Source organism: Sciurus vulgaris (genome assembly GCF_902686455.1).
Source record: "Sciurus vulgaris genome assembly, chromosome: 8".
Taxonomy (NCBI): Eukaryota; Metazoa; Chordata; class Mammalia; order Rodentia; family Sciuridae; genus Sciurus; species Sciurus vulgaris.
Window position 1 is genome coordinate 47,999,126 of NC_136468.1, and position 117,416 is coordinate 48,116,541.

General features: G+C 37.6%; 3 protein-coding genes and 1 long non-coding RNA gene across 7 annotated transcripts; 2 read left to right on the plus strand and 2 right to left on the minus strand.

The window, feature by feature from the left end:
* Nucleotides 1-42,999: 42,999 nt before the first annotated feature.
* LOC306668667 (serum paraoxonase/arylesterase 2) lies at nucleotides 43,000-77,897 on the plus strand. Its single transcript, XM_079152262.1, has 9 exons — nucleotides 43,000-43,160; nucleotides 52,803-52,873; nucleotides 64,166-64,221; nucleotides 68,835-69,000; nucleotides 69,527-69,653; nucleotides 71,613-71,813; nucleotides 74,443-74,524; nucleotides 75,216-75,344; nucleotides 75,959-77,897. The coding sequence occupies exons 1-9, from the start codon at nucleotides 43,087-43,089 to the stop codon at nucleotides 76,115-76,117; spliced, it is 1,065 nt and encodes a 354-aa protein (XP_079008388.1). The 5' UTR covers nucleotides 43,000-43,086; the 3' UTR covers nucleotides 76,118-77,897.
* LOC306668670 (signal transducer CD24-like) lies at nucleotides 58,837-79,456 on the minus strand. Of its 3 annotated transcripts, none has more exons than XM_079152265.1 (2): nucleotides 76,880-77,010; nucleotides 58,837-60,462 (listed from the first exon to the last, which is right to left on the minus strand). In XM_079152265.1, the coding sequence occupies exon 2, from the start codon at nucleotides 59,407-59,409 to the stop codon at nucleotides 59,173-59,175; it is 237 nt and encodes a 78-aa protein (XP_079008391.1). In that variant the 5' UTR covers nucleotides 59,410-60,462; nucleotides 76,880-77,010; the 3' UTR covers nucleotides 58,837-59,172. The 3 variants fall into 3 exon arrangements, 1 of the variants encoding a protein (XP_079008391.1); XR_013765932.1 differs by lacking the exon at nucleotides 58,837-60,462 and adding an exon at nucleotides 64,228-64,365 and having other exon boundaries at nucleotides 76,880-77,011; XR_013765933.1 differs by lacking the exon at nucleotides 58,837-60,462 and adding an exon at nucleotides 76,319-76,713 and having other exon boundaries at nucleotides 76,880-79,456.
* Nucleotides 79,457-82,174: 2,718 nt separating this feature from the next.
* LOC306668674 lies at nucleotides 82,175-84,793 on the minus strand. Its single transcript, XR_013765937.1, has 2 exons — nucleotides 83,934-84,793; nucleotides 82,175-83,112 (listed from the first exon to the last, which is right to left on the minus strand). It is a non-coding gene; the product is annotated as an uncharacterized lncRNA (long non-coding RNA).
* Nucleotides 84,794-84,937: 144 nt separating this feature from the next.
* Nucleotides 84,938-110,959, plus strand: PON3 (paraoxonase 3). Of its 2 annotated transcripts, none has more exons than XM_079152263.1 (9): nucleotides 84,938-85,086; nucleotides 86,797-86,867; nucleotides 92,778-92,833; nucleotides 98,362-98,527; nucleotides 103,670-103,796; nucleotides 105,563-105,763; nucleotides 106,913-106,994; nucleotides 107,238-107,366; nucleotides 110,061-110,959. In XM_079152263.1, exons 1-9 carry the CDS (start codon nucleotides 85,013-85,015, stop codon nucleotides 110,217-110,219), a joined length of 1,065 nt encoding a protein of 354 aa, XP_079008389.1. In that variant the 5' UTR covers nucleotides 84,938-85,012; the 3' UTR covers nucleotides 110,220-110,959. The 2 variants fall into 2 exon arrangements, with proteins under 2 accessions (XP_079008389.1, XP_079008390.1); XM_079152264.1 differs by lacking the exon at nucleotides 84,938-85,086 and adding an exon at nucleotides 85,387-85,522.
* Nucleotides 110,960-117,416: the final 6,457 nt, after the last annotated feature.

The window sequence follows — 117,416 nt, forward strand, 5'->3', positions numbered from 1 at the left end:
CACTTCCAGGCAGGTCCTGGGAAGGCATCGGGGCCTGGAAAGCATCGCAATTTCAAACAAGTGGTCATAGAAGTCCTCAATTCCCTTGAGCACAAACACACAGGCAGTGTGAGAATGAGCCATGCTCGGACATGGGCTGTAGGATATCTCAGACAAGAGCCGCAGCAGATTCTAAGGCCCTAAGATTAGGAAAAAGAGAGAACGCCAGGAAGCCATCTTCATTCAGGGACCAACACCTCTTTTCAGGTATTTTGAAGTTCAAAAGTATTTAGGAGTGGAACTGATGGATATCCATTGATTTCATTTTTTCCATATATTGAACCCATGTCCAACTCTCTCAACCAAAATTTAAGTCTGGAACAGCATCCTCAAAACAACACGTGACAGCTACCACACAGTAGTTTCTCCAAAACGGTAACTGACAATGATTTTGCTTTTTCTATAGATAAGCAGTAAAGTAAATATATGATTTGTGGACATTCATATTAAAGTGAAACAAAAAAAAATTTCAAAACACCCTTGAATTTGAAGCATGACAACAAAATTCTACAAGATCTAGCAAACTAATACAATTAGAACTATACTTTAGTAACAATACAGACCAATTCTGCATACTAAACATCCATTTCATAAGAACAATTCCCAGGGTTGGAACAATCGAAAGAAACAGTATATATAAGAAACAGTATATATAAATGTGCTTTGTACATTGTTAAGCATTGCAAAAGAGTTACAGGTTCTTAGTATTTCATATTGAGTGGGCTGACAAATATCACAACTCTCCTGAGAACAACTGGGTAGATCAGTCTGGGAGTCCTGGATTAAGTTCCAGGCTCTAGTGATATTCAGTTGTGTGTATATAATTTAAAATACTTCTTGGTTAATTTAAGTTCCTCTAAATTAAAAAAAAAAAAAAAAAAAAAAAAAAAAAAAAAAAAACCTACTGAACTTATGGCTCAGTCATTAGAGGTTTTTAAACCTTATTGAATACAGTTTTCTGGACATTGGCAAAGCTTGACACTATTTTACAAAGGCAGACGACCTCACCATGATTTTCTAGAAGACTTGCCTCAGAAAGCCGCTTCATGCACCGCACTTGTCCACGAACTCATTCAGGTTCTGTTTTCAACCAGTTGGGGGCGCTGGAAGAACTCGTAAGACGTTTCCAGCTCTGAGTTCTGTGCATCTCTGCTCTTGCTAGTAATTACAAGCTGGAAGCATGTGTGTTTCACATAAAAATTTGTTAAACAGTTCCCACAAATGGCTGAAATGGTTGCTTTGTCAACGGCAGGGTCCAAAGTCCTATGCGAGCACATCTTCTCTCAGAACTCTATTTGTGGGTTGGCATCCCTCCCTTTGGAATGCTGAAGTGATTATTTCATCAGTACTTCCCTTTGGAACCCATATCGGGGAACAAACCAGCTGCTTTTCAAATGAGAGTATTTAAATTGAATTTGTAGCTAACTTCCCTGCGTGTTTACTTAGAATCTTGATCCTTGGCACAATGCTAACTTGTTCCCTTTTGGAAAGTCCCTTTGTGGGTGGTGAATGTCAGAAGGCTGGATTGACACAAGCAATAACCAAGCACTGGTCCACCTGAATTTTGACAGACTATACATTGAATGTCATCTTTGACTGTGAAAGACCAGGTTTCTTGAGACAAAACATTCCCTCGCACACAAGGGGGGCATTAGCTCTGTGCCAGGTCTCCTAGCAACTGACCTGCATTTACATGCCCTTCCAGTGCAGTTTAAACATCAACACCAGCTTGTATTTCCATCCCTCACCCTGTTACACACTTCGCAAAATCAACTCAAGGGAATAATTTACCATAATTTTGTCTCATCAGAACATTAACCTCACAATTGTACTCCACACAGCATCTACATTCCCTTTTTACTTCTGACAAATTTATGAAGCAGAAGGTGTAGTTAGGGAAGAAAATTGCCCTTCCCTTTCAGGAGGCAAAGAAATCAGACTGTCCTCTGAATTGTCTTTTCTAACATCCGGGAATATCCTTTAAGACCCGTAGTCCTCAGAAGCCAATAAGCTGTTTACCAGTTGCAAAGTTACATCAACTTTATTTTGTATTTGTGAAGATGCCTAATGCATGAAAGCTATTTGAGCTGGAGCAGTCTTGAACTCAACACATAATCTCTGGCTTTTGCAGAGGAAATTTTGCATGATGAGTCATGCGGACAAAGCTGTAGTTGGGGTTGGGGAAGGGAGTGGAGGGGCTTGCATATTTTCAGGAACCCTAGAGGTAAGCAATCTATTTAGAGAGAGAAAAAAAATTCTTGCTTTTTAAACAACTTGCTTACCTGTCAAGTAGAATCAGAATTACAGATGAAAAACAATTTCTAGTTAATCAAACCTTCTCATTTGAGAAAGAAATCACAGAAACCAGATCGCTTGTGTGTTTGCTCAAAATCATATACTTAATTACTGGTAAAGCAGAGACTCTGACTTAGTGTCAAGTTTCATCCCTTAGTTTTTGAACTACATAATGCTGCCTCTTAGAATTCTTGTTTTGAGTCTCTCTCCCTGAACCAACTTATAAGAGTAAAGAAAAACATAAGCAGCTGCATTCGTGTACATGAGAAATGTATTTCACTCACTTAAAGTGGATAAATCTATGAAAAATTATAAGTTCATACAATGACCAGTGATCAGTTGTTATTTTCTGATGTCATTTTTGAGATGCTAACCATACTTGAGGAATCCGAATGCCTATGCAGAGATATTTCTTTGGCAAATATTTTAAGGATGCTGTTTTAGAAAGGAATTCACAGGAACACATTTCAACAACAAAATACATCGTAAGGTCTCAGACATTATTCTGGAGAGAATCAAAATTAAATCCACACTAGTGGTTGTCTTTAATGAGCTGTTTTCAACCCATCAGGCCACATGATGGCAGTGTTCCTTGAAAAATAAACCTGGATAAACAGCTGCAGTATCTCTCAGAAAGAAAAAAAAAAAAAATCGAGCCAATGCAGATAAAACATGATCTAGATTAAACCACATACGTGGATTAAAAAAAAAAAAAAAAAAAAAAAACAGTTTTAATCTATAGGAACCATATCTTTTCTGATCATATTTTTCTATAGTGAATTTTTCTGTTGACAATTCACCCTGGGTTTATGATTTTATAGAATAAATTTCAAGATGTGAGTGTCTGACAAATATATAAAAGCAAATTAAACATTGTTAGGAGGAGGGTATCCATTTATTATTTGTTTTGCTATGTAGGTATTAAGAAGAGCATTGAAAATAATAAATATGTTTTGAAATATGTTTTGTACTGTGAGTCTTCAGTCTTTCCTGACTGTATTGTCTTAGGAGTCTCTGTCTTTGGCTGTGGGAAAGAAAGACAAGCTTGCTTCTCATGCTCACAATTTTCCTCTTAAGCTGGAAATATTCCCTATAAGACCAGAGTGAGATTTCCTGAGTCCCTTCTAAAAAGGCGTGAAGCCACAGATGGAGGTTAAGGCAGCAGCTACTGTCAGTCAAGGCCCCAGGCAAGACTGTGAAATCAAAGATTTGTTCTTGTTTCCCAGCCCCAATCCTTTCTAGTGTCTATAGCTGCCCTTGATAGCTCCAGGGGGTAAAAGAGCCAGGCTTGTCTTCTAGATCTTCCTTCTACTTCTCCAGTCCTCCGTGATGGATTTCATATTTTAAACATGGGTTGTGGGCTTTCTACGAATCTTAAAAGAATGAGTGTCAGTCACCTACAAGGGAGTATTTTCAGACAAATGTGCAACACCTAGCTCATACAGTGAACAGCCTTGGCTGAAAGCTATCCAATGACTCTGGACTTGGCTGGAAGCCCTGCCTCTGCATACCACAATTCAACCACAATTGACTGACTTATGATGTGCCTGACACTGTGATAGGCGTGGAAGGGGCTGAAAGATGAGTGAGACACAGTCCTGATCTGAAGAACATACCAGCGAATCAAATAAATTACACAATATGGACTCTATAAGGTGGAATAGGATATACTGGGAGAAATCCAAAACACAGGGGGCGAGGGGCTGGAGCATTGCAGAGGGGAGAGATCACACTATGTGGCTTGAAAAATTGAAAAAGATTTCACAGAGGAAATGGTGTTTGAGGTAGGATTTTGACAGAGACCAAGAGTCTCTGGTGACTTAGCGTCTTTTTATGCAGTGACTCTGTGGAGGAATGTGCACCCGTAAGCTTTCAGTTATTCCAGATTCTTCCCAGACTTAACACCTGACACAATAGTCCCTTTAGCCAGGAGGGGAGCCAGGAGGCAAAGCATAGTAATCCAATGTCACTATTAAAAAAAAAAAAAAAAAAAAAAAAAAAAGCATATCAATAGAAGTGGAAGATAACATTGGAGATATGTTGCATTTATTAATACAGACAGCTTTGAATGCAACTAGAGCAGTCTGTGCCAAATTCAGCCTAAAATGGGGAATCATTGAACACCGACTGTCCTTTGTGGTGTAATTTTACTTCTAAGTTCTGTATCCAGCTGGGCAAGGGCAGAGAATATATAAGGATTGAAAGTCATTGATAATTTATGATTCTTTTCTGTTCCACTGACAGCCTGGATTATGTCATTGGTTCCCAAACCTTAAGGTACTTCGGAACCATCTGGAAGGCTTGTTACAATACAGCCTGCTGGGCCATATCTGATGAAGTCTGATACCTGAGAACTACTTAAATGCCAATGTTGATGGTCTGGGACCATACTTAAAGAAAAAAAATGGTCTGCAGGTTCTATAGGTTACTTGCCAGGTTACAGAAACCCAACTGATTCTAAGAATCATTCTGCAAAATTACCCTCTGAATCCTGCCTTCTTATTGTTTCTGTATTTCAATGATTAAGATAATTTTTTATCTTAACAGTGTGCATAACGATATATAAACTAATTATTAAAATTTATTTAATCTACATCAATCACAGACTTCATTGAGTTTAAACTATAGATTCAGCAATCATAACCAGATGTTGGGGGCTAGAATAACTTAAAAGGCTAAAAGAAAAGAAATGAGAACAAAGAAACAAGAAAAAAATTTAATAGCAAGCAAGATGACTTATCCCACTTGGTAAATTTTCTTTCTTTGAAAAATATGAACATATAAGTTATTAAGTGCTACAGTCTATGTATATCCTCTATTTTTATTTGACCAAATGAAGGAAAATAGAAATAGCTAAGAAAAATAAATAAATGCATAATATTGCTAGGGCCATCATTAAATTGAATTGCCCAGAAAACTGGAGACTAAAGTTCAGCATACATACACTTGGGAGCCTACTGTGAGGTAAAGAAACTGTAAAAATCTGACCATGTGATCTGAAGTTCAGGGCATATCAGCTATGGGTGGGCCCCAGCTTTTAACAAATACCACGCATAAAAATGGAGTTTACAGAAAAGGTCAAGATTCATTGAATGCTAAAGCTGGAAAGAGTTTTAGAGATAATTTATGGCTTTATTTTCAGTGAAGAAAGGTGAAGTCTGAAGATTTAGAAAAGTGCCCAAAGTCATCCAGTTTCTTCTTCCCATCCCCTTTCTGACCTAGCTTGGTAACCAGTAAGCAAATACCCTTCCCTCTCTCTCACTTCCCACACCATTCACAGGCACAGCGTTTGCCTGCACCAGGCCTGAGTCCCTCCCCATTGTTCCCCATCTGTTGGTTCTGTCTCTCCAACAATGATTGCAAATGCCTCAAAAACAGGAGCCGCTTCTTCATCCCTCTCCTGAATTCCCTATGGATACATTAAGAGGCTGATTATTCCATTTATTAAAAAAAAAAAAAAGGAATCTCCAAATTACAAAAGCATTCACAATAGGATCTGTATTCTATAGGCTCTTTCAGGTTGCAAGAGCAAGGGAGACAAATCGTGCTTCCCTCATTAATGGAGGTTTATTGTGTGGACAAACAGGACACAGGCCCGGCAGCTGCACCCCCAGTTAGGCCCCACCGGGAACTCGTCACTGCCCTTTATTGTCCTTCTGGATAAACCTGTAGCTCCCGCAGCCAGGCAGCTGCTCTCCTGACTTCACTACTTACCCTCTCTGCGCCTCTGGCCCTTTACCTTTAAAATGGAGATCATAATAATACGTACCTCATTGAGTTGCCGTGAGGATTAGCTAAGTTGACATGCATAAAACCTTTACAAGGGCGTCTGGGGCATAGTAAATGCTAGAAGATGTTAGCCATCATTATTAATTCAGTGTATCTGACAGATCTCCTTCAATGTGAAGTTTCTGACTCCTCTGACTGACAGAGGTGTGTAATTCCCTTTTGTCTTCTTTGGGAAGTTGACTTTTTTTCCCTCTCAGAGTTTCTGCTCACTGGTATCATTACTGCACTGGTGGAGAAAATCAGCTCACTACTCTTCGCTTCAGAAAAGGCCTCAGGAGCAACTGACTCCATGGAAACTCACCACTGGTGAGCAATCGCTTATTCTGATGCCAAACTGCTTAAGCATTGAGAGCAGAAGTAGAGGGCTTATCAGATTGGCTTCCTCAGACTGAGGAAGCTTAGTTCTCTCTAAAAGTTTTGTCAAATCTTAACTTAGCTATAGCATGCCTGAATGATGCAAACACAGTGTGATGGAGAGTCCTTTCTTCCAGGAGGACTAGGGTTGAAATTTTACACACTGACCTGTATTGTTCCCCAAAGCACTCCTTGGGGCCAGTTGCAAATCCCACTGAGGTTAACCATGTTTTATCATTATGCAAAGAGGATCCCTCACGGTTAACCCTGCTGTTGAATTCAGAGCCTGTCCTGAGCCTTTTCGCTTGAGGCTATGCACGTGGACCTTAGCAGAGCATCATTAAAACCCCTATTAGTGAGAGCTGACTGCTTTCCCTGTGAGGAAAAGTATTACATTTCGGCAAAATGCAAATCCACTAACAGGCAACTGCAGATTTATAGCACTGCAGTTCCAGAGGAACCACAGGGAAATGGAAGCTCATTCCCTCTGGGAGACTGGAGCTACTAGCATCTGCAGATTGCCTAGGATCCTACACAGGACTGCCTATATCATTTGTGGGACTCAGTGCAAAATGAAAACTCAGGGTCCCGTGTTCAAAAATTATTGACTTTCAAGACAGTGACAACAGATCATTAATCTAAGTGTTGGGTCATCCTGAGCACCAGACCCTGTGTGACTGCTGGATTCTAAGTGTCACTGAAAAGTGACACTTTCCATTTAGATTTGGACACATCATATGGCCTATGGGGAGAAAATATGAGTGAGGATGGAAACCTTGTTTACCCAGGACTTTCATCCCTGGGGAAAACCACAGCTTGAGGAAGAATCAAAACTGCATGAGTTCCTGAGCACCACCTAGTTTATTTTCAACATTGCAATACCATCCAAGCATCATCCTCTTGGCCCCCCACCAACTCCCTTTGCCAAGAGCCTGAGGACCCTCACGCCTCTCCTCCAGTCTTTATGTGTTCTGCTGAGTATCATGTGATAGACAGAATGGCATAGTACTCAAAAGTACAGACTCAATACTACTGTTAGTTGTGCAACCATGGGCAAATTATTTAGCCTTTCTGTGACTCATTTTCTCATCTGTAAAACTGTGGATAATAATAGTGCCTGCCTAAAAATGCAGACTGTTGGCATACTTAAAATACTTAGCATTGTACTTAACACACAGAAAATGCTCCAGAGGTATTAGTTGTCACTAGCCTGACATCTTTGACTCCATTGTAGTCACTCCACTGTTGACACTACTGCTGTCCCCTGAACCCTTAATATTGGAGTTGGGGCATTCTCTATTGAGACAAGAGGACATTGAACCAGAACCTCAAACTCATGAAGAGCCAAACATTTGGACATTTGTTTTATTTCCAAATGAATTTTAGATGTGTACAGTCAGAGCACACTGACCGTGTCGGAAGAGCCCCTGTTCCTCCGACAAATAGAATTGCTCTGTGGAAACATTTTAAGTGCAGTACAACCCTGTTTTCAGCATTTCTTCATTATTAAATACAGAACAAGCATGGAATCTACATTGTTTTGTGAATGAGAGGGTTTGCATGAAAAAGATGGGGCAATAACTTTGGCCCTGGAAATCTGGGGATTCAATTTTCTATATATCATCAGTTGAATGGATTACGTGCCTTTTTTCTTTCTTTCTTTCTTTCTTTCTTTTTTTTTTTTTTTTTTTTTTTTTTTTTTTTTTTTTTTTGATAGAACAGGGTTAATATTGCAGATCCTCCCTAAGTCATGGGGCTGCTGGAGATGGAGATGGTGCAGGATGGGTACATAGAAAACACACTAAGAAATGAACCAAAGAGGAAAGGAAAAAGTGAAGTATTTCAAAGACGTCATCAAGACCTAAATCCATATAGCATCAAGGATAGATGAAAAGGGAATTACAGAATAAAATTGGAGTTGAATTTAGGGTTCTGAAAGAAAACAACCCTAAATTTGAGCTTATTTTGGAAACAGGGAACCACACTGAATCAGGTGAATTTCTTCCTCTTATTTGGTGATGGATTAAAAATGAATTTTAAAAAGACATGTAAATATCTTTCCCAATGAGGAAAAAAGAAATCCCTACCTTTAGTTGCAAGTGAGTTCATGGATGGGGCAAGAGACCTTGAGAAGTCCTACTGGCCTGGAGAGTTAATGAGTGTCATTAGCCCTTCTTGAATTTGGGCACACAGCTTTAAGACCTGTCCAAATAGCAAACAGGAGAGCAGAAAGGAGCTTTCACAGCTGCTCAGCCAGTTGTACCTGCCTCCTGGAGGGGTGGGTGACCAGGGAACCTTGAGCCAATCTGTGTACTCTCTGCTTTGATTGAAAAGATTTTATTACACAATGTTTATAAATGCGGTCCTTTCAACGAGTGTTTGTTCATTCTTTAAAAAAAATTCTTAATGGAAGAATTGCATTTTATTTGCTTATATCTATGGATTTTAAGAGTCTCTTAAAAGTAAACATAAAAGTTCTTATAGCAACATAAAGATCAAAGAGAGCTGATTTTCTCCAATAGCTAGCTATCCCTTCAGGTGTTTTTTATTCAGAAAGTTCATTCTTTTCTTTTCAAAATGGTGCCCAGAATGAAAAAGCAATCTGTATTTAAACTTTGTATTACATTTCCTTTGTTATTGAAGAAATTGTGTGTGCCCAGACTTTTAGTGGTTATATTACAGTTCTAAGAAAAGGAGAACAAATACTCAGATATTGTATGTCTGTAATTTGGGGGGGACTGTGTTTAAATTTTTTTTTTTTTTAAATAAAACTTTTTCCAAGAAGAGTGCTATGCAGAGTATTAGGATAGGGCTACTCCATTCAGAATCTGTTGCCATGGTGACCGACCTGGGAGATTCGCAGGCTCTGTACAGGAGGCCTGTGTGGTAATTATATAAGCTGAAGTGCTGTTGAATAACCCCAGGAAGGCAGGACTACCACAGTGCAATTTCTCAGAAACCACTATTTTAAAATTCATACATCATAATGCCTCTTCTTTTATATGGAAATTCACCATTTAGGTAGTTTTCACATATAAATAAGACTAATATAATGAAAAATAAAACAACTAAATTTCAAGTATCAGAAGTATGCTAAATGCATCAGAAGTATGCTAAACGAATCACATTATGTACCTGATGAACTTTACAATAATTCTATTTTTTTTATGAATGGGCAATGAACCAGCCATGTGTGACTTAGTCTTTCTCTTTAATGTATAATATATAGTAATTACAAAAGTAGAAGTAGGTAATTGGTTGGAACAATAAATCAATGTCATTTTTAACTAAATAAACAAGTTAAATTGTTTGAGTGTGAAGTGAATTCAATACATATTTTCCAACAAAAATATAATTGAAACAAGGAATTCATATAAGTTTTCCCATTCCTTTTCACTTTTTTTTTTTTTTTTTTTTTTTTTCCTTGTAGTACCAGGTATTGAACCCAGGGCCTCACACATGCAAGGCAAACACTCCACCACTGAGCTACACCCCCAAATCTTCTTGTTTTCCTTTGAGACAGGGTCTGGCTAAGTTACCCAGGCTGACCTTGAACTTGAAACCCTCCCACCTTAACCTCCCAAGCAGCCAGGATCACAGGCATATGCCACCATGTCTAATTTCTTTTTCCCATTTAACATTTCACATGGTCACATGTAGGTCATAGGCCACACTTGTAAGAGACACATTAATACTCCATACGTAGGAAATTGGTTTCTGGTGATTTTGTAATGTTATTCCTTGGTTCAACAAATAATACCGATTAAGGAAACTAGATACCTGAACTTGAAAAGCTTTTATTCCCCTTCAGGCCTTCAGTTTCCTCATCTGAGAATCTCTCTGGCTCCAAAGCATGGATCATTCCAGAACTCACGAGATAAAATGGTCATCCATCATTTTTCACTTTTACCTTGAAGCAAGAAAACACTATTTAGTGAGGACCACATCCTAATACCTATGCTGGACACTTGACTCATTACTCGTAGCATCAGGCGGTAGGCACTACTTTCCCATTTAACAAGTGAGAAAATGGTCTAGATGATTTAAAGCTGTCCATTGCACGTCACGGGTTTCGTATTACCCTGTCCTCCCTCCCACACTCTGGTGAAGAGCCTTCAGCTATCTTACAGATGAATTATTTTCTATGATGATAAATGGAAAGTATGATTGTATGACATGTTGAAAACTCTCAGAGTACTGATTTTTTTTTAATTATTAAAGAACTCTGGAATCAAAATGACAAAAGACTAAATTGAACTGTCACGCGACAGGGATTTCCAGATTCATCCGAAGGCGATAGGATGCAGAGAGTGGACGCTGCTTATTGTAAGAACAATGCTAAAAATGGGTCTTGGACATCCGCTTACTGCTCATTAGTACCCACTTATGTCTAGTCTTCCTCAAGTGATTAATCATGGCTCTAGGTCTGATCAATTGAATTTTGTACAAAATTAAATGTCAGTTAAAAATAATCATTGTAATGAGCACTTAAAATGACAGATATGACTTAGTGCAGGCTTTCTTCATTAACCTGAGTGTTTTTCCTACGACTCTTCTGAAAGCGCCTTCTCTGTCTGTATTTGAAGATGAGGCTGATAATGATGTTCCCATTCAGGTGTCCACATTTATTTGTGAAACCATTGTGTACTCCACAAGCTCCCTCCATTACATGCATGGTCTTCTGTTTAGGAGTTTGATACACTTTTTACTGCAACAGTACTGGCTCTTTCCTGTTCTGTCCATAGAAGAGCCCCCCCCCAAACTCAATGAATGCAATTCTGTCTCTTTATCTTGGAGTTTCTTTTGCCTGCAGTCCTAATGTTATACCCCATCGCAGTTTTTATTGTGTGAAAGAGTGGTCTGATGACAGATTTCATTTCCCAGAATTTATTACCTATTGTGTATATTGCAGTTCATTCACAACGACCCCATCTGCATTTAGGTTGAATGGGGGGCCCCACCCTGACCCAATTTAATAAAAAAATAATGAGACCACTCAAAGCTCATAGATGTGTCAGCACTATGAAAAGGGTCTATAATCAATGCAAATGTGATGTTTTCCTGCTTTGTGGAGCACAGAGGTTTGACACCCATCTCTTTCGCTGGATCAAATCAGCCTCCCTCTTTGCTTTGAGAATCTAATGAAAGGTATGGACACTCTTCCCTCAAAAAAAAAAAAAAGACAAGCATGTGACCTGATAATTTATTGAAATGTTAATTGGTGGGTTGTTTCATGCTCTGTTTCTCTCTCCTTCCTCTTCCAAGAATGTGGTCAAGCCTCTTGAGATGTGAATGGTGCCCCTGAGGTTGTGTGGAGCACAACCTGACAATCCACTGATAGAAGTACCCCACCCGCCCCAAAGTCCAAGCCCAAAAACCTTTGCATTGCCCAAGGGAGGGACTGGGAAAGCATCAGAAATGACTGAGCTTGGATTTTCTGCCATGCAATACAGAATAGAGGCAAGAGGTCAAATTTAGCTTGACTTAAAGTTTATTAAATAATGTTTGTACAAACTTGTATGTAAGTTTAAATTCACATCCTCTCTGTAGTCCTATAAACACTCACACACACACACTTACTGTGTTTCTGAAGCTTTGGGATCCATTTTCCCTAACCTGCCCTCCCTAACTCCCTGATGTCAAGGGACTTCAATGCTTATTAAGTACCTTCTATTGAGTTTTAGCAAAAAATAATTCATACATTTTTCATGAAGAAAAGTAAGAGTTGAGTGATGAACTGATTTTCTGAAAGTCACACAAGCTGTGATGGTAGAGTTGAGATAACAGTAGGTTATCCTGCTGCCCCAGGATATCCCTGCTTGGGATGCTATCTGCAGAACTAAAACTTTTTTTTTTTTTTTTTTTTTTCACCTACTGAGTTTCCTAAAAACAGCTTTCAGTAATTCACAAATGTAAACCTAATAGCAATGTATCCTATCCTTAGAGTCATTCGGAGTCTATACTTTGCCATGTCAAAGGGTCCCGCTACACACCATTACCTGTAATATCCATCTCCCCAAACATACTTTCCCCACCTCTTAGAAGAACCACATGACCTTGACTGGTTTTCACTCTGCAAACTTTAAATACTGTAATGGGCATAAAAATACCTATGCCATGAACCTTCTTGTATGAATTACTTAAAAAGCAGGGCACATTAAATAAATAGCATACAGGCATGGTGGTGCAGGTCTGTAATCCCAGACACTCAGGAGGCTGGGGCAGGAGGATCACAAGTTCCAGGCCATCCTTGGAAACTTAGTGAGACCCTGGTTTATTTGGGATTTTTGTTTGTTTGTTTTGTTTTGTTTTGTTTTACCATGTATTGAAACCAGGGGTGCTTAACTACTGAGCCACATTCCCAGCTCATTTTATTTTTATTTTGAGGCAAGTTCTCACCAAGTTGTTCAGGGTCCCACTAGATTGCTAAAGGTGGCTTTGAACTTGAATCCTCCTGCCTCAGCCTCCTGAGCCACTGGGATTATAGGCGTGTGTCACCATACCCAGCAAGACCCCGTTTTAAAATTTTAAAGTTTAGAAAGGCCCAGGGGTATAGCTCAGTAGCAGAACATCCCTAGGTTCAATTCTCAGTACCACCAAAAGAAAAAAGAAAAAAGAAAAAAAAAGGCATAGGACCTGGTACACAGCAAGAATTCAATAAATGTCACCTTATTATAATGATAATAATTATAATATTTATAATTTAATAACTTATAATAAGTATACTATATAATATATAATATAATTATATAACATGTAATATAATTATATAATTTATAATTCTATAATATAATTATAATTTAACTGCACTATTTTATTTTGTGAAGACTTGCCTTCAGTTGATAATTCCTTAAAAGTGAATGAAGCTCCCCACATGCTGGTAGACACCTGTAATCCCATCTACTTGGGAGGCTGAGACGGGAGGATCTCAAGTTCAGCCAGCCTCAGCAACCAACTTTGCCAGGCCCCGACTAATAAAAAATAAAATGGGTTGGAGATGTAGTTCAGTGATAGAGCCCTTGCCTAACATTCATGAGGCTGTGGGTTCCATGCCCAGTACCATAAATAAATAAACAAATAAGCAACAAATGAAGCCGTAGGTGGTCTGGGAAGACTTCTTAAAATGTGAATTCTTCCTTTGCATTACCATAGTATTTTGAGCATATTTCATTTTTGTTTTTTTATGCTTCATAAAAATCACTTTTTCATATACCTGCTTTTCCTAATTAAGCTGCGAGCAACTCAGTATCTGTCACGGGAACAAACACGTGAGCCAGGGACTCCAGGGGCACTATTCACATTGTATTCCTTATAGATGGCTTCCCTGCCACCTTTCGTTGTACCTTGTTGTGTCACGGGTATGCCCGAATTTTTATGACTGTAATAAATGTGATTCTGTAAGTTGCAAAACTAGGTATAAGGTCATATTTGAAAAGGAACTTTAAAGAGTCCAGTGCTGCACTTTCAATTATTTTTCACCTAGTATTAATCTTTTTTAATTTTTCTAAGATATCACTTAATTTTCTGCTGTAACAGAAAATGTGGAATGTAGCAGAATCCCTAAAGGTAACACACATTCGGTTGTAAAGTGGACTACAGATTTTCTTAGATGTTCTTTACAGAATTTAATTTAGAATTTAATATTGAGAAAAATAGCATCACTGACAATAAACATAAAATTTCTTATCTTTTCCTAGTTTGTATAAATTGAGACCATTATAAGCCAAGATTGGTAGTATAAAATACTGTCAGAGCTGGGCAGAGAAGTCCTGTACCAATCATTTAAATTACTTCCCCCCCAAATAGAAAGGAATCCTGATTTCGTTCAATTTACTATTGATGTGCCTCAAGAGGAAGAAAGGTTAACTGTCAACAAAATAGAATCAAGGGACGTTTTCAGGAGACAAAAAGTAAAAGTGTTACAATCTTAAAAGGTAAATCAAACTTTTAGTTTTAGTACAAAATACAATTCATTCCAGACTAATTTCAAATTTATGGTAATTTCATTAACTGCACTGAAGCTGTCTCTATCCAATCTGGGAAAACGTAGTTTACTAATTATTAATTATAAGATGTGGGAGATGTTTAAGGCATTGTTTTCAAGCACTATTTGCATTAGTTATTTTCAAGCATCATTTGCTTACAAGCTACTGTCATCTTAATTTATTTATTAATCTAAGTCTCACAGAATTTCTAGCAATGTTTTATTAGTCATTATTAATGTTATTATAATTATTTAAAAATCACATAAATGTATTTATGTTCAAGTAATCTAATTCAGAATTTTTTTAAAGCAATTAAATTAAATTAAGCAATTAAATTAACTTTCAATTAACTCAATCTCTAAATTCATACTCTCAACTATATGATCAAGGATCGAACTGCTATGAAGAAAGTAAATAAATTGAATATTCTCACAGATTGAAAATTTGTAGGAATAGTGTTTTTTTTTAAGTTACAAAATTTTTGTCCATCTTAAAATCATACCCATGTGATAAACTAATTTTTATATGCATCTAATACAATAGGACATCTTTTTCCACTTTAATTAAATTCCTTACATCTCTAGAGTTGCCATAATTTATTTTTCTTTCTTAAACTGTCCATGTCAATTTCAATGGTAAAATGATAAGTTATAGTAACTATTATAATGAGTGATTAGGTTGAAGACAACTTATATCAACCCACAGTTGCTTTTCAAAATGATTCTATTTCATTCTAATAGTTACATAGAGCTCACTAATTTCCCAGTCTTCTTCTTAAACTTCCAACAAATCTGTTTTAGAAATTCCCAAGACCTCCTTTCTCTTTTCTCTGGGTTTCCCTTGGGGTTCTCACCCAACTTCTCTTCCCTCCCCCTTCTCATTTGTCTTTTTTATAATCTTAACTGTTGCCATGGAGTCAACCATAGCAACGATTCCCAAATCAATAGCTGTCTGATTTCTCACAAGCTACTCAATCCAATAGCTCAATTTGTGTCTGTGGTGTGTCTTTATATATGCAGAGCTAGAATAATCCTAGTTTAATTATTCAAATGCAATATTAATTGATGTACATATTTTGCTGAAATGGGTATTTCTTGGCATATAATTTTCTTTTTCTCAATAAGCATGGTTTTTAATTGAGTTTCAGATTATTTAATTTTTATGTTTTGTAATACTTTTACATATAAATAAGTTCACAGTAGAGAACATTCTTTTATATTCTCATTCTAGATGACAAACTGAGCCCATGTGGAAGCCTGTCTTTTCAACACTAAATTACTAGAAATAACAGAAAATATGTGTGACTTAAAAGTCTATTGTCACAGAGGAAAACATAAATGGATTCCTTTGAAAGAATCCTACTAAGACAAAAAAGATGTATATGGAATTAAATATGAGGGGGAAAACACCTGCTAAAATATAAAGAGGAACACACAGTACAAAGACTGCTGCTCTTGAGACTTCTGTTTCTGGATGAAATGGAGTAATCAGACTCTATTCTTTTCCTCTACACACACACACACACACACACACACACACACATGCACGCACATGCATGCACACAAGTCCCGGACAAAAATATGGCAATTGTAGAGGACTTTGAATGGAGGGGAAATGAAGGTAGAAAGGTGAGGGACCTCACTGCCTGAGAACAACCTGACTGTGAGTTCCCAGAGTTTCTTGTTGCCTCATAAATATCTTGGTCTTGATGCTAAAAGCCACAACCTAGCAATAACAATAGTCATAGACAAAAAATAGCCTCAATAAAAGTCTGCCTTCCCTAGCCAGAAAATGAAGGAAAGGTTGGTCAGAAACCTGCTTGCTTTTGGGGTGAACTCTAGAAAAAGATCACCCCCCTCTCTCACCACAGTGGCACCACAGTGGCAGAACTAGAAACAGAGTCCTATCTTCTACCCTGTCTCTGTAACAAGGAGGCAGACCTTCTTCAGACCCTGTGAGCAGAAAATTTTGATTTCTACAAGTGGCTTACAGCAACAGGGAGCACTTCTTCCTGCAGAATCTTTAGGCAAAACTTTGACTTTGACCCTTTCCCTGCATCAACTGGAAGATGCCCCTGCCCACTAAGCCTAAGCATAGAATTTCAACTTATAACCCCCCTTTTGTAATAGAAAAGAGACTTTCCATTTGAGTCAGAGGGTGAAACCTTGTCTTCCAAAGTCTACCATGCAGTAAAAAGTGGCACCACACTAAATATCTCAGTCAGCACTAAAAGACTGTGGGACACAGTGTTGTAATCTGGGTAACACAGAACTGGAACACATTGGAATGGCATGGTAGAGGCTTCGTAAAACAAACTGGTATTTGAACAACACCCAATAAGTCTTAGGATATGCACACAGAATCTCAACAGTTTGCTAAAGTAGATGATTTGATAGAAACTAGAATCTTAGAGTAATACTCAAAATGTCCAAGATTCAGTGCAAAACTGTTCATCATACTAAGAGCTAGGAAAATCTCAAATCAAATGTGAAAAGACTATTAATACAATTGTTGGAGCATGATTTTCAAGCAGCTGTCCCAAAATGCCCTAATAAGAAATTGAGAATACTTTGAAACAAAGAAAAATCAGGAAATATCAACAAAGAAATAGAAGACATAGAGAACAACTTGGAAATTCAGGAACTGAAAAATACTATGACTTAAATTAAAAAAAAAAAAAAGAAAGAAAGAAAAACCTACTGGATGGGCTTAATAACAGAATGAGATGAACAGGAAAGAATCAGTGAACTTTAAGATACATTGATAAAAATAATTCAATCCCCAAACCAGAAAGTTGGGTTTTGTTTTGTTTTTGGTGGTACTGGGGATTGAACCCACAGGTGCTTGACCTTGAGCTACATGCCCCGCCCCCCCATTCTTTTTATTTGTATTTTGACATAGGATCTTGCTGAGTTCCCCAGGCTGGCCTTGAACTTGAGACCCTCTTGCCTCAGCCTCCAGAGTAGCTGGAATTATAGGTATGTGCCACTGCATCAGCAAAAGAAAAAATTTTTCAGAACAAATCGAGCCTGAAGGGGAAAAAAATGGGATAATAAAAGATATAATATATGTGCTTCAAAGTTCCAGAAGAATTGAAAAAAAGAATTCAGGATTGAAATACATTTGAAGAAATAATGGCTAAAATTTTCTCAAATTTGATGAAAGACATAAACCTACAGATTCAAGAGGCAGAGAAACCACCCCCCCTACCCACTTAACATCTAAGTCAGAGTGAAAATGCTGGAAATTTAAGGCAAAAAGAAAAAAAAAATCTTGAAAGCAATTAGAAAAAAGTTATAAAACCTAGAGGTCCATAAAGATTCAAACAATAGTAGATTACTCATCAAGAATGGAGGTCAGAGGAAGTGGTATATTTTTCAAGTGAAGAAAGAAAGAAAATTGTTAACACAGAATTCAACATCCAGTGAAAATATTATTCAGGAACAAAAATAATATATTTTGAGACTAAAAAACTAAGAGAATTCGTCACTAGGAGAATAAAATAATCACTGAAGGAAATCAATCATACAGCAAGAACATAACATAAGAACTTCAGAAATGAAGGAACAACTTAGGAGTAAATATGTAAGTGTAGACTTTTTCCTGTGATTTTTAAAAATTATATTTAACTGTTTAAAGTAAAACATAACAATGTCTGATGTGCCTCTCAATGTATGTAGAAGTATTTTAAAGACAACTATGTCATAGAGAGGAGACTAACATGACCTACATGGTGGTGAAGTATACACACTTCACTTGAAGTTGTAAAATTTTGATAATAATAGACCACAATATGCTGAGTATTCTTATTATAACTCACAGAACCAGCTTTTTTTTTTTTTTAAACTGCATGAAGAGATACACTCAAGAGGTGTATTGTGGATAAATAGAAATGGAACATAAGGCGACAGGAAAGGGAAAACAGAGGAATAAAAAACAAGTAATAAAATGTTAGGCATAAGTTCTGAAATATCAATAATTACCTTTTATCTAGATGGTCCATACACACCAATTAAGAGAGAGATTGGCAGAAAGGATGTTTTAAAACATAACCAATTCTATGCTGTTTACCAAACTCTCTTCAAATACAATGATAGAGACAGGTTAACCGTGAATGAATAGAAAAAAGATATCATGGGATTGGGGTTGTGGCTCAGTGGTAGAGTACTTTCCTAGCATGTGTGAGGCACTGGGTTCAATTCTCAGCACCGCATGTAAATAAATGAAAAAATAAATAAATAAATAAATAAATAAAGGTCCATCAACAACCAAAAAAAGAAAAAAAGGTATCATGTAAACACTTATTGAAAGAAAGTGGAGAAGCTATGTTAATATTAGAGGAAATAGAATGCAGAAAAAAAATTATCGGAAAAAAAGAAGACATTACATCAAGATAAAGGGGTCAATGCACCAAGAAGCCCTAATAGCCTTAAATGCATGTGCACGGGACAACAGAGCTGTTAAAAATATGAAGCAAAAAATGGCAGAAATAAAAGGAAAAATAGACCAATCCACAATTACATTTGAGGATTTCAATGCTCCTTTGCTAGAAATATGGTAGAAACACTAATCAAAATATCTGCAACAATTTAAAAGACTTGAACAATAACATTGATCAATGAAATCTAATTGATATTTTTGAGAACACTTCAATCTGCAATGGCAAACTGCTTATCCTTTTTAAGAATGCATAGGAGATTCAGAAGAGCTTTTACCCTAGGTTATAAAACAAACTTTAACATTTAAAATAATTGATATCACTAAAAGTATGTTCTCCTGTAATCATGGAATCAAAACAGAATTCAACAACAGAAAGATATCATAAAATCTTCAAACACTTGGAAAGCAAACAACCTAATTCTTTAATTCGTGTGTTAAAAAGGAAGTCTCTAGGGAAATTTTTTAAAAATTAAACTGAATGAAAATGAAAATAATGTATAAGCCTCTGGAAAGACACAATGGGATATCACTACATATTGATAAGAAAGGTTAAATAAAATAATAATAATGACAACACCAAATGTCGACAAGGCTGTGGAGAAACACTTCATTTCTTACATTTCTGGTGGGAATGCAAAACAGTAGAGCTACTCTAGAAGACAGTTTTGCAGATTTCCGCCCCAGTACTAGGGATCAAACTTCCAGTCTGACAAGCTAGGCAAGCACTCTACTACTGATCTACAATCGTATTCCTTTTTCATTTTTGAGACAGGGTCTTGCTAAATTTGCCCAGGTTACTCTAGAACTTGGGATCCTCCTTTCTCAGCCTCCCAAGTAGCTGGGATTACAGGTGTGTACCACCACACCTGGTTCAAAGTTTCTTTAAAAAATCAGTTTGAAACTATCATATGATTCAGCCATTGCAATACTAGGTATTTACTATAGAGAAATAAAAACTTATGTTCACATGGAAACCCACAGGTAAATGTTCACATAAGTTTTGTTTGTTACAGCCCCACACTAATGTGTCTAGATGTCCTTCAACAGGTGAGTGGTTAAGCAAACTGGGAGGCATACTATTCCATGAAAAATTATTGAGCAATTAGGAGGAGGAGGTGGAGAAGAGGAGAGGGAAGAGAATGAAGGGGAGGGGGAGGAGGAGGAAGAACCACCACTACTACTATTGCTACTCTGGTATAAGCAACAAGTAGGACGAATCCTTAAGGGAATATACTGGGGGAAAAAGTCTCCCAAAATTCCATACAGTATGATTCTACTTGTATAATACTTTTGAAATAATATAATCTAAGGAAAAGAAGACAGATCTCTTTCTGCCTGGGGTTAGGAAAATGGAGGATGAGAGAAAGATAGCTATGGTTTTAGAAGGGCAACTTGAAGGATCTTTGTGATGTCAGAACCATTCAGTATCTTGACTGTGGTAGTGGATACATGAACCTATGAAAGTGATGGTATTATTTATTTCTTGCACACATACACACACACATAAGGACACATAAATGAGTAGAAGTAAAACTGGGGAAATATGAACAGAATCCACAGATTTTGTCAAAGTCAATCTTATTGTGACAGTGTACTATAAATTTGCCAAATATTATCAAATTGTGGTCAACCAGGTGAAGTGTAGAAGGATTTCTCTGTATTACTTCCTACCACTGCAGGTAAATCTGGGTAGTGGAGCTAAAGCCATGGAGAGAGAAAATTTATTGTAGTAAAATTATACTTTAGCCCAGATTTCTCTGTATGACTTCCTACTTTAGCCCATATCACCAGTAACTTTTGCTCAGAAAGCCTTGATGTTGCCCAAGTGTGCAAATATTAGTAGTATTCTGGATAAATATATGATAGATTTAAACGCAAAACTATAAAACTTTTAGACAAAAACATACCAGAAAATCTGTGATTAGAGATGAAGAGTTCTTAGACATGACATCAAAGGAATAAACCATATAAGAAATAATGAGTTGCAGTTCATCAAAATTTAAGGTTTTTTTTTACTCTGTAAAATACCCCATTATGAAGAAAATACTTTTAAGTTATGTATTCAATAAAACACTTATATCCACAATATGTAAAAAAATATTCTTTGTATGTGGGTGGGTGGTGCTACTAGGGATTTAACCCAGGGGCACTTCACCCCTGAGCTACATCCCCAGACCTTTTTCCTATTTATTTTGAAACAGGGTCTCGCTAAGCTGCTGAGGGTCTCACTATATTACTGAAGTTGGCCTTGAATTTGTGAACCTCTTGCCTCAGCCTCCCCAGTTGTGTCCAGCAAAAAAATAAAAAATAAAAATAAATTAAAAAATAAATAAATTTTTAAAATCCCTAAACTCAATAGTGAACCAAATAAGACGATTAATGGGTAAAATATTTGAAAAGGTACCACTTCACAAAAGAACATATATGGAGGGATGGCAAAAGTACATGAAAAGATATTCCACATTTAAGCCCTAGTACCAGAAATAAATAAATAAAAGATATTCCACCACATTTGTGTGGCAGACAGAATAATGGCCTCCTTCATTGATCACCTACTAATGTACAGAACCGGTGCATATGTTGTCTTCCTTGGCAAAAGGGACTTTGCAGAGGTGATGAAACTTGACATAGATTATCTCAGATGATCTAGGTGGGCCCAGTCTAATCAAATGAGTTCTTAAAAGGTGATTTCTGGCTGCAGCCAGAGATACGTGACAATAGAAGAATATGAGAGACGCAATGTAACCTGCTTAGAAGATGGAAGGAGAGGGTCCATGAGGCAGGGAACATTGGTGACCTCTAGAAGCTGGAGGAGGCAAGGAAACACATTCTCCCCTTGGCCCTCCAGAAGGGAACACAGCCTTGCCCACAGCATGATTTTTGCCCAGTGAGACCTGTGTTGGACTTCCATCCTACAGAACTACATGACAATAAATTTGTGCTGTTTTAAAATGATAAATTTGTGGTAATTTGTTGGGACAGCAATAGAAAATGAATATAGTTAGTCATTAGAAAAATATAAATAAAACCATGAGATATACCACTGCACTCCCATTAGAATAGTTTAAAGATTATAGACAGTATCAAGCACTGGAGAAGATTTGGAGAAACTGGATTTTTATAAATTGCTGGTGAGAAAGTAAAATGGTAGAGTTATGGGAGAAGTTTTGTTGCTTCTTAAAGAACTAAACAAGTAACAAACAATGACCTCCAATTGCACCCCTGGGTGCAATTTGTCTTACAGAAATGAAAATGCATGTTTACACAAAACTCATGAAGGAATATTCACTGCAGCTTTCCTTGTAACAGTGCCAAACTAAAAACTATCCTCATGTCCTTCAATGGGTGAATAAATAAACAAACTGTGAATACACACATATTATGGAAAATTTCTCAGCAATAAATAGAAACAAAACACAAATCATGTGACGTCTTAGATGGGTCTTGAAACCACTAGACTAAATGGGGGTGGGAATGGCAATCTTGAGGGGTTTAAAAATTATTTGATTCCATTGTGTCACATTCCCAAGTGACAAACTGTAAAGATGGAGAACAGATCTGGACTGAAACTAGGGGCAAGTGTGTGACCATTAAGGGGTAACATGGAGGACTGTATTTGTGGTGACAAAATATCTCCGTATCCTTCTTGGGATCATAGTTATCTGAATCTAAGTGATAAAATTGTATAGAACTGCCTCTCCATTAGAGTTTATCCAACATCATTCATTAACAGACCAAAAGTGGGGACAACCCAAATGTCCATCAGTTAATGAATGGATACACAAAGTATGGCATACCAATACAACAAAATGGTATTTGGCAATAAAAGGAATGAAGTACTGATATGCACTACACACTGGATAAAAACATTTGGAAAATCTATAAAGACAGAAAGTAAATTGTAACTGCATAGAACTGGACAGAGCAGAATTAAGAGTAATTGCTGATGAGAACCTGTCTTTGGGGAGATGATGAAAATGATCTAAAATTATATTGTGTCGATGGTTGTATAACTCTGTGAACATGCTAAAAATTTAATTGTAAGCTTTTAATGGGAGAATTTTGTAACATATGAATTGCATCTCAATAAAGCAGCTTGAAAAACAAACAAACAAAAGAGAGCATATAAAAACTGGAAGAACGTGAATAAGGTCCAGACCTGAGTTAATAGTACTGTACCAAGATGAGTCTCCTGGAGAGAACATGGGAATTCCCTGAAGGACTATTTTGGAACTTCTTGTGAATCTTATACTACTTCTAAAAAAAAGTTATTTTGAAGAAATAGGTTCTATTCTATGCTCTGGGTGAAAGATATTTTTGACATAGGATGGAATCCTAGTGCAATGAGGAGAAAGATAACGTGATTCCTACAGTCAGAGTAGACAAGTAGATCAACCACTCCATTCTTGCCTCTGCTTGAAGCAAGTGGTGCCCATCTCCAGGCATCAGTAACAAACACACGTAGTGATCTTGATTTAAAAGGACTAGGGTCTTCAAATCATGGTTGCAACAGAACAAATGAGGAGTGTCCAGCCCAGAGACTAGCCACAGGCACCCCAACCAGCAGCTTATTCTACTACTCCTAAAAGTGACTGGGTAGAGCCAGCCCAGCATCACTATAAGCATGGTTCCACCTGCAGACTGGAGTAAATAGATGGAGTTTCACAGAGTAACCTTACAGGGCACTGCAAATACAAAACACACACATGCAACCAGTCACCACTGAAAAGAGCCAGCATCATAAGAGAGAGCACTAAGTGTGGAAGAACACACACCCAACCAAAGAAGCGGTTAATAGAATAGGTACGACAGGGCATAGAGAAACGCCAGCAGCACCTCATTTAACACCTATTTTTCAAGTCTCTCTTACACGAACCAGAAATTCTTTAACTTCTGCATGCAAGTACATTAAACAAAAATAGGCAAAGTTTCTACCATCACGGACATTGCAATTTACTGATGGAGACAGACAATGAAATACGAAGCAAAATATCACAGAATCAAAGATGTTAGGAACAAAAATGAAGCTGAGAAAGAAAGAGATGGGGAAGAAATAGAATGAGTGTGAGAATATTAGGTATGCTTTGGACAGAGAGGGAGTCTTTCTGATGAGGAGGTGACCTTTGAATAAGGATCTGAATGATGTGCAGGAGCAATGAGTCTGTTTAGGGGGTTTGAAATGTTGACAACAGCTAGGTAACTAAAACATCTGGAGAAGAATGGGCAGTGGAGAACCCACAGGAGGCTGGGTCATTCAGACATTCTAGAACAATATGAGAACTTCTGATTTTATTCTAAGTCTCATTAATACACTATGTTCCAAGAGATACAAGAGAATATTTTGACCAACAATTCTTTTAAAATAATCAACCAGCAATCACATGAACCAAAGACTTTATCTTTGAAATGAATCATTCAACAGAGGAGTAGAGGAGCAGAGGGAACACAGAAAAAGAGCAAATTAGCCAGAGAGAAAAAACAAACTTCTTTCCCTCCAGAATGTAGGATATAATATAGGATATATATGTCTTTAAAAGACATAAAGTATGAAAAGGAAGAAGACTTAAGCAATCCATCCAGAAGAGCCAAATCTTATTTAACAACAAGTATTAAAAGAGAACATTAGAGGACTGGGGTTGTGGCTCAGTGGTAGAGCACTTGCCTGGTACGTGTGAGGCACTGGGTTTGATTCTCAGCACCACATAGAAAAAAATGGATAAAATAAAGGTCTATCAACATCTAAAAAGAAATTTTTAAAAGAGACTATTAGGAAATTCATTTTAAGAAAAATTAAGATGAGGCAACAAAATTCCAAACATGAATGTAAATATACACTGGAATCATTCTATTAAAATCTTCAACTTCTAAGAAACAGAAGACTTGGCACCTCATAAAATATAATTATCAAATAACCATGGATCATTATAAAAATTGATCATATACTACACTGCAAAAAAAAGATACAAATTTCCAGAGAAAAGGTATGGCTGGGGACGTAGCTCAATGATAAAGCATGTGCTTGGCATGTGCAAGGCCCTGGGTTGGATTTCCAGTACCACAAAATAAAAAAAAAAAAAAAATCAGTGAACAGCTGTGATATTGATCATGTTCTCTGATCATATTTCAATAGAATTTAAAGCAAGTAATTCATACTTTTTTAAATCCCATGAATTCATAAGCTGAAATATACTCTAGTTTGTGACTAATCAGTTGCCCTGTCACACCTATCAGACTACAAGAGAAAAAGAAAACATGATACTACCTATGAGCGGGTGTGGAGTGCCACGGGAGTGTGCAGGGGCTAACGGAGTAGAAGTAGGCACAGCAATTCTGGAGAACAGCTTAATATTAACCAACAGAACTGGCGATAACTATTCCTGAGGACCTACTCTTAAGCATACATGTTAGAAACTTTTGGCGAAGAAGCAAAAGCATCCTTGAATTAAAAACTTCATCAAGTCAGATGTGGTGGTGAAAGCCTGTAATCAAAGCCAGGTTGAGGTGGGAGGATCTCAAGTTCAAAGTCAGTCTCAGCAACTTAGCGGGGCCCTAAGCAACTTAATAAAATCCTGTCTCTAAATTTAAAAAATAAAATAAAAAAGGACTGGGGATGTTGTTCTGTGGTTAAGTACCCCGGGTTCAATCCCTGGCACCAAAAGTAAAAGAAAATTAAAGAAAAAAAGAGAATTCATCAAGGTATTGTTTTTAATAGCAAAAGTATAGAATCTGCTTTAAGTCAATAGCTAAGGTGATCAATACATGTAGTAACTTTATAGACAGAAATACCATATGATCTACATATATCAACTGAATAATACAGAATCAGTCTCATGAAAGTAGACTCAATATAATAACATTTAAATTGTAAAAATAAAAAGCAATTTATATTGTTTATAAATACATTCATAGAAAGATACATAAAAATTCTGGAGAGTGGTTGGCTTAGGAAGAAGGGAAAAATGGAATTGAAATGGTTTATAAGACAATTTAATTGTATCTATCATATCTAATTTGTTTAAGCACAGGGCTAGGAATGTAAGTACCTTGCAAGGCCATTAACGGAGCAACTAAGTTCCCCTTTACAAAGACTTCAGTGTCTTATCTGAGTAACTAGCACCATTACCAAGTTGCTCATCTCCCTCTGCCCCAGACATAGAAAATAAATAAATAAATAAATATCTTGAAGAACACTTAATCCATTTCATATGGTTTAAATTTTTCATAGGTAGGGCAAGGTTCTGGGTTCAATCCTCAATACCAAATAAATCATTTTTATAGATTAACATGGGAATCAAAAGCATGATAAAAATGTTCAAAATTATAAGGCATCTTTTATCAAAATTTAGGGAATGCAGCTAAACCATGTTAATACAATTCAGAATTTATAAACTTGTGAAATTTAGAACACAAGGAACTGAAAATTATGAAAACTAATGAACCAAGGGTTCTGCTAAAAGAAAAGTGGAAAGAAGAGTAGGATAAACCTGAAGAAATGGAAAGAAATCTTGAATCTAAGAGGAAAATATTATGCCCTATAATAAGAGATTATTAACAGGCAAAACTTGATTATTCAAAAAAAATCTTTCAAAGTACATAAACCTTTGATCAGACTGGCAAAGGAAAGAAAGAGAGATGGCAAAAATAAATAGTATCAGGTTTTGAAAATGGAATAAAACTACAGACACAGTAGGTAGTCTTAAAAATTAGAAGATAATGTCAGCAATTTCAAGCCAATAAACTTGAAAAGCTAGAGCTAGATAAAATGAGCAATTTTTTTTAAAAAAATGGATAATTGTTATTTGCAGAAAAAGAAATAAAAGCCAGAATAGATACATGGCCATTAAAGAAAATGAAGCCACCATCAAATCCTCATCCAACACAGGTTAGCAGGTTCAGACCTACAAAGAACGTAACATACAAATTCTCTCACAAAATTAGAAAAAAGGAAGGAGACATAGTTATCTTATAAGGCTGATTGTTAATCAAAAACAAGGCAAAAACTACCCCCAAAATAAAATTGAATTTAATCTCACATAAGAACATAAAGGTAGATTCTTAACTAAATATTTACAAATCAATCCTAGCAGTTATATTAAAACAAATGATCTAATTGAGTTTGTGCCTGTATATTGATTGTTCACTATTTTTTAAAAAATGTAATTCATTATAACAGGTTAAATATGAAGCAATACAATTATGCAAAATTACATAAGTAAAACTTAGGGTAGAATTTCCATTCATTAATTTTTTTTTCACATAAAATAAGATTCATTAAGGAAAAGCTCCCAGATAACAAGGAGAGGGAAGTTGAGTTAAGGTCTGATTTCATGTGAAGTCCCAGTTTCAGCCTAACCCTCAGAAAAATCTGCAGGATAAAATTTTCTGCAGAGTACTCCTTCCTTGCAGTGAAGAGGCTGAACTTTTGGACTCCCAAACCAGTCAGTCACTGACTTCAGCCCAAGAGGTGTGGTAGGGTGGTTTAGAAGGTTGAGTAGCCATGAGGGTCATAAAACCCCAAGACACTGCTGGCTCTCTATAAGAGCAGAGTTGGCTCCAAAACCAGGTCAGATGCCATCTTATACCTGCAAAAGTGCTTAGCTGAGGGTTGGGCACACGAAGTCCACAAGAGACCAAAGGGCATCTCAGGGGCTTGCTAACAATTTTGACTCTCACCACCAGGCACTGGCTATGGGTCTCCCATCGTGTTTTGTTGCTAGAATGTCTACTATCTTTTAAAGTTCTGCAATTGGCTTTTCATGATCCAGAAAAAGATTCTTCTCCCAGTGGGTAGAAGTGGGTGTCCCTGGAGAGCCTCTGTAAGATTGAGAAACCATTACAGTTGAAAGTGAACAGACCATTTGAAAACTGCACAGAGCATGCTTTTTATTTTCCTGGACTTTTAGTTCAGTGATTTTTCTGAGGAAGGCGCTGGCAGACAGATGCAGAGACTACATTTCCAGAGCTGGTTGTGAATAGTCAAACAGTTCATAGCATCTATCTAATAATTTTTTTTGAACTGGGGATGGAACCCAGGGCTACTTAACCACTGAGCCACATCCCCAGGTCTATATATATATATATATATATATATTTTTTTTTTTTTTTAATAAACAGGGTCTCACTGAATTGCTTAGGGTCTCATTAAGTTGCTGAGGTTAGCGTTGAACTTGCAATCCTCTTGCCTCAGTCTCCTGAGGTGCTGGGATTATAGGTGTATGTCACTGCACCAGGCTAAGAATTTCTGAAGTCCATCATCCTCTTCTTGGTCTCTGGCTGATTTCTCACAGAAGGACAAATTTAGAAGTTCTCAGAGTTGCAGGATCATTTTGTTCAGTGTTTGTTTTGCTGGTATCTTCATATATTCGTTCTACAATATTTTTCTTTATGTAGATTTGAGTTTCTGACCTATATTATTTGCCTTCTCTCTGAGAACTTTTAATATTTCTTGCAAGGCACAGCTACTACCAACAAATTCCCTCATTTTTGTTTGAGAAGGTCTGTTTCTATACTCTTGAAGGATAATTTCACAAGGTTCAGAACTCTAGGTTGGTGGAATCTTTCTCAACTCTTTAGATATTTCACTCTACTCTCAATTTGCTTGCAATAGTTTCTGAGAAAAAGTTAAACATAATTCTTATCTTTACTTATCTATAAATAAGGTGTTATTTTCTTCTGTCAGTCATATTTTCATCACTATGACAAAATACCTGAGTAAAACTACCTAAAGGAGGAAAGACCATGTTTGTTCATGTCTCAGTGGTTTCAATCCATGGTTGCCTGGCTCCATGTTTCTGGGCCTGTGGTGAAAGCAAAAGATCATCATGGCAGAGAGGGCCTGGTGGAACAGAGCTGCTCACCTAATGGTAGTTGGGAAGTGGTGGGCAAAGAGAGGGCAACAAAATAAATCCTTCAAGGACAACTCCTTGTGACCCACCTCCTCTAACCAGGACCTACCTTCCACTATCTCTAAATAGAGCAGAAGGTTAGCAACTAAGCCTTTCGCATAGAGCCTTTAGGGAAATGTTTTAGCTCCAAACCACAACACTTGACTTCTTTTGAGATATTTTCCTTATCTTTGATATTTTGAAGTTTGAAGAATCTTATATGCCAAGATGTATGTTTTATTTATTCATTTGTTTTCTGAATTTATCCTGCTTCTTGTTCCCCGAGATTCCCAAATCTATAGTTTAGTATCTGACATTAATTTGGGAAAATGCTCAGTCATCATTGCTTCAAATAATTGCTCTGTTTCTCTTTTCTATAATTCCTATTACATATCAGTTACATTTTTTGTTATCCTACAGTTCTTAAATATTCTATCCTTTTTTGTTTTTGTTTTTGTCTTTTTTCTCTTTTTCAGTTTTGGTAGTTTCTATTGTTATACCATTAGATTTAGAATTCTTTCCTCAGCCATGTCTAGTTTACTAACGAATCAATCAAAGACATTCTTCATTTCTGATAGTGTTTTTATTTCTAGCATTTCTTTTTTTTGATTATTAGAATTTCTCTGCTTATATTATCCATCTGTTCTAGAATTTGTCAGAATTTTTCCTGGTGAAGCCTTAAACATATTAATTGGGGTCTTAAAAAAATTATTGGTCTGGTGATTCCAACGTCCCTACCATGTCTGACTGTGGTTCTAATGCTTGTTCCGTCTCTTCAAATTATTTGTATATGTGTGTAATTTTTCATTTATTGGTTGGTTGGTTGGTTTTGGTTTTGGTTTTTGGTGTTTTGTTTTTATCTGTTAGGGCTTCTTGTAATCTTTTGTTGAAAGGTGGATCCGAGGTTACCAGGAAAAAAAAAAAAACCAAAAACTTGTGGTAAAAGCCCATTAGTAGTACAGTGGTAAGATACTGGGGCAGGGGAAAAGTTCCATAGTCTCATGAGTAAGTCTCAGTCTTCTGGCGAGCCTGTATCCTGGGCTGTGGACTTTATCAATGCTTCTCAGGATGTTTCCTCAATGAGATGAATTGGGATGGCTAAGTGGGCTGGAGTTGGGTATTTCTTTTTCTTCTCCAGGGTCAGTTAGGTGCTATAGAAACCCCAGCAGGTTGGGCTCTGGTTAAATAGTTTCTCTTGAGGGTGGGCCTTGTTAGGAATAAAATGTGTCCTAATGGTTCATTTCCCTTCCCTCTGCTAGAAGCATGAGGGAATTTTTCTCTGATGTTCACCAACAGGACCAGTTAGAGCTTCTGAAGGTAAAATGTATTCAAGTGTGGGGTCCCCCTGTGACTGGATCCTCCTGAAAGATTTTAACTCTCAGGCTTGTACTAGAGTTCAGGTTTTCCTATCCTGGCACTGGCTCCCATGGAGATTTACACTCAAGGGTTTTTATTCTAGTAAGTTGTGATTCTCTGTTTCTCTCTCTCTCTAGTTGGGGGTGGGGAAGTGGGGTGGGGGACAGATAGTCCTATGAGTTCACCTCTCTGATGGATCTAATAAGAGTTATTGATTTGTTCAGATTTTTGCTTGTTATCAGGATGGAGTAGTAACTTCTAAGTTTATGTCCCCTATACTTTATTTAAATGGTCTTAGTATATTAGGTACATAAGTGAACTGCTTTTGTGAAAAGATGCCTATTAAAATCCTAAACCACATTTAGTGAGAGAACCTGAAAAACATTTCCATTAAAACCATTTCTTCTCTTTTAACTAATATTTGATATACCTTGGAGAACTTGTATGATACTTTCAAAAGGGGGGATATGTATTAAAAATAGAAAAAGAGAGATAAAACTATTTAAAGAAATATTGCTTTCTACCCTAAGTCCAAAACGATACATTAATAAACTCTTAGAAATACAAAGAGTTCAGCAAGGCTGAAAGTAAAAATCAAATTCTAAAATATTATTTATATATGTTAGCAAAAAAAAGTAGAAAATGTTTTTTATGAAGGCTGTCAATAACACATTATATACATGTGTTGAAATGTCACATGGTACTCCATAAACATGTATAATTTTTAGTAAAATTTTAAAATGTATTAAAAGGTCTATTTCATATGGGCAACAAAATTATAAGATATTTACAAATAAAATATGTCTCAGACCTTTGTGGAGAAACTATGAAATTTTACAAAAAGACATCAGAGAAGATTTAAATAAATGAAGAATAATTAAGCATTTTATTACAAGTTCTAACTAATAAAAAGAGCTAGAGAAAGTGAAGTATAAATGATGGAAAAATTTAAGCAAGCCCAAAATTATAAAGCAAAATAACCATCTCATTTGAGATGGCATAATTTTTCTGGTAAGCATGTTTAAACCCCAAGAAAATGTGAAATTAGGAGTGTAATTTCAAGATAAACTAAGCTATATCATCAATATTTTAGTGTTAAGAATTTTGTATGTATGCATATTTAGAATTTTATCCAGCAAGCCAGTCTTAATGGCACATGCCGATGTAAATTCCAGTTATTCAGGAGGCTGAGGCAGGAGGATTGCAGGTTTGAGGACAGACTAGGCATCTTTGAGAGACCCTGTCTTGAAACAAAAAGTAAAAAGGGCTGGAAATGTAGCTCCATGCTAGTGGGCCACTGGGTTCAATTCCCAGCACAAGTAACTAACTAACTAATTTGGTCTATTAGACTACACACACTTGAGTAATAGTTTTGTGATTCCAACTTTAAATGTATTATTTAATTATTTTATTGAGGTTAGTGATTTTGATCTAATATGTTGCTTTGTGTCCATTAATGAACATTTTTAAAACTTAAGAATCATGCTTATTAATGTAATTTATTTGATACATGACTTATTTAAGAACTCAGGAAAATTTTGTTTGTTAAACCAAATGGTGTAGAACTTAAAAAGGAAATGTAGCAGTTTCATGAATACAGTTTGACATAAAGAAGTCTAGATAACTGTGTTTATAAATTGGGCTTAACGTTAATCAAAGACCTTTTACAAGTGGATTGTTAAAAATTTTGCTAGTCCTATGAATAGAATTACAAATTTTTAAGTTCTACCTTAAATATAAGAAATAACTTTCATAGCCTGTAACTTTAATAAGCTAAAAATCTTTTAAACCAAAATTAACTCCCTCAGAGAATTTTCTGTGGGGGAAAAAAAAATGTCATCTACAAGGTGCCAAAAAATTTTAGCTGGCAATATTGCTTAGTAAACATGCACGCAGAATAATACCATGTGTTTCTACACATACATACACACACACTACACATGTGTGTAGTGTTTGTCGTGTGTGTATATATATATTTTATATGTATATATATATATATAAGAAAATGGTAAATATGACAGTGAGATAAGAAAATGATAATAAGTAAAAAAAATAAAATGAAAGATAAGAAAACATGAAACTGTAATAGTGTTTCCCTGGAAAAGTCAGGTAGACTTTAATTCTATCAGTAACCTTTGACTATTTTGCAATGCGAAAGCATTCATGTATTACTTGTGTAAGTAAAAATAAAGAAAGTTCTTTGTCAAGTCATGTGTACCCATTTCAGGTTCAATAATCGGGGTCAACGTACTTCCGACTCTATTTCATCTCAAAACAGTTCCGTGTCAGACACAGTTAACCTTGGTCCTTTTGTCAACAGAAAGCCTTTCATTTCTAGGATTACCATTTCCGACCACCTTTCTGCTTGAGAGCTTTATATAATGTGTAAAACTAAAAGTTGCAAACAAGACTCAGAATGTGATTTTGGCACTCATGTAGAGAGTTCAGTTATTCTTGACATAGTACCATGGCATGGGATAAAACATCTTACAGTGGTTTGGGGAATATTAATGAGAAAATTAAGAAAGCAGGCTTGAAAAGGGGCACTGGCATGGGGAGTTGTCACATAAGACCTCATTTTCCAAATATAGCCAAGAGAAAACACTTGTTATTTTCAAAGAACTAAGGGTAGAATTCCTATTGAGCTAAGATTCTTATTTGTTTGCTGGCAAAATCAGCCAGCTTAGGCATGAAAGGATAGACTTCTGGGCAAGGTCCTTAAAAGAAGGCGGAAAGGAAAGAGGGGTGATCCAGGGCACTAAGATTTTATCCAAGGACAAAACCAGGAGGGTCCTCATATTGAATCAGAGTTATTAGAACAAGTTCTTTTAAAATGATAATCTTTGATCCTCTTTTGAAGAACAAATTGACAAAATAAAGTAGCATAACTGGAGCTTGACCCCAGACGTGGATAAATGGGTGGTTCCACATGCCTCCCGCCCCGTCTGCAATGAGTCATACTTCCATGTAAAAGCCATTACGCTTTTAAGTTTTGAAGTATTAAGTCAACATCACTGAGAAGGACTATTTGTGTTTGAATAAGAGGCCTACCCTGATTTGTATGCCAAAACTGAGCTCACCTTAAATTCGAGTTCCTCAGCTTCTGTGAAATATAAAATAAGGAGAAAAAATGTAGAGGCTTAAAAAGAAATAATAACAACAAGATACTACTTGCCAGAAAACTTAATGAAAAGAAGAAATGGAATAGGTCTCCAAGAGTAATTCCTTAAAAACCCTCATTTCTATTCTCCTAAAAGAATACAAATAAATTAACATTTAGATTCCTCCTGCTTTGTCTGTGCTGTATACACATAGTTCATTAGCAAAGATGGGTTCCTGGAAATGGAAGTATTCACAGAATGAGCAATTTTCTGGTTTTTCTAATATTTTCCCTCTAGAGATAGTACCTAGCAGCACCCACTGGCCCACACTGCCCACTCTCACCCCAGATTACATTCATTAAAATGCTGGCCTGTCTTGCCAGCCTGCTGTCAGGTTCAGACAATCCCTGACAATATCGAGGGCTCTTCCGAGTCTCTGCTAATCTGCTGATCTTTACCTCTGCTTCTCCGATGTCTCCTTGAATGGGCTTTGACTCTCCTTCTAAACTTGATAGCCACTGTGTTGCTCTTCCTTTGTTTCCTGTGGCAGGTCCAGGTCTATCACTTGTACTCCTTTTGTCAGGCCCTTAGGAGTCAAAGCTGTTTATCAGAACAAAGAATAAATGGCAGGAAATGGTACCCAAAAGAGGAATTAATGCAGTGTTCAGAGCATTCACCTATTTAAACAAAATATCAGAGTAGTTTTTCACCAATTACTAGGTAAGAACATATGGTAGACCTCAGGATTTAGGAAAAGCATATATACTTGCAATGTACTCTCAGCTCTGTGTGTGTGTGTGTGTGTGTGTGTGTGTGTGTACACAAGTACAGAGTTAGCCCTCCATATCCATGGGAGGATTGAAAATAACTGGAAAAAAGTGTGTCCATATTGAACATGTACAGAGTTTATCATTATTCCCTAAATGATACAAGATAACAACTAAGTACATAGCATTTGCATTGTATTAGGCATTACAAATAATCTAGAGGTGATTTAAAGTATGCAGGAGGATGTGGATGGGTTATATGCAAACACTAGGCCATTTTACATAAGGGAAATTGACTTTCCTCAGATTTTTATATCCATAGGTGATGGGGATAATCAATCCCATCGAGATACTAAATAATATTTCAATGAAAACTTCATAAAGAATCAACGCTGTGCGGGATGGAATAAAATGAATCACTTACATGTTGAGGCAATAGTTTTGTGTATTGCGGCAAGAGAGGTCACACATCAAAGCAGGGTCCAAGAATTTTCACACGTGGAGGACAAGAGGGAACCAGCTAAAAAGAGGAGGTGGCAATTTGAGAATAGGATCTTAAAATTGAGATTTTTGGAAGTTGGAGATTGTAATTACTAATAATGACAGTCTTAAAATATAACCACAGGAGTTGGTGGCCAAGCAGGAAACCTAAAAAGCTAGACATGGAAAAAATTACCTATACTGATGCCAAACTCACTAAGAATTTTGTCAGCACAGTATAAAAGGAAATGATTATGAGGCAGGAGCTTGAACCTTCTCAGAGATGGGGAAATGTTCTGGCATTAGGAGTCAGGAAATAACACAAAGAGTTGAACAGAATATTTAGAGATATTGAACATGAAGTGGGGTTGTTTGATTGTTTGTTTATTTATGTATTTAGTGGTACTGGGGATTGAACCCAGGGCACTTAACCCTACATCCCACAGTCCTTCCTATTTTTTACTGTTTATTTTGAGAGAAAGTCTCACTAAATTGCCAAGGCTAGCCTCAAACTTATGATCCTCCTGCCTCAGTCTTCTGAGTTTTTAGGCATGCACCATGGGGCCCAACATATAGGATTTTTATTAATGACTAATTAGGAATTCCAGATGCTGTAATGAGTTTTGGAAGTTGGGGTGAATTGGGAGATAGCGAAAGTGCTATTAAGTAAAATTACAAGAGGTCATTGTTTTGGATTAAGTGTGCATGAAATTCGGACAGACCACACTAAAAGTCAAAATGGAGTTACTGATATGAAAATTCCAAGTCACTAAGCTAAAACAAAGCTGTTATTCTGACCTCCCAAGAGAAATCAATATTAGAGAATTAACAACCAAATTTCCCCAAAAGGCCAGTATCAATTGATAGGACAGTAAAGTCCCCTCTGCCTTAATTCTCACATGAAAAAGGTAACTTGATGTTAAATATTCAGATATTTTTCTATTGGTCACTCACCCAGTCCCCACCTTACAAAGAAAGTAATTTTGAAACAATACATCTTATCTTTGTGTTCTGTTTCTGCTTTTTTCAGTCTTTTTATGCCTATAAAATCAATATCTTTTGCTCTACTCATAGGAAAAAAATCCTTTTTTAAAATTAAATATATTTTTAAAACATAAAAATTATACATATAAATGGAGTACCACTGACGTTTGGATATACATTGATTGTTTGGATAAACATTTATACATTGTATAACATTTAGATCAGGTTAAACATATCCATCTCCTAAAATGTTTACAATATTTTTTATGGTGAAAACATTCAAAATCCTTTCTTCAAGATTTTTGAGATACTCAGTACAAAACCGCTACCTATGGTCACCCTATTGTACAATAACTTGTTACTTTTAATTGTACCTCAGTACCCATAGATAATCTTTAAAATTTCCTCCCTTCCTACCCTCTTCCTCCTCTGGTAACCACCAATTTACTCTCAACTTCTATGAGACCAACTTTTATAGATTCCACATGTGAGAGAAATCATGCAGTACTTGTCTCTGTGCCTAGCTTATTCCAATTGACATAATGATCTCCAGTTCCATCCACGTCAGGGTTTCATTCTTTTCTGTGTGTGTGGTTAAATATTTTCCATTGTGCATATGCAGCATGTTTACTTTATTCATTCATCAATTGACACTTAGGTTGTTTCCATTTATTATCCATTGTGAACAGTATGGCAATAACGTGGGTGTGCAGGCGCCTTTTTGATATAATTTCATTTCCTTTGAATATATACTATATGGTGGGATAGTTGGATTATATGGTGATTCCTTTTTCAATTTTTTGAGGAAGCTTCACACTGTTCTCCATAATGGCTGTACTAGTAGCCAACAGCGTAAAAGGGTTTCTTTTCTCCACGACCTTTGCCAGCAGTTATCTTACTGGAGTGAGGTGATACCTCATTGTGGGTTTATTCGAATTTCTCTGATGATTAGCAATGTTGATCATTTTTTTGTATATACCTATTGGCCATGTGTATGTCTTCTTTTGAAAATGTCTATCTAGATCTTTTTTAGATCTGCCAAGTTTTTAATTGGATTATTTGGGTTGTTGTCTTTATTGTTCTATTTTTGCCTATTTTTTTAGTGTTTTGAGTTTCTCACATATTCTAGATACCAACTCATTGTCAGATGTTTTGTTTGCAAATATTTTCTCCCATTCTGTAGGTTGTCTCTTCACTCTGATGATTGTTTCCTTTGCTGTGCAAAAGCTTTATAATTTGACATAATTCCACTGGCCTATTGTTGCTTTGTTTCCCGTGCTTTAAGGGTTTTATCCAAAAAAGTCATGCCCACTGTGATGTTCTAAAAGAATTTCTCATTTTCTTCTAGTAGTTTCAAGCATTACATGTATGTCTGTCTTCAATCCATTTTGAGTTGGTTTTCATAACCGGTGAGAGATGGGTGTCTGGGTTCATTCTTTTGCATTTCAATTTTCCCAGCACCATTTATTGAGGACTATCTGTTCTCCACTGTGTGCTTTTAGCACCATTCCTGATAAATCACTTGACTGTAAAATGTGTGAATTATTTGGGGGCACTCAGTTCCACTGGCCTGTGTGTCTGTTTTTATGTCGATACCATGTTGTTTTGGATACTATATCTTTGTAGCATTTTTTTTTTTTTTCAATACTGGGGATTAAACCCAGGGCCTTGAGCATTTTTACCACGGAGCTTTTACTCCAACCCTCTTTGTAGCATATTTTGAGACCTGCTAGTATGAGGCTTCCAACTTTGTCTTTTTGGCTCAAAATTGTTTTGGTATTTTCACTCTTTCATGCTTCTACGAGAATTTTAGGATTATTATTTTTAGTTATGTGAAGAATATCATTGATGTTTTGCTGAGGATTTCATTGAATCTACAAATTGCTTTGGGCAATAGGGACTTTTGTGCAATATTAATTCTGATTTATAAACATGGAAGGATGTTCCAATTTTTTATGTCCTCTTCAATTCTTTCATAGGAGATTTGTCATTTTCATAGTAGAGGTCTTTAATCTCCTTGGCTAAATTTATTCCTAGGTTTTCTTTGTTTGGTCTTGTTTTGTAGCTACCATGAATGGGAGTCCTTTCATGATTTCTTTTTCAGTAATCTCATTATCAATATATAAAATTCTGCTGATTTTTACATATTGACTATGTATCCTGAAAGTTTACTCATTTATCAATTCTAATAATATTTTTGTGGCATTTTTAGGTTTTTCTATATATAGAATCCTGTCGTCTGCAAACAGCGATAATTTCACTTTCTCCCTTTCTTTTATTTCTGTCTTGTAAAACTGCTGTGGCTTAGACTTCCATATTCTGTAGAATAAGATTCATGAGAGTGTACATCCTTGTCTTGTTTCTCATCCCGAGGAAACAGATATTCTCTGTGGGTTTGTTATAACCTTTATTATGCAGAGCTATGTGGACCATTGATTGTATTTTATGGAAGAACTTTTGTCCAATTCTGGAATCAAAAGTAAAGCCAATTAAGAGCTTTAGACTAAATTGTTGTAATCTGTCCTTTAACAAGGTCCAACACACTAGGAGAGTGGACCATGAGGATTACTGGAGATTCAGGGCCTTTTCCATGACAGGGAGGAAAGGTCTAGTGAGGCCACATTATTCCAAGGAAGGGTGATCCCACCCTCCTCTTCCCTATGGTCTCCAGTCTCTGTGGAGTAGAAAATAGGTTTCATTTTTCATGAACAGGAAGTGACTGCCTGGAGCACTGTATGGAGACTGTCAAGCTACTTACCCAGATTCAGGGGAAAGGGAAAAGACCTGCCTCATGCTAGTATCTGCTTTCCCTGTTCAAAGGTGATCTGTAAAAATGTAGTTTCTAACTCTCCATTCCATTTCCCATATTTCAACTGGCTCCTAACCACTTATACACCCATAAAGCTCTTAGGACTTCTCCATATACCACTTTGCTTCAGCTACTACCTCAAATCTTTCTAAAAATCATCTCCTCAGCTTGCTGCAATCTCTGCTCATGATTCCCAAGTCTCCATCTCCAGATAAGACCTCATTCCTGAGCAAGGGAATCATGTCTGCTGCTGTCTCCTGGACTTTAAGTACACCAAATGTGCCAGGTTCATAACTATCCTCATTTCCCACTGCCCCCACACCATCCCTATCACTCCAAACTGTTCCTCTCTCATTCCAGTTAGTGTGCCCCCTTTCACTCATTTGAAGAACTCAAGTCATCTTCAACTCCTCCTTTCTCCCACATCTTATTAGGTACTATTCCTATCCATCCAACCTCTGAAATTCCTTAAATCTGCTTCTCTCCTCCCTTCTGGCTACCTCTGCCTGTACATACCTGTATATTCTCTCAAATACACTTAGGAAATAGATTCCAGCCACCATTCCCATAGTCCTCAGTGACCTTTGTAAACCTTTGTAAAACACAAAAGTTTTCCCTTCCTTGAAAGTCTTTGTGACTTTCCATCACATGTATGATAAAGATCAGAGCTCTTTAAGTGTTCCTGACACTTAGGACTGCATGTTCTCTTCTCTGTATCCGTTTGTCTATCTGTCTCTCTCTACTCTGACCACCACTAAGGCAGAGAATTTTTGCCTCCTTTACCTTTGAATTTCCACTAACTGCTTGAAGACATAGAATACAATAAATGCTGAGTGATATTAATACCAGCAAGAAGAGGAAAAGTATAAGCAGCAGCATGGTTTCTAACTCTCATGCAAGTTGATATGAGGTCATTTTCCGCATCTTACTACCAACTCATTCATCTCCACTCTTACCATGAATAACAAAGAACAAGAGATATAGCAAGGGTGAAAATGGGGTCTGAGTATGCATTTCTCATGTTGGATCCTGATTCCACCATTTTCCAGGATTGTAACCCTGGGCATGATTCTTAATCTCTAGCCTCAGTTTCCTCACCTATAAATGGGGGAGAATAATAGGACCTAATTCAAATGGTTACCTGAGCTTCTCACTGAACATTTAGAAGTGCTCAAAAAATAACAGCCATCGTTGTTACTTCAGTTGACCTCTTCAGTAAGCCTTCTTCATCAGGCTTCTGAAAAGGGTTGTACATATTTTTCATGAATGGATAATTACAAACGATGTTACTTGGCCAATGGAAAACATGTACTTCTTAGAAGACAAAACATGTCTCTTTTCACCATATAGTCCAGGTCATCCATTCTGCCTTGGATGGAGGTTAGGGAGTATTTTTTCTCCTTCTCCCCTTCACTTTCCAGTGTTTTCTACCCACCTCTGTCCTCTCCCCACAGGTCCAACAGCTCCTAGAAGAGGCAGCAAAATTTCTGAAGAAATAGTTTTAGGTCTCAGAGACAGAAGGGCTGTCTGGCCTAGACTTTGTCAAGTTCACAAAGAGCCTTAACTGTTGACTTTCAACCTTATCTCAGAATTCATTCATTCACACATCATAAAGACACATCAATACAACTGAAAGAAAAAAACTCTTCATCTTAAACCAGGGTTCCATAACTGGACCACTCCTTCTGTAGTAAGCCAGAAACAACATTTTTTAATGAAACAATTATATTGTGGCTAGCACATTACATTGCATTTTATATTCATGTATGAGTTAGAGCTCTACAAACAAGTTCATATTTTTAACTTAATATCTGAATATGTTAATTTGTTGAATGTAAATATTTTAAAATATATTACAATCCTCTTTATGCTTAGGTTATGGCACTTTTTGATATATTGAAGTTTCAAGAAAATAGCCTGGCTGAAGGGAGGACTCCTTTACCCCCAAGAAATCCTGGAGAGAAGCATCTACAAGGGACCTCTTTCTCTTGCTGATCTGTGTTAAAAGATCTGTCCTCTTCTTTAAACAGAGGTAAGGAAGGGAAGGAATAAAAGGGATTTGTCACACATTATATAAAATGACAATAAGCATGAGTCACCAATTTCACAAATTACCATAAACATTATGTGCAGTGACACTTTGCAAGGAGTTTTAAAGACTTAAAGTACAACCATAAGAGACAGTGTGCTCCCAGGACCATTTTCAGTGTGTGAACTCTTTGTTTCTGGTCCAAGATGAGATAAGTATGAAAAATTGAGTAAGCATTTAGAAACCGTTATAGAAATTTGACAACATAATTTTATGTCTGTTGAATCAAATAATAAAACATCTGAGCTTGTATTTTGTACATCTGTTATTTTAGTTTATTTTCCAATAATTTATTTTCATTTTATTTTACAAAGGCAAAGAAAAATCAGTCCTTTGCGACACAGTTTGAGAAGCATTGATAAAAAGGTATTGTTATTTTTGAAATTTTGCTTAAGAACCACTAAATTTCTGATTATAAACTAGTCATTATTTGAGAAAAACACTTTTGTACCAAGTCTAGAGAGTTGTCGGCACACAGGTCCCAGAACAAGTTTGTTTTGTATTGAGTAACTTGGTTATTGGGTAGTCAGGACTCATTTTCCCCATGCAGTAACAAACCAGGGGTTACTTGGTGTTGCTTATAAATCCCAGTATCTTAAATGACAGTGAGGCTACACTATACAATTTAATAATCCAGTAGAACATTTTTGCAATGGAAAAGATAAGTTTCTGATTTCCAAATCAGTAAGATAAAATCTCCAAGAAACAATGAAAAAGGATGGGGCCACAGGACCTCTCACACAGAATAATGGGGGAACTCACTGTTCATATGAATAGAATTCAAACACAACTCCTCTAAGATTCTCTGAAAATGAGGGTAGGTAGGTTTAGTTGGACTTGAAAGCTCTGGTTCTTTATTTCAAATCCGTCCATTCTAAACTCCAGAGTATTGTTTCCCTTGACTCCCCAACACCAACGCAGCAAGCAGCCTTCATCATCCTGAACTGAAATCTGTCAGTGTCTAACTCCAGATTCCTCTGACCTTGTAGCTGTTGTTTGGGACTGTGAGGACAAGTCTGGGCTTGGTGAGAAACATTGCTGTGATCCCTAAGTGATGCTCTGTGGGCCAGGGAACAAGGGGAAGCCAGCACAAGAGCTGTTTTTTTTGCTATGGAGCCCAGCCTAAAAGCTGCAGATCCCCAACCCTTTCATTTCACCTGAAACCAGGCTGAATTATGAACATGACTTTTTCCCCCTAAACTTGGAAATAGACATTAAGAATGGCACGAAACTAGGTAATCTTATTTCCAGTCTATTGTTTCTTATTTTGGGACACATGTAAGATGTTGTAACCTGGCTCTTCACTTTTGACCTTGATTCCACAAGGCATAGTTTTATATACTTCCTGCTACCCAGGAATCTTTGGAATAAGACTCGCAGACCTAAGTAAGAAGTTCAGATAATAATCTCAGGTCCTCTGTTTTAGGTCCACCTTCTAAATTCTGACTGCATTTGTGAGATTCTGCTCCTCCCCAATGATTAGCACCAGATATGAGGGGATACCCCTCCCATCTATGTAGAAACAGCCTTACCCTAATTCAGGGTTCTTAAGCGAAGAGGCCCATCAATAGTCTTCACACAAAAGAAAAATAAAGCTTCCTGTACTTTCAAAGAACAACTACTTAACTCTCTATGTCCAGAATAATCCAATATCCATTAGGACTGAATCAGAGATATATAGAAACAGGTCTTTTTTCTTTTTGGAAAGATGTGGGTGAGAAAATTGGCATTTGCTTTTCTTCAGTGGTTGTTGGTAAAACTGATGTTTGTTAAACATTGACAAATTTTGACCATTTCTGCCTACATATTGTAGGGTGCGATTAAACTCTAAAAAACATGAGAAGATAGTTTCAGATGTAGTCATTTGTTTGTAACTGTCTCAATTTTCTCTTTCCCCCATCACTGGGGATTGAACCCAGCACTTTATCATTGAGTTTAGCCATAGCCCTTTTTATTTTTAATTTTGAGACAGGGTCTCCTTAAGTTGCTAAGGCTGACTCGGAACCTGGGATCCTCCTGCCTTAGAATCTCAACTCTCCCAATGGGTATATATATTTACGTGTGTGTGCGCGCGCGCGCATTTTTTCTTTGTATTAATAAGAGTATAGGAAGAAAAGAAGGCAAGAAAGAGAAAGGGAAGTAAAAAGAAAAAGATTTACTCTTATTCTCATAAACTGAGTTTGTGTTAAAAAAAGAAAAAAAAGTTCTTAGGTTTTTAGTCTAGATGAAGTCTTGCCAGAATCAAGATATTGTTTTCCTTCCATCTACATCTTATTATAAAAAGCAGTAATTCCAACATGATATATTTACAAGATATGCCCCATTACTATTTTCCTCAATTAAAAAAAAAAAAAAATCTTTAAAACTTTGGAAGTTTATTACTTTCCAGTAGGAAAAGGAATGTCTTTGAAGAGTGGGAATTGAGAAAGGTGTGCCGGGTTTTGTGGGGGTTGTTCAGGAAGGGACGGAAGGCTCTCCAGGTTTCGGGCCATTAACCTAACTCAGGCGTGGGAGAGCTGCTCTGGCGCGGGAAGGTGTCTGGGTTGCAGGTTCTCGCGGACAAAGGCCGGGCCCAGCGCTGGGCGGAGTCTCGGCAGCCGGGAGCCGGGAGCAGGGGGCGGGTGGGGCGGGCCTGCGCGCCGGGCTGGGAAGCTGGCACCGCCCACGGTGCTGCCCGGCCTGGCCCGAGCGACTCCGCGGCCCGCTCCCGCGTCATGGGGCGGCTGGTGGCTGTGGGCTTGATGGGGATGGCGCTGGCGCTCTTGGGCGAGAGATTCCTGGCGCTCAGGTAGGTGGGGCTTCCGGGCGCCCCTCCTCGAGGGTCCCCAGGCTGCAGGAGGGGACTTGGGTGGGTGGAGGGATTCTCCAGGGCGGGGGACCGTGGGCGGGGTGAAGAGCTGTTGATTGCTCGCGGTTCCCCCAGCTAGCTGGGCCCACCCGACTCCCTCCAGGGACACTTTCTAAAAAGTTTATAATCCTTTTCTGCTTACGAAGTTGCAGAAAGTTGGCAGGGAAGTGCTTCGCAATTACTCAAGGGCAAACCTAGTGCTTTAACTTGAAAACAAAACTATTACTCATGCATTGAAACTTTAATTATAAAGATTTATTTCAGGTCACTGGTGCTGCTTCTCTTTGTTGCTTGAACCAGATCCCTACTTAATATTGTGCTCTCCATCCCTCCCCAGCATAGTTGGAGAAACTTTCCTGTTCCCTGATTTTGGAGCTGTAGATCAAAGCCACTTGACAAAGCTACTGTTCTTACATCACTTCCTTATTTATTCACCCGGGATCCCTGAAGCCAGAAAGTCGAACAGTAGAAGCACATCTCATATTTTAGTTATATTGAAAGCATGATGGTTAAACATCAAGATTTCTAAATTACCAATTAAAATTTTATAAGCTTCATGCAGAAGAGTTCTGGAAATATTGAGCACCTACTATGTATGTTTGTCCTGTTCTCCTAGGCAGGCTCCTATAGTAAATTTAGACTAATGGAGTGTACCTTAATATAGGGGAAAAGAGAAATAAAATAAATATATGAATTGGTATGCCCAGGTAAGGTACAATGGAACCCATGTAGTCCTACATCCCCTGAAGGCGTTTTGGTGGCAGAGACCTTGACATTGGCTTTGAAGTGAGAGTGCAGCAAGTGTGGTGATGGAGGAGGCCTTCCAGGATTGAAAGTGCAGTGTGAGCAAAGATCTAAGATGGGGAGATTGGAGACTGGCAAGTGGACCAGTTTGAGGGGAGCATAAAGTCAAGGAATGAGAATAGCAGGGGTAGAGGGAAGGAAGGGCTTTTAGGTTGTTCAGAATAAATTGAAAACTTGACCCTTTTTGATGGGCAAAGGGAAGTACTGATGTTTTTTGTTCGTTCAGCAGGAACCTGATATAACCAGTTTTGCATTATGAAAATGAACCTGCCAGAATAGAGCAATCGTATTCTGTACCTTAGGATCTCCTAAAGGGCTGGTCTCTGGGTAGCACCCCTAGAGATTCTGACTTGATTGGTCTGGGAAGGACCCGATCTTTGGTATATTTTTTATTGTTTTTGAAAAACCCTCTCCTGATGATCTGGGGGTATAACTCAGAGATAGAGTGCTTGCCTAGCATGTGTGAGTGTGATACCTACCACTGCAAACAAACACCACCAACAGCAACAAATAAAAAACCCAATCAACCAACCAAACCGAAACTTCTCATGGTAATTCTAATGATACTCAGAATTGAGAACTACCTGAATAGAGTATGAACACAGGGAAACTAGTTAAGGTATTGCAGTAGTTTGAAGAGGAGAACAGGGACCCAAACTTTCTAACCCCAGGAATGAAGCTGAAGTCAAAGGTGACAGCATAGCTTTTGAAGCTGCTCCACTGTCCCATAGCTGTAGTTTCATCTGCTGATAAAGCAATGCAGGCGTGTGCTTGTGTGTGTGGCGGGGAAGATGCTCATTGGCAGGAAATGGACATGTTGAACTTAATTATCATGTTATGAAAATGCTCTCTGCAGAACACTTGTGAGTTGAATGATTTTCTATTATGTCTTATTTTATTTTTGGTTGACGCATAATAAGTACGTGTTTATGAGATACAATATTTACATTGTGTCTTGATCAAATCTGGATAATTAGCATAGCTGTTACCTTAAGCATTTATAAAATTTTTGTGCTGAGAACACTCAAAATCCTTCCTTATTTTTTAAAAAAATTTTAACTTGTTTTAATTAGTTATACATGATAGTAGAATGCACTTTGATACATCATATAGAATGGAGTAGAATCTCTTATTCTGGTTGTACACGATGTAGAATCCCACTGGTGGTGTGGTTATATATGTCACATAGGGTAATAATGTCTGATTCATTCTACTTCCTATCCTCATACCCCCTCCCCTCTACCTAATCTAAAGTAACTCTGTTCTTCTCTAGCACCACCCATTGTGAATTAGCATTTGCATATCAGAGAAAACATTAGGCCTTTGGTTTTTTGGGAATGGCTTATTTCCCTTAGTATGATATTCTCCAGCTCTTGAAATACACTTTACTCTTGTTAACTTTAGTCACTCTGCTGTGCAGTAACTTCTTGTAACATTGTAATCCTTCTTGTAACATGGTACCCATTGATGCCTCTCTCCCTATCCCAAGCCTCTCCTAACCATAACCATTACTGTACTCCAACTTCTACAGATCAACTTTTTAAGATTCCACATATAAATGAAATTATGCAGTGTTTGTCTTTCTGTGCTTGATTTTTTTTACTTAACATGTTTCCAGGTATATCTTAAATGACAGGGATTTTGTCCCTTTTGTAACTAAATAGTATTCCATTGTACCACATTTTATTTATCCATTTACCCAGTGATGGACACTTAAGCTGTTTTTCTCTTTGGCTACTGTGAATTGTGCTGCGGTGAACATGGTAATGCAGAGTCTCAACATACTGAGTTCATTCCTTTGCATATATACCCAGGAGTAGGGTTGCTGGATCATATGATGGTTCTATTTTTATCATTTCGAGGTAACTCCATGTTGTTTTTAATAATGGCTGTACTAATGTACATTCTTAACAATAGTAAATAAAGGTTCCCTTTCTACCCTAAGGGTGTAGCTCAGTGGTAAAGCACTTGATAGCAGGTATAAGGCAGTAGGTTCCTTACCCAGCACTGCAAAGAAAAAGAAAAAGAAAAACAGGTTCTCTTTCCTCCACATGCTAACCAACACTTATTATCTGTTCTTTCTGATAATAGCTATTCTAACTAAAGTGAAGGGGTAATCTTGTTGATTTTCATTTCCCTGATGACTAGTGATAGTGATAATTTTTTCAAATACCTAATGGCTGTTTGTATGTCTTCTTTTGAGAAATGTCTATTCAGGACTTTTGCTCTATTTTCAAATTGTTGGGGTTTTGTGGTATGAATGAATGCGTTGAGTTCATTACATATTTTGGGTGTTAACCCCTTACTAGATGTATTGCAAATATATTTCCCGTTCTGTAGGTTGTCTCTTCACTCTGTTGATTGTATCTTTTGCTGTGTCTGTTTTTGCTTTGCTTGCTTGTGCTTTTGAGATCTAATGAATTTTGATGATTTTGTATGATCTTTCCAGCTCTGTTTTCAACGTAAGAACACCAAAATTCATAGGCTCATTAGGTTGTCACTAATGTTCAAATCACTAGTGTTTCCACAAATTGAAATTTCCTTAAGTCAAACTTTCCTCTCTTTTTCTAATCTTAAAGTTTTAATATTAAGTCCCTTTGAATGATACATATTATAATTGCAAACCTAAGACAAAGCAAATAAGGTTTATTGACATAGAATGTACCTGATAAGTAATTTACAGTATGATATAGTTTTTCTTTGCAAAGATTTGACTGTGATAAATTTTTCTTTTAATTTTTTAGTTGTAGGTGGACACAATATCTTTATTTATTTATTTATTTATTTATTTATTTATTTTTATGTGGTGCTGGGGATCAAACCCAGGGCCTCATGCATGCTAGGCAAGCTTGCTACCACTGAGCCACAACCCCAGCCCTGTGATAAATTTTAATGAGCAGTGATTTCACAGGGTTGTAACTTTACTAGCTAGTTGAAGTTCCAAATAGGGTAAAGTGAGAATACGGGGGTAGGTGGTAGGTGGCTCAGTTTAGCAGACAAAAATGCAGAATGCCCTGTTAGGTTTGAATTTTAGATAAACAATGAATCATTTTTTTTTTAGCATAAAGTGTGGGATACTTATACTCTATTTTTAGTGTAAGCATGGAATTTGGGACGGACTTGTACTAGCACATCATTCATTGACATTCAGATTTGACTGGGACCCTGTTATGTGGTGACTGTGCTTGAGGATGAATGTCCACTGTCTGCAGCGCTCAGATGTATGGCATTTCTCCTCTCACACCTTGAGAGTCTATTTCAAAAAGCAGCATGTTCCCACCTTCCCATCAGGAAAGGCTTTTCAGAGGAAGGTGAAAGGACAGAAACTTTGTTGTTTTGCTGTACTCTGGTGTCTGCTATTTAATTAGTTATTACAGATGGTACTTTGGCAACTAAGTTACTTTGCTCCCCCAGGATATCCATTTAAATTTCAACTTGAATTTCAGATAAACAGTGGGTAAGTCTTAGTGTAAGTGCATCCCAGGTGGATACATGTAATCAAGATTGTCTGTTTCCTTTGGAATTGTAACTGGCTGAGTTTCCCAGGAGAGGATGGCATTTCACACCCATCTTTTCTACTCCTCCCTAGTTGAGCAATAAAGAAGAAAATAGAGATAAGCAGATATTCTCAGGCTTTTTGCTCCCTATCACCAGATACACAGTGTTGTTTGCATGAGTCATGAGATGATTTGAATGCATCAGAGACCCAAGAGTGGGCAGGAGCACCCCAAACAAGTGTCTGAACATTTTGCTTAATGGTTGATGACTTTTATGACAGCTCCAAAAAGCAACTCTGGAGTCTGTTTTGAAACTCTTCAAAAGAGGCAGCTATTTTTTCTTTAAACTACCATTCCCCTTGTCATTTATCATGTGACTGCTGAGTACTGGTCACTGTGTCAAAGTATAGAAAGTTCTTTATATGAAACCAAAAAGTGCATTTATTGACATTTTGAAAGAGTATCCTTTTGTTTTTATGCTTTCATTTTATATATATATATATATATATATATGTATATATATATTACACGTGTAAATACTGAGGTTTGGAGAACTTAACTGCTTAGTTCATCAGGTAATTAATTAGTGCTGGACCTGTTAGCTATGCCAGGTCTTTTGATTCCAGCCTTTTTATCACTTCTGACCCTTTCTACCTTTGACAAATTTTCTCCAGTTTTGCATGCCTAAGCACAAATTCTTAGTCACTTTGTGCAAACATTGCAGGGTCTTAGGGGTTGAATTCCAAATAGTTTTACAAGTCTGTGTATAAAAGATAAAGCCCATATTTGAATATGTCTACACATAGAAGATAAAGCCCCACCAATGTTTTGTAAGTTTGAAGGCAATGAGATATGGCACAAAGTAGCAGCTGATAGTAACACTCTCCAACTTTACTAAAGGCATATTGGCACTGTTGCATGGTTTGCCCTTACTGCTCCCTGCTGTGAGCAAGCCAGTGACAAGCAGCCACTGTCTTATCCCTCTCTGGATGAGTACTAGAAATAGAAGAAATAGAAATCCATTTCATGATGACTGTTGGTTAAGAATTCATGCGTTGTGGCAAGATAGCCTGAATTCATTAATGACTTTATTACCTTATACCCTGGACTAGTTATTTCCCCTTTCTGTGTGGTAGTGCCCTGATGAAGTACCACCCACTCCATTGTGGGATTATAAGAAATAAATGAAATGAGTTTGCTTGTGTCAAGTGCTTAGAATAATGCCAAGTATACAATAAGCTTATTAAGAGTTACATGTGATGGTAACAATGTTCACACAAGATTTCTTAAACTTTTTATGATGTAGATCTCTTAGCAGTCTGGTGAAGTAGCCTTGATTCCTTACTACCAAACTATTCTAAAACCTAACTTATGAATAATAACATGAGCTTCTTTTTAAAGGGATCCAGAGGTGGGTAAATGTCAAACAGTGATAGTTTGAAGTAATGATGAGTGTAAGTGGCACCTGGAGATGGCTACAGCAACTGAAATGTGATGCAGCAGAACCTGTCATTTTTGTTACCAAGAGTCACAGGTTTTGCTAATGATAGGTACTGTGATTTGTTGTCCCCACTTGTTATCAAAGGGAATACTCCTTTCAGTTAGAGGTTTGACTACAGTGGTGTTTTCCCCCGTCCAACGTAATGGGTCTCTGAATTCTACCCACTGATTCCTTGAAGGTCATGGATCCCAGATTCAGGTATCTAATATTCATGATGTCTGCTGGGATCATCTGGGAATGATTGCTGACAGCCAAGGGTAGCCAGTATGTATCCTTTCCTTATTATACCTGCCATGGGCTTATAACTCAAAGGAAGATAACTGAATTGTAAGGAAAAAGAAAAGGGAGAAAAACAAAAGGAACCTCTAGCAGTGAAGGCAAAGAGCTATCATCTTGAGCATCTCTTTTAATACATTGTCGTGATTATTGGAACAAAGTATCTGAGGCTGCTCTGGGTTAAAGGGAAGGAGTGGTATAATTGATTGGTGATGTCTACATGACAGCAGAGTGGTAACGACCACGCCATCTCAGACCTCCAATAACCATAAGCTTGCTGTGGATATGAAGTGTTAAGAGAGCAAACAGGCTGTACAAAAGTAAAGAGATTTTCCTTTTCTTGTCAGCACTTATTTGTATTCATACTATTATTTTATACTTTTACATGAATAATTATAGCCTTTTTGACCTGCTAATTCAAAGAGGTTTGCATAACTTTGTTTTCTTTATTCGCCAAACTTCTTAAATCTGATATCAGTTAGGAATGCTTTCAGTTGCAAGTAACATACATCAAATTAATGGTGACTTATACAAATAAGGATTTATTTTTCTTACCTAATAAAAACTGTAGCTAGGGCATATACTGAGTCAGTGATCACAGCAAGAAACTGGATTCTGTTTTTGTGCTGTGACCTTTCACTGTTGACTTTACAGCCTCTTCCTTGTCAAGAATGAAATGGTCACTGTTGTTTCTGTTGTCTCAAGGACTGTGTGTGTGTGTTCAAATTACAAAGACAGGAAGAGGGGTGCTGTCAACTTGCTCTCTCTTCTTGTGTCTGCCATTTCTATCAGGAACAAAAGTACCTCTGCCAACAACTCAAGCCAAATGCTTCCAGGGAGAAAGTCTAGCAGTTTTCTACCAAGGAACTCTGGAAGACTTGAACCACAGAGAATTGAAACAAAATCCTCTTTTTCTTTTATAATAAAGGAAAGCACGGGGAAAACTTAATTAACTGGAAGCTCTTATGTAATTCTTCAATTTCAATAGCAGGTAGTCTGCATCTCTAAAGATGATTTTTTACAACTAAGCTAGTTGAAGATTGCCCTTTTTAGCAAAGTGCATCAGTCAGTTATTTATGCAAACTGAAGTCGACTGAAACAAATACCCTGTATTAAACCATTCTAATACATCTAAGCATGTTACTTTGAACAGTTGTTATTTATTTTTCATTTATTTATTTTATTTGTTCTTTCTAAATGTACATGACATATTATACATACATAGATTAACTTGTTCCAATTAGGATCCCATTGTTGTGGTTGTTTACTATGTAGAGTTATGTTGGTCATGTATTCATATATAAGAATGGGAAAGTTATGTCTGATTCATTCTACTGTCTTTTCTATTCCCATCCTCCCTCCCTTCCCTTCTTTCCCCTTTGTCTAGTTAAATGTGCTTCTATCTTTCCCTCCCTTGTTGTGGGTTAGCATTCACATAGAACAGATTGTGTTTAATCATATAGTTTATCTTTGGAAAAAGTAGAGGTAATCATCATCATCCTTATTTCTGTATAGTCAAATAGACATAGTGAGTAAGTTGTATAAAATTGACACCCCAATCAACACATGATACTTGACGTACAAACTACAGCTGTGACCCATTGATTTGTGTCTACATCTGTTTCTAGAGCCACATATTAGTAAAATCTTAGAGGTCTTTCAGGTTCATCCTTATTGTATCCATATCCGTAGAGATTCACTGACCTGTCAGGGGTCATGGAGATGTCCCTGGTAGGGCAGGCGCACAGGTCTCTACTCCTAAGGAAAGCACAGAGTGATGACAGCAAGGGCTACCTCTGGGTGACAACCTAGTTCCAGTTCTTCCTCACTGAATCAGACCTCCAGGAAAATTGCTTTCCTTCTTCAAGTCAGTTTCATCATCTCTAAAATGGGGATAATGGTACCTAATTCATGGGATTGCTTTGAAAAATTGAATGAAATATTGAAGTAAATCACTTAGAACAGTAGTAGATTTAGAACAGCCATGAGTTACAGCTGCTTTGTTATTGATTTCCTCTGATCGCCTATGGTTTTCATCAGCATGATCTTCATCATTACTCTTATGCTGCAACTACATACAGTGTGTATTCTCTCTCTCTCTCTCTCTCTCTCTCTCTCTCTCTGTTTCTCTCTCTTCCTTTAAAATTATTCTTGGGGCATGTAGGAGTGAGATTTGTTGATTTTTGTTACCTGTTTTTTTTTTTTATTTAAATTTTTTAATTCAATGCATTTTGTTTTTATTGCACTTACATATTTAGACCTTATTTGTTTCATTGATGTAGTGTTTCAATAAATTTAATATTATTTGATTTGTATGATTCCAAATACTTACTGGTTAACTTTTTTTTTTTAATTTTTACAGACTGCATTTTGATTCATTGTACACAAATGGGGTACATCATTTTGTTTCTATGGTTGTACACGATATAGATTCATACCATTCGTGTAATCATACATGTACATAGGGTAATGATGTCTGTCTCATTCCATCATTTTTCATACCCCCCCTCCCTCTCATTTGGCGGGTGGGGTGTGGTGAGACAAGAATGGAGGAACTGGTTAACATTTTATTTAGAAGCTTTATGATGTGAATTATCAGAATCACTTAGTAGTTCTGGATGACCTAGGCCCCATTTAGCCAAGAAACCAGTACCCTTCTACATATTCAGTGTCTTTAAGTGAGAAGCTGTCAGGGATTCAAATAGAAGAACAAGGGGCAGATTACTATTTTGTCTCTTAAATGTGTGGAACCACTTTGAAAAGAATAAACTTCTCTGCAAGTACAGTTTCAGTTTCGTATGGCTCCAAAGAACCAAGAGATGAGAAAATGAGAGAAGAGAAAGCCTGTAGTATGTGTCCTTCAACATTATCATTTCTACAGTATTGGTCTAAACCACCTTGCAGTCCTCTAGGGTGGAAAGAATGAGGAAAGATATCCTAGCAGAGTTCAACATTTCCTGGTTATTTCTTCTTCCTACCCCACAAAACAACCAGAGCAAGTAATTCGCCAAAGTAGTTGGTGCTCTCCAAACTTCCAACCCTGATACATATTGTCTTCCTTTGTAACTCTTTGTGGGTGGTGTGTGCTGGTGCCATTTGTTCTTGGCCCCTTTCAGTCATGGAGTGAGACCGCCATTTTTCATTGTTTGGCTCTGCAGTGGAAAGGGCTTCTGGAGCTACATTGGAGTTCTCTTCCCACATCAGAGCTTTGAGAAATGTGACCTGGTGCTCTATTTATATTTGCTTAGGAGCTTGCACACAAGTTGTGTTTGTCAAGTGCTGGGCTTTCTCTCACAGACCCGTCTATATGCAGAACTTCAACGCCTTGTGTTTTTGATTTAACTTCATTTCTGGTTCTGTTTCATGTTCCTATACTTGTTTTTCTGTCTTCCTCTTTCATCTGCTTTAGGTTTATGCTGCTTTATGTATTGCTGAAAGCCTCTTTAAACATTTTCTGGAACAAAGCAGGGAATACATAAACAATTTTTTTTTTTTTTTAAACAGAAATCGACTTAAAGCCACCGGAGAAGTGGAATCTGTAGACCTTCCAAACTGCCACCTGATTAAAGGAATTGGTATGTATGAGAAAATGCTTGTTTTACACATTACAGTGTTTGACCATCAACATTAAAACACTCATTAACAGTAGTTCTGCATGCAATTAGTGTTCTTCAGCAATTAAATCACGTGATCAACAGAACACCCTTTGGTGTATCTCTTTTGATCTTATGCATCCTGTATTTCTTCTTTCTAATGCTGACTGTAATTTATTAATTGTTTATATAATTCTTTGCTTATTGTTTGATTTCTTGCTTGTTCCGCGACCCCTCTGAATTTTGTTTGTAAAGTCTGTGTTTGTTGTGGATGGCCTCTGCAGTCTGAGTTCATTGTCCTATCTGCCACCTACTGACAAGAAATTGGAAGGAATGTGAGTTCCTTGTAGTCAGGACCAGCATTTATCTTGCCATTACACTGTAACCAGCACTGGGTCTAATAACTGATGTATATTTGATGCTTCACAAAATAAATTGAACAAAAACTTTTTCTTATTTTGTCTTCTTTGCTGTGACTACAGAGTAGAGAACAATGAGTGGGGTGTCCCTATCTCCTTGACTCCTTGCAGGATGCTCCATAAAGCCTGAATCTTAGGAGGAGATCCTAAGAACAGGTTCAGTTCTGATGCACAAGGTGAGAGATCTGCCCAGATCTCTCTTCACACTGACTCTCTCTTCACACTGAGGGCCTCTCTGGATTCTCTGAAATTTCTTCCAGGCAGATACTGTGTCTTGCTGCTTTTTCCCCTTTGCCATATACCAAAGTCACTACTACACAGTAGACTCTCAGTAACTATTGTTGCATTACCAATGAATAATAACATATTGGCTTTTCTTGAACATAAGTCAGGGTATGAATAGGGAAAAAAATAAATAAATAAAAAAGATCAGCACCTAGTGATACTGCCATTTATTGGTGATGAGTTGTGCTTCCTCAAATGTTGAAGTTTGAACATTAGAGAAACACGCCGAGGCAAGCATATGAAGCAGGTTTTATTTAAAGGTAGTAACACAGACTTCTCATCAGGATGGAGAAGCGGGCCATGGCTGGTGTTCTGGTATCCCAAGAAGTAAGAATGCCCTGCATCTTTTATAGACTAAAGTTTGCTTTGTTTTCCTGCTCTCTTCCCCCTTACATCTCTCATTGCTGCCTACTTGACTAGGCCCAGGAGATCCCTGTGGATGGCAAAAAGGTTGAAGCAGATGGGAAAGGGGAAGGGCCAAATGGAGTGATCCAGGCTGGTGGGGGAGGGGGTATTGCTAATTCCCTGCCTGCAGCCTTTTGGGAGGGATAGCAGAGGCAGGTAATCTTGGTGATCTAAGGGCTCTGGAGACATTGACATTCCAATCTCCCTGGGGCGGTATCAAACTTCCCAGACTCAGATCCAAACTGGTCTCCATTTTCTCCAGTCACCTATCTATCCTAACTGCCTATCTTCAATTATGGCTTCACTAGTGTCTAGTTATGGTCCTGCCACACACTTATAATGTGAACTGGTACAAAGCATGGCCTTCGTACTTTTTCACCTATAATGAGGAGTTTGTAGTTAGGCTGGAGATTTTTAGACTTTGAAAAATCTTGGGCAGTTTATTTATAACCTTAAGCCACAGTGTGGAAATTACTAAACTAACATTGTGTCCCTTCGAGTCCTTGTATAACAACATCTGGAGGTGGGACAGACCTTTTAATTTTTTGTTTTGTTTTTAAAAAATTGAAATGCAGGCCTGGGGATATAGCTTAGTTGGAAGAGTGCTTGCCTCTTGAGCACAAGGCCCTGGGTTCAATCCCCAACACTGCAAAAAAAAAAGAAAAGAAAAGAAAAGAAATTGAAATCCAGATTGCACAGAAGCATCCTACTCCCTCTTATAAGGTACACTGTTGAACAAGTGTTGAGGGTTTTTCCATACTTTTCCTAGCTGTTTAGGAATACTCTCACACACACAACACCACAAATGGGGTCAAATTATCCATATTTCTGAACTACCTTTTTGTTCTTAATACTATGTTGTGGAAACTTATGTTAGCATAGTTATCTTTTTTTGTAACTTCACAGTATGTTTTGCACAAAGTGCACATAAACATATGTTCAAACAGTACAGAAAGGTCAAAAATGGAAAATAAAAGTCTCCCAACAAACTCCCCATTATCGCACAGAAGTAACCCAAGATCTTTTTTTTTTTTTTTAATTTTCAGTGCACATGCAAACAAATATATGCATATAAATGCATGTCCGGGTTTTTTGTTTTTTTTTTTTGTTTTTTTTTTTCACAAATGCCATCTTAGTATAAATATTTCACAACCTGCTTTATTCCTAACATGGCATGAACAGCTTTCCATGGGTCTGTTTGCCTCAACTTTTTAATTTTTCCACATTTCATGATTTATGTAACTGATCACTTAATGCACATTTGGCTTGGTACAGGGTTTTTCTTATTTTTTTTTTTTTAATTTTATTTGAGGTAAAATATATATCATGTAAAGTTTATCATTTTGCCCCTTTTAAAGTATATAGTTCTATAGTATTCAGTATGTCATCAGTGTCCTTATCCAGGAATTCCCTGTCATGCAAACTGATACCTTATTTATTTATTTATTTTTTTGAAGTACCATCCTCAGGTATTTTATTATACCAACAGAAAGTGAACTAAACAACCTGTCATATGCATTGTGACAGAAGTAGGTTATTCAAAGCTGACCTAATCCAATCATCTCATTTTAAAGATAAAAGAATAGGTTCGATGTTTATGTAGTGACAGTGAAAAAGTGGTCAAGGCCCTGAGACACTTGTCTACATCTGCATGATTTCCAAAACCTTGTTCTTCCTCCTATGTCACACTGCCTTTCTGAAAACTGACACTTTATGCCCTCTAAACAATAACTCCCCATTCTCTTCTCCTTGGCTCCTGGCAACTACCATTCTGCTGTCCCTATCAGTGGACCTCATATTAAGTAGACTCATGCAGTAGTTCTCTTTTTGTGACTGATTTATTTTTCTCTGTATAGTCTTGAAGGCTCACTTATGATGTAGCATGTGTCAGGCTGTCCTTCCTTTTTAATGCTAATATTCTCTTGTACGTATATATCACATTTTATGTATCCTTTCATTGTCGATGGGCATTTAGTTTGCTAATTATTCTCTCCTACATTTATAATGTTCTTTCTGGATTATGAAATATTTCCAAGAGGAATCTCACTTTGGTCATTTTTTAATTGACAAAGGGGTTCCACAGACCACCTCAGAAGTCAAAAGAGGCCCAGGATGTTTTCTTTCTTGGAAGTCCCTTCATTTTTAAAAACTGAAGACACGTCCAATATGAATTAGGCACACCCTCTTGCTAGGATGGAGGTCAAAGGCTTTAATTCTCATATGACCTCCATCAGATTGCCTAAAATTCCTCCAAATGAATTACAATATAAGAACAGCAAACATCTGTATAAATGCTGCCTAAAAGGGAGTCCCTATTCCAGCTTCTGGTTACACTGCTCCTCAGTTAGACAGTATGGATCTCCCTTAGTGTAAAAAAATTATGACATTTTATAATTATTTTTTAATTTTTTTAGTTGCAGATGGATACAATACCTTTGACTTATTTATCTTTTTTATGTGGTACTGAGGATCAAACCCCCAGTGCCTCACACATGCTAGGCAAGTGCTCTACCACTGAGCTACAACCCCAGCCCACCTCAATATTTATTTTTACCAGTTTAATGCTTTTAACAGAAGAAGGAAAGTGCAATGCAATATGCTTGTGCTAAAGCAGGATAATTATATACTTTGCAAAAAGCGTACATTCATTTATAGTCTACCGTAAGTGGTGTGATCTAATAATGTTCCGAAAGTTTAAAGCATTATAGTTAACTTCTTTTAGTCTTATCAGTGTATGTAAGGAACAATAAATAAAGCCTTGTTTGGTGATTATATCAAACATCTGTATTTGAGATTTTTTTCTTTTCTTTTTTAATTTTTTATTTTTTAGTTGACATGTTTATACTTACTTATGAGGTACAGTATTATAATTCGATGCTTATATACACTGTGTATAATTAGATCAGGCAATTAGCATTTATATCTCCTCAAGTATTACCATTTATTTGTGTTGAGACCCTTCAAATTTTCCCCCTCTGGTTATTTTTAAAATTATAATAGATTACATTTACTCTACTATGCAGTAGAACTTCAGAACTACTTTTCCCTCAACTGTACTTTAGTACCTGTTATCTATCCTTTCCCTCCCCTGTTCCCATTACCCTTCCTAGCCTCTGGTAACCTCTATTCAATTCTATTCCTTTGTGATCAACTTCTTTAGCTTCCACAAATTAGTGAAAACATAGGTAATTGTCTTTCTGTGACTGGTGTATCTCACTTAGTATGTCTTCTAGTTCCATCCACGTTGCTGCAAATGAAAGGATTTTACCCTTTTTTTATAGCTGGATAATATCCCAGTGTCTGCAAATAGCACATTTTAAAAGTCCTTTCATCTGTTAATGGACATCTGGTTTAATTGATATCTTGTCTATTGTGAATGGTGGTGCAATGAACATGGTCATGTGATTAACTCTTTGACCTAGTGATTTCATTTCCTTTGGACATATCCAGTAGAGGGATTGCTAGATCATAAAATAGTTTCGTTTCCAGTTTTTTGAGTAACCTCCATACTATTCTCCATAATAGATACACCAGTTTACATTCCCACCAATAGTGCATAAACAGTTCCCTTTGTCCGCATCCTTACTACCATTTTTTTTTTTTGCTCTTTCAGCCATTTATTTATTTTTATTTACAGTTTGTGCTCAATGCAAATCAATTCCATAACATGAGAAGTTACTATGAATCAAAACATAAATACACAAACACAATATACAATCCAAATAGATGTACAGCATTCAGGTATGATGCATAGGGGCATGTTCATTCACACACACAGTAGCTTCAGATCTGTTTGATCTGGTTGTTCCCATGTAGGTTTCTAAAAATGAGAAAAAAATGATTTGGGTTATCAAGACTACTATGGCCATATTAGATACTGGAACATGTAAGCATCAGTGTGTGACCATGTGAACAAAAGATTTCAGGGAGTGTCTATTTTTTGAAAAGTTTCTGTGTATCAAGGCAGTTGTAAAAGATTTAGAGAATCAAGACCACTTTTAGGCTTAGGGGATCAGGTTCTAATTATCTAAAAATATTGACTGATAACAGAAAGTGTTCCAAATGTGGCTATTCTGATCCATTGTTTTAAAAAAAGTATTTTCAGAAAAAGTATAAAAGTTTTTGTGAATTTATTATGCAAGCTAGCTTCCAGTCTTCACTTCCCCAATGCTTTATAGTTTTGGCTTCTTCACATAGTTACTTTTCTAATTTCAAGATTTACCATTTTACCTTCAAAATTGACCAATTGTAAATTGTGAAAAGTAATAAACAAATGCAGAAATAAAAACAGAACTTTGAAATTAGTTGAGGTCAATGCAATTTTACTCTTTGGAATCAGTTTAGCTAAAGAAATCTGGCACTCTTATTGAATGAAAACAGGAGATGGGAGATGTCTACCATTTGACTTTGAGAGGATAAGCAAGATTTACTTGTGATGCACAGATTTGGGGTGGATTCCAATCATTGCCCTAGCACATGTCAATTCAAGCATAAAAGATTAAACAAAATGTCAAATCCAAAAACCACAGAGGAAAGAGTTCAGTTCCCAAGGGAATAGAAATAGCTTAACAATGTGAAACTTTATCTAGAATATATCAGCATTAAATTAGTACTGCTGAAACAATACATTGAGGATTTACAGTAACACCTGGAAGTTCCTTCTAATGTACATGTAAATAGAATCATGGAAGCTTTTTTATATTATTATTATTATTATATTATTTTTATAATTAATTATTATATTATTTTTTATATTACCTAACTGTTTTATGGCCTTATAGATTTCATGAACCAAATGAAAACTGAAATCTCCATTCCACATTCCATCCTTTTGTTTCTAGATAAAATCTATTCTTGTTTTCAAGGTAGAGTTTTAAGTGTCCATATTTCTTATGCCTCATTCAAGGAAATCATGTCCCAATTTTGGATGTTATCTCTTTTTATCTTGTACGTGAAACTCCAGCAGATTTAATATCGGCATTCATCACCTGTGAAACCCTTCACATGTCTTCAATCAATTTGGAATTCTCAACGTTTTCTGTGCCAATAAAATCAGGTGTGGAATTGGTAGATGTAATGCAGACCTGCTTCTTCCTTGACACACTGGACTTCTGGTCGCCATTCTGATTGGGTTTAGAAGATGGGGAAGGAGACGTTTCTTGGCCTGAGTCTCTAACAGTAGAGATGTAGAAGAGACAGCGAGATCACAAGGAGACTGGCTGTTGACTGCAGGGCACTGCCACCTGCCTTGGGTGTAGCATGAGTTGAATTGGGGGCAGCAGAGGTACTCTGTGAGGCGTTACTTGAAAGTGTCACAACAGCTGTTTGGTTTGAATAAATCTGCGTGGGTAGGAGCAGTGCCAGAAGCAGCAGCCCAAGCCCCAGCCCAGCCACCATGGCTCTGCCCATGTCCACTCCATTGGTGCGCGGCGCATCTCGGAGGATGCTAGATGCGTGGAGATGGGACAGCTCTGGGAGGGCGCAGGCAAGGTGGGCCTTACTACCATTTTTGTTTGTTCGGTTGGTTGGTTGGTTGCATCCATTCTTACTGGGGTGAAATGATGTCTCCCTATAGTTTTGATTTGCATATCCCTGATGATTAGTGTTCTGAGCATTTTTTCATATCCTTGGTTATTGTACACTTCTTTTGATAGCTGTCTATTCTGATCATTTATTTGCCCATTTTAAAATTGGATTATTTGGGGTATTTTGCCGTCATTTTAGTTCTTTACGTTTTCTGGATATTAACCCCTACTCAGATAGCTTGCAAATATTTTCTTTCATTCTTTACTCTATTGTTTGATTCCTTTGCTGTGCAGAGGCTTCTTAGTTTTATGTGATTCTATTGTGGCAGAATTTTACAATTACAAACAAATCAGTGACTGTCATTGCTCCTACATTTACATGTCTGTGAATAAATCTAACAGTGAGATTGTTGTCATTAGGACGTATGTTTAAAATTTTGATAGTCATTGATAAATTGCCCCAAGTTGGCAACAGTAATAAACTAGATACCTCATATTTGTAACCTCACTCATACCTGACAGGGTTTACTGTGCAATTTTAGCAAAAACAAACCCTTATTGTTAGAGCAGTCTTTCTGCTTAAGAGTTTCTTTACAGATCTGTTGCTGGCCTCTTGTTCTTTATGTATCTCTGTGCAATGTGTTCGGCGTCCTTCTTTTCATTGCTGTTTTTTATTATTTTCCTAGTCCTGTCTCGCTCCTCCTGGACTGGTTGACTGTCCTAGAGCTTCTCTTTCTTTCAGTTGCCCAAACACTTCACAGGAGGATGCAAACGCAGTTATCAGATGCCAGGTTGACTAGATCTCTGCTGCGTCATGTAGACAATCATAGGACTAAGGCAGTTCTGGAGTCCCCAGTACCTCGGCAGCTTTATCCTACCTTTTGGCTTCTATCAAGAAGAGCCCTTCAGAACCAGTCTAGCAAAAGCCAGGTGGCATCTGTGAGGAATGTTGGACAAGAGTGGGAGGTTGGGTCAGTGATCTCTTAGGTGACTTTTGCTACTGAGTTAATAATTGTCACATTATTAAACAGCCCTTGGCCCCATGAAGCCCACCTTCTGTGAATTCAAGTCTCAGAGTAGACAATAGGGCACAACCAGACACATTACAGGACAAACTGCCAAGTGTATTCCTGTTACAGCTCACTGGGACGGAGCGCGCCTCTGAGAAAAACAAGCCTAACAGCATTTGTATTCTGAACAGGCGTCTGTCTATGTTTGTGACCTTTCTGTTGTGATGTGTGTGAGCTGCTGTCTGGAATTGGAAAGAAGGAGGAAATGTGTCACCTCTGGCCCTTTTCCTGAAGTGTTTAATGCCTCTGAGGCACTTCAAAAAGCAACAGAGCGGAGAGGATGAGTGATTAGAAGCACATTTGGGATACATTTTTAGATCTAATTAGAATTGTGCTTTTCTTTCTTTCTTCTTTGCTTTTGCCCTGTGGTTAGTATACACCATATGAACATTTGTTGAGTGCTGTGTTAGCGATGTGTAATGGTTAATAATAAGTTTTGGTTATATATTTCTAACAACAGTTGCTTGTCCAGTGATCTTTGATGATAAGGAACACCATGTGCTGGACATATATTCCCATATAGACAAAGGCAACTTGCTATGGTAGGCAGTAAGGATCAGGAGTACCAGGATTTTATTCCCTGTTTTGGAAACAGTAGTGGCTGTGCACTTGAGGTTAATCCCTCTAAGAGGTGAGACTCCTTCCCCCTTGCCCTCATCAACACACGTGCATGCACACACACACATACAAATCCACACACACACACACACACACACACACACACTACAGTGCCACATTTGAAGTCACTGGAAATGAACTCTTGGCAACTCTTGGGAGCTTTACAAATATATCATGTCATATCATGCCTTTCTGACTTAATAAATAGAAGTCATCGACTACATGTCACATAGTATGTGTGCCACCATCTATCAGCAAGAAAGAGTGGGAAATGTCATCTGTGCCTAAGTTGCCACGTACCTATTGCTAAGTGGGTAAAGGGGGGCCTGGATGCTGGGGAACATTTGGCCATCTCTGATATGGATAGATAGTTGCTGAAGTAGGACAAAGGGTTGACATTAGATATACTAAGCTAGAAGAGTTTCTGGAGAAAGGGTTTTAAAGAAAAGCGCAGGATATGAATTGGTGAAAATTTCTGTGAGAAGCACAGAAGCAACAATTTTGGGGAGAAAGTCAACTTAAGGAATTGACCGTAGTTGAATGTACAAAGTGAAGTATCTTTAAAGAGGAAGCAGGGGATGGTTCTGACAGAGAAAAATTCATTAAATTCTAGGTTGACTATTTTTCATGTGCTTTTAGGTCACACCAAAGGATTTGAGTCCCAGATTCCTGGTTTGTAATTTAAACAATTTGCTTAACCTTTCAAAGCCTCCATATTTTCAGATCTAATATAAGGGATAATAATATTGCCTCTTAGTGTTATGAAATTATATGCAACATTGTATGCAAAGTACTCACAAAGAGCCTGAGTACTTAATGTTAGTAGTTATTACTACTATTACTATTGAATTAGAGGAGAAAAGAATTTCTCCAGCATTGGCTACTCTTGAAGTAATCATACCAAAGAGGTGATGTAGATAATAAAAGTCAATTGTGGTGTTTGCTTTAGAAGTGAAAGATGAGTGACTAAATCTGGAAAATATGCCAAAGTAAGGTACAGATAAGACTCATTTTTTATTTTCTTCATTAAAATGAGAAGGTCACAGTGAGAAAGTAAAATGAGAAGTTGAATGTGGTTGAAATAAAAATATCTTTTAAACATATTGGGTTGTTTGATTATTAAAACAATACTATTATTTGTAGAAAACTTTATCTTTTGTTTTATTTTCACTTATTTATTTATTTTTGGTGTTGGGGATTAAATACAGGGCCTCGAGTATGTGCTTTACCATATGAGCTATACCCCCCAACTGTGTGTGTGTGTGTGTGTGTGTGTGTGTGTGTGTGTGTGTGGTGTATGTGTGTTACTGTACTTGAACCCAGGACCTTGTACCTTCTCAGAAAATTTTAAACAAAATAATACATATTGTGTGTTTTTTTAAGTTTCTTCTCTCTCTCTATATATGCATATATAGATAGAAGAAAATGAAAATCTGCTACTCAAAGAAACATTGTTATTTTATATTTTACCTTCTTTTTATATGTATGAACACGTTCACATTGAAATTAAAATTTCTTAAATAATTTTTCTGGAAAAACAAGTTTTGGATTGATTGAGCTTCTATTTAATGGACCCAAAAAAGCAAAACTTGGAGTGAAATTGTGTGTATGTGTGTGTGTGTGTGTGTGTGTGTGTGTGTGTGTATGCATGTATCTGTGTTATGGCATTCTTCTGCTCCCTGTTTATTCCCAATTGAGAATCACTGTGTGACGAGAAGCCAGTGGTGTTTGAGTTTACTGATAGTCCTTTTCACAGGAAAAGTTCTCATCTCTACATATACAAGACATTTTTGCCATGCATAGAATTTCAGAGGGTCCACAGATTCTTTGAAGTTCATTTGTGGCTCTTCAGGGACACGCAGACGCCCTCCACTATACCATGCTCAAGCTATTGATATGTGTCTTCTTTTCTGAGCAACAGGCAGATGGATCATGTTTAAAAGTAGAGTTCTTGGCATTCTTATTTTGTTTTTCTTTTCTGTACAATGATAGAATAAGCAACAGTAGAAGAAACAACCAACTAAGTGCAAACTCATAAATCAACACCAAAATGACTGTACAGATAGATGCTGTTTGATTTTGACAACCTAGCAATAATCTTGGAAAAATTCTTTGGAGAGATCTTAAAGAGGAAGATTGGATTTTGTGGACTCAAAGAATGTGTCATGATTTGGCTTAATCTAAGCCATTTTTATTTCTCTCTTCTTGTGTTTGGGTCTATTATCTGTCTCTGGAATTTATACAGTGAGACTGCTGGGAAGACCTTATGTCTAATTATTTGCAGTGCTATGTGAAGTGTACTACAGACAATCAATAAACAATCAATAGTAATTGTAGCCTGCCTCAGAGATGGGAGTTGGAAGCTTCAACTGGCTTAGGTGCATGGTATTTTTCATTAATTTTCTTTTTCTAGTTTTTCCTATAATTTAAAGCCTAAATAGAAAGCTTTCTGTGCTTATGAGAACAAGTAGGCACTGTTTGTAAAAGAGGGACTATGTAATCCCAGGTGTTTTATCTCTGTTAATGAGAGAGATGTCTTTTTGCTTCAGATTGGATGAGCAGAGAAGAGGACACGGAAATTTGCATGGTTAAATGACTATGAGCCCTTGCTTCTGAAAGAAATATTCCCCTGATGTCAATTACTTTTATCCAGACATCTGGATGTTTATCATAAGTGTGTACAGATGTCAACTTGTTCTGTATCATAGCTGGAAATGTGGTGATAACTTGACTTTGATTTGAGTAAATATAAAACATCTAACATTTAAAGTCAGAAGTTCACTTTAGGAAAGGGTTTAGACTGACATTTATTAAAAAGAGGAGGGCCTTAGAAAAAACTGGAACCATCCATAAAGATACAGACCCTCCGATAGAGTCAACAAAGTCCTAGTGATACTATCTCTAACGAATAGCAATTTGAAAATGATATTTCTCCACTGCTTGAACTTACAGAAGCTGGTGCTGAAGATATTGACATTCTTCCCAATGGCCTGGCTTTCTTTAGTGTGGTGAGTACCATCTTCTTTTCCCACACGCAGTAGAGGAGAGACAAGGGTGTGTTGTGTTCAGGCCCATGGAGCAACTGGCTTTAAAAATGCCTCACTCTTGCCAGGCATGATGGCAAACACCTGCAATCCCAGCAGCTCAGGATGCTGAGCAAGAGAATTGCGAGTTCAAAGACAGCCTCAGCAATGGCAAGGTGCTAAGCAACTCTTGAGACAGTCTCTAAATACAATCCCAGGTACCCCCCCCCCCCGCCCTGTCCTGCACCAAAAAAAAAAAAGCCTCACTCTCCAAAATATGTTCTGGAAAGAAAATATCGATCACACTGGATCTTGGAAAACTTCTGAACATATTATTGTCTGAACATATTGTTCATTTTCCCCATTTTGTCACACTAGAATATTCCAATGCAGCGTGTGTTTTAAAGTGTTACTAAGAAGGATATTTGTGGCATCATTAGGATGTTAGAGTCTACCATTATACTATCTTAAACACAGGATCTATCCTTCTTTCCATTACACATTCTGTTTTAAGCATTTTCAATTTTATATATTCATATTTGTTATTTATTTCAAGCCATATACCAAATTTCCCAAAACAAGGCCAATACATTTTCTTTCTTTATTTCCCTGAATAGCCTATCCTAAGAGGAAAACCATTGACTGAGTTTATTTATACCCCTCATTTTTGCCTTAATTCTTGTAAGCTGAAAAATAATATCCCTTTTGAGCATACCATAGAAAGGCTTTAAAACTGATTATCCTGCATGATACTGGCCTGCTTCATTATCCATTCTAATTGGAAATCCAGATAAGTAGGCAGATGAGGGCTTCTGACCCCACTTCTCAGGTTTAGGCTGAGATAAGAGACTTTCATTGGTCCAGTTTTTCTTGAGGAAGAAGTATCTGACTCTTCAGACTGATTTAATTATTTTGTTCCCCCTTAACATTTATTATTTTCAGGCTCTGAGACTCAGGAGGCATGTGAAAACTTGGACAGAGTTTAGAAGAGAGATGCAACACTAATAAAATAGTTGTCAGACTTGTGGGAAAGGTGAGGAACTCAGCTTGGAAGAGAATAAGGGTTAGAACACTTCTCAGGTTCCTGATGATTTTATGTGAAGGACTGAGCGGCTCATTCGTGCCCCTGAGGGAAAAGGAAATACCATGGACATTGGCAGAAACTCCCAAAATATATATTGAGTTTTAAAAGAAAAGTTTTATTTAATTGCCTACACAGAATGAATCAAGTAATGTTTGTAGGAGGGCTCTGGGTTTGTTTAGAAGCACGTGTCTAGAGGCTTAGGAAAAAAAAAAAACCGCTGGAACCACTAGTCAAAATTATTCATAACTTGAGGTGCAAAATTTATTCTCCAATAAAGTAGAAAGTAGAATAAAGTAGAAGTTGGGGTGTTTTTTTCTTTGTTTGCTTATGCAAGGATGTGTTCTTCAGAACTTACCTCATCAGGATTTTCACCCCCAAAGGGATAAAACTTAAGGAGAAAGAGAGATCTCCAAGTGCATAAATTCATAGCCAGTTGGACTGAAGGGCCCATTATAGCCACAATGATCTTATAGCCATCATCAACAGAAATTTTTTCTTCTTTTTCTCTATTAACTGTCCTTAGTTATATGACTTTTTTCCCCCCAAATTTACAACATTCCCTCATCACGTTTTTCATTTACTCAGCAATGTCGCTCACACTTCTCAAAATGTGCCCTTCTAAGTGAATTGCTCACACATAGTAAGAGTGATTTGCTTCTCTTCCTAATATTTTAGTTCATCCAACCCATTCAGTTGTGCAGGTGTGGGTTTGAGGGTCACCTCAAAACTAGCATCACACTTGATAAGGAATTGAACAGCACAGAATAGAATAAAAGATTCAAACAAGGTGAATGTACCTGAACACTACTGAACTGTACACTTCAAAATAGTGAAAATGTTGAGTTTCATGTTACTTCTGTTTTATCAGAAATAATGATAACTTTTTAGAAAAAATATTTAAATAACCAGGAAGAGTTATCACCATCTGGTAGTGCTTCCTGTGCATGTAAACTTCACTATTGTTTTGGGAACATTACTAAAGAATGGAGATTATTAACAGCTGAAGTGTCACTGCCATGTAGCAATAGCATAATTCCAATTTATTTTACTTACTGTGCCTGCCAGCCTTGAAGGTATGCAATTATAAATAGATTTTTTAAAACTAAAAGGATTTCTTGGGCTGGGGTTGTAACTCAGTGGTAGAGTGCTTACCTAGCGTGTGTAAGGCACTGGGTTCAATCCTTGGCACCACATATAAATAAATTAAAAAAAGATATTGTGTCCATATATAACTAAAAAAAAAACTAAAAGAATTTCTTATTATGTACAGTTTTATGGATGAAGTGATTTTTTATTATATGTTAAATTTGCATAAAATAAAACTGCATTGTATTAGTAAACTAAGAGTGCATTCAAATAAAATTTATTATCACCAATGAGGTTTTACCTTAAGAATGTAAGAACCAGTATTTTATAAATAGATAACTTAAGGAACTGATTAAAAAACAAAAAAAGACCTAGAGTGCCAAAAGAAACATTAAATAAAATTCAATACCCATTCCTGATTAAAAGCTCCAAGCAAACTAGAAATAGGAGAAAAATTCCCAGAAACCTGCAGCAAACATCATTTTTAACAATGAAGTATTCCATTAATGTTCAGAACAGGATGAAAATGCACAATACCACTACAGCCATTAGTAATCTATTAAGAGTTCTTAATAACCTAAAAGAAAAAAAGAAATGTGAGATAGGATAAAAGAGACAGGAGTGTCATTATTTCCAGATAATACAGTTCCTTGTTTTTTAGACACTCCAAGAGATTCAACTAACAGACCACTAGAACTCAGAGGAGAGTTCAGTGAAATGTTTGGATTCAAATAAACATATCAAATGCCATGGCTTCCCACACAATAGAAGAAAACAAGACGCAATGAAAGAAGTTCCATTCAGAACAGAAATTTAATCTCCCCTATAAATGTCATGCATATATGCAATATATGTATAAAGACGTAATTTTAAAAGTGGTATATTGGCACAGGAGTAGGCATGAGATAAGGTAATGAACAAAATAGAGTCCCCTAACAGACCAGTAAGTAAATGGGGATCCAGGACATGATAAAAGTGATGTTTCCAGTAAGTGGGAAGAGAATGGAATATTTGCCAGGCACTGTTCCAGGCAATGGAATCCAGCAGGGAATAAACACGACAAAGTCCTAGCTTGTGTTCAGTGGGGCTTTATGAGTATGGATTGGACAGTGACAGTGCTCAAGCAAAAGATCAGTTAAGGTGGAGATGGAGAGTGACATCCACAGTGAGGGTAGAAATAACATTTTGGAGAGGGTACAGATAAGGTCTCTCTGATAAGTGACATTTCTCAGAGATCGGTTGGAAGGGAAGGCGTGAATCTTGCAGATTTAGTCAGAAGAGAATTTCAGGCAGAAAGGAGAAAAGCCCTTGAGCCCTGAGGGAGGTCAGTAGTCACCTAAGTCTGTTTCTATCTTAACTGTACTAAGTACTGAATAGTATTTATGTAGGTATAAATATGCATGTATGTCAAATGGCAATAAGGGCAATGGAGAATAGTAAAACAGGAGAAGGAGGACAGGATGTGCCAGGTCAGGTAGGTATTTTGGTTGGGGACAGCCTTACTGAAAAGGTGAGATTTGGTATAGACAAGGAAATCGAAGGAGCCCTGTATCTTGGGGTAGAGTCCCAAACATTCTTGGGCAGACTGAACAGTGAATAAAAGCCTGAGATGAGAATAAACTTTCTTGCTGAAGAGCATTAAGGAAGGTGGGAACAAGTCATAGGAGATGCAGGAGAGAGATGAGTGTTTGGGGTGGGGAGGGTGAGGTGAGCTAATCATTTGGCAACTTTTGGGTGTCCTAAGAATTTTTGCTTATGATCAGATGGAGATGGGAAGTCATACAGAATTTCGATAACAAGTATGACATAATCTGACACAACTAAATGCTGAGGTGAGAATAGACAGCAGGGAATTAAGGGCAGTAGCAGAAAGGCCAATTAGGAAGTGATTGCCATAACATGGTGGTGATGTGGACCAGGGAAGCCATGGAGGAGGTAGTGAGACTGTTCACATCCTTGGGAAGGGATACATTTTCAAGGCAAAGTCGACAGAATTTGCTGAGGTATTAGACCTGAGGTGTGAGACAAGGAAGGGAATCATGACTGACTCTGTCGACCAAGACTTCTGCCTTTGTGGAGGCAGAATGCTGGCCAGGGGCTTGAGGGTTTGCACAGTTAATATGCAGACTTTCAGCTCTACCTGGAATCTCTCTCTCTCCAACAACCTTCTGGTACCCCTTGAAGGGAATAAATCCCTAATGTTCCATCTCAACTCAACAAAATCATTGTTCAGCTTTCCAGCTATCTTTTTTTTTTTTTATTTTTTTCTCCAATCTTGTCTCTCTGGCCTTATGCTGCCACCTTTTGTGTTTGTGGCTTTATGCCACCATTGTTAACCAAAAGTCTTTATCATTCATGTGCAGTTCCTACTTTAGTCCGTAAAGTTACTTAAGCCTTTGTACTTAACTTTTTTCACTGTTTTGGAAAGGGTCTGAAATGTCCAGGACTCCACAGCTTTGCACCAGATAAGCCTGGAGGAATACTAATGATGGATCTAAAAGAAGGAAAACCTAGGGCACTGGAATTAAGAATCAGCCGAGGTTTTGACTTGGCTTCCTTTAATCCACATGGCATTAGCACCTTCATAGATGACGGTAAGAGCTGATGACCTACCAGCGTTGAGAAACATGGGGTGGCCCACAGATGACTGTGGAAAATAGATTTGGATCATACAGATGGGAAAGAAACCATTATCTCATGAATTATTCCTGCATCTTCATATAAGCAACTTGTTCACTCTCCTCTTCAGCTGGCAGTAAATTATGCTACATTTTGAAATTCTAACAGTTAACACCTGAAAAAATGTTTAGATTTCATAACCTTTTCATATACCTATGATCATTGTATTAAAAGAGATATATTTCTGAATTAAACTATGAACAGATTATGCATGAATTCTGCATATGGAGTAGGAAACACTCTTTCTTAAAGGTCAGAGAACCAATAATCAGAAATAACACCAGACAGTGATGGGAAAGACCAGGAAGAAGAATGATCCGTTAGGTCGTCTAACAGCTGTACATTCAACCTTTCCTTGCCCATGGTATTTAAATGTCAGTGTCTGCCCAGAGGTCCTATGGTTACGTCTTGCAAATTAACTCTGTTCTTTTGATTCTTTAGATGACACAGTTTATCTCTTTGTTGTAAATCACCCGGAATTCAAGAATACAGTAGAAATTTTTAAATTCCAGGAAGAAGAAAATTCTCTGTTACACCTAAAAACAATCAAACATGAGCTTCTTCCAAGGTATTGTTTCCTTCTTTTGTTCATTCTCTAGTTTATCTCTAGCATTTGCAAACATTCCCCATGGTGGGTGGTCTTCTTACCTTTTATAAGAGCTAATACATATATATGAGCTTATAGATAAAATGTAATATATATTATGTATAATACAGGAGTTTATATGTATGTGTTTATATGTGTATGCATATTTATACAGGTTGAGCATTTCTAACTAAAAAATCTGAAATCCAAAATGTTCCATAATCTGAAACTTTTTGAGCCCTATTTTGATGCTACAAGTTAAAAGTACCACAACATGAAACTTGGATATGAATTGTGTGTATTATCTCAATATGAAACTTTGTTCCATGTACAAATTTTTAAAATATTGTATCAAATTATCTCCTAGCTAAATGTGTAATATGTATATAAAACAAAAAAAAAGAATTTCATGTTTAGACTTGGGGCCTGGCACCAAAATATACATTATACATATGCAGATATTCCAAAATTTTAAAAAATGAGAAACATTTCCGGTTCTAACCATTTTGGATAGGGACTACTCCATCTGTGTACACACACACATACACACACACATGCACACGCACATACACACACATGCGCAAGCATATGTGGGCGGGGGTGTCTGGGTATAGTTTCCTTATAGATCATGGAGAACATGGTATATGAAGGTGGAGGGCCCTCTTCATAATAATCAGTGTTCTGGAGCATTTCCTTGAGAAATGACAAAAGGCTAGGCTACAGGGCTATACTCTTCAGGCACATTTTGATAATAAAGATACATCCTACCATTTTTCATGCTGTTGCCCTCTTCTTAGGTGACTCAGCACCCAAATGCCTGTCCTGCCAAGGAAGAATAGCCTGTTTTATATGGGGCTTTTATGCTTTGTATGGGACTTTTCTACAAAGTGATCTCACATGGTTAGTTGGCGACTGTGGGCTAATGACTTCATAGAATTGGAGGCATTCAAGTTGGAAGTGGGTCACTACCACCTCAAGAACATAATGCTGGCAGATAAGGTGGCTAAAACCTCCTAGCTCAGCTTGCAGTTGCCTACTGCTTTTAGTTTAAATTTGATGGATATTTTTAATTTCTACTTCCTTATCTAGGGCGTAAGCATGTAACTTCTAATCATTTTTTTCCCCAAAATGCACTTTATAATAAATAGGAGCATACATACTATTCAGGCAGCCTCTGTATTATAGAGCTCTTTCAGAGAGAAGGGGACCAACCTTCCCTGTAGCTCTGTATTTTTCATTTGACAAAGAAGAAAAGCAGCTCTTTCAGAAATTTTTGCATAGGATAATTGGAATTTAAATTTAATAACACCTTTGCCTAACTGGTTTTTAAAATGTAATTGTTTTTAGCATATCAATCTCTCACCTGAAGCATTGTACTATGGCAATTTCATCATCCATCTCTCTGCAAGTGTTTATTGAGTGCCTGTTCATTCTCAGCATGTCGACTTTGTGAGGCAGGTAGAAATTGAACAGTCAACCTTAGTTTGACTAATAACTAAGCATGGGACATCAGGAAAAATCCAGCAACTGAGTAAATGGGGGCTAGGTAAATGTTACTGACGGCCTAACCAGCTCACCAGTCAATCAGACCCTCTCCAACTCTGCATTCTGGACAGTTCTGTCTTTACATGTAATTATTAAACCCTACATTGCTTACATCAAACACACCATGATGGTACCAAGTTCTTTTTTTTTTAATAATGATCCTGCCATAATTGCTAAATGATCTGTCTTCAAGTTACCTGCTACTGTACAAAACTGCTGCTAATATTACAGTATATTATATGTGACTATAGCCACTGAATTTAGTTTATGTTTTCCTGGAGAATCTCTTATCAAAAATTTAAAACACATGTTGTATAAACCTTATGGGTATTTAATCTTTAATATGGATACCAACAAGTTATTTGTTTTCTTTCGCATGTTATTTTTCTCTTTCAGTGTAAATGATATCATAGCTATCGGACCAAGACATTTCTATGCCACCAATGACCACTACTTCTCTGATCCTTTCTTGAAGTATTTGGAAACATATGTGAACTTACACTGGGCAAATGTTGTTTACTACAGTCCAAATGAAGTTAAAGTGGTAGCAGAAGGATTTGATTCAGCAAATGGGATCAATATTTCACCTGATAAAAAGTATGGCCCCTTACAGAATATCTTCATTTTTCCTAAGTCATGAGACTGGTCAAAATCTTTGGTTTGCATTTTTTTTTTTTTTTTCAGTTTGAAAATAACTTCCTTGATATTTTTATATAATCTCATGTGCATAATATATGACATTGATATATAATGCATAATTATATGTATTTATGAATAATATGTTAGGTATTTACATACAATATATAACCTTTGGTATATACCATTGTCAAATTTAATTTTATAGCCAGGCGTGGTAGTATACGCCTGTAATCCCAGCAGCTCTAGAGGCTAAGGCAAGAGGGTCACAAGTTCAAGGCCAGTCTCAGCAATTTAGCAAGGCCCTAAGCAACTGGTGAGACCTTGTCTCAAAATAAAAAGTAAAAAGGATCGGAATGTGGCTCAGTGGTTAAATGCCCCTGGGTTCAATCTCTGGTACCAAAATAATAATAATAGTAACAATAAATTTTGTAAATGTAAATTTTAATAAAATGAGATCTTATTATATCTGCATATTAAAGTATCAGATGTTTCCTTTTAGACAAATATATCATTCTTTTATTAGATATTATGCCATTATAAGGATGATCCTAAATTAATTCAAACAATTCTCTGTTGATGAATATGTCAATTACTATTATGCATAAAATAATCTGTACTTCTCATTTACCACTGAAACTTATCCAGATATTTTTAATGGAAAAACTCCCTAAGAGAGCATTAGAACATAATGGTTAAACTTGCAGATTTTGGACTCATACAGACCTGTGTTCAAATCCTAGTTAAATGAAATTATGAGGTCCACCTCTTTATACATTTGTACAAGTATTTCTGTAGACTGAGCCCCTAGAAATAGCACTAGTTGCTCAGTGTGGACCCTTGAAACATTAACTGTAAAATATATTGCTGAATTATCTTCCAGAAATTCTCTATTTTTCTGTGCACAACCACAGTCTACAAGAAAGGACATTAAATTCTTTGCCAGCTTTCTCTCCTACTGCCTTAACACGCTGAACAATTTAAACTACCACAAATATAACAGGAAATAAATCTGGCATTCCTTGACAACAAATGTCCTCATTTTTGCCATATAATTTCTCTTTCTTTCTTGTTATTTACAGAAAATGAATGTGAAATCATTTAATTTGAATTGTCTCTAACTGACCTGATTTACCCTCTCCAGCAAATCCGTTTTTCTCCCCTACTCTCATATTTCTGTTATGACAGTCAAACTTTCCAGCTACTCAAGCTAAACAGTAATAATAATGAAGAAGAAGGAGGAGGAGGAGGAGGAAAATTCAGCTCTGACTCCTTCTTCACCCACTCACCCTCCTTTCCCATTGATGCTTGCCTGGTTTCAGTTTTTCATCTTTGGCTAGTAAGATGTTGTTCCAAACAGTTTTCAGCCTCCTTCCATCTTTTGCACTCTTGCCTATTTTGTCTTTCTGTGGTTCATTACCCATTAAGGGCTCCCACAGTGGGTGCTCTGTCTTCCTCTCTGATTCCTTACATGGAGCACAGCACCATGTGCAAAGCAAATGTTCAGTAATTGTTGAACTGAGCACACCATTTGTTATTATGCCACTTGGTTGGTCTAAAACTCCAGTGGAGTCCAAGTATTCATCAAATCGAGGCAGGGAAGAGTTGGATTTTCTTTTAAAGACAAGCTCCACCCTTCCTTTTCTGTTATTTTCATACTTTCCATGTTTTAGACAACAAACTCATTGACAAACATTCCTTCCTCACTTTTACCCTGTTTTTTGGCTCACGTGTTTTCTTTTGGTGGAAGGTGATTCAGCCTTGTATTCTCAGATTTAATCTCTGCTTCTGTGTCCTTCATGCAGGTGCCCCATCCTTTGTGAGTCTTTTTGCATTCTCAGGGGTTAGAGATTTCTTCAGTTGCTAGGCCTGAACTATTTCTCGTGATACCAATCATACTGACTTAGGTGTTGCATATGTAAAAACCAATCTGATCCTCCCAAACACTGGGAAGAAAGGCTGTGTCTGCTTCATGTTTTTATCTGCCACCGCAGAGTTCAAGTGATGATTGCTCATTGCAAGAGTGGCCACGGAACAACCAGTTCAGGCAATAAAATTATCTTGAGTAGTCCATTAATTCACACTCCATGGGTATACAGGGATTGTTCTGAATTGATACTTATCTCTTACTCTTAAAATTCTCTATGCACTAAGATTTTATTGAATATTAATAAATCGTAGTAAGTAGTATTAATAAAATATATTCTATACCATATATTTCTGTATGTGATAGTTAGAAATGTTAAATTACACTGTGGAATGTAGAAGCTTTTCTTATGAAACCAAACATCTGTTTTATTGTCATTTCAGTGGGAAATATCATGGGCTTTATAGTCAAATTGATGTCCTATGTTATTTTTCCTTACAAACCTTTTGAAAAATAATTTAATAATTCCATGATTGTTGTAGCACCATTGAATTGATTTTGAAAGCTTTACTTTTTAAATAAAAATTGACCTTTATCAAGTATTCCTTGAGGGCCCATCATTGATTAACTCCTTGGAAGGTTATTAAGACTTATTCTCTTATACTATATTAATGCAGCTATTTGTTGGCAGGAAGCTCTAACCAGTATGTCCTTTCCACTAAGGTATCTCTATGTTGCTGACATATTGGCACATGAAATTCATGTTTTGGAAAAGCACCCTAATATGAATTTAACTCAGATAAAGGTAAATATTTATTTTTATCTATAAAATAGGTATTCATCTATTATACCAGTACCACACTTAGAACAAGTGGATGCTAGTGTAACAGTTTTGTGTTTTTAGAAATTACCTCCTTATGAGAGAGATCTCATGTTCCCAGTGATCACAAGGACTGACTCTGATTACATGCAGCAGCTGGTTGAGAGTGATGTTTGCATCAGATTTAGAGCTCATTCTATGAAGTATTGATGGCATTTGATGAATTCCAATAAGAATTTTCACAATTGAAAAGACTAATAGATGAATTCTCAAATGAAGATTTATGCATGGTGTCAGTTCTTTCAATAATAAATGAAGGTAGAAATTGGGTTCTACACCATTATTATTTTCTTCCTGCTGTACAACACATATTTTAGGTTGATTAAGAATTTCCTCTCTTGCTTTGATGGAGTTTCTTGAGCTAACTGATCATTGTGCATCTTTTAAGGGAAAAGGAGTTCATTTTTTTGAGAGATTGAGCATTGCCCTCTCTTAATTTCAGAAAAGATAAAAAGTGGCTCCAAAACAGTTCATTAAATTTATTTTAAGCAATATTGGTGTTTCAGGGAAGATGTGTGTAATTTCCCCACATGCATAGAGGCAGGGAAGTTTAGCTCTGAATTATCTAATTAAGTTGCTCATGTCATTTAGATACTGATATTTCTTTACTTGTTAGGTACTTCAGTTGGATACACTGGTGGATAATGTATCTATTGATCCTTCTTCCGGGGACATCTGGATAGGCTGTCATCCTAATGGCCAGAAGCTCTTTGTGTATGACCCCAACAATCCTCCCTCATCAGAGGTGTTTATAGTTTAAGTTTTTCAACCCTCATTATTCAAGTCCTTTTGAACTATTACTCCAGTGAACTGTCACAGGGATGATTTCTTAGTTCTCTTAAACCAATAATACGATAAACTTGTGTGGTGATTTGTAATTGCTTTAAGCCAATAATTGGCAGAATGTTGCATTGTTCAAATGCTTCAAGAAAGGTAGTCTTTTGATGTATTAAATAATGGTAGAAATTAGTCAAAAGGCATTTTTATAAAGACATGTGCCCTTCTTGTGCAGTATACTGGAAATTTTTAAAATATCCCATTTATTGTCAGTTCACCACATGACATGATTTTTGTTCATGTTGAAGTAGTGTGATAGTAGGCACATTAGTGTGAAAGTATTTCTCCTAATCTTGAATTGCAATAATAACACTAAATCCTGTGTTGACATGGCATAACTAGATGGTTTTTAAAAGGACTTTCTTTGAAGGTTTGAGAAAGTAATTTAAACATTCAAAAGATTGGTAACTGCTGTTTTTAACAGCATATCCTCTTAATCACTGTGGAAGACAGAAATTATTGGCTGTTGAGTGACATACAAATATGGTGGCTCTATGTTAATACTTCTTATCTTCTGCATAGGTTCTCCACATCCAGAACATTCTATCCGAGAAGCCTCTGGTCACCACAGTTTATGCCAACAATGGATCTGTCCTTCAGGGAAGTTCTGTGGCTGCAGTGCATGATGGAAAGCTGCTTATAGGCACTTTGTACCACAGAGCCTTGTACTGTGAAATCTAAATCGTATATTTGGTGTGCGAGTGTGACAATTTCTCCTATTAATTTTCTATGAATTGCTAATTCAGAGGGTATTTAACCAGCAATGTTGACTCATAAATGTGTGACATATATAGTTAATTTTATTTCAGTAAGGAGAGGCCCCTTCAGTTCTTATAGCACTTTTAACCTAAAAGGAAAATGAATAGTTCTTTTAAATGCCAGCAAGAAAGAAGAAAGCTGCTTTCCCATAAATTGAAGACACTTTGCACAATAAGCCTCACCTTTGCCTTCCAACTGCAGAAAGTGAGTCCACAGAAACAGGGTGAGTGCTATTTCCTTAAAATGTAAGTGACCTCAGTTCCCACATTGTGACCACTGTGAGTGTTCAGAACTACTGAATGATAACATGTATTGAGTTTTTGTACTTAACATCTTTGTTTACTGTTAAAGACTTGGAATTATATTAAAGACTAACCGAAATCCAAGTTCTGTCGGTGTTTAATTCTCAATTCATGCTCCTGGGGGATGGGAAAGCAGGCTTCCTGCAGGATTTCCTTGGGATAGGCAAGCATGGTCATATCAGTTTCTCTTTTTTGAAAGCTGAACATCAAGGGGCCCTTTATTTGAAAAAAATAAAACAACAATCATGACAAAATCAACAAAATACTGCAATTCAAATTCTCAATTCTTAGGAACTGTCGCATACATTCTCCTCCTAAATAAATTCTCCCCCAGGTTGGAGTCAAGGGGAGGAAAAGGGTTGGAGCTGGCAGGTCATCTTACCTGCTCATGGAACAGACTGTGTTGGAAGCCAGGAGAGATGCACTCAGGTGTCCAAGAACATGTTGTCAAGCAGCGGAAGTACTGGGCTCAGGGTCAAGGTTGCCTAAATCACCTGGGGAAAGATTTTCCCACTTATTCTCCCCTCTTGAAACTGTTTCAAGTCCTGGAGAGAGAATTTCAGGTGTTTCTTTACATCATAACCTGTCAACCTACTTCTCATACTCTCTTCCCATCTTCATCATTGTCATTAAGATATTTGTGAGTTAATTACATTGTGCCCAACAATGCACTGGAAAGGTTATGTACGTTATTTCATTTAATCCTAATTGCAGCCTCGAGGGAGCAGGTATTGATATTATATCACAGTTAACATTTTGCAGATGTTCAAGGTTGCACACCTAATAAGGGGTAGATATCAATCTATTTCTGATGCCAGAGCCTGTACCCTTAATAGTTACATGGAGCTACTGCCATAGAACCAGTGAGTATTTCCTATTTACTCCTTTCCTAACATATATAATTGTATTTCTTTTTTTTAAAATATCATTTGAGTTCTGCTTACGAATGAATCATTTGATGTTTTCAAATGTAAATGGCAAAATATTTCTTAAATGTGACCTCTGTCCATTTGTATTGTTTTTATTTATATTTTTAAATAGTCTATTGATAAAGACTTGGATATAGTCACAATAAAATAATGACTATTTTTTTTTGCAGTTTCCATTATCCATGAGAAAAAAATGTTTAAGTCACAGATGAATAAAACAAGATTAATTGTTCACCTAGAAATCCAAAACTAAGAATTAACAAAATTGAGATTTTAAGAGAAAAATCAATATCTAAAAAACCATATTTATAAAATCTACCAGAATACACTAGGCATAAAATAAACTTGTTTTCTATTTTATTTATGGGAAATTTGGGCAAAAGTAGATTTGGCAACTGTATTAAACACATGTATTATTTATCTTTAAAATACAAAAAAAAAAAAAATTAAAATTCTGATTTCTGACCTTCATGGACCATGAAAGATTCTATTTAATCAAACTACGAGTATAATGTACATTTGTTTATGATGCTCTTTTTGTGATCATATACTGAGGTGAACAATTTGGCCATTAAGAGGTTGTCATTTAAAATAACTGAAACTGCAATTGGGATATAGTACCAACTAAGTATATATAGGTCTTATGGGAAGGGTATGTATGCATGCATTTTTGTGTATGTGTGTGTACGTGTGTGTGTTCTTTTAAATTCAAGATCCTGCTAAATAACAACAAATATCCTTTTAGTTTCTTGCAAAACCCCAGCTCTTTTATAATAATTACATGTGACTATGAACACTTAATACAGGGAGAAAAGAAAACTAAGTATAAATTACAGTGTTTTTTTTTTTTTTTCATTTTGTGCATGGATTAATCCTTCATGATAACTAACCTAATTTAGTTATCATGATTTTTATTTGCTCTAGATTTTTATTTGCTCAGTTTGAATCCTCCCTTAGAGCCACAGCCTACCCAGGCTGGTAAATGTCAATCCAGTCAAGCAAAGAATTAATGGGACCCGCCACCCCTCCACCACTGCCACCTTCATTTGGCTATTGAATACTTATCATTACTCCTCCAGCTTTGCATGAAGAGATCCTGGACGAGAGAGAAAGGGGCTGGAGATGTCAGGAGCACTCTCTTAGTCTGCTCCTTCCAATGTGTTTTAGTTTTCATTCTCTTATTACAAGTAAGTTTAAACACACTTTCAGGTACTGAAAATAGGTTGGTATTTATTTTTCAGTGAACTTTCTTGTCATTTTTCCCCTTTAAGAGATATTGACCTTTTTCTTATAAATATCGAGGAGCACTTTACACGTCAAGGGTGGAAATGTTTTTCAATTGATAACTGCAAATCATCAGTTATGTAGTTCTTTGGTCGTCATTGGGTTTTTTTTTTTTTTTTTTAATGTTTTGAGTTTTGCGTGTGTGTGTGTGTGTTTGGCAGTAGTGCTGGGGATCAAACCAGGGCCTCACGCATGCTAGACAAGTGCTCTGCCCTGAGCTGCACCCTCAGCCTGTCATTCTTGTTAGGGTTTGAAAGCACAAGGAAATGATGTTTCTGTCTAGAGTTGAACACAAATTTTAAAACTTTCAGAGCATTGAGTGTGAGAGACATTACTCAGACTAAACTCAAGGGGGAACTCAATAAAGTTTCTAGCATCCCTTGCTTCTAGTTACTAGCTTTTAGCTGACTTTAAAAATCACTAATTTTGTAGGTCATACAAATGAATAATATACTACCAGTCTCCCAGGAGCTTTGCTATAGATCAGACCCCTGATGAGTGGGTCCTGATAATGGTTGCCTAGGATACTTTTTCAGGGACTTGAAGGCCACTTTGTTGAAACCACCAGCACTTTTGTCATCAGAGCCAAAAACTCTGCCCACAGATCATGCCAAGGCCGCCATTATCTGAACATGCATTCCATGAAGAGTCAAAAGGATTGATTACACATTTGCAGACAACTGATTGTTTCACTTCTAATCAATTTTCATCCTGATTCTTGATTCCATAAGTATTCCCACCTCTTGGTGTGGATTCAAGACTCTTCCACCGGGCTGGGGAGATAGCTCAGTTGGTAGAGTGCTTGCCTGTCAAGCACAAGGCCCTGAGTTCAATCCCCAGCACCGGAAAAAAAAAAAAAAAAAAAAAAAAAAAAGACTCTTCCACTTCCATACTTAGCAGCCCTGAAAATAAACCCTTTTACAAAACAACCTGTTTCAGTGATTGGTATACTATACAGCCAGCAAAATGGGTCTTGTTAGGTAACAAGGCCATTCCCAGGTGGGTTGAAGACTAATGTAATGATAAATAAACTCATTACATAAATTTCATTTTGAGCTTGAAAGTAATGCTCATGACAGCATGACTTCAGTCACTCCACTTTGAAGAAAACTCCAAGATTTCTCCTATAGTATCAAGTGGAAGGCACAGCTTTAAATGGGCTCCTTATTTTGTCCATAGCACTTCTGCTGTATGGTCCCTACATCCATGAAGACATCCTCTCAATTCTTCAGGATTCCATACCTTCTTTCATTTCTTCTTCTTTACCACCCTTCTGCCCACATCCAACAAATTGCCAATATTGTCAGTCCCCTCACCTAAGCATTTCTCAAATTCATATAATTCTAAGGACACTGGGAAACAATCCCCATAGCTTCTTCAGTCACTACCACATATCCCACTAAGGCCGCCAATTGTCTTCAGACTCCGGGACAGGCAAGGCCTTCACCTCTCCTCAATTCATTCTCACCACTGTGGTGTGATGTTCCTAAAACTACCAATGGGTCATGTTACTTCAGTGGTTTCCCAGCGCCCCTTAGAGTATAATTCAAGTTCCTGAACTTGGCCGACAAAGTCCTGCCTACCTCTCCAGACTAAGTTCTTCCCATCTTCTTTTGGGTCCTTTATGCCCAGTGATTTCAGAGTGTGGGCCCTGGATCATCAGTGAACAGCACTGTGAACTTGTCAGAGATGTCAATTCTCAAGTCCTGCCCCAAATCTAACGAATCAGAAACTGGGTGCAGGACCCAGCAGTATGTGTGCTAGCAAGTGTGCTAGTGTCCATTAGTCCTGCTGAGGTTAGAGAACCACTGCCTTACCCACGCTGGACTGACTTGATTGCTATTCCAGTGCCAGTGCTCTCAGATTTCCCACCCTCCTCCTGTGCACCTCACCACATTTTCTTCTAACTAACCCTTACTTCCAGTCATACAGTCAAACAAGTCCCTGTTAGATCAAATAAGGTAATATGGTGGCTCTACCCGGAGGTGTGAGCCAAACTATGGAGTCACAGAGGGGCTGCAGAACATTGAAGAAGGATCCTCTGAACAGTTGAAGTGGAGGTAACCTGGAAAGGTCCTTTCTGGCAGTGTGACCCCAATTCATTTGGCTCTTAGTGAAAAACGAGACTGCTTGGGTTCTGGTACCCTTGCTGCTAAATACACTCAGCAAAGTTGACTCCCAGCAAATTTTAGGCTGCTTCTGAAGTCCCAAGTGGGGACAGATCATGGCAGGTTGCAGGAAGTCAATGAACAATGCATCAAACATTCATCATCAGCTTCATTATTAGATGCATCCTCAAAGTGGAAATGAGGATTTAAATAAAATTTAAATATAATTGAAGTATATCCTATTCCTGAAATAATAGAAATCTGTAGTCTTCCAGTTTTTTTTCTCCCCAAAGAAGCACGAGACACATTTCAAGGCATGTAACTGTCAAATACCCAGGTTTTAATCATCTGTCTCTCTGGCCTCTGGATATTTTCTAATAGTCTCAAATCTATATTCAGTTTTCAAAGAACAACATCATGAAGATATACTCACATTCTCTTATGATTTGTTGATTTCTTCCTCCATGACCACCTCTTTTTCTGGGCAAGAACCAATGATATGAACAGTGTTTAAGTAAAAAAAATTTATGATTCCATGATCAAGATAAATGGTTTAAAATTTCCAAACATTACAAAAGGTCATTCAATAAAAGTAAAGGCTTCTTTCACACTCATTGACCTCCCACTCTGTCACCCCAACCTTGTGCTCTTAAAGTCACTACTTTTGTTTGTGTTCAGATTGTTTTTATGTGTATGCATACGGATATATAACATATAATCCCCATACTCTTTATACAACAGTATTACACCATATTGCCTTCTGCATCCCCTTGATGGTGTTTTGCTATCAATGATATAGGAGTAACTAGACTGATGTGTTTTGCCACTTATTTAGTCATGTACAATGTTATTTGTTCCACATCAGCTCTTTGAAAAGTCCTACTTCACACAATGAGCAGGGGAAAGGTCCAGAATCAATACATAATTCTAAAGTTTAAAGAGCCAGTTTCAAATGGAACCAGACTTGAACTTAGGACTTTCGAATTCATTTGTTCTTCCATTCAATAATAGCAAACCCCTTTGACCTCACTGATATACTCTGGCCTTTTGACCAAGCCAATCTGGCCTATTGCCAGGGTCTATCTGCTGACTGTCAAACAGCTGTCTCAGGAATTAGCAGTGGATGAGGCTATAGGTCCTTTTCCCCATAATCTCACTGCCAGGTGGAACAGTCCAGCAAACACAACGTAAAGCCCAAATCTGTTACCACAAATAATTGCTAACAAGGAGGCTTAGAAAGCATCCTATCATCTGTAAACTCAGCGAAGTCTCAGCTCTACCCTTTTAGGTATTTCCACATACACTCGACAAAAAGATTCAATCTGGGACAGAGCTCTACAGGGAGAATTCACTCACCTTAGATCAGAAAGCAGTCTTCTTGGATTAGTCACGTGGACCTAGCACACAGCAGTGTTCTAGGTCCAGGACCCCGTGGGACACTGACTTCCTCACTCTTGTTCTTCTTCAGGGCAGGGCTGGAGCTACAGTGCTGTGTGTCTAGCAATCCACTTAGTTTGAATAAAACTGGCTTCACAGTGAATAAGTATTTCTATCTCACGTGCTAAGGAGAACTCTCCAGGCATAGATTTAGAAGGTGGTACTTGATATGGTGGCCCCAAAGTTTGGAAGTTTATAATGTTAATTCACCATGCTGATGATATGAATTACTGGTTATGGTATTCAAATAATTACTAACTACCTCTAAACATACACACACACACACACACACACACACATTTCTCTGCCTTTAGTGAATAATTTTAGAACAAATCATAGATAACACGGCACCCTCAATCAATCGTCTAAGAATACGCCTCTTTCCTTACCCCATTCTTCATGCCAGGCTATGAAGCAGCAAAAGCAGAGTAAGGAACGTGAACTCTAAAGTCACTTGACTGAGTCCACATGGAAATTTTGTGTCCATAGCTATAGATGAATGCGAGTGAGTTACCAGTTAACCTCTCCGAGCCTTGTTTCTTTCTTTGTAGAGTGAGGTTAACAAGGAGGGAGGCAATGAGAGGCAGGCAAAACGCTGAGCTCATTGTCTGATTGATTATCCTGATTTCATAATCTGCTCCATTCCTCTTTGTTCTTCTGACTTTTCTTTCCTGTAAATCTTTCCATCCATCTTCTCCAATCCATCCATCCAGTCATCTTTATTGAAACAATTTTAAGCACATCGTTTCATAGGGAGCGCTGGAGGACCCACTGGTCAATGGGCAGGGTCTCTTTCCACGGGAGCTTGCAATCTTCAGAAGGTTCAGACTTGTAGCGGGGCTGATCTTTATGGACTCCTATAATGTGGCAAGCACGTGCTGAGTACTTTACATTTATTATCACCCTTGATTTTAAGGCACCTACAAAGTGGATGCCCTTTTACAAAAGATGAATCTGAAACTTTAAAAAGCTGAGGGCCTCACTCAAGCTGATCCAAACCCAGGAAGCCTAATTGCCAAACCTGTATAGCACCCCCTTGGTCATCAGCTCTGTAAGCCCTCCTCCTCCAAAGTCACCAGGGAAATAACATTCAATCCCTTCTCTGTTTGCACTCTTTTAGAATTAGTGATCTTAGGGCTAGGGGTGTAGGTCAGTGGTAGAGCACCTGCCTCGCCTGTATGAGGCCCTGGGTTTGATCCCCAGAAACACAAAAATATTAAATAAATAAAGCAAATAATTCATCTTAAAGAGAGTGGTCTTATTTTTAGAACTCCAGATGTTAGTGTTCTCTTAGCGATCCCCTCCTTCCATAGCTTCAATAAAGATAGCAATGTGGAGGCTGCACAGATTTTGGAGCCAGACTGTCTGACTCAGCCACTTAATCTGCTGTGCAAACTAAGGCAAGTCTACCAACCACTCTGTGTCTTAATTTTCTCATGTGTAAAATGAGGGTAATGTTACGTACCTAAGAGGTTATTCTGAGAATTAAAAAGTTAACATAAGTAAAGTTATAAGCACAGGCTCAGCACATAGTTAAGTGCTGCACAAGTGAAAGACTTCATTATTCATCTTATAATCATATATTAATAGTATACCTATGTATCATAGGTCAAGGACCACCTTAATATTCTTAGGTCTAGACAATCTCAATCTTTCAAAAAATATGTATTTTACTCACTTGAATGCAACAGGACAACAGGTCTAGTATTTCTTTTTGTTGACAAATAAAAATAGAATCGAGCTCGAAGATGCAACTTTGCCCAAACTCCACAAGTCTTCCCCTTCTTCAGTTGTTGACCTCCAACTCAGTCTTCTTTAGAAAAGGGAAAGAGTATTCCTCACCTGGAAGTAATTAAAATCCTAGAAGAAACAAGGGTCAAGGAAAATTTTGAAAGTCTCCTAAGAAAACTACTTTCCCTTTTTTCCATTCGAATCTTCTGGTTTCCTAAACCTTTTCCTCCTCTTCTCCTGATTTTCCTTTATCCCACCAACATTGGAGACAGATACCGTATTCACATATCCATCTACTCCAAGTCCTTGAACTAGACACCCATGACGTTCAGCACTTCGATGTAGGGTATGGACGTCGGAAGGCAAGGTCCTATGCCCCAAATCTTGGAGAAGAACAAGGTTAAGTTCGTCCCTTGGAATTATTTTCTCTCCTTCTCAGCGTCTCCGGAGATATACTGCTCATCTCATCTCATCTCACGTCTTGCCTGCCAGAAACCTGAAGTTGGGGGCTATGAATTTTAGCTTCCCACCCTCCTCGGCCCCTTCAATCCCCTCAGTCCATTTGAGGAATTGAGGTTCAATTCTAAGGCTTTTAGAAGCAAAGATTCAGTCCATCTGTACAGGAACCGGTGCGTTGTTGCCAAAGCTGCCGAGACAACCGCCGACCTTAACCGGCTGATCCTGGCTCGGTCTCTGTAACTTAAACCTTGAGGGGAGGTGGGGGAAAGGAATCGCGCGCAAAAAGGTGGCCTTAGAACCCGAGCGTGAGAGTTTCTTGAAGCTCCACGAGTAAAGGTTTCCTTGAACTCTGCGCGTAAAGATGACTTTGAACCTGGGCGCCAGGGCGCGGCGGAGAGCCCGCGGCACCGCAGGTGACAGCGCGCCCCTGGCAGCACATATCTCCCGGGGGACACGCCCGCAGGCGGGGCCCAGCGGGCCCCAATCACAGGGCGGTGCAGGAGCCTGCCTCCTGCACCCTCCCGGAGTACGCGGCGCCGGCTGGTAGCCACTGGGCACCCGGAGACCATGGGGAAGCTAGTGGTGCTGACCCTGCTGGGGGTCAGCCTGGCCTTAATCGGGGAGCGATTACTGGTATTTAGGTGAGTGGGCATCTCGATGGGGGCGTCCTGTGGTCCAAGTTAGGTCAAGGGCAGTCCTCTGGCAACTTCCTAGCAGATGGGGAGGCGCAGCTTTGAAACTGCACTCATCAATCCCACCCAGCAAAGTATCCTTGGACAATCACTTCCATGAAAAGTGAGCTGCCTGTCTTTCCCAGGGCGGTTGGGCAAAATGCCCATATTTGTTTTCTGAAATTCATGTCCTGTTCTCCCAGGCCACCCTTAACACTCTGCTTGTAGAAAAGCGAAGTCCGTTGGACTCACCGGACTTGGGGGAGGGGACAGGCTACCAGCTGCCTCTTGGTAACTGAGACAGGCAGTCACTGGACTCCTGACTGAACATTTGGAAGTACCAGGTTACAGAACCCACCCCGGATTCCAAAAGCGAGATAAACCACGCAGAGGAGTTTTAATACATGTAGGTGGTGATGGCATTTTGGAGGGATGTGATCTTTTGCAGTGGAAGGACAGTGGTGTTAGATATTCCTGTAAGGTCTCAGGGAGTCGGCGCTAGGCTAGAAAGAATTATCAGGTCAGGACACAGGGTATATGTTCCTGAATGGATCTAAAGCCTCTGCTTGCCTTCAGTTGTCTTTGGGTTATTTTCATTTCTTTTCCTAAGTAGAAGTTGGTCTTCTCAGAGGTTCACGTTCATAATCTGTTGAAATGCCTGTGCCTATTGGCAATACTCTCTAGTTTAGTGAAGTGTTTGTTGTTACATTTGTTTCCAGTGCAACCAGTGATAGAATCATGAAATCATAATAAAGTCTATTTAAGGTGTTTTGTTTGTTTGTTTGTTTTGTGTGTTTGCTTTATTTTTTGTTGTTGGCTTTTGTTTTTGTTTTGGGTGGTATTGGGTAGAGTTAAGGCCACACTCTACCACTGAGCTATACCCTCAACTCTAAGAGGTATGTTTTATAAGTGATTGAAAGATAAGTTTAAGTGTAGTCTTGCAAACTATTATTTAGTAAAATACCTAATATTTAGAAGAATGCTTCATGATGGACATAAGAACACAGCAATTGCCCCCCCCCAAAAATTGTCCAATTGTTTAAATGGTGGTCAGCTGAATAAATTTACATTTTTGCAAAGTAAGTCAGCATAAGCTTAAAAATAATAAAATGATAGCAAAAGTATGAGGTTTTACTCTTCAGAGACACTGTAGAAATTTAGGGATGCATTTGGTAGGGGAGTGGGGGTCTAAAAGGCCACTACAGGGGACAAAGGGCAGAAATGCAGACTTATAATAGACAATACTTTAGAAAATTAAATAATATTACTTTGTACATTTAAATTAATAATATTTTTCAGGTATTCATACCATTAAATAATGTCTTTTATTTGGACAGCAAGTATTTTCCATGTATAATCATGTTTTAGTCTTTTAGCAATAACAGTAGTTAGCCGATAGGGGCACATTACTCATATAAAGTCCATGTTATGTAAAGATATAAACAGGGCTGGTAGAGCACTTGCCTAGCATGTGTGAGGCACTGAGTTCAATCCTCAGCACTACATAAAAAACTAAATAAGCAAAATAAAGGTAATGTGTCCATCTACAATAAGAATATATTTTTAAAAGACATAAATAAAAGGAGTTACCTACTTGATTTTCATGTCATTTATACATTAGCATGAGCAGTTAACCAATCATGGTACCTTGACTTCTGTACTGGTTCTTGTTTCCTATAGAGAAAGAATTAATGCAACTCGAGAACTGGAACCTGTAGAACTTCAGAACTGCTATCTTGTTGAGGGACTTGGTATGTATGTGACAGCATCAAGGGGACTAGCACAGTTTCTTGGTTACCTCCATCTAACTGAGCCTGACAAATTATTTAATTCTCTTACTTTTTAGACCCTCCTGGTGTGACTTCTGCATCACTCACTTTACCTAAGCTATACCATGCGAAGTCTCCAGAATACCAGACTTTTTCTCAGTCTGTTTCCTTATTGACATATCCCTGTCATTTGAAGAATGCACTTGACTATTCTCTGGCTGTTCTCGTGCTGATTTTCCCTCTTTCCCTCTTCTATGATATTTTGTTCTCTTACCTTTTTTCTGTTACTCACCTTAGTTTCTTTCTCTTTTCCTTCCTGTTCCTCTCCCTCATCCCCTTCTTCCTTTCCTTCCTTCCCTTTTCTATTCTTTCCTTTTTTCTTTTCTTTCTGCCTTCCTCCCTCTGCTGGATGACATTCCTGTCTTCAAGTATTATTTCCTTCTACATTTACCAGCCAGTACTACGAGGAATTTGACTTAGCATTTGCCCTCAAAAACCTCAGCCTACCTAGATGTCTTTTTTTAAAAATTACCCTAAAGTCCACAGTTAGATTCCCAACTGCTCAAACAGCAGGCCTTCTTTTCACATCAACTAAAGGGTAGCTATGCTTTTGACTCAGTCTTAGAAGAAGTCTATTTTACATCTCTGTCTTTCCTGTCTTGTTCCCACCCATACCCAGCTCTACTAGACTGCTGTGTGTGGTGTCCCATCCTCAAGAGGCTTAGTTCAAAACCCAGGAACCATTTATTTCCCCCTTGTCCCTCAGGTTTCCCATAAGACTCACAGGCATAAGTCTCCTCTAAAACCCCACAGGGATGATCTTACCTACTAGTCACCACCATTCTGTTTATTTGGGCTCCAAGCCTCTCATTTTTCCTGATGTGGCTACTAGAAAATAATTAAAAATCAGGCTAGATTGTGCTCACTGCCCTGGGAATGTGTGATCACTTCCTCACCTCTAGTTATGAAAACCTCTCCACTGATCCCTCCATCTCTGCTGACTGAAATCAGCAGCAACCGCATGTCCTGAACCCTCACAGTGCTCAGAAACTGATTCATTCACAACACCTACCACATGCATCATTTTGTAGCTAACACTACAAAATAAGTACTCCCTGTCCCTGTCAGCTTGCAAACCCCTAGGGTCAAGGACTGTGACTTATTTATTGGTATGTGACAGGACAGTTGATTTTCTGATATGAATTTGTATTTTATTTTTCTTGCTATATGTATTTTTAAAAATAAAAACAAAAAAGGGGTTCTTTTGGTTTTGGTTTTCTACTTCTTTTCCCACTGAATTTCTGAAAACGAGAAATCAGGACCTTGTTCTTCCCAGTCTTAGAAGTGGTTGGTGTTGCCAGTCAAAAGGCAGAATGAAAGACAAACCCCTTGCTGATGTTTGATTTTGAGAATCTGAGCCTCTGAGGCATTCTGATGAGAAGGGATAAGAATATGTGACTTTCTTTGAATAGCAGGGACCCCCTGCTCCACTGCCTGACAGCCTTCTGGACAGGACAAGACCTCAGAAGGAAGGATACAAGGTATCCTTAGGGAGGCTAGACCTTGTGTCCTGTCTGTCCAAGTCTAAGCAAAGACACTGAGCATGACATGCAAGTGGTAGAATTGTCTAAATCAAAGGGTCTCCTTTGGCTTAGCCAAAAAACTTTCTGCTTGATTTTAAGAACCACCACCAAGGATCATTGTACAACCCTACCGGAGACCCAGTAATGACTCACATTCAGTTTCCCATCAGCTTCTTGGAATGGGGGATCAGGGTGAGATTTAATTTGATTTGAAAAGCAAAGAAATGAGACATTTACACACTTGTTTACTGTCTTGAGGAATAATAATCATACTTACTGCACATATATCTCTCAAAAGACAGCAGCCCGCCAAGTAATTTAGTAGAATAATTAGACTAGATGATTGCTGAGGTCTGGTCTGACTTTGAAATTGTAAAACTGTGCTAAATTCCAGAAACCAAAACTGGAGTTAATGTTGTGACTCACAGTTCGGTGTTCTGATTAGCCAAATTTTTTTTAAATGACAAATAATTGGAAGCTAGATAGAAACAGAAGAAAAAATAATGTGGTGCTGCTTCTCTATCTATTGTAGATATTTACATGTTATGTTTGAAGAAATAAACACGTTAGGCTGATCATGAATCATTTGTCTCTAGGACAATACCCACATAAATCTACAACTAAAAAGCTGGCACATCAAAGGCTTGGAGGCTAAAAGCACTCTGCTGAATCCTTATTACCCATCTATTGAGTAGGTGCTGCTATCTATGCTATACAGATTAGGAAATCAACACCTGGAAGAATGAGGTTACTTGCCAAAAGTTCCAGAATTAGAGGGTGACAGACTTAAATTGGGAATCAGGATGGTTTTTTTTCTATGCTTTCATACTCTCTGTCATGTAACACTACCAGTCTTATTGACTGACAACACATTTTGTAACAAAAGATCTAAGAAAATATTGCAGCAGCAGAGAACAGAAAATAGCTGGAATATTACTGAATACAGGCCGACTGGGAATCAAACCCAGAGATGCTTAACCACTGAGCCACATCCCCAACCCTTTTTTGTATTTTATTTTGAGACAGGGTCTCTCTGAGTTGCTTAGGGCCTCCATAAAATGCCAAGGCTGGTTTTGAACTGGCAATCCTACTGCCTCAGCCTCCTAAACCACTGGGATTACAGGCGTGGGTCACCATCCCCAACTAAGACCCAACTCTTTGATGGTAGGTTTTATGAAGTTGTGAAGAACTATTGATGGACTTCAGGTAGAATGCAGAAGAGAATAATGGAATTAGAGGGAAGTTCTTATATGTGTTTTTTACAAGACTAAACTTTTGATGTTAATTTTATATGTGGGAGAAACTTCCTTTTTTGTGTGTTTTTCTTCCCTAATATTCTTTCTTGGAGGAAAGACTGAAAGGTGAAATATTTCTTCCTCCAGAAAGCATACCTCACAGTTCTTTTTGTACTGTTTGTCTTTTTCCCTAAGGCTTTCAGAGTCATGAATTGTTTTAATCAGGAAGTGACTTGACTTGACTGTCCTTGGCATCTGATCAAAACTTTATTTGAAATATAACAAACTTTCTTAGGGCTGCTGTGGCAGCCTTTAATTTGGGGCCTCCCATCTTCCCTTCCATCTTTTCTCTCCTCTGTCCTGTCTCCATCTCCAAGATATGCCATTACTCCATAGCGGTTTCCATTTGTTTTCTTAGCCAGCTATCATAACATGCTCTCCAAACAGAGGAATGAAAGTTATAAAATTAACTGATGGTAAATTCTGATGTGACCCTTTCTCAGGGTGGCTATAGGGAATGAGTAAAGAAATGAAGAAGATTAAAGATCATGCCAAGTCTTGGTAGAATTGATTGCTTAAAAAACAGTAAGTACCCATTTCATAAGAGAACTTCTTTGCTAAGCAGTGGAGTTTTAATGATGGCTGTGTGCAGGCTAACGAGTGTGTGGGGAGGACTCAGAGGACGGTGTTCTGGGGCTCCTTCTCCCACAGGTGCCCCTGTTGCTGTAGGAACTGGGCCCAACATGCAGATGCAGCATGGGCAGGACTAAGGAGAGTGGAATCACTGAGCAATGAATTGGTAGTTCTTTTCTACTTTTGAATGTAGAGCACCAACTGTCTCATGCTCTGAAAGGAGCAAGTAAAGACAGGCACAGTACCTCCCAAAACTGAGTTATTGAAATAGATTCATACTGTCTTCAGAGATATGTAAAATGGTGTTTGGAAGAGAAAAGGAGCCCAACCCAACCAGAGAGTGTACAACTTGGAATATCTTGACTTAGGATGCAGGCTATGGCTTGATAAGCCCTTTGAAAATACCTTAAGTCCAACATGCATTCCACACACTTAACCCACTGAAAGTCCTAGTGTTGCCCCTAGTGTTGCCACACAGTACCTACCCAGTGCAATGCCAGTTGTTTCCCTTCATGACCGAGTGGCTGAGGGGGAGCTGCAGCTCACTACCACAGCCCAACTTGGAGAGACAGTATGGTACACTGTGTCGCTAGCTGAGGAAAAACTCAAAATTTAAAATCCAAAATAAGGTTTCCATTGAAAACTTATCACTTGTGTACCACTTGTTAAGTCAAACTATTGTTAAATTTGGTATCATCTGCATTCAGAAAATAATACTCACTTGAAGTTGAACTTCGAAATGAGAAAAATTTCAGAAAACTATGTGTTTACTTTATTTATTAATCCAACCAACTTTGTTGTTGTTGTTGTTGTTGTTGTTGTTGGTTAATTTAGTTTTCACATTACTAACTGGGGATTAGTTTTGACCTTCAGTATAGTGAATAAAATTAAATCTGTTTTCAAGTTTTTAATGCTTACCATTTTATAGATTCAATTTTGCATTTTTTTGACTTTGTCCCAGATTCTCCCCATTTTTCCTCAACTGCCTAGTGACAATCTAGTAACCCATTTCCCTGGGTAACGTTTTTCCATATGTTCTATATCAAACCACCTCAAAACTTAGTGACATAAAACAACAATTATTTCACTTATGACTATAATTTATTTTGTTTTGTTTTGTTTTGGTGCTGGGGATTGAACCCAGAGTCTTGTACCTGCTAGCCAAATGCTCTGCCCCCAGAGCTATATCCCTGCCTTGTGACTGCAGTTTAGACACAAGTTGGTAGAGACAGTTCACCTGCTCCATTTGCATCCACAAAGGCTACTCAAGAGCTGGGAACAGGAGCCATCTGGGACTCATCTGGTATCTCCTACTGGCTTATGTGGTATCTCTGCTTTAGAATAGATAGATTTCTTACATTTCAATTCAGGGCTCCCAAGATGCAGGCCTTGAAAAGAAAGAGATAGAGATGATAAGAGCTACAGATATGTATAAGACAGAATGAGCGTGTGTGCCCTTGGGCAGCTACGGCTATGACACTTAACATTGGATATGGTATTACATTCACTTCATTGTTTGTCAAGGCAATAACAAAGGTCTGCCCAGATTCCAAGGGAGAGATCATAGACCTTATCTCTTGGTGGAAGAGGGTGTACACCACATTTTAAGAGTGTGTGCCCATGGCACATATTGGTTCTGATAGTTTTAGAATATAGTTCACCAACCTAGATGACCATTGCCTTCTGTACCAGCCCTGCTTGCTTGGGATCAGGTCTTAAGTGAATCTCTTTCCCTACCAAAAGCCATGCCAGCCCCTTTTTCATCTTGTTCTCAACCAAAAATTCTATCTTATATGCCTCTTTCCATGGAAAAAATGCTCAAGAGCAGTTCTCAATGAAATATCTGATTAAATTCTTTCAAATTCATTTATACCCAATAAGTCCATCCTAAGCCATTAGGCTGTTTATAACAGAAAACAAATACTCAGTAATTTCCCAATATGCTGTATAATGATAGATTTTGGGGGGCTCAACAAGCTGAAAGAGGAGGAATGCTTCACAGAGAGGCCTGTAAGAGACCTTCTAAATTATGACTTTCCAAATTTTATCATTCAGTCTGTAGAACAGCTTTCTATGTGGAATAAAGGTGAATCTCTCAGGACATAGGTCTGGCAATTGTTATTTCAAAGATAAATCTAAGATAGAAATGTGTTTTCTAGTTATTTACCTTTTATCTTGAAAACGAGTTCTAAAAAAAGATTTTAGTGTTTGAGGAGTCTGACTCATGTGTTTTTATAAAGTCGCATGCCTGTGGAATTCCTGAAAGTTAAAACTATATTGTAGTTTCCCAAATAAAGGGTTGAAAAAGTCAGTGTACTCTCCAAAAGACTTTCAAAGTTTGGACTATGAGATTTATTTTTAAGCCTTCATTTATGCACCTTTCTGATTTTTGTCTTTTCTTTTTCTTTTTTTTTTTTTTTTTTTTTTGGTTTTGTTTCCAGAAAATGGCTCTGAAGATATTGATATACTTCCTAGTGGGCTGGCTTTTATCTCCAATGTGAGTATTTCCAAGCTGTTTTGATGCTCACATCGATAGTTGTATAGACAGTGCATTAATGTTGTCAGCTAGGGCTGCCAGTTGGACCCCCACACTCTCATCCTGCCTCTGGGTAGACAAGTCAACTAAAAAAGCCCAAATAGGAATCTGGAGGGGTAATTAGAAAACCACAGGAATGCCCAGCTTTGATTGCCCCATGCAGGGCAGTTCCCTGTGGTCAGCTGCACACTCACTATGGTCTCAATAAATGTGTATGGATTTCCATTTGATACCCAGACTGATCTTCAGATCTGTCCTGTTGCTGTCCATCTCCATCATTGCCCTGATGGATTGGGTCTGTTTCTGGTAGCCATCTTCTCACGAACTGGTCTTATTTTTGCTTGCCTATGTTTGGAGCCCCGTAATTGTTTGTGGATTGAATGTTAACCATGTTAACTCGATTCAAAACCCTGAGCACTTTTCATCTTAGGCATTCTTTCCATGTCATTCAAATAGAAGTAGAGAAGAACCTACATTTTGTTTCCAATACCACTATTATGAGTTTGGAATGATCAGGAAGCTATGCCAGAGACTGAAAATCAATAAACAAAAAACATTGTATACTGGTGAAATGTTGAAAATTACCATGCATTTGTTAAATTGGAATGAGGTTTAAGATTATCAGTATTTGTTACATAGTGGAATTGGGTTTAAGATTTTGAAAAAGTAAATTTATCAAATTTTCAATTTGATAATTTTCAACTTGAATGATTTCTTATTGCTAGAATTAAATATCTGTATTCCACTTGGGTCATTAAAAATATCCCAAGAGTACATGAATTTTAAATCTAAACATTTTTGGACAAAAAGAAAGCACCTAGGTAACCATGGCCTGAAATTTTGAATTCTGAAGTATGCATGGTAAAGTACAGGGGAGGTCTCTTTTGGATTTTAAACTATTTGTGGTGGCATTTATGGGTGGGATTTTATTTCTTTATTTTTCTTCCAAAATCAAAAAAGAAAATATTTTTCTTTGTTGACTTAAATTTTATTTTGTCAAGCTAGATTTTTAGTGTTATGCCTAATAGACCTTCAAAAACGATGATTCTGTAGCTAGGAAATTTCTTTGCTATTAGGAAATAAAGTTTGTTATTACTCTTATGTATGTATTTTTTCTGTTTTCACTGTAAGTAAGCTTCAAAATTATTACTGAACCAAAAGAAGATATTTTCATCTCAAATATTACATGAGAAATGTTAACAAGAAGTTCTAAATAATGAGTCTCTTTTACCACACTAACAAACACTAACTCATTCTTAGAGGTTAAGGATCATGCCCTTTGTTTATTTCTAATCTTTCTGCACTATTACACATTCAAGACCTTGTTCTTATTGGTCTCTCCTTTCACCCCTTGTTACCATCTCAGATGTTTGGAAGCTACAGATTTGGGGAGTAGTTTTGTGCAATAGATATTTTTAATCTATTCAAAGGTGCCAAACAAGATATTTTCTTCCCTGACTTGGGACTTGTCATGCTTCTCTTTGCCAGCAAGATTACTCTTCCCTTTACACTTTGCCAGCTAACTCCTATTTCTTTGTGAGCTTCACTGTGGTGGCATTCTACCTCCTTAGGAAAGTCTTCCATAGCACTCCCTTGCTGGATGAAGTGCCTCTCCTATGTCCCCATCCCACCCTTCTGTGTCCCCTGAGCTTTACACTATCATGTACCATCCATACCGAAGTACTTGCCTGTTGCTGCCTCACTAGACTTCAAGTTCCTTGGAACCAGGACTTTGGAGTGTTCATCGACATGCCCAGCACCTGACACACCCTGGCATATGTGGGTACTTGAGTACTTCCTCAGTGCGTGTGCTGGTTAATGAGAATAGTGGAGGATTTCAATGATTGTCCACACATACCTGTAGTCTGTTGTGGAAAATTGGATGCCTGCACCTCCAGATGATTGTCAACATTTCCATGGATGGATGGTATGAAAAGAGTTGCCTTCCATCACTATCACAAAGTGGGACTGTTGTCACCAATTGTCATCTAACTTGAATAGAAAATATGGTGAGAGTGAGGTCTTTTATGAGAAGCATTTTATTCATTGTTACTCTTAATTCAGGCTGAGTTTGCAATGCCTCATCCTTGCCTCTGTCAAACCATTTCCATTTCTAGAGCATTTAGTCCTTCACCTAGCTGGCAGAGCCCTTATCTGTCTCCAGATAAGGTATTTACAGAGGTGTTTCACCTTGAGGTATCTTCCTGAGCAGTATTCTCCACTCTCAAATTTTTTCTTCATGGCATGGCAGAAAGAGGCTCTACAGCAAATGATCAGGATGATTTAGGCAAATTCTTTCTCTGCATTTCATTTTCCTCATGTGAAAGGGGAAGTGTGGGACTAGATGCTCCCATCATTCTTTTTCCAGTATTCCCATTCTCTGAGCTACTGGTGTTGGAGACAATTGGCTCTGGAGATAGAGTAGACATGAAGATTGAATGTTATAATGGCCTGATACTGAAAGAATCATGCTGTCCTTAACTGAGAAGAATAAATGTTCATGAGAGGAAGGATTTGAGAGGAGGATATTTATTTGGGTTTTGACAAATTGATTTTGAGCTGCCCTTAGGAAAAAGTCAGGAACATAAGCTAGAGCACCAAAGATGGGTTACAGGTAAACATGCATTTGAAAGTCATTGGTACCGAGGAGATACCTGAAACCTTATAAATGAGACCTACCAGGAAAAAGCAAGAAGGGAAGAGAGATGGATGAGGACAGAAAGAAGAAATTCAAGGGCTGAGAAAAGGAAGCAGTATTTCTATTTCTAAACTCTACTTTAGACATTTTGACAAATAGTGTCAAGTGCCACTGAGATGCAAAGAAGGAAAGATAGAAGAACGGTCAAGAAAAATATTTAGGAGACCATTGGTAGAACCTCATGGAGACATTTTAACAGCTAGTGGGAGTAGAATGCTAAGTTCAGGGAATTGAGAGTTGGAGCAAATCAAGTGATGCTTCTGAGAGACTTGATGGTAAAGGGAAGAGAATAAATATGTATTTGAAATACATTTAGGAGTAAGCAAATTTAGGAGGAGATTTATTTCAAGGAAAGAGAAATATGAGCATTTTTTTCAGGCCAAAGAAGAAGTCATTGGTGAAAAATGAGTAATAAAATGAGAGAGAGAGAGAGAGAGAGAGAGAGAGAGAGAGAGAGAGAGAGAGAGAGAGAGAGAGAGAGAGAGAGAGAGAGAGAGTGATTTCTAAAGATAAATCCTGGACAACAGGGATTCAAGTCAACAGATGGAAGAGTCAATCTAAGAACAGAAGAGGGAGACTGCTTCCCTGAGAAAAGAGGGAGAAAGGAAGAGAATGGATGAACCTGGAAAATGGCTGAGAGAAAAAGGGGGAACCAGAGAAAATTCATGTTCAATGGTGTGGTCTTCTCATAGAACTAGGAGAAAACTCCATCCATTCAGAATGAAGAGGAATAAGACTCTGGAATACGAAAAAATAAATTTAGAACAGATACTTGGAGAAACCCAAGAGATTACTTATTAGAATGAACAAAACAATTCAACAGACAGTATCAAATGTCTGACTGAAGATGGGATAATGTCTTTGTAGCTGAGTTTTTCAACTTGCTTTTTGATTTGTCCTTTTTAAGAGCTAGACCAGGGCAAAGACGATTGGCTGAGAATTTGATAAGGAAGCAAAGGGTGTGGCTTGGCTTCCTTAGGAGGTGGTCTATTATTCAGATGTCAGGATCTGGTTTGGAAGCAGAACTTGTGGCTAGGGGCCTGCTGGTCAGAGAATTAAAGAGGGAGCAATCTCCTCTGATGGATTTCAGAGGCTTCCCCCAGACCACTGGATCAGAAGTTTCGGCGTAAGAGGACTATTTTAAGAGAAGCTTAAGGATGTAAGTGAGACTGTTCAGGAAATCTTACTACTCCAAGGTGGGAGGCAATGGAAGGACCAAGAAAAACATTGTGGGGGAGTGGTGTGCATGCGCACACCCATGCACACGTGTGCATAAGAAAGCAGGAAGAGGGAGAGGAACAGAGTGAAAGGCAAAGAAAAGGAGGGAATTAAATTGACTAGAGATGGAGATAAGGATACAGGAAAAGATATAAGGTTGTTGATATTGATACATGTTGGAGTGAAGAACACGGAAAAATAACAGATTGGCATTTTTAAGTTGCTGAAGCTGACCTTGAACAGGCAATCCTCCTGCCTCAACCTCCTGCATTGCTGGAGTTATAGGCATGCACCACCATGCCCAGCTGAAACACTGTTTTATTCTTGGTGTAGAATAACCCAACCCCAAAGTTTGGCACATTGAGCTGGGATACAGCATAGGTGCAGTATGTTTAGAATGCCTATTGTGGATGGATAAATGCATGGTCCTACTGGTAGAAAGAGCCACTGTCCAAGTTGCAGGAACTAAGAAACTGAAGTCACTTCACAGAAGAAGATATACAATCAATCAACAAATAAATGAAAAAAATCAACATCTCTAGCAATTACATAATGTAAATCAAAACTAAGATTTCATCTCACTCCAGTCAGAATTGCAATTATCCAAGAATACAAGTAACAATAAAAGTTGGCGAAAATGGGGGTAAAAAGGTATACTCATACATTGCTGGTGGGACTGCAAATTGGTGCAACCAGTGTGGAAAGCAATATGGAGATTCCTCAGAAAACTTGGAAAGGAACTTCCATTTGACTTAGTTATCCCACTCCTTGGTTTATACCCAAAGGACTTAAAATCAGCATACTACAGTGATGCAGCCACATTAATGTTCATAGCAGATCAACTCACAATAGCTAAACTATGAAACCATCCTAGGTGCCTTTCAACAGATAAATTAATAAAGAAAATGTGGTATATATACACAATAGTATATTACTCAGCCTTAAAGAAAAATGAAATTACAGCATTTGCAGGTAAATGGATGGAGCTGAAGAAGGTCATGCTAAATAAAATAAGCCAATCCCAAAAATCCAAAGATTGAATATTTTCTCTGATATGCAGATGCTAATTTGCAATGGCAGGGTGTGGGGGGCACTAGGGAAGAATAGAGATACTTTGGAGTAGTTAGAAGGAGTGAGGGGAGGTGTATGGGGTTAGGAAGGATAGTAGAATGAATCTGACATTATCACCCTATGTATATATATGACTACACAACCGGTGTGTTTCTATGTCATGTACAACCAGAAGAATGAGACATTATACTCCATTTATGTATTATGTATAAAAATGCATTCTACTGTCATGTATAATTAATTAGAACAAATTTTTTTAAATGCTTCCTTATCCTGAACACGGTTCTTTCCATATCCATAGCCAATGCTGAGATGACATTTGTAACCCCCAGATCAGATAATGGCAATAGACGACCAAGTAGGAAACCCCAGAAATCTGAATAAAATGTAGAACTTTGAACACATACAAATGTAGAGCTTTGGCTTTGGGATTTTTAGCTTTCAGATGAAAATGTTATTTTAATTTGCATATGTGTGTATATCTATTCTCTATTTTTTAAAGGGATTAAAATATCAGGGCATGCCAGATTTGGCACCAGATGCATCAGGAAAAATCTACTTGATGGATCTGAATGAGCAAAACCCAAGAGCAGAAGCATTGAAAATCAGTGATGGATTTGATGAAAAATTCTTTAATCCACATGGGATCAGTACCTTCATTGACAAAGGTAAAGTCTGAATGATTAAGAATGAGGGGAAATGAAGGAAGTACAACTGATTCATTCCCTATATTTATGTTAAATAAAAGGGAAAATGCTATACAATATTTTTAAAAGTATAAATGTGTACAAAAACATTTTTAAACACTGCGTTACAGAAGGAAGACTAGTACCGGGGCTCTAAGTCACCTCTCCTTCCTAGTCACTTTTCTTCTTATCTGACTATCATAACCTGTTTGACTACTGTTCTCAGAAACCTAACACATAAACTGAAGGCCTTTTGAAAATAATTGTGTGGCATTTAAAAACATAACATAAAGGGAAAACACTAAGTAAATTGAATTCATGAAAATTAAAGGCTTCTGTGCCTCTAAAACACCATAAAGAACGTGATGGTGTTCTTGAGAAATAGAGAAAAGAATGAAAAATAATATTTGCTAAATACTATATCTGAGAAAAGGCTTATATACAAAATATATAAATAATTTTTCAACTCAACAACAAAAAGACAACACAATTTGAAAGTGATCAGAGCCAGGCACAGTGATGCCCACTTATAATTCCAGTTATTTGGGAAGCTGAGGCTGGAGGATGACAAATTTGAGGTCAAGTTGGGCAACTAAGAAGGATCTGTCTCAAAAAATAAGAAGTTTTGGGGATGTACCTCAGTGGCAGTGCTTAACATGAAGGAGGTTCTGAGTTAAAAAACAGAAAGGGGGAGGGGGGTGGACAGAGATCTGAAGACATTGCTCCTAACAAACGATGGAAATTTCCACTAAGCATGTGGAGAGATGTCCAACATCTTAGTCATTCAGGAAATGCAAATTAAAATGAATTACTTCTTCACAACCACTAGAATGATAATAATAATAAATAAATTAAAAAGACATGCAATAACAGGTATGGGCAAGGCTGTGGAGAAACTGGAGCCATGGTACTTTGCTAGTAAAATTGAGAAATGGTGCAGCCACTTTGGAAAGCAATCTAGCAGTTCCTCAATAAGTTAAACACAGAGTAACCATTTGATCCAATAGCTCTGCCCTTCAGTGTGTGCTGAAGAGAAAATTTGTACGCGGCCAGGCCGCGGTGGCTCATGCCTATAATCCCAGAAGCTCAGGAGGCTGAAGCAGGAGGATCACAAGTTCAAAGCCAGCCTCAGCAAGTCAGGGAGGCCCTAAGCAACTACTGAGACCTTGTCTTAAAATTAAAAAAAAAAAAAAAATCAGGGGCTAGGGATGTGGGTCAGTGGTTAAGTGCCCCTGGATTCAATCTCAGGTACAAACAAATAAATAAATACAACTGTACACAAGTATTTATAGCAACATTATTTCTATTACCCAAATGCCCGTCAACTAATGAATGCATAAACAAAATGCGACATGTGTATATAATGGAGTATTATTTGCAATAAAAAGAATGAACTGATGCATGCTACAATACAGATACACCTTGTAAATATGCTAAGTGAAAGAATTCAGTCACTGAAGGGCACGCATTTTACATTCCATTTGTAAAAAGTGTCTAGAATAGGCAAATTTGTAGAGACAGAAAGTACATTATGTTGACAGTGGCGGGGGTATTGGGGAATGGGGAGTAACAGCTAATAGGTATATGGTTTCTTTTTGGGTGATAAAAATGTTCTGTAAGATAGTGATTATGGTTGCACAATTCTGTGAATGTACTAAAACCTACTCAATTTTACATTTTAAAAAGACCAAATCTAGTGGTATGGTAATTATATCTCCAAAAGCTATTATAAAAACATAGCATAGTTAATATATTGTAATTCTTTAAAAATAGCAATTTTCAATGTTATTTTTGACTTGTTCTTAGTTCATAATTCCAAACTAATTTAAATTTTATGTATGTGTGCATCCTTTAAGCACATAGAAAAAGGAATGGTGAAACCTCACTAGTAGTATATATACATGAAGAGAAGGTCAAATTGAAGAGTTAGAATTCAGAATTTTTTTAAAAATGTTTTAATTTTTCCAAATATCTACTGGAGTTCCAATGAATTGCTTAGTGGAAATTTGCTGAGAGTGATTTTAATGAATAAAAAATAATGATGAAAGATTGTTTCTACACATTTATTCAGTATATCTTTATTCAATTCCTTTGAATAAAGGAATTATTTCCCTTCCCCTAACATAATTTTTTTTCATTTTTATTTTATTTAAAAAAATTTTTAGTTGTAGATGGACACGATACCTTTTATTTATTCATCTTATGTGCTGCGGATCAAACCCAATGCCTCACATATGTGAAGCAAGCGCTCTACCACTGAGCCACAATCCCAGCCCAAATTTGTTAATTTTTAAATAAAGGGAGACCCTCTAAAATATTTAAACACTATTCTAGCAAGTAGGCTAACTGATCCCTGAAATATTCTGTATACTTTTTACTTCATGAACAAGTTTTCCTTTAAAATATAATTGTGCCCAACAGTTTTGCATTGCTTTATAGTTTACAAAGCATTATAAACTGTTATAGTTTAGTTTTTCAAATAAAATCCTGGGCCCAACTTTCATACTCTGCCTTTCTCTGACCTTTTCAGTCAACTCATAATGTTTGGGCTAATGTACCTTTCAAATATCTCTGCAATTTGTCCACCTCTCCCCATCCTGCTGCACCAACCCAGGCCAAGCCCTGAACTTATCTTCCCTGTATTCTGCATTGACTCCATAACTGTACCTTAAACCTCCTCAATCCATTTTCATAGCAAGACTTATTTCTATACAAATATGATTATGTCACTCTCTTCCTTAAACCCTCCATGTTGCTCCCATTATTCTGAGGATAAACCCCATATCTCCAGAACAGCCTGAGTTTCTGAGTACTTCCCCTACACGTTCTGGCATCTTTGTGCTCTCCGTCTTCACTGGATACCACTATCCTCCAGGTTCTCTGGACCAGCCACACTGAATTTCTTTTAGTCATACCCATGGCTTAGGGTCTTTTCATTCTTTATCAGGAATGTCTTTTCAGCACTTCCGGCTTACTCCTCCTTGTCTTTCAGGTCTCAACTTACATTGCCTTCTCAGGAAAGCCTTTCCACCATCTTGGTTCAGGTTATAATACTTGTCATATTTTTTCTCAGCGCTCATCAAAATGATAACTAATGTGAAAAAAAAAAAAAAAAACTTTCTTTCCCTCTCCCAATATTGCTCTGTAGAATCTTCTCATCTTCTTAATAGTCACTCTCAAGTGGGTGACAGTTTGTGAAGAAGGCACTCTAGTGTTGTCTTTATTTACTAATTTTTCCTTATTTTCTTCTTTAAATTATAATCATCATCATGATAAAAGCATCAGTTACTTATTCAATTGTTGGATTTCTGGCACAGTATCTGATGCATAGTAGAGGTACTCAGAGAATATGAGTTAGATGAATAAATGAATGGATCCTGTAGGACAGGTATAGAAGATATTAATACTCAATTTTATAAATGGAGTTGAGAGGAAAGCAATGAAGTGTGAGTTTACTTCTATTGTTAGTAACTGGCCAATCCAAAACTAGGACCAGTGGTCTGTCTTCTAATCCTATATCTTTTACTGGGGTGAATTTAGGGCATCAAGTTCCATTTAAATAACCCCAAAACCATACAGTTTTGCCTGATACTGTACTAGACATAAGATGCTTCATGGGAGAAGATGTGGTAAGTGATCCTAGTTTGGAGCTATTTCACTACATAGGATGGGCTTAAGAGGTGGGATTTGGTGCAGGGGGATGCTGGGTCTTTCAGAAGTCCAGTATATTCTGATTGACAGCCTATGTTATTTATTAGTCACCTTGCTTAATTTTGTATTTAATTCATATGACCAAAATATTACATATAGAACTAGGGATGGAATGAGGAGAGGGAGAACAAAGTCTTCTCACTAAGCATTACTTATACGGAAGGAGGGCTCAAGAAGAGACTCTAGAAGGAATAAAACTGAGCCAGCAAGAATGATTATTCATAACATGTTCAACAAGAGTCTGGTTCAAAGATGGTTTGGGGGCTGAAGTCCAATCCATGTTCTGTTTGTCAAGTCTTGGAACACAGCTGGGTCAGACCAAAAGAAAGATTCACCTATGAGCGAGCATTCTCCTTAATTTGCATAAGAGAACCTAACATGTTTCAGGGACTCTGAGTATAAACTTTGCATCTCAGGTTTGAGCTTGGTCCATCATGTGATTGGAAACTGCATCAAGGAAGGGAATAGGGAAGATGAACACATAACAGGTTCTGCAATGGGAGGATGGAGCCAGTTCTTTTAAAACTCAAGAGCTCATCAGACCTAGAGCTCCTGACAGTCAGAAAACAGTGCTCTCTGAGGTCAGCTTTCTACCCTAATCCTACATTCCAAAGTGAAACAGGTAGGCTAACATTCTTGAGGTTAGTAATACCTGGAGCTAGCTAGTTTGTTTTCTTTTGCCTTCATATTTACATTTCATGTCCCTTGGGTTAACTACATGTTGTTACTGCAACCTCATGAAGTTGACTTGTGACAGAAGGTCATTTTCTAGCTGGGAAATGTTACTTATTTTAGGTATTTACACTGCCCTGACATTTCTTGAACTTGCATTGTACCATAAACAATTGCCACACACAGACATTTCTAGGCAAAGTTTTGTTTGTTTGTATCCATTTATTGAAGGGCCACCTGGGGAAACCACATCCATGTTTATGCACCATTGTCCTCCTGTACCTTCCTGTTGGCATATGCAGGTGAGGCTCAAGAGACCACTGCACAAATATCTGTGCTAGGCTCTGCTACTTGATGGTGGTGAAATTGCTGAGTCACTCCTTATCTGAGCTTAATCCCCCACTGCCCCTCGACCCACCCCCAGCCCTGCCAAAAAAAAAAAAAAAGGAGATTCAAGCATTTGTGTTAATTACTAACCAGGTGCACTGTGAGAACCAAAAGCAAGATGTATGAAGAAAACCCTTGCAGCAGGCACAGTGGTGCTTGGAATTCCAGCTATGAGGAAGGTTGAGGCAGGAACCTCCCTTGAGGCTGGAAGTTCAAGACCAGCCTGGCAAGATAGAAAGACTTCATCTCAAAACAAAACAAAAAACCTCAGAGGTGAACAAGTTTTAAAACAAGTCTACTAATGGTTGCAACAGAAGAAACCTCTTGGAAAATTATGTGCCTTTTCCCATTTAGACCACACTGTGTATCTCTACGTTGTGAATCATCCCCACATGAAGTCCACTGTGGAGATATTTAAATTTGAAGAAGAACAACTTTCTCTCATACACCTGAAAACCATAAAACATGAACTTCTCACGAGGTATGGAATTAAAGTGCTGTGTACTTCTATTTATTTTGTACCTCCGCTGTGTGCTTTGTTTTCTTTGGTTCTGCAGGATTTCTTAAACTTTTGTTTTGTAGCATTTTTTCTAAAGCTCTCTTAAGATTCCCATGGTGAAGCTGCCCCAACCTCACTAGAAATTGCTGTGTTCAGGATTGAATATCCCTATATTTTCCAACTTTTTGAAAGCATTTTAATCCCATAAAGGTGCTCAATTAGATTCCCAGCTCTAATTTCATCCTCTTTACCACAGCAACTCAATACTTTGCATTGTGCTCTCTTTAAACACCTACTCCCTTCTCTAGTTGTCAGGGTAGGTTATATTCTGTGAGCCTCACCCACTGGGTGTTATAACCAACCTCCAGATGGGCCATTTATTTGTTCCATCAGAGATTTAAAGTAGAATTTGATAAAAGCCTGTAGGCACTTATAAAAATTATATCTATTAAGAGTTGGCTTTGTGCCAGACATGATGCCAAAATAATTTAATTCTCTCAACTGCTTTTAGTCTAGGCATAAGGAAACTGAGTCTTAAAGAAGTTTTGGGCTAGGTAACTTGCTCAAGTCATACAATTTATAGCTGTCATAACCATGGTGTAAGTCTAGATCCACCTGAATTCAAAGCAAAGTTCTCAATCGCAGCAATGAACATTTTTCTCATTGCATTGAGAAAAACAAGTATTTTTAGTGGATGGGCTGCCTATTTCAAGTATGTTACAAAACAATGGAAGAATTTTTCTTATGTAAAATAGGCTCAGAGCTAAAGGACTGATTCTAAAATAATAAAGGCTGACTTCTGTAAGAACCCAGAAACCACTCCAGAAGCGAGAACTCACATAAGAGAATTTATTAAGCAAACAAGCAGAGCATCTCCCTGCAGGGTAAGAGAGGAAATGAGGGGGGGGGGGGAGGGGGAGAGGGAGAGGGAGAGGGAGAGAGGGAGAGAGAGAGAGAGAGAACATGGCAGGGGAGCCATTCTTAAGCAGTGGAATTCTGCGGGCTAACAAGGGACCAATAACGGAGAAGGATACTTGCAGGCTGACTGATGAACCAATAGCTAGCTAGGATGTTCACAGACTGACAAGCTAGGTTGTAAGTTGGGAGGCCCGGAAATGACTGAAGCATAAAGGGCAGGGGAGGAGCTTTATATTATATTAACTTCTCCATGGGATAGAAGAACAGGGAAAGAAAAGGAAGAACTTTCCTCTCCTTTGCTCCCTTTCTCAACATTTCTTGTGAATTTCTCCCCATAGAATTTGAGGGCAATAAAAGTAGAGGGCAGAAAGTTGAGGTTATTGAACTTTTCCCACAATGCGCTCTGCAAGGTTGTGAGCCACAGTGGACCAGGACTTTCACAGCACTATCACCGTTACTGGGAAACTGTAGACAAGGAACTTAATCCATATCTCAATTTTCTAAATAAAATGAGTATTCTCTCATTGACCTGACTTATCTAATTTGTGGATTATAAGGATCAAATGTGATAGCATATGACCTCACAGGAAGAGTTCGAGAAAGCATATCCTGAAGAAAAAACTGGTAAGTGACCACTTTATTAGGGAGCTCAACTCCAGGAAGCAGTAGTCAAAGACCTACATGAAGCAGGGAGGGGGACTGTCATGAGCTGGATTATGTCTATTTTTTTGAAACTGATGAACATACTCATCTTGCTAGATATTAGTGATTTCAGCAGGATATTAAAGTATTCCGTGAGTCCCTCCACCTTTCTCTATTTCTCTTTTCAGTGTGAATGACATTGTGGTTCTTGGACCAGAAAAGTTCTATGCCACCAGAGACCACTATTTTACCAACTACTTCTTGTCACTTCTGGAGATGATCTTGGATCTTCGCTGGACTCAAGTTCTTTTCTATAGCCCCAAAGAAGTCAAAGTGGTGGCCAAAGGATTTAGTTCTGCCAATGGAATCACAGTTTCACTAGACCATAAGTATGCCCTTTTATAATTTATCTACCCTTTGCCCTTGACATTTTCATGAACTTCTTCCCTTAAGAGAAAATTGTTTCTTCAGGCTTAAAGAGTCAGTACATGAGTGGAAGGATCAGGTGTGACCAGGGCACACACTAAATGTGTAATCTCAAGCAAATTGTTTGTTTCTTGTGCTTCAGATTCCCTCTAGTAGAAGGAGGAACTGCTCTAAAAAAAAAAAAAAAACAAAAAAAAAAACAAAAAACAAAAACAGAAAAGACTCCTTCTTGTTCCAAATTCTTGCATGGCTCTAGAAATACACTGTCTTAACACACTCAAAAACAGAGTAGGTGTTCAATACCCTTGTCCCTGATGAGGCTAGAAGGTATTTAACCATTAATACTATGTTCAGTTACCCAAAAGCTCTTAGTAAAGAGGGAGGCCCACCTTAGATTGGGCATGATGATTATATAATTTTCAGGATTACTGGTTAACAACAGTGGACTGTTCAATGAGTACTTTAAGCAGCATGAAATTTTATGAGAAAACACTCTTTATAAGTGTTTAAAAATTGAAGTGGTTTCTTTCTTTCTTTTTTTTTTGTGGTGTTGGGGATTGAAACCAGGGGTGCTCTTCCACTGAGCTATGTCCCCAACCCCACAATTGAAGATTTTTAAAAAAGAGAAGTAACAAGAATATTAAAATGTATATTTGAGATAATAAACAAAGATGATTTCAGCTGGGAAAATACCTCTAAGTGTTTTTTTCGCTTTTAAAAGAAAAATTATGACTGAGCTTCATGATCACCTGAGACTTCTTTTCAAGCATTAGTTTTTGAAACTATATGTTCTTTCTTTCGTCTTATGAGAGGTTCTCTTACCTATACTTGATTTAAGGAAAAAATTGCAACTCCTAAGAATGAGATTGAGCCCATATATCATCTGAAACACCAGTTTTGTCATTTTATAGTCATATCTCATATTCAGAGCCTGTTTAAAACATTTCAGGAATATTAAAAATACCACTTCATCATCTTCTTTTATTGTGGTTTAGAAAGGCATCTCAGTGGTACTTCAGACTAGTGAATATTTATACCTCTTCTCCAAAAAAAGAGTTAGTGTCATATCTCATTACTACTTGCTCAAATGTAAATTTTTATTTACTTTAAAGGTATATCTATGTAGCTGATGTATTAGCTAAGAATATTCACTTAATGGAAAAGCATGATAACTGGGATTTAACTCAGCTGAAGGTAAGATACCCAGCTTGCCCATACAACGTGGCATGCTTAGCTCTCCCACTCCACCCAGGTGTGTGCTGCATGACTGAAGGGACCAGGATTATTTTCGAGCAATGCTGGGGAGATTGTGCTTAGGCTTTGAAAGTATAGTAGCAAAGCCAATATCAGTTTCAGGTTTCAGGAACAGCTGGTGGGAGGTGGGGAGAATAGAAATGACATTGAGAATTGTCTTCACGACTTCCTCTTTATTGATAGGTAATTCCATTGGGCACCTTGGTGGATAACTTGACTGTTGATCCTGACACTGGAGATATTTTGGCAGGATGCCATCCTAATGCCATGAAGTTGCTGAACTATAAGCCTGAGGATCCCCCAGGGTCAGAAGTAAGTGCCTACACTTCACTGAGCTCACAGGCAAAGTTGCAAGAATGAACAATTTATTGAGGTGATGTGGGTCATACTTGGTATTCCAGAACTGAACAAAATCTACAAATGAAAAGTGTAGAAATTTGGGCTGAATACAGAAATATGGTTCCCTAGCCCTTTCAGGCCACCAGGTGACAATATAAGATCAATGACAGGCAGTGTGTCTCATCCTTGCCAGGGCTTTATTTGCTATTGAGAATAATGAGAAAACTTGAGCTTAATTATTCATAAGGATCCAAATTGCTGTATAGTGTTTCCAAACAAAAGGTGTGTTCTGAGAAGGTCCTCTGCTTAAGCAAAGAGAGAGACAGTTATGGAAGTATCTTCTTTCAGACTCCCTAACATGAAACTGAAATAAAAGGGTTTAAATGAAAGTCTCAAAACTAAATAAATATTTGCTTATAGGTCCTAATAGATATGAACCTGTCAAAGAACATCTCATTTTAAAGATTTTATTTGCATTATTTTTAAAAATCTCTTCTAAAACAATAGCCTAAGTCACTGATTTTTTTTAATAGCATAAAGCATTGCATTTTCTATGGCATTGCGTTTAAGACTTAAAAAATCTCTAGTGAATTTAACTGGAGCTGCAAATCCTTGGCACAGATACTCCAATTAATTCACAGATATTTACTGAGTACTCATAGTGTGCCAGACATTGTTCTCATGTTCAGGACAAGTCAGAAAATAAAACATGTGAAGATCCCTATTCTTAGAGAGATGAGGACGGACAGTGAACAAGAAGCATAAGAAATAAGTTAAATTATATAGTAAGTTTGAAGATGGTAAGTTCTATGGGGAAAACAGAACAGCAGGGCAAAGAGGGTCAGGATTTCTGCAAACAAGGGCTGGGTCGATGCCAATCCAATAATGAGGACACGGAAAGAGAAAAAAGAAAAAGAAGAATTTTTGCTTTGCTAGCAAATGAGAAACACAGGGAACTCCAGTCCTAGAGGTTGTGATTCTGCCCATCAGGAGGAACAGAAAGTTTTTAAAGAGGTGATTCAAAGGCTACATTCTAGGTATGACCTGACAGGGGAGGGGAGAGGGTTGAAATTCACTTGCTAGTTTGGGAGAGGAAGAAGAGGAAAACACATGTCCATTTTTAAATAAGCCTCAGTGGCAGAGCAGCAAGGGCTATATTCAAAGTGTGAGGTGGACCACTGTTAAGAATGTTAAATGCGGAGATCAGAATCGACCTCATCGAGAGTTATGGTTTGGAGAAAGATATAACATTTGAATACAGATCTGGGGAGTTAGGAAACTGAAATTTAAATCCTAGCCTGGTAATTGGCCCAGTGGGTAAATTAGAACATGTGGTTACTTCTGCTAAAGAATATTGCTGTTTTTCAGCTAAAAATGTTTTCTTTTAAATTAAAACATTAGTCACTGCTTCTTAAAGACAGCACCAAGATACAACTATTATGCAGCAATAAAAACATGAAGAAAATGTAAAAGATTAAAAATTTAAAAATAAAACAAATAGGAAAACAAAAAGAGCACCAAGAAATATAAAAAGAAACTAAAGTCCAGCCTGAGCCTCAAGTCTGAACAGTCATTACCTGAGCTAGAAAGCTGTCTTCATTTCAGATGTGTGTCCTGTGCCAATACCACTCCCTACTCCTGCCCAAGTGACAGTTGGAACTTTTTGACAAAAGTCCAGCCGTAACATCTGCCTTAAGCAAATGCAAATAGAACCCATAGAATGATTGGGAAGTAGGATCTTTTTTCACATCTCTGTTTTTAAGTTTGAGCACTTGTTTATTTTAGATAAGGTTTCTTTCTTCACAGTTGCTAATACCCTTTACTTTCAGCTGAGTCCCTTGTTTTTTACGTGAAATCCAAGCTGTAGTGATTTTGTGTAATAACATTGAGAGGAAGTTCCAGGATCTTCCTCAAGATGAAACAAAAGAAAACAAAACCCTAAACTCTCTTCTAACAAGAGGTATCTATGTAGACTCATAACTCACAAATTTCTGATTGTTTTCCTTTAGTTTCTATCATGTTCTGCTTAAATGAACTTTATCCAGGCTGTTTGGAAACCTAAGTGCTTATTTATTTACTGATTAGCAAAGTTAAGTGTGTTCATCCTGGAGATCAATAACAGCACTGATGTGTTCGGTGAAATTCCAAAATAGTATGTGTTCTTTGTGCTTTCCAGGCACTTTGGAGATGTGAGGGGCTCCCACTGTGACAGCTACCATCTACCACCCCCATACCAGATTGGCTTGGCTGGCTGGCTAGGTGTCCCTTTTCTGTTTTATCCCATGTTCCCCTCCTTATGCTTTAGGCTGTCAAAGGCAAGAGCCTCCCCATCAGAAGGAAGACCACTGTCCACTTGCAAGTTAGATAAGAGTGTTTGCTGGGACTAACCTCCTTCTATAGGGGAGACCTGAATTACCACAATTTTTTAAGCTCTCTATTAAAGAATTTGGTTAATGCCAGATAAGCAATCCATTTTAGTGCATAGATACCATTAGGAGATTAATACTATCATTAATACAAGAAGGAAAATTATTTAAGATATACAAATTTTAGCTTACTAATTTCTGAAAAAAAATAAATTTGTCCTGGAATATTTAGGGAAAAAAATCACTCTATTGATACCCCTTTGCTCATATAGTATACTCATGAGTGGTCTTCTCTTGACAGATACTACGCATCCAGAATGTTTTGTCTGATAAGCCCAGGGTGAGCACCATCTATGCCAATAATGGTTCTGTACTTCAGGGGACCTCAGTGGCTTCTGTCTACCATGGGAAAATTCTCATAGGCACAGTGTTTCACAAAGCTCTGTACTGTGTTCTCTAAAAAGTCTACATGTTTGATAGAAGTCATCCTGTATTACATAGTGAGTTGAACTGTAAACAAATAACACATACCATCAAAAGTGTGTCTTGCTTTTCTTACGGATAGAGGTGAAAGAGCAGAAATTGGTTGCATAGCATCCACCAAATGTCAAGCCAAGTTAATGACAGTCCAGCAAGAAGTCAAACTGCTCCACTCTTCTTCAAGCACCCCCAATATCTTTGTACAGTAAGATGTGTGGGCTATGGCCACAGAGGGCTCTACCTCACCTATAGCCCCTTGGTAACTGTATAGCACAATTGCCTCCTACAGCTGTGATGTTCTGAGTCTCCTGCAGTCTAGCTCAAGAGAGAAACTAATGTTCAAGCATTTACAATTCCTGTTCTCTTCCCTCAATTGTTTGGGGCACCAAATGCTAATCAATTGTCCCAGCCTACAGCAAAAAGCAAGAACTGGCAACACCAGACTAACAAAGACGTTCCTTGAACTTGCAGTCTCCAGAGTAGACACACAGGGAATCAGGTTCTGGGAAATCTAACAGAGCGGAACCTCACTGGCTACCTTAGGGCAAGGCCAGAGGTGATGTGTTCACCGTAATAGATCTCAGTTTGTACCGGTATCTGTATTTCAAGTGTTCCTAATCTACTTGACTCTGAACCATCAGATGGGGACTCAGGGCAGTTGTTTTCCACTGCTTTCAGCTTGCTCTACTGGTTAATTCAATAAACACTTATTAAACAGCCTCCTATGGACTTGGCACTAACAAATCTATAAAAAAAGGTCACATGATTCTGGTCTAAAGTCCTATCTTAAGGACCAACCCAACTTTAGTTTGATGACAGTACACACAAACATCCCTTTCTTGGTCAAAAATCAAAAACCAAGACAACCTTTAGCAAATCATTAATGAGAAGCAGTGCACCCAAGCTCCTTGTTAAGGTGTGGTTGATTGATTTTTTTTCCTCCCCTGGGAATGAGGAGTTGAGAAGACCTCTTTATATCCTAAAGCACATTGCTCAGCTAGAGGTAAGTTTTGCTGAAAAATTTTGTAGCAGAGAAAAATTCTACTTCTTAGCCTATGTATCCCCTATTGATTGTAAAACTTTGCAGTTTCCATTAAGAGAGGAATGGTTCATCATAATACTATAGTCAGTTATCATATTTTAAGTTTCAAAATCATAGCCATCAGGGGACAGAGAAAAAAAATAAAAATTAAGGGTATATATACTATAATGTTTATTTGTTTGTTTTTGTTTCTTATCCTCACACCAATGGATTAGATCGTTTACCAGACTAGAGCAGAATGGAGAGAATCGGCAATAAGAGGACTAAGAGAATTGAGACATTAGTGGGTTCCTGTCAGTTGACTCTGCCCTGCCTTCTCCGCAGGCCAAGTTAGGAAAAGCTGGGTGATAAAAATCTCCCAAGAAGTTTGAGGGAGCTGATTGCTGAAGGACTACTGTGTCCTTCCTTGGGGAGTACATGGGAAAGTAACAAAGTTCTAAGGTTCCTCTGTGCCCAGACCAGTGCTAAAGCAGAGAAGAAATGCCAGTGTGGTTTACTGGACATTGCAGAGACACTCTGAAAAGCATCACAATATTACCTGCACTTGAATTGGCACAGAAGCAAGCAAATTCCCATATGCCCAATAGGGGGAAGGGTTAGCAGAGAGAGAACCAGTGGACCTATAAAGGACTTCCTATCAGGACAAAGATGCGTAGGCATCTGATTAGAGTGAAGACAGGAAATGAGATGGAAACAACAAGGATCAAATGTATCCTATGAAGCTACAGTTCCACAAAGCCTCCTAGGATTTAGACAAAACTCTAAGGATTGGCAGGGAACTGTGGAATTGTCTTATAAATTGATTTTTGCTCCCACTCAGTATGGGACTCAAAATTAAAATTACATGAGGCTACAGAAAAAAAGTAATCTCTGATATACTTTATGGTTTTAGCTTTTTCAGAGTTGGAGCGGTAGAGTAGAAAAGACTAAAGTCTTTTGCTAATGGCCACATGGTTACAACCGTTCATTGATTTTTCTGTAGCTAAGACCACCTGGCTATTAAGCTGGATGTCTCCTGAAATGCCGATGGAAGATCCAACTCCAGTTAACCTCTTGTATACTTTGCCTCTCAGTCTTGAGGTATTGAGATTCCCCTCACCCATGTGTCTACCTTTTTGGGAGAGAGCCTGACAAGGTGCAAGCTTGGATTTCTCCTGGACTTGGTAACTAACCTAGTCTTACCAAAGGATAGGAATGTAGGTTACCCCACTCTCATCCTCTCTTTGCCTTGTCACCTTCTTTTAATTTTTGCCTTCCTCTTTTTAGGATGCTTCATGTTTATCAATAGTCCTCTGACCTACATAGTCATCCAGACCAACCTCCTCTTCATGTGAACAGTTCCACTCTGCATGTGATTATTCTGTCCTGGCCTCTTTATGAGGCTTGAGAAGAACTACACCATGCAAACAATGACTCAATTTAATGACTCATTCTCTTCCCTTCCCCAGTCTTTCTGTGTATTGTCAGAGATGTAGGTTGGGGATACTAGGGTGATGATTGGATGTAGCTGAGCTTTCTCAGGAGCCATGCATAATGAATGTGATATTCAACTACAAATGATTTCAACTATTTTTAGAATATGGGGTACTTGGTGCTATGGGATACTTGAACCCTTTGATGCTAACTCTGTGATCATAGGAACATTCTCATTCTACATTGTTTTTATATCTAGCAGGTTTCAGTTTCAGGTGGCAGAAACCACTCCACTTAGTTTAAGGAAAAAGGGATCAAATGCAGCAGAAAGTTCACAAAATGCTTAAGTATTTCCATTGAGATTAGGAATAAGACAGGATTCTCAATCTCACCATGACTATTGTTTTATATAGGGTCAGAAGTCCTGGCCAAAGCTGTAAAATAAGAAAAATAATGAAGAATTATAAGTATTGTAAAGGAAGAGATATAACACTCATTGTTTATAGGTGACATGATCACAATAGAAACAAGAGATAAAACCCTAGAATATTCAATAGTGTTGTCTCATATAACCCAACCCACATTAACAATGACAACTCTAAATTTCAATCAAAGATGATATATCAGTCAAAAAGGCAACAAAAACTATATAACATACAAAAAATAAATAAAAGTATACAAGAACTGATGGGAAAAGCATCAAAACTTTAATAAAAGATTTGTCTTACTCATATTGTATTGCTATAGTAAAATCCCTGAGAAAATCAATTTAAAGGAAGAAAGATTTATTTTAGCTCATTGGTTTCAGAAGTGTTAGTCCATGGTCAGTTGCCTCCTCTGCTGTGGTCCATGCTGAGGCAGAACAGCATGGTGGAGAAAGCGTAGTGGAGCCGTGCTGCTCACCTCATGATGATGGGAAAGCAGAGAGAGAGAGACAGCGACAGGGAAAGGTCTGGAGACCAGATATATTCTCTTCCAGGGCACATACCCAATGACTAACTCCCTTCAACTAGATCCCACCTCCTAGAGCTTACATCACCTCCCAGTAGTCCATTCTGCTGTGAACCAGTCAATGGATTAATTCACTGATGAGGCTGGAAACCTCATGATTCAATCATCTTCTGAAAGGCCCCATTGCTGCACTGGGGACCAAGCTTTTAACAATTAACCTTGGGAGATCTTCCAGGTCCAAACCATCACAGTTCTAGAAGATACTCTGAATACATAGGTATGTATTTTAGGATCTTGGATGAAGTAACTTGTAAGTATATAAATTCTCTCCAAATTAATCTATAAAGTCAAAATCCAGTCAGATTTTCATGAGATAAACTTATTTAAAGTTTATAGGGAAAATTCTATTTATTGTAATAGTAGTTTAAATTTCTTTTTTTTTTTTAAAAAAAACTGCCTAAAACAGCAAAAGACAATAGATAAAAAATAGTTTTTAAATATTTGGTGGGCAGGCATTGGGGACTGAACTCAGGAGCACTTGACCACTGAGCCACATTCCCAGCCCTATTTTGTATTTTATTTAGAGACAGGGTCTCACTAAATTGCTTAGTGCCTCGCTTTTGCTAAGTCTGGCTTTGAATTCACCATCCTTCTGCCTCAGCCTCCCGAGCTGCTAAGATTACAGGCATGAGTCACCAGGTCCAGCTAAAATTTTTGAAATCATCAAATATCTTACAAGATTAAATGGAATCACCAAGACACTATTTGAGTGAAAGCAAAAATTCAGAGATACGAGTAGACTCGAAATCACCTTCGCCTTGCAAGTTTCTTCTGAACTAATTGAACTTGAGCTTTGGAAACTAAGATCTCACGAGGAAAGGGGGACAAAAGTTAAATCCTAGTTCAGTCCAAAGAGCCTAATAGTAGCCTATCTCCTATTACCTCAAAGTCCTGTGGCCCTAAAGAACTAAACATCCAGCTAAGGTTGAAATAAATATAAACCAGCCCCATATTCTACTCCCAGAAGCATAAAAAGAAAGTTGTCTTGGCACTGAGAAAAGCAGAAGAAAAATATTTAATATTGCTGAGAAATGACAGCTATGTGCCTATCATCACTCAAACGTTGAGCTCAAATTCCCACTAATTGGTCAAAAAAACTCTCAAGCTTTGAGAAGTTGAGGGTCAGGGGCTAGAAGGAGTGGCAGGGAGGGAGGGGTGCAGAGAGGTTGATCAATGGATGCAAAGTTACAGTTAGATAGAAGTAAGAAGTTCTGGTGTGCTATTGCATGGAAGGATGACTGTAGACAACAACAGTGTACCCTATATTTCAAAAAGCTAAGAAAAAGGAATTTGAATGTTTTCACCATACAGAAATGATAAATGTTTGAGGAGAGAGACATTTTTACCCTGCATTAAATATTACATAATGTGTATGTGTATCAAAACATCAGATGGTACCCCATAAATATGTACAGTTTTATGTTTTTATATATCAATTTTTAAAAATCTCAAGCTGTGAATTTAGTGTAAAACTCTTGACAGGTTGGTACTGTCTCTACTCATCTGACAGAAACAAACACAAATCCTCTCTGGATTTTATTCTAGGTTTTAAGAAACCCCTATAAATAATTTTCCAAGGGAAATGAGCAGCAGTTTTCAAAGAATAAACAAAGAAATAAGGTAACATAAACAAGAACCAGTGGAAACAAATGACAGCCGAAATAGGCTTGCAAACACTCCAGATACTGAGATGACAACACACACATTTGACAACTCTACTTAATGCATTTAAAGAGATAAATGATAAGCTTAAACTCGGGGAATAGTAAACTGTGAGAACTGACTTGATAGATTTGGAAATATCATATTGAACTTTCAAAAGTGAAAATGAAGCAATTGATATGTAAAATTTAATGGATAACCAGGAACCATCTTGCAGTATACCAGCTTGAAAACTGCTCAAATGTACATTCACGGTCTTAGAGAAAGTTTCTGTTATTTACTTTGAAAGCACCACAAGGTATTTCTCCACTGGAAAGGCTGATAGGGATAGAAAACTTCTAAAACATTGAGGGCTCAAGTCAAATGCCTTGGAATAGTACTTAATGCCTATTGATGTACCTCCTAAAGGTGGATAATCTGTTACCTTGTCAGGTCATATAGGTTGTAAATAATGCAGGACCAAAACCTACTCAGCTAGAGTCATGGACGAACAGTGCACATGGCTCATTATTAAAGAGAAACCTGGATTCACTCTCAAACTTTTGAGGTCAATTTTTAGGAAACTGAGGGGTTTTATCAAGGGCACTAAGGACAAAAAGAAGGGAGGGAGGGAGCAAGGGAGTAAGGAAGGGAGGGAGGGAGGGAGGAAAATGCAAAACTTAATAGTTGGATTTAATAGGTGAGGCAGATCTAAAGAGATAAATTGTTGAAATGAAAGATAGTTCATGAGAGAGTACATGTAACACAACTCAGAGAAACTGAGAGATGGAAAATCTAAAAGGGACATGGAGGTTAGGTGAAAAGATCTAACAAATGAAAAATTGGGGACCCAGAAGGAAAGGTAAAAAAATACTAGGGTTGAAAAAATATTTTGAGTAATAATGCAAAAAAGTAGAAATTCATACCTTGCCACATCCTAATGAAATTGCAGAATATCAAATTCAAAGACTTAAAAGAAGTCAAAAGTAGAAAGGGTTATACTCTTACTAATCAAAATATATATTAAAGGGGAAAATATTGCCACATATTTCTAATACAACCTTTATATAAAGCAAGAATTTATAGAGCTATGATAAAAATACAAATAAACTATCATAATGGTTTATTTTAGCTTATATTCATTATATATTGATACAATCTGCAATTTTATTTCAAGACTTTTTTTTTTTTTCTATAAAGGGGGAATTGAAACAATTAGCAAACTTGATCTAATGGAGTTACATAGAATCTTGTGCCAAGAATTGGAAAAACACACTTTCAAATTCACAAGGAGCATCTACAAAAACTGATTCTATACTGGGCCACAAAGCAAATCTTGATAACAGTGTATGTTGTCTGGGTCAGTGCAATCAAATTTAGATTTAATTTTTTTTAATCCTATAAAATTCCCATGCTTTTGGAAATTAAGTAGCACTTCTAAATAATCCATGAGCCAAAAAATTAAAAATGCAAATTAGAAAATAATTTAATTTAATTTTTTTTCTATAGAAGAAATCCTACAGGAAACTGTTAAAATTAAACTTAAGTGGCATGTATACTCTTAAAAGCATATAGTAGAGAAAAAGAAGACTGATGTTAAAGAGTTCATTCTTTTGTTGTAGGAAAGAACAACAAAATAAGCCCAAAAAAGTTCAAGAAGAAAAACAGTAAAGATAAGAGCAAAAACAAATATGGTAGACAGCTCTAAGATGCCCTGGTTGTTGACCCTTACCTCCTGGTACTTGCACCTTAACATCATTCCCTTTCAGGCCAAATATAGTTGATCCGTGCAACAAATAAACATTCTAGAAATGATGATGTGTGACTGCTAAAACCAGGTTACGTAAAAAAATTGCCATTTTTACTGTGCTCCCAGAGACCATGCTTCATAAAAGGTTTGATTTATGATGCTGTATTGTGGAGTAATTTGTTAACTACAACCAGTAGAACTAATGAAACAGAAAACCAACATATAATGGAAAGATTCAACAGTAGCTAAAAGTTCACTCTTTAAAATGATTAATAACAATAATTCACATCTAATGAGATGAATAAGAAAAAGAATGACTC

What these genes read in the sequence shown, in the direction of transcription:
- LOC306668667 (XM_079152262.1), top strand. Translation starts at nt 43,087, where the DNA reads ATGGGGCGGCTGGTGGCTGTGGGCTTGATGGGGATGGCGCTGGCGCTC. An exon ending in GAGAGATTCCTGGCGCTCAG is followed by an intron (nt 43,161 to 52,802) that starts GTAGGTGGGGCT and finishes TTTTTTAAACAG; the next exon opens with AAATCGACTTAAAGCCACCG. An exon ending in GCCTGGCTTTCTTTAGTGTG is followed by an intron (nt 64,222 to 68,834) that starts GTGAGTACCATC and finishes TGTTTTGGAAAG; the next exon opens with GGTCTGAAATGTCCAGGACT.
- LOC306668670 (XM_079152265.1), bottom strand. Translation starts at nt 59,409, where the DNA reads ATGGGCAGAGCCATGGTGGCTGGGCTGGGGCTTGGGCTGCTGCTTCTG.
- PON3 (XM_079152263.1), top strand. Translation starts at nt 85,013, where the DNA reads ATGGGGAAGCTAGTGGTGCTGACCCTGCTGGGGGTCAGCCTGGCCTTA. An exon ending in ACAGTTTCACTAGACCATAA is followed by an intron (nt 105,764 to 106,912) that starts GTATGCCCTTTT and finishes TTTACTTTAAAG; the next exon opens with GTATATCTATGTAGCTGATG. An exon ending in GGGATTTAACTCAGCTGAAG is followed by an intron (nt 106,995 to 107,237) that starts GTAAGATACCCA and finishes CTTTATTGATAG; the next exon opens with GTAATTCCATTGGGCACCTT.